Source organism: Crinia signifera, chromosome 8 (assembly GCF_055691185.1).
Source record: "Crinia signifera chromosome 8, ASM5569118v1, whole genome shotgun sequence".
Taxonomy (NCBI): domain Eukaryota; kingdom Metazoa; phylum Chordata; class Amphibia; order Anura; family Myobatrachidae; genus Crinia; species Crinia signifera.
In genome coordinates, this window is record NC_139224.1 from 127,523,831 (window position 1) to 127,635,956 (window position 112,126).

The 112,126-nt window shown below is 43.5% G+C and overlaps 2 protein-coding genes across 5 annotated transcripts in view; one reads left to right on the plus strand and one right to left on the minus strand.

The window, feature by feature from the left end:
• The window catches only part of HS2ST1 (heparan sulfate 2-O-sulfotransferase 1), a 130,504-nt gene extending 123,241 nt beyond the window's left edge, over positions 1-7,263 (plus strand). Inside the window, exons 6-7 of the mRNA XM_083157149.1 lie at positions 735-892; positions 4,072-7,263. Of these exons, the coding sequence (XP_083013275.1) occupies positions 735-892; positions 4,072-4,298 (385 nt within the window). The 3' untranslated portion in view covers positions 4,299-7,263. The remainder of the gene's footprint in view (positions 1-734; positions 893-4,071) is intronic.
• Positions 7,264-50,867: 43,604 nt separating this feature from the next.
• On the minus strand, positions 50,868-111,342 carry SH3GLB1 (SH3 domain containing GRB2 like, endophilin B1). Of its 4 annotated transcripts, none has more exons than XM_083157151.1 (11): positions 111,122-111,342; positions 106,354-106,495; positions 91,741-91,869; positions 85,876-86,009; positions 83,586-83,678; positions 81,828-81,917; positions 77,441-77,464; positions 68,485-68,574; positions 61,499-61,599; positions 54,195-54,417; positions 50,868-52,228 (listed from the first exon to the last, which is right to left on the minus strand). In XM_083157151.1, exons 1-11 carry the CDS (start codon positions 111,182-111,184, stop codon positions 52,121-52,123), a joined length of 1,197 nt encoding a protein of 398 aa, XP_083013277.1. In that variant the 5' UTR covers positions 111,185-111,342; the 3' UTR covers positions 50,868-52,120. The 4 variants fall into 4 exon arrangements, with proteins under 4 accessions (XP_083013277.1, XP_083013278.1, XP_083013280.1 ...); XM_083157152.1 differs by having other exon boundaries at positions 81,876-81,917; positions 111,122-111,341; XM_083157154.1 differs by lacking the exon at positions 81,828-81,917 and having other exon boundaries at positions 111,122-111,341.
• Positions 111,343-112,126: the final 784 nt, after the last annotated feature.

The window sequence follows — 112,126 nt, forward strand, 5'->3', positions numbered from 1 at the left end:
ACCCTTCCCATGGGAACCAGGTGCAGCCATGTGATCATGCGTAGGACGTTGTGACTGTAGTACAGTTCCTGGATTTTTATTGTTTAAATAATCATTTTTGGGGTAGCTCTTGCTGTCCCTATACATGCATTACAGCATAGCGATTACGACTGTACAGCTTTTATAGCTCTATAGCTGCTGCTTTTAGTACCCACTTTTCTCAAATTATTTGTTGAGCGAGAAGATATAAAATTGTTATTGTGGTGTTAGCTACTCCTAATCCCGCGGAAAAATGTTATTTCACCCAACCTGCAGCTGCAAGCTGTTAGCATCATATTATTTTAATGATTCCCAAAGAGACCAGAGATCATACATTTCCTAAAGTCTTGTTTTTCCCCGGCATGTCATTAGCCGATCAGGATTCCAACACCTAGCGCGGAAAATGTACATTGCATAATAGCTATTTTATGCATGCTAAATCTCAAAGATTTCCTAGTCTAAGGTTCAAGCTAAAAAAAGAAAATAAAACTATTGCCAACAATTCATCTCGACAACAAAAAAATCTTTCCTGACACTTTACATCCGTTACCATAGTAACAAATGGGATGATGCAAAATATGATGAGCAATAAGTTTGTTATATGCTGTTTTCTTTCTTCTCCTTCCTGCTTTCCCGTTACACTTTTTTTTTTAGTTGAAAGCTTAGAATCTGTTCCTTACATCCGAATGTTGCCTTTAACTAAACTGTCGTTTCAGGAATGTGGGGAGCAAATGGGCCCTGGATCAAGCCAAGTATAACCTGGTTAATGAATACTTTCTCGTCGGAGTCACGGAAGAGCTGGAGGATTTCATTATGTTGCTGGAAGCTGCTTTGCCACGGTTTTTTAGAGGTGCCACGGAGCTCTACCGCTCAGGTATTTTGAAGTGACGTCTTTCATTATTCTGTCTTGCTTACTGCTGGGGTCAGTGATGGTTTTCTTGGAGAACAGTCCTTTGATGTCGAATGTAGATGGTGATTGATCCTGCGTGCTCAGATCTAAACACACCTCCTAGTTTGATGTCTTTTAAAAATGTCATAGCAGTGGGAGCGTATATGAAGGTTGACTAAAACTGTATTTAAAGATTATTTGAGAAGACATGCAGGATTGGCATGTTACACGTTACATTGAGTAAGTTCATGTACTGCTGTACTAAGAAACACTGGGAATGTCTATACATATTTTATTATGTACCTTATGTTATTAATCGCTTTAACTGGAACTCTTTAGTGAGTACACCTTTAATTATTTATTTATTAACAGTTCTTACATAGTTCAGCAAATTTTGTTGAGCTTTATAATTCAAAATTCTGGGTAATAACAGACATACATAGGGTGGTATTCAATGTCGCCGGCGAGGGGGTGCCGTTTAACCCCGCGCCGGCTGCTCACCCTATTCAACGTTCCGGGGGAATCCTTTCTGACGCCGGTGAGGATTACCTCAAACGGTGAGGTTAGTGGATAATGCAGGGAACCCGGTGCATTTAGCATCGAGCCTCGCAATTTTGGCAGCCACATACGCCGTTTCCAACTTGCTGTAAAATTCCAGCGAGGTGGAAATGGTGTGTGCAGGGATCAGTTGAATACAGACCCGCGAGCTGTGATGGCGAGCAATCAGCACTGCTCGCCGTCACAACTCGCCAGGTGGTATTGAATATAACCCATAGGGGTAGGGAAGCCCTTCTCACAATCTATATGTAAATAGGAATAGATGCACAAAGATAGGTGATAAATACATTTATTATATTCTTATGCAGTAATTAATTACGATGAATAATTTATTATCGTGAGTTTAGATTGTACTGTACTATAATGTATGCGGCTTTATGAAATTACTGTAATGTGGTGAACACACTTCGATTTGGTCTATTTCTTTTCGGAAATAAGCTAAATCTAATCACACACATTTGTTATATAAATTAACATAAAAATATTCTGTTAAAAAAAAGATTATATTTTCTATATAAGGTAAACCTAACAGTTCATTATGATGACTAAAAATGTTTGCTTGCCAATTTTCACACCAATTTTGATCAATTTAATTTGATGCACTCTGCTGTAGTCATGTGATTAGGATCCCCAGAATTCCTTGTAGGGAGATCTGTAATGCATTGTTAGGTAGGAGTTTCTTTGATTCAATATTGGGAAGCAGTAAACAGGCACTGTTGGTAGCTATAGAAAGTGGTTTTAATAGAGGGTACTCATGGTGATATATGCACTATTTTACTGTTCAATTTTGCTTATAGAAGCAAAGTCGAATAGAAATCAAATAGTTTTTCTACATTCGATGCAGATTCTATCCCAATGCGCGCTCCTGTGTAGTGTAAATCGACTAGAAAAATAGTCCTGGCAAGCAAGACTATATAGTACAGATCTGTACTACATAGTCAAAATCGAATGTGAACACTGTAACCGATCCAGACACAGACCCAGATCGAATAGGGGTCAAATAGAAAGTGAACTCTCGCCATGTGTATGCACCGTAATGCTGTGTAAACATCAAATGGTTTTCAGCCTCATTTAATGCCGATTCGATCCCAATGCGCCTTCACGTTTAATGTAAATCGAACAGTAAAATAGACTGTGCAGGCAAGGCTATATTGTACAGATCTGTACTATAAAGTCCAAATCGAATATTTTTTGCTTGCCATTTGATTTGATCCCAATTCTTAGATGGCAGACAACAAGAAGTGACAAAGTGACTTTATCTTGATATCCTATTTTGTAAGAGATTCCAATAGCAGCGGTAGTACCCAAACTAATTTCTCAGTGTGTATTCTCAATTACAGGAATGCTAACCTTTATGACTGCCCAATACGCACAACACAATCTGTAGGACCACCTAGGATTAACAGCAATGTATAATTACAGACTTTAGGTTCTCAGCCAGAGGCTCATACTTAATACTGGCTGTTCTGCCTGTTTAGATTGCGTCAGTGCGGCCTCTTGGCCTGTGTCGCACATTATGGTTTGATTTTGGCAATTTATTATGAAAACATCTGTGTAACAGAAGCCATAGTAATCAATTATTATTTATTTATATTTACTGTAGCATTTCTATTTAAACAATGTTGTCTTCTATCAAACCCATATAACCGCTCTTGATGCCAGAATCCATGTCCCCTATTTTAGAATTGAAATATAACTATACGTATATTTTATCAAGTATTTCTTTCCTGTTCAAAAAAATTATGCAGGCCCTGCATTTGTATATGAATTGTTTCTATGTAATAGTAGCCTTATCTCCACTGCAGACCTCCATCTCCTTCATTAATATTAGCCTTCCTGCGTTTGGCCCTGTTGTTTTATGCTGTCCCCTGAGGCATATGCCGCTTTATGCCTTAAGTGGCATATTTGGAGGAGAGGGATCCTATGATCCTTCTCCTGCAGCTTTCATCCAGTTCTGGGAACAGACACTTTACATGCACAATATCAGATTCTCAGGAGACATCATTCCAAAATGTGAAAGACTACTATGCTGGGCACTGCAACTCATATGAATGAATTCAATGTGGCCAGCGAGGGTTTTTTTATGGTGAGGATGTCTTGTTTTCAGTGAGGGTCACCAGAAACAAGCCATCCTTGCCGTTTAACCCCCTCGCGTTCTGGGGGCAGGCTATGATGGCAAGCAATAGGCAATGCTCAACGTCATCGCTCGTCTGATGAGTATTGAATATACCCCATCGAGACAGTAGTTATCGCTATTGCGGTCTCAAAAAATGACAGGTAGTACATAACAGGGAATGAAAAAAATCAGTTTAAATAAGACCGTTAATATTCATAGTTGCTAACAGAATTTCCAACAGTAATATGGCAAAATTATGGAGAATTAGAAAAGACAGATATTAAGTGGGAGCCATACAAATTTTGTATTTAATATTATAGGAGTAATTTAACCTTTGTAAAAAGATAGTTTTCAAGATCCTTCCCTATTCACTCATTTAAAACTGTTAACTTTTATATATTCCAGAGATCTACATTTTTAAATATGATAAAAATTGCTGTAATTTTACCATCATCAATATTTGTTGTCTCTTAATCCCTTTCTCTTAAAGGAAAAAAGTCCCACCTAAGAAAAACGACTGAAAAGAAAGCACCTTCGAAGGAGACCACCGCAAGGCTTCAGCAGTCGGACATATGGAAAATGGAGAACGAATTTTACGAGTTTGCACTCGAGCAGTTCCAGTTCGTCAGGGCACACGCGGTCCGAGAAAAAGATGGTGAACTCTACTTACTGGCACAGAACTTTTTCTATGAAAAAATTTACCCAAAGGCAAACTAAGGACACACTGTGTGCTGTTTAATTTAATGGACTACACCTTTGTTCATAAGACTTTCATTTCAGGCCTACAGACTCGGTGGGTAATTATACCCTTGAGACGGTTCATTGGTGACTTGCTAAGGTTGTCATCAAATGAGCCATGTCAAGTGTTCGCCACTAAGAAAACGAGACCTTGAGGTGATCTCCAAGTACTGCCACACGATCATACTGATAAATACAATATGTGCGGCTTTAGCGCTAGCAAAACGGACACTGGACAGCTCGGAATATACACTGTACAGAAAAACCAAACTCTTTTTTTTTTTTCAATTTTGTGTTTCTTTACGGTTTTATTTTGTGTTTTCATTTGAAATACTTGTTACTGAACATGTACCTGTGAATATTTAAACACCTTGAAGATTTGTATTGAATCATGCTGCTGTGTACCTTGTCCATTTTCACACTGGTGCTTAATAAGAATCCTGTCCGCTCTAATTAACGAACAACTCAAAGCAGTATATGTATTTATTTTTCTTTTGCTACATTTTAGTTCCCTAACAATTAACGTCTAAAGAGTGGTTCCCTTTTTTTTATGAATAAATGTATTTAATGGCTTTTGTTGCTGAACAAATTTTAATTTGGTTCGATCCTTTTATACAGAAAGTATTGCATATAAATGATCTCACAGTTCCTCTAGTGTTGCTTTATGGTTTTTGACACTGGGGGATGCAGGCAACCTATTATCTGCGTTCACCTTTCTCACGAAAAAACGGCTTTGTGCCCGATTGTCATTATCGCCTATCCAATTAAAGCCCCTTTTTTGCAAGAGAAATGACCTGTTTGTGGGCAATAACCAATGAGATCCTCTGTAAGTTCCCGGACCCATGTTGTTGTTGAGGCACAAAGCATAAACCCCCATAAAGTGCTCACTTATTGAATTACCCAGGATTGTCCATTAACCGTGGTATTATTTACTGTGGCTAATTGAATTCCTAATTCCTTCTTGGTTGTAAATGTGTAAAACTTTATAAAGAGTAGTGAGGTTGCTTATAACAACCAATCTGCTGATATCTAACATTTTACTGAATATTTGATAAATGCTAGCTATTGGATGATTGGTTGCTATTGGCAACTTTACCATTTGTTTACATTTCCATTTATGATACATTTCTCCATAGTTAATTGGTTGCTTACTAATGCTCTATATTCCACAAATGTACCAAACTCTTTAATAATGTGTTACTACCCCCATCCCCCAAAACACTAATACAGGTAAGTAGATTTACTATATATAAACAAGGGCACTCACCTGTCTGCACTACTGGCTCCTACACTGTGACAGGAGGGAAGAGCTGCACATAATGTCACATGACTTCTGTCACTGAGGAGAAGTTTTGGCATTGCCACACAGAGGGCAGTATTCAATGAGAAAATTCTCCGTTTTATTTCGCTCTCCATGCACTCTCCGTGTTTTTGCGGAGATTCTCCATGTTTGGAGATTCTCCGTCACGGCACTTTATCCACTATTCAATGTGGCTGATGCTCGCCACCACTCGCGGCGAGTCTTAACCCCTGCAGCGGACGAGCGTCCGCGGCAGGGAGCTTTCAGGGAGCCGGGGGACGGAAGCAGCCAGAGAGATTAAAGTCTCCCTGGCTGCTCCAGAGGAATGTGGTGGGGAGGAGGGCTCCCCAGGACCCAGGCAGCACAGGCTGCCCCCCCCTATAGCCAGCGGGGGACCCAGTATTCACTGCACCCGATCGTGCATATTAACGATCGGGTGCAGTGAATATATGAATATCTAATGAGCGGCTCGAGCGCTCCAGCCCCCTGCTGGCTGCACTGTGTAAAAAAAAAAAATTAAAAAATATATATTTTTTAAATTAAATATATATTCTTGTGCTATAAGCACAAGAATAAAAATAACATGCCCCTTCACAGAAATAAAAACCTGATTTTTTGACACCAAAATTAAAAAAAAAAACCTTTTAGTTTAAAAGTTCACATTCCAGCTCCCCATCAAAAGATGGAGAATTGCTACACGGAGAGACACGGAGAAAATCACTTAGAAAGACGGAGAATATTTCACATTGAATAGGGTTGCTCGCTTTTGGAGAGCAAAATGCTCCGTCCAAGGCGAAAAAAGCAAAAATTCTCCATAAAACACGGAGAATTTTCTCATTGAATACTGCCCAGAGAGTGGCACCCATATGTGGTCAGCACACCCCTGGTGGCGCTACTGCCGCTGTGCTAGTTATAGCAGCAAGAGATTACTTTGCCCATGACACACAAAGGGTGGAAGATATAAAAGGGGAAGATATATAATGTCTTGAAAAGAGATAGGAGCTGATTGGCTGCTACCTTAACTGCCATGTTATTGGCTGTGTTTCAAAAATGACAGGAGCTGGTTGGTAGTTTCAATTTACTTTATCACTCTCTAGGGCTTAGTATATCTGCCCCTGACATGGTTCTTACAGCATCCACTAAAAGCACCATACAGTACCGCGTTCATAGTCAGAAAATCCCTGTGATAGCAATTTTCTCATATTTTCACAGAAAAAGGTTGTATAATTGTTTTGTATATCTGTATATATAATATATATTGAAAACCGGTCTCTTACTTTTCAGTTTGCATCTTGCACAGTGTGAACAAAATATTCTTTAGGTACACCCCATTGCAAATTCAAATAATTAAAATTTGAAGTAATATTACGTTTGAGATAAATCACCTATTTTTGCTGTATTGCCCCCCCCCCCCTTAACTTTAGCATACATGAAGTCATACTGCAGATTTCACTTTATACATTTGTTACTCATTTTCTGTATGTTAACATTTTTACGAAGTCACAAAAACAAAATTGATGATCTGTGTTAAAGAGGTTTCTTATGTCCCGTAGATTTTCCTGTAGGATATTTTTTACTCAAATGCTTTGTAATGTGTTTTACATATTAGCATTTACAAACAGAATAAAAGCTGTAAATAATGCATTTTACGTAATTGGGCCAAAATATGTTTATTTGGTTGTCCGAAGATGTTCATAATGTACTCTATTGGTCTCACCATAAGTTTATTTTAAATGAAAATAATTAGAAGTTTGCTATCAACTGATGTTACATATGCAAACTGCCGCTAAAAAGTGAGGATTGTTCATAGTTTTGATATGTAGTTCAAATATGATATGCTCACAGTTAATACACACTGGATACAATCAAGTGCATTTGCAAATGTGTGGCATTAAGAATTTCCCATTTGCTTTGCTTCAATGAGGTTTCAGTGTGAAATATTCAGAAAAAAGCATTGAAAGGACCTTAGATCCAATTTGTGGCCAACCCTATATAAAAAAGATAAGTTGCGCAATATTTTTATTAGCTAGCTCAATCTATTATTTACTTTATAAGAAGGTCCAGTCTTCACCTTTTAATAAAGCAAATAAACAGGGACACAGGGCAGGATTAAGGTCTGTGGGGGCCCTGGTACAATAAAATTGTCCCCATCCCCCAGTCTGGGATGGAGGAAAGTGGTACCTGGGCAGTGAGGGGTCCAGGCAGCGGGGATTTGGGCAGTGCTGGGGAGGCAGCGGGGTCTCTGCGGCGGATGGGCAGTCAGCAGCGGTGTCCCTGCGGTGGATGGGAACTAGTAGCGGTATTTGCAGGACGGTAAGCGGCTGCTGAACGTGCAGCTGTATTTTTGAAAAGACTGGCCTGCTGTTTATTGGCTGAGAGAATTCTCTCAGCCAATCAGCGACCTCCCATCTGTTTGGCTGAGAGAATTCTCTCAGCCAATCAACAGCCGGACAGTCTTTTCAAAATATGGTTTTACATTCAGCAGTCACTTCCCGAGCCGCCAATACCGCTACTAGTTCCCATCCGCCGCAGGGTGACCACACCTGTCGCCCCGTGGTTAATCTGGCCCTGCAGTGACATAACTATTGTCGGAATATAACAGGTCATGAAAATATGAAAGTGCTGATTTTTTTTAAATATGGTATTTAGAATTAATTTTAATTGCAGTTTAAAATCTCACTGATAAATGTGTACTTGTTCTCATTCCCTACTGCATTCCCCTAATTCAGGCATGTCCTAACTGTGGCCCAGCTGTTGTGAAACTACACATCCCAGCATGCCTTGCAATAGTTTTAGCTTTCCCTAATAGCAAAACTGTGGCAAGGCATGATGGGAAGTGTGGTTTCACAACAGCTGGAAGGCCATAGATTGGACATGCCTGCCCTAATTGATGACAGGGGCCATAAGCTCCACTTCTTCCTCCCCTACACACAGGAAGATGTGCTGAGCATTCTGAGCGATGCTAGATGGCTCAGAACGCTCAGTAAGATCCCTCAGCGCACAGTGATGTGCTGCTGAGCGATCTATCAGGGCCAGTGTTCTCAGACTGGGGCAGATGTATTAAGCCTTAGCAAGAGATAAATGCAAGGTTGATAAAGAGAGATAAACGTCCAGCTAATCAGCTCCTTACTGACTTTTTTCAAACAAATGCTGTAACTTGGCAGTTAGCAGGTGATTGGCTGGACGTTTATCTCTCCTTATCACCCTTGGATTTATCTCTTGTTAAAGCTTCATACATCTGCCCCAATGTATTTTATAAATGCTAGCTAGAGATGTATTGGTTGCTTGGGGTAACATCCACTTCTCCAGTCTTAAGGCTAGATACATTTCCCCATAGTCCATCGCATTTGCACCCCTTGCAGTGGGGATACGGTCAGTTGGTGTTAGGTCGCCATGGTCTACAGTCAAAAGGCCAACATGGGGTTTTTCACTTTTCTTTGAGCCGACATGTTCCGACAGACAATATTTCATGCCCTACCATCCACTAGGACGTGGTGGGAGAATAAAATAGAGCACAGCGAGCGATGCAAGGGGCGCGCGGTGCACTTTAACCTGTGTCCATGTTGACTTTTGGCATTCAGGTAAAAAAAAAACAGTGAAAAACCCCAAGTCGACCTTTTGACTGTCGACCTAGACCATGTCGACCTAACGCTTGTGGCGTCTTAAGCACCTTTCAACCTTGTCCCATGTTGACCTGGACACCTGTCGACCTTGCAGTATGTTGACCCAACAGTATCAACCTGATGACTGTCGACCGTGTTTAGGTCGACCCAATGATCCTATTCCTTGCAGTGCTACATGATTAGTCTAAAGTTACTTATTATTATTATTATTATTATTATTATTATTATTATTATGACTTTATTTTTGTTTGTTTGGGGTTTTTTACTTCTTTGCTCCTTTTTGTTCAAAAACCGTTATACTACAACATGGATAAGAAGTTTGTCCAGCTATAACTGTTGTTGGTCAAAAGGTTCTGTTCTGCTTATAACCGGTATGGGAAATACGGATGTATGCGTGTATAGAGGAAATCCGCTGATAATACACAATTCCGTCTTTTTTCTATAGCAACAAAAAAAATATTCCCAGCACATAAAGGGAATGCCATCTGCAAGAAACATAGCACTCTGCAGAAAAGCCAGACCTAGATGGGGATTTATGTGAAATGTACTGGCAATACACTTTAGGATTTCATTCCGTATTTTCCTTTCATAGTATAATCTATTATGAGCACTGGATTTGTTGTCTAGATTCCTAAATCTATATTTTGTAATACGGGAAATATCCCTCAAACTTATTTTATGCAATTCTCTTCTGTAATCCTTCCGAAGTGAATGAGTGTGATGTCTCACTCTGATGCCAATCTCTAGTTACTCCAGTATCCTCCATAGTTCCTGGCTATGCTTACATACGGATTTGTGACTGTTCTTAGTAGTCTTATCTACAGAATACAACTATTTGCAACTTCTCTTCTTCCTAAAGGACCATGAATTCCTAACATAAATATTAGCTTATAGCAGAGGACTAATGGTTTTCATAAATATATTTGAAAAATTGTCAGGACATTACTGGAACGTAAGACAGTTAACAAAATATATTATTCTGGTTTATATAATGCTGATGCTTTTCTGTTCTGAACATATTTTGTACTTCTTGGACTGGTTACAAATTCAGAAATCAAGTTCTATTTTAATGTGCTACTTACAAAGTCCAAGCTTTTATACACACCCCCGAGCGCTCCCCTCCAATGCCCAATAGTAGGCATCTGATGCTGGGAGGAGGTATAGTTTGTGGAGGTCCTAGCAGGCTCAGCTCAACACAACCACATTACCTCCCAACAGCAGTGAGATGAGCTGGCGTTGGCCAGGACTGAGCAGATGTGCAGTCTAATGCTGGGAACGCACCAAAACGATTTGGCCTAAATTCCCCCAATTTTGATACAATCTTGACAGATTGTATGTGAATTGGGCATGCTTTGGATCTGATCCGATGCGCGTTCCCGCTGGTTGTTTGGTCGTTTTGCAGATCCTACCTGCTGCTGTCAGGATTTGAAAACGACCCCTTCAACAGGGTACAGATCGGAATTGGATCGGATGCAGATCTTGAACAGATCGTGTGCTCCAGCAGATCGTGTGACCATCGTATGATCGTCTCACGATCTGATCATGATCGTTCTGGTGTGTACGTAGCATTAACATCATCAGGTAATACTATTTGTTCTTACTTCGATTGTCCACCTTTGAATAAAGTAAAAAAACAGCAAGCACCATTTTACACGCAAAGTTTTATAATTAAAGTCTTCAAATTAAAATGAAATAAAGCAGAATCCTTTTTCATGTGTAGGAATATTATGTGTATATTGTAAGTTAGTTTGGGGCCAGCTTACGGGAGATCTGGGAACTTCCAACACTCCTCTTCTCTAGACACCTGCAGCGTAGGGTGTTATATTGTTCAGTGATCCCCAGACAATTACCAAGATGGAGCTGCATCATTTGAAAATGTTGACCACCATATTGCAATGAGGACGTGTCATTTTGAATTAGTATACAAAGTGCTACGATTCAGCGATCGCTGCCTATTTCCATCCCAAGTTCCATTCCATTGTGCTTTGTATACAGACTGTCGCACGAAGATATACATTATTCTGTGATGCCTTGTGAAGTGGTTCTCATATCTATGTGCAACTACAGTAGGATGCATTTCTGGGCATATCAGAATAAATGTGTATTGTGATTTGTGCTATCTCCATGTGAAGGACCGCATACCTACCCACCTGTCCCAGCATACCTACCCGCCTGTCCCAGCATACCTACCCGCCTGTCCCAGCATACCTACTCGCCTGTCCTAGCATACCTACCCGCCTGTCCCATCATACCTACCCACGTGTCCCAGCATACCTACCCGCCTGTCCCATCATACCTACCCACGTGTCCCAGCATACCTACTCACATGTCCCAGCATACCTACTCGCCTGTCCCAGCATACCTACCCACGTGTCCCAGCATACCTACTCGCCTGTCCCAGCATACCTACTCGCCTGTCCCAGCATACCTACTCGCCTGTCCCAGCATACCTACTCGCCTGTCCCAGCATACCTACTCGCCTGTCCCAGCATACCTACTCGCCTGTCCCATCATACCTACTCACCTGTCCCAGCATACCTACTCACCTGTCCTAGCATACCTACCCACCTGTCTTAGCATACCTACGTGTCCCATCATACCTACTCGCCTGTCCCAGCATACCTACTCGCCTTTCCTAGCATACCTAACCACCTGTCCCAGCATACCTACTCACCTGTCCCAGCATACCTACTCGCCTGTCCCAGCATACCTACTCGCCTGTCCCATCATACCTACTCACCTGTCCCATCATACCTACTCACCTGTCCCAGCATACCTACTCACCTGTCCTAGCATACCTACCCACCTGTCTTAGCATACCTACGTGTCCCATCATACCTACTCGCCTGTCCCAGCATACCTACTCGCCTTTCCTAGCATACCTAACCACCTGTCCCAGCATACCTACTCACCTGTCCCAGCATACCTACTCACCTGTCCCAGCATACCTACTCACCTGTCCCATCAAACCTACTCACCTGTCCCATTATACCTACCCACCTGTCCCATCATACCTACCCACCTGTCCCATCATACCTACCCACTTGTCTCAGCATACCTACCCACGTGTCCCAGCATACCTACTCACCTTTCCTAGCCTACCTACCCACCTGTCCCATCATACCTACCCACCTGTCCCATCATACCTACCCACCTGTCCCATCATACCTACCCACCTGTCCCAGCATACCTACCCACCTGTCCCAGCATACCTACCCACGTGTCCCAGCATACCTACCCACGTGTCCCAGCATACCTACCCACCTGTCCCAGCATACCTACACACCTGTCCTAGCATACTTACTCACCTGTCCTAGCATACTTACTCACCTTTCCTAGCATACCTAACCACCTGTCCCAGCATACCTACCCACGTGTCCCAGCATACCTACCCACCTGTCCTAGCATACTTACTCACCTTTCCTAGCATACCTAACCACCTGTCCCAGCATACCTACTCACCTGTCCCAGCATACCTACTCACCTGTCCCAGCATACCTACTCACCTGTCCCAGCATACCTACTCACCTGTCCCAGCATACCTACTCGCCTGTCCCATCATACCTACCCGCCTGTCCCAGCATACCTACCCACCTGTCCCAGCATACCTACCCACGTGTCCCAGCATACCTACCCACGTGTCCCAGCATACCTACCCACCTGTCCCATCATACCTACCCACCTGTCCCAGCATACCTACCCACCTGTCCCAGCATACCTACCCACGTGTCCCAGCATACCTACCCACGTGTCCCAGCATACCTACCCACCTGTCCCAGCATACCTACTCACCTGTCCTAGCATACTTACTCACCTTTCCTAGCATACCTAACCACCTGTCCCAGCATACCTACTCACCTGTCCCAGCATACCTACTCACCTGTCCCAGCATACCTACTCACCTGTCCCAGCATACCTACTCGCCTGTCCCAGCATACCTACTCGCCTGTCCCATCATACCTACTCGCCTGTCCCAGCATACCTACTCACCTGTCCCATCAAACCTACTCTCCTGTCCCATCATACCTACCCACCTGTCCCATCATACCTACCCACCTGTCCCAGCATACCTACCCACCTGTCCCAGCATACCTACCCACCTGTCTTAGCATACCTACCCACCTGTCCCAGCATACCTACCCACCTGTCCCAGCATACCTACCCACGTGTCCCAGCATACCTACTCACCTTTCCTAGCCTACCTACCCACCTGTCCCAGTATACCTACCCACCTGTCCCAGCATACCTACCCACCTGTCCCAGCATACCTACCTACCTGTCCCAGCATACCTACTCACCTGTCCCAGCATACCTACTCACCTGTCCCAGCATACTTACTCACCTATCCTAGCATACTCACTCACCTGTCCCAGCATACCTACCCACCTGTCTTGTCATACCTTTGTAACCATAACTTATCTGTATTTTTAAGACTGCAGTCACTTGTTTAGAGGATCCCAAATTGCTGAGAGTAGGTCCAACATCTTGAGGACTTAAACTTTTAAAGTGAGAAAAATACTTTCAAAATAAGTCAAATGAGCCCATAGTGACATTGCCAATCTTTCATTCTATTATTTTTACATGTTGCCCATATAGAATTAGAAATTGTGTCACATCCTATTTCTCATTAATGTGTTCTACCCTTATAATAGATAAAGGTATTAAAATGCTATTCGCGCAAGTTTGCCCATAATTTTGCATTCAAAGTCAAGGTTAGGTTTAGAAGGGTTCATTAATTGAATGTAATGTGTGGAAATAGAAATGGGTCCTTTTTGTGTTTTGTTGTGGTCTACATTTTAGAGTTGAGGGAACAAAAGATGTATTTATAGCACTGCTGTATCACACAGCTCCTGCAGGATCGTTCATCAGTCAAGTATAAATGTGAATGGTTCAATATTTTATAGTTCATCAGGGGAGAAAAGGGAAAGGTAAAATCATTGGAACACGCATAGGCAACATTGTGTCTGCAGAGACAGATAGAAATGAATGACTAATTGTGTTGTATCAGACATTCCATCCATTGTGGTCCGTTATGATAAGATAAAAAGTTTAAAATGACATTGTCTGTGTTCCATGGTTCAGTTATATACTTGTCCTTAAATTTTTTGAAAAACTAATACAGTGAATATAAGATATTGATTTTGCTCATATATATATATATATATATAATCTCAAATAAATGAAAGTGCAGTCAACACATGTACTCTGGCATAATTTATATGATCTAAGATTAAGATACCTGACCACATTCTACATGCTCCTAACTAAAGATAAGAGAAGCATGAGGGAAGGGTGACACCTATACTTAACACCGATCACGACCTGGTGATGTTAATAATTTAAAAGAAGGGAATGAGGAGAATGAAGAGAAAAAGAGGGGGCTAGCCATGCTGTATTCTCAAAGAATGAGAATATTAAAAAAACCATGGCGAATGAGATGTTTTCATTCAACCCATGTGGTGCTATGACATCTAAGGTCATGATCCATGTAGTTTCTGTTTGTATCAGTGTGGCAGATCTGTTGCCTCCGTGACTGAGAGGTGGCACAGTGTCGATAATACGGTATCTTAATGAATTGAGAGGATGTTTGCACAAGGCAAAGTGCCTTGCTACAGGTTGATCGCGATTTCCTAAGACCAAAGCCTTGTTGTGTGTTTGTACACTTGAAAAAAGTTCTAATACAAGAACTGAAACATTGATATAACACTGCTGTGTCACCTATTATTTACTAAGTGCCGCACCTCCGCCGTTTTATTTATATATATATATAGAGATAGAGAGAGAGAGAGAGAGAGAGTGTATCAGCCCGGCACTCCAGAGAGAACACAGTGCAGCTGCCGCGGGTGCCTTCCGGGCACAATGGATAGACCGTGTTACAGAAATAAGCAGAGGCACTCCAGCGGTCTTGTGAAAGGCAAAAAGTTTTACTGTGATACGACGTTTCGGGGGATACAAACACCCCTTCTAGCCGACACTGCCCCCCTCTCCATAGTAACGCTCCACAACAAAAACAACGCTGATCGCTCACCATAGCACCGCAATAAGCCGCACACGGCGCCAGTCAGAGATGTAGCTGTGCAAGATAAAATAAATCGCTTAGCCCCATAAAGATGGCAAAGATGATAAGCGTAACTGTTCAGTCAACTCAGTGGCAATACATCTGTTGTACGCTTATCATCTTTGCCATCTTTATGGGGCTAAGCGATTTATTTTATCTTGCACAGCTACATCTCTGACTGGCGCCGTGTGCGGCTTATTGTGGTGCTATGGTGACCAGATCAGCGTTGTTTTTGTTGTGGAGCATTACTATGGAGAGGGGGGCGGTGTCCGGCTAGTCCGGATGCGGCTTCTCCCTGACTCCGTACGACGCTGCATTGAGTTGCCAGGGTGACGCGCTTGGTGACGGGCTTCGGCTCGGTCCTGAGTGACGTCAGTTCCGGCTTCTCCGTCTGCACGCTGTCTCAGCGTCCCAATTTCCAGTGGCTTGACCCCTTTCGCACTCAGTCTGATTGAAATACAGGTGAGCGTGTTTAAGTCAATCTCTATGGCTATATATGTCTGTTTATTCTACAAGTCTAGCATGCTCTTGACGACGGTAGCAGACCGAAACAGCTGTCGAGCATGGCAGACCTGAAGGGGATCTTGTTGAGTATATCTTTTTGAATTGTTTACTCCCACTGCATGGACTTTGAAATACTCTTTATTGAAAACCTCTTTGGAATAAACTTTTTCTATTTTTGCATTTTTTGGTGTGCCAGTTTCTTACATTCATATTACAAGTTACTTTTATGTGACTGTGCACCCGCTTGTTTTCGCTTTATACAAGTGTGCAGATTGTTTTTGACCACCTATGTATGTATGTATGTATGTATGTATGTATTTATATTCCATGTTTTGAGAAAAGTTGGTATTAATTGAATGGTCTCACACCAGGCTCATGACCATGAAAGGTCGTTATTCAAACATGGCTTTGTGGATGGAGCTTGTAAAGGTGTCAAGTGTAACGTGTAATTTTATTTCTAGAACCAGTTCATAGGACAAACCTCTGTTGCACTTACACTATTAAGTTCAATATTTCTAGTTTGCAATCATTTCGTTCCAGTCATGTACTGTATACTTGTACCCATACTTAGTTTCCTCCCACAAGGTTCACTTGTTTTGGTATTGGGTAGGTTACCCTTTGGAAACCCAAAGAAGCCTGAGGGCTCCATGGAAAGGTGCTGAAAACCTCACTCTAGATCAGGGGTGTCAAACTCAAATTCATCGGGGGCCGCATCATCAGTTTGGTCACCCTCAAAGGGCCGGTTGTATCTGTAGGTCCCCCTGTATAATTATAATGCCATGACACCACAGGCTGCTCCCCCAGTATAATAATAATGCCATGACACCACAGACTGCTCCCCCTGTATAATATAATAAAAGTAATGCCATGACACATAAATGATTATACAGGAGGAGCAGCCTGTGGTGTCATGGCATTATTATTATTATACACGGGGACACCTCAGGAAACAGCAGATATATATATTTTTTTTATTGTGAGTGTGATCCTCATCCTCACTTACTGTTTCTTCGTCTGTCCTGCAGCTGCTGCGGCTTCCAGCTTTTCTTCACTGCTTGCTGCGGCCACACTGTCCCCGACTCCCGGTCCAGCTTCCCTGCCTGCTCCTACTTCTCTACAGACGCATGGGCGGGCGGCGTCATCGTCATGACGTCCCCACCCAGTGTCTGTCACTGCCGGGCATCAGAGGGAACAGGCGGCCGGGCCCTCCTCCACGTAGCTGTGGAGGCCGGCGGCCATGTTTCTGTAGCCGCATACATATGTGCCTACAGGAACATGGCCGCCGTCAGTGGAGGAACAGGTAATGCGGCCGCGGTGGGGTGGGTGAGAGGAGGTGGCCTAGGCAGGAGCTGGGACACACTGCCCTGCGTGCTATCTCCTCTCGCGGGCCACATGACGAGGTCTGGCGGGCCGGATTTGGCCCGCGGGCCTTGTGTTTGACACCCGTGCTCTAGATCATTGATGGCTAACCATGACACTCCAGCTGTTGTTGAACTACACATCCCAGCATGTCCTGCTACAGTTTTACGATTTGGCCATGCTAAAACAGATGCAGGGCCTGCTGGGATGTGTAGTTCAACCACAGCTGGAGTGTCAAGGTTAGCCGTCACTGCTCTAGATGTTCTGGTCCATGCTAAAGCTAGCTACACACTACCCAACATTTTGGTTGTCCAGACAATCAGCCTTTGAGTTAGTAGGAGATTCCTACATCTGTAACATAGTAATAATCAAGGTTGGAAAAAGATATCAATCCATGAGGTTCAACCTATTACATATATACTATTGCACAGGGGGCGTGGCAGGGGGCATGGATGGCGGTCAAGCGAGCAGTTCACTTGCTCGCGCTTCCTTCCCTCTCTGAAAAGTAGTGGGGACCGGGTGCTTACCTGCCTGTCTCCACTTCAGGGAGACAGGCAGGGAGCAGGGTAGTGCGGGCAGCTGGCTGCAGGGCTTCCGACAGAATGGGACGTGCGAGCGTCTCATGCGCGCCCCATTCTGTCGGACTCCGGAGGATGGCGCATGGCGATTGTATCGCCAGGTGCCGCTCTAATGAGAGAGGCTCAATCTGTATATGGCGATTTCTGAAAAAATGGTGAGCCACCCATTTTTTTAGGCTATCTCCTCATTGCCACTGCTGTTGAGTATGAGCACTAGAGCGATAAGACTCCATTTTGCATGCGCATATCTCTGAAAATATGGTAAAGCGGACATTTTTCAGTCGAGTTCCGCAGCACTGTTGCTGCCATCACTGGACTCTGGAGGGTAAATATTAAAAAAAATTGGTGCAGTGTTGTCCCCCCCCCCCCCCCCCCCCCCAACCCCCGTGGGACTCAGGGGCCTATGTGCACTACACACACTGTGTCCATTATACCGTATTTTCTGCACTATAAGGCGCACCGGACTATAAGGTGCAGTCTCAATTATGGGGTCTATTATAAGGTCTGTATTATAAGGCGCATGCTAAAACATCATGTCTGTTCATTGGTGTCATTTTCTGGGGTCGTTGCAGTGTACGTAATACGTAGTGTACGTATTATGTCCCGATGTCAGCAGGAAATGGTCCGACAGTCAAACTCAGTGCACACATAAGGCGCACGGCTTATTTTGGCGAAAATTTAAGGCTTTTAGGTGCGCCTTACAGTCCGAAAAATACGGTAAATACGTTTATAGATACCTGTGAACTGTAGACTCTAACCGAGACTGTTAATGATTTGTGGTTTTCATATTGATTGGTTGAGGGAAAACATTAGCTTGTGTTGAAGTGTGCAGCCACACACTGCATTGTATTTGTGTTGTGCAAGCGGAGTCCTCATACATCTCTGAACTTTATCTTTAATCAATACCTTGGTGCCAGAAATCATCCTCCCACTCTTTTTCTGATAGCAATCAGACAGCAATATGAAATATTAGCTACAATAAAGTAGACACAAATCTGGGATGCTGTGACGCACATAAAATACCCATCCGGTCATCCAAGCAATCATCGCTCTCTAACATAAAGATGTTATTTAAAATATCTGAATTTCTCATTTAGGTGTGGTGCAATAACCAGGTATTGATTTAGTGTTTGTACAGATATTCTGCTACATAACTAATAATTGGATTATTTATATCCTGAAAGCCAAATAGGAATAGATTTCCATGGACAAGAAGTGTAACAACTGGACTTATATAGAGTAGGGTAGAATATAGCGTTCTGACCATGATGGTTTATTTTATGTTTAATTTAGGGTTCCACGACCTTAATTGGGGTAGATAAAAATCCATCAGCTGTGGAAGTATTTGGCAGTCAGGGGTTGGTTCAGATGTGGTCGCAATGCTAACACGGCCTGCAGTTTTATTTAGAGACGGAACTGCACGACATCACAAGACACCAGGTGCACTGCTGGTGGGGCAGATGTAACATGTGCAGAGAGAGTTAGATTTGGCCTGGTAATTTTGTTTCTGTGCAGGGCAAATATGGGCTGCTTTATTTTTACACTGCAATATAGATATCAGTTTGAAATACACACCCCATCCAAATCTAATGCTCTCTGCACATGCTACATCTGCCCCACCTGCAGTGCACATGGTTCTGTCCATTAGAGAGAGAATTTGCTTTTGTAAGTGAACCAGAATCAGGTCTCCCACTAACCAGCCGTCAGCGGAAGTGGCGTGGCGCTGGTAGTGACATGACTCCTGTGCGTGGCGGGTCTCATCAATGGCGGCGTGTCTCCTGTGCGTGGCAGGTCTCCTGTATGGCGGCGCAGCTCAGGCAATGGCATGTTTCTTGTGCGGTGTCAGGTTTTGTGTACTGGGTCTCTGCTCACACATCTGCTGCAGGGGGGCACGGAACAGGGGCGCAACCACTTTGCTGCACTATTTAAAAAAAAAAAATCAAGAGGGTGGAGGGGGTCTCCTGCTGGGTTTAGGGGCCCCCAAAGCAGTTGCATCCCCTGCACCCTCAGTAGTTATACCACTGGTGTGGGGGCCCTGGGACGACCAACCCCATCGCCGAACCCTTAATCCGACACTGACCACAGCAGCTATATTTGATATGCGCTGCCTCTGTAACCTGGTCCTTTTACATTTAGTCCATTGCAACCCATAGAATACAGCACATTGGTTACTCCCTGCTCTTAGAGAACCTCTTATGGGAGATTTAGGGCACTTATGTTCCGTTCCATATTGCTTTTATTTTTTTGTAGAAATTTGATCTTTGCAAACGCATTCTATGGCACTCAGTTATTTGAGTCTATACCAAATTGATTTCACATTAAAAAGGTCACCCACCATTTGCCCAGGGTTTAATGGTACATTATAATGTGGATGTACAATGAATTAAATTGGAGTCTGCAGTTTGAGAGACATTTCATTTCCTGGAGGTTTCTAAAGATTTAAATACTCATGCGACAAAATAATGAAATAAGAAGACGGCTCAGCGTGCGGTGATTTTTTATGTTGTAAAAGCCTTGAATCATAAATTATTTATCCAGTACAGCAAAGGGCAGTTTCTTAATTTAAAATTAAGTCATCAAGTGATAAAAATCTAAGAGCAAGTGAGCGATTACTGTTATTAGTGCAATAAAATCACATTGTAGATGTGAAGGACGTCTGTTTATAGGTACATCCGAACTGTCGGGGGCACTCGGCTGACATTGCACTTCTGTAATCCTGGCCAGGATACATTGATAATAATAATAATAACCTGTGATGTAAAGGCAACAATGATCGCATTCATTCCAATATTAATATAATAATCATCATTATCACTGGTATATCTGTAATGGTTGCAGTGCAAATGAGCCCCTGAGTCCAGCACATACACTGTGAATACTTGTTTAATTACTCACAATTCTGTAGACAGAGCAAAAGAACACCAGGAAATTGCCGGCTGCATGTGCGCAATAGTGATTAGTCACCAGAACAGGGGGGGGGAGGAGAAACCATTGGTGTAGCAGGTCACCCTTTTCCTTTCACCCACTGTTTTTCCCTGTCACCCACTGCTGTGTTGCATATTTTGAACTTGGGTTGGAGTGAAGGTGAGGGGCCCAAGTGATACATTTGCACCTGGGCCAACCACTCACAAGTTCTGACACTGCTCCCTGGACTCAGCTGGCCAACAAGCCTGGCTGGCTAGGGCCTGTTTGCAGCTGGATAAAAACTCTGCAGTGTAAATTATAGAGTGTAATACCGCTCGGTGCAGCGGTGGGCCCTTCAGGCTTACTCCTGACATTTGAGGAGCTGCCAATGGTGACCCTGGGAAAAAAGCCAGGTTGGTGTTCATGCCAGTACCAAAATCCAAAACTCAGGTCTCAGTGGTTAAGCCAAAGGTTACGCCTCCCACAGTGTGCTTTGAATGTGGTGAGCCAGGTCATGTACAGCAGGACTGCCAAATGGGTGAGCTGATGGATTGCAGTGTGGGAAAAGCAGCTCGGCCGATGGTCAGCATGGCTGCTGCAGGTTTCTTTTTGGATGCTGATACAGTTGACAGGCCGGAAGATCTGGACACTGGTGGACACTGGTAGTGAGCTTACCATTGTTAATGCCAACATGGTCATAGAGGGGTCAACCAGCGAGTGGAATAATCCTATTATTTTAGTACATACTGTAAGCCTTCAGGTGCTTTAAGATTCTGCAATGACTTACATAAATTGAAATCAAGTTTCTTGCTTCGTACCCTATGCCCGAGGTAGATCTGGAATAGGAATAATTCTGATATCCACAGCGCAATACAATTTCTGCCCAGGGTTACACCAAAAAAGCTACCACCACAGACCGCTTTGACATATACAGAAAAACAAAGTAGGCTGATGCACCCACTGCCCCCCCCCCAAAAAAAACTTACACAATTGGTAAATAAGATATCAAGAGGATCAGAATGTCAATCTGAAAGACTCAAAAAGAACAGAAAAAACCATAGTGCAATATTGTAAAAGACTTTTAGTAGGTTTTATTTTGCCATATGAACTTTTTCCATGACCTTCCCGCTGTGTTTAAAATGGACGTGCGTATCATATGAATATGTCAGGAGTCCTGTGGAATGCAAACAGGAAGCCCTCATGGAACGCAAAAGCAGGAAATGAACTGAGTGACACGGTGTCCACCTAGTGATGCCGTGTCTCACCCGTTTTTTCTGTTCTTTATGAGTCTTTCAGATTGACATTCTGATCCTCTTGATATATTATTTACCAATTGTGTAATTTTTATTTTTTTTCGCCAGTGGGTGCATCAGCCTACTTTGTTTTCCTGTAAGAGTCAGTACCTGGGAGTCACACCTACCAAAGGTGGAGCCATATTAAAGTCCCTAAGGGCACACGGGTTTAACGCCAACCCTGAGAAATGTGCAATTAGTATGATGGAAGCAAAATATGTGCGGTACATTGTAGACAGAGGACAGCTTTAAATTCAGCCTTGTGAGGAAATAACATGATCTAGACTAGTGGAAACTGCTTGACAAGACTTAAGACGAGTTTTATGTACAGAGCCTGTCTTGCAAGCTCCTAATACCCCACAACCCAGTACTTTGACTGGCACCTCTCAACTATTGGGGGGGTTGAGCCACCATCTTGGCCACCTTTTCCAGCTCCTATAGACTTATATGCAGATAAAGCAAAATGGTACGGTGGATAAATCTCTTTCTCAATTAGAATTTTAAAATATTTTATTTATTCCATTTATTTTATTGAAGTATTTATAGCCTAATGCTTTTTACTTTGAAAACGTAAAAATGTTATTAATTTTATTTATTTAGTAATTAACAGTTATTTATAGCACAGCAAATTCCATTGCACTTCATGTTTATTTTTTTATTTGTAACACACCAGGCATACATACCCTACTTATTATACATAAATACTTTTTGCCCTTGGTGCAGTTGTCCTTTAAAACAAATGTCAGGTCAAGCTAAATAATACTAAACACTTTTAATAAGAATCTACACATTTAGGTCAATTGTGACATAGAGCTGCAAAATCAACCTGAGTGCTGTGTATACAGTAAGGCAGTGACAAAACATTTTGCTGCCATCTGCTGTTCACAAGGCTAAACAGCGCCTGCTGCTTAATAGATGTTAGACTAACCTTAGCCAAAATCCAAAAGTCAGAAATAATCAGCTATTATGTATATAAGTATGTGCCAGTACATAAGCCAGTACTGAACATTTTGATTAACCTTTTGTGGTCCATTTCCAAGAGAATTTTGTTGCCTTGTTAAACTCAACAGCATTTTTGAATTTCTTCCCATTATAGATACAGTATTCCCAATGTGTTGGTTTCTGCAGTCCTGGGACCAGCGCATGTGTAGTATTATCATTGGTACTGTGCATGCACATGCCCCCACTTCTATGAGCTGCTTTGGCAGCCACCCATAGAAGCTAGTCCTAGTCGCCTGTACACTGCAGATGAGAGGCACCGGACTGGCACATGCACATGCCCCAGATTCTATGGGCTGCAGCCAGGGCCACCGACAGGGAGGTGATTACTAGTGGCGGCCCTGGCTGCAGCTGAAGCAGCCCATAGAGGCATCACAGAGGGAGGGAGCACCTTCCAGTGGGACAGCCTTGGGTAACTGGCAGGTCAGACTTCCAATAGGAAGTCACTGCCAGTCACAGTGAAGCCAGTGTAGTTTCACAGACTGCATCTGGCTTCACTTAGGCAGAGCACACTGGCGGGTTTTACAAATGGAAGGCAGCACATAGGTAAAAACCACCACTGGTGGTTAGCATTACTGCCTCACAGCACTGAGGTCCTTTAATGCCATTAAAGCCGGATCTACCTACAGTATAGAGAGTTCTCTTGTTTCCTTGTGTATGAGTAGGATTCCTCACAGAATCCAGAAACACCAGTTTGTCCCCACAGTCCAGGTGCTCTTGTTTTCTCCCCACAGTCCAGGTGCTCCGGTTTCCCTCCGCAGTCCAGGTGCTCCGGGTTTCCTCTTACAGTCCAAATGTTCTAGTTTCCTCCCACAAGCCAAACTGGTAGGTAATATAGATTGATGATATCAAATTTGATTCTTTGTGCGAAGTAGCAGTATTTACAAGCTACCCATCAAGGAGACGCTGTAGGATAGTGGTCAGGCCCAGGGGCATAACTAGTACTTTGTGGGCCCCACACACACACACACAAAGCTCTTAGCGGGCTGGGTTTGAAATATGACAGGATCTGATTGGTTGTTGGTTTATCACTCTCCATTGTGTCACTTTTTAAGGCTTAATACATCTGGACCAAAGAGAGAGGTGAAACATAGATAGATGAGGAGTAAGAGAGAGGGTTTAGAGAAAGAGAGGAGAGGGTGAAGGGGTAGAGAGGATGGGGGGGAGGGGTAGAAGACAAGAGGGGGGTAAAAGAAGGAGAGGCCTCATAAGCAGTTGCATCCTCTGCATCCTGCATAGTTATGGAAGCTCATAGGCTTGGTATTGAAAAGATTAATTTTGCAGAGGCTGTGATATTGGGGGTGATTTTTGTATCCCAAGTTTGGGGTACTATGATGTCATTCTGTTAAACAAAACTTATATGAGAGTCAATATACACTTTCTTTTTTGCTTATGAGGTGTAAAATAGATTTTTTTTTACAGCAAACCTGTAGATCTTATTTCTGAGTCACTGCTGGCTGGTAATTTATATAGCTCTATATAAACTGTGGGGTTGTCCGGGGGTGCACTGGTCCACCCATTCACCCAAAAATGGTGCACTCTTTTCTTTTTTTTTTAAGTTATGTTCGTGGGCAGTGGCTGCGGCCCAAGGCCGCAGAGATGGAGCCCGATGCCGGTGATCAGCACTGGAGAAGAGGGTGCACTGGGTTGCTGGCGCTGGTGATTGCAAAAAGGTCTGGCGCCGGGGATCAGGAGGAGAAGGGTAGGGGTTGGAGAGGAGGGAGCATTGCCGGTAATCAGAAAAAGAAGGCCAGGTGATCGGAAGGAGAAGGCCCGATGCCGGAGAGAGGGAGCACTGCACTGCTGTGCACATGGTTTTGTCCATTTGAGAAGGGATTTGCCTCTGTGAGTGAACCAGAATAAGGACCATTATATGTAAGAGACACTACAGGGGACATTGGGGGTTATTGTGGTTTAATCGGTCTCCTGCGCATTCGCACGGGGACAGCTTTTTAGTGTCTGCACATCCACAGATGCTTGGTGCAAGGAGGGCACAGCATACTGCCTGTTTGCCGTCCCGCTTTCATCTAGCAGTGCAGGCAGGGGGCGTGGAACAGCGTTGGGGGCAGAGGCCATGGAAATGCCCAGCATTTCATGGGAGTTCCCCTGCAAATGGTCTTGTGATGCGAGTGCAGGGGGCGGGCAGCGAATGTCAGCTGCCGCTGACTTCCTGCACAAGGAGCTCACAGAGGTAAGACACCAGGAAGGTGTCTTACCTCTGCAAGTGCTGGAGAAATCATTCGATGGTTGCTGACCATCAAATTATCTCTCTCTCGCACCCAAGGCTGCAAATGGATGTTTATGCTAAACATCCATTTGCAGCCGTGCGGGGGATCGCGGCGTACAAGAGGGGGGCAGGCGGCACTGCAATGCTGTAAAATTCGCAACATTGCGTGTGGACCAAAATAAAGTCCATTATGTGTAAGAGACACTACAGGGGCATTGTGTTATGGTTATTACGGTGTATGACATAATGTGTAATGGGCATTATGATGTGTGGCATATTGTGTAATGGTATTACAGTGTGTGGCATTATGTGGCCATGCCTTATTGTCATACAACCCCTCCCCTAGTTTCATGTGATCATAGCCCCCTCATGACACATAACCACACCCATTTTGTGTCTGTGGCGCGTGCAAGTGGTTTCTTTAGCAAATCTAATATTTGGAACTGAAACCACATATTAACAACTTTCTAGTTTTGCCTACGCTCACTTCTTACTTACTATAAGTGGTAGGTAGAGGAGGGGAAGATATCATAGCTTATGACTTTTTTTTTTTTTTTTTTCAAATTTAAATTTTTATTGAATGTCACAAATCCAAATAAACAATATAACATTACAAGCGTTTCTTATGACTTTGATTTTTCTATTTTTTGGGGATATGGTACAGAACAAAGATAGGGGTGGGGAGGGGGGGGGGGTACGGTTACAATTCCATAGTGTAATAATATAGTGCAGAAGTACAATAATACAATACAATAGAATGGTCGGAGTTAATAAGTACATACACTGTTTAAATCCTACATTACTTGTTCTGATTTATATTCCATCCAAGTCTGCCATAGCCTAGTTGCGGAAGTTGATGGCGATGAGTTATAAGATGTGCCAGCTGATTCGAATTCAAAGTGAGATTGTACTGCCTCTTCTATCTCTTGAAGGCTAGGTATGTTAGTTGTCCTCCAGTTGCGGGCTAGGAGACGTTTGGTTGAGGCCAGTATGTGACCCACTACATATTTATCAGAATATGAGGCTATGTCTGGGAGGATATGAAACAATGCAACTTTCGGCTGTGGGTCGATAGGATGATGTAGTATATTGGAGGCTAATCGGAATACTCTCCTCCAGAGATCAGTTACTAGAGGACAAGACCAAAATATGTGATATATTGATCCCACCCCGCCACAGTTGCGCCAGCAGGAGCTTGGGTTCATAGCGCTTATTTTGTGGAGAAGGGCGGGGGTCATGTACAACCTATGTAGGAGTTTAAAGAATTGTTCTATATGGGATACACACTTAGACATTTTAAAGCACATCTGAAATACGGATTGCCATTCCTCTTCTGACATAGTCAGGCCCATATCTGTTTCCCATTTGACTTGAGAGGAAAATTTTTAATATTGTTGAGGTGTGACTAGAGAAGTGTACCACCTAGATATTGCACCATTACTATTTGTCTTTTGGAGTAGTGCCAATAATGTATTGGGTATTGGCTTCAGGGCCTGAGGGGGTGGGGAGACAGTCTGTAGCCAGTGTCGCACCTGTAAGTATTTATAGAACTCTTTCCAGGGTATGGAGTATTTTTCTTGAATTTGGGTAAAGGAAAGTATTGTTCCTGAGTCTGTCATATCATTCAGTGTGAGAATATTATTAGCTGTCCACAGGTCGAGGGACAAGTCTGGGATCAGGCGTGCCAGTCCTCTCAGTGACAGTTCTAGTGTGGGTTGTGGCCCTCCTAGCATGCGGGTCCTCAGTATATTCCATGTTTTACATACCGCCTGGACCACTATAGAGGGTTGGGTAATTTGTTTTACCTCTGATGGAGGTAGCCATAATAGATCCATGAGGGGGAATTGAGATACTAGACCTCTTTCCACTATAACCCAAGGTTTGGGTTCATCTGTTATCATCCATGCCCCTATAGAGGCTAGCAACGAGGCCCTTTGGTACGCTTGGAGGTCTGGGTACGCCAGGCCTCCATAGGCTTTGGGTTGAGCCATAATCTTTTTTGCCAGCTTGGTTTTTTGCCTTTCCATATGTATGCTATAAATAATTTGTTGAATTTTGCGAGTAGGGAGTCCGGCAGCAATATGGGTATTGTTCTAAATAAATACAACAGTTTTGGGAGCAGCACCATTTTTAGAGCCGCTATTCGGCCCATCCATGATACGTGTTGCATCATCCATTCCTGTGTTAATTTTTTAAGATTAGCTAGTAGGGGGAGGTAGTTACATGAAAGAATGTTTTGGGTCTTTGCCGGAATGTGTATGCCCAGGTATTTAATGCTATTGTCCTGCCATGCATATGAGTATTTAGATTTAAGTTGATCTAGTAAGGTAGAAGTGAAATGAATCGGGAGAGCTTCCGTTTTGGAGCAGTTTAATTTAGAAAAGGAAACTGATGAATATACTTGTAGGACTTTGTGTAGGTCTCGCAAGGAGGTGCTAGGGTTCGTAATAGTCAACAGTACATCATCCGCAAATAGGCATATTTTCTGCGAGTGATCAAACAGTGAGGGGCCTGTTATTGTAGTTGTAGTCCTGATAGTTTCGGCCAATGGTTCAATTGCCAAGGCAAACATCAGGGGGGATAGGGGGCAACCCTGGCGCGTGCCATTGGATATCGCAAAGGCAACTGAGAGCATTCCATTTATGAAGACTTTTGCCGATGGGTTCGAGTACAGGGCTAATATTGATGATAGGGCCCTATCTTTAATACCAAATTTAATCAGTACCTCCCGCAAATACCCCCAGTGCAAGCGGTCAAACGCCTTCTCTGCATCCAGCGAGAGCAGAAGCAACGGCTCAGGGGACACGAAGAAGGCATCAGTCTTCTAGTGTTATCCGATGCTTGGCGGCCACTCCCAAACCCCACCTGGTCGTGACAGATGAGGGATGGGAGCAGCGGCGCAAGTCTGTTGGCAATGAGCTTTGCGTATATTTTCACATCAGTGTTTAGAAGTGCAATGGGTCGAAAATTGGCAAGATAAAAGGGATTCTTCCCCGGTTTGGGGAATGCGACTATTCGCGCTTCTAACATTTCTGTTGGAAAGGTCCCTTTTGCGGAAGCCTCCTCATAGACTTGTTGCATTGGACGGGATAGTGAGTTTTTGAAGGTTTTGTAAAATTATTGGTGTAGCCGTCGGGGCCTGGTGCTTTTTCTAGTGGGAGGTCCGATATGGCTTTCTCAATCTCATCTATCGACCAAGGTCTCTCCAAGGTAGCGAGAGCGGTCGGGTCTAGGGAGGGTAGAGAGATATTTTCTAAAAAGGAGGCTATACCTTCCGTAGTGGGTTGGGGGGTTTCAGGGTGTAGCTCATGACTTGTTTTAATATTATATTATACTGGCAATTAACAACTTTGGATTTCGGTTAATAATGAAAATAATTTAACAAAAATGTGTGTTAGGAGCAATAATGAACTGACCCTCCTTTTTTTCTTAAAAAAAGGATGATCACCTCTCATCTACCCTTAATATAAGAGCCCAATCAATTGTGTGACATGTAATAGGTTAAAAAGCATTTGTATTTAAGGACATAGAATACAAGTATAGAGTATATATGTCATACGCATAATACATTGTATATTCTGATAACGAGCAGACTTCAATCCCAAGACAATTTATTACATCAACTGCATTTATATTTTACCAATGAAAAAAATAAATAAAGCAAAACAAATATCCCCACCTACTGTACATACTGTACACACACAATTTGCTTTTCTTCTGACGGGTATGGGTCATTGGGTAGACATGCATTGGGTGGACAACTGAAGGTTGGCGTGGCTAATAGGTCAAAAGGTCAACATGAGTTTTTCACATTTTCTTTGAGCCGGTACTTGCCCTACCATCCACTAGGTCATGAAGAGAGAGTAGATTAGTGTGCCGAGTGCAGGCACCGTGCCCGAAGTATAGCAATCCATGCGAGAGGAGGCGGTACACTTTTGCGGTGTCTGACAGATGTTGCACCAAGTTTTTTTAGGTTGTTGTTATAGATTATGATATCTATTAGCCTTAGACGACAGCGGTGAGAGATACAGAACATAGATCTGTTAGTCAATATCCCAATGCATCAAAATGACTTTTTCCCACCATTGATTGGCTATTTCATGGATACTTAAATGCCCCGATAAATTTGCAGAGATAAAATTTATCTTATTGATCTTTTGACATAATAAATCACAATTTGGTAGATTTTAAAGCTGTTAATTGCAAATCATTAACTGCAACATCCGCAGGGAATATTAGGTGTGAAGTATCCATCTCCCAGAACACTACATAAATTATAGTTAATTTACTATGGACACACGGTATTATTTATACATAAGGGTAAGTCATTGTATTTAAAGGGTACTTTATATGTATTGAGGACATGGGATGGCATTGGATGGGATGGGGGGATAGGATGGGGGGGGGGGCATTTCCAGTCAATATAACTGTTGAGTTGTTAAACTTGCAGTATGCACTGGATGGCTGAAATATTCTTAACATGGGGGGTTATTTTGGTTCACTCGCAAAGGCAAATTCACTCTCTAGTGGACAAAACCGTGTGCACTGCAGTTGGGGCAGATGTAACATGTGCAGAGAGAGTTAGATTTGGGTGAGGTCTGTAATATAAACTGATATCTATATTGCAGTGCAAAATGAAGCAGCCAGTATTTACCCTGCACAGAAACAAAATAACTCACCCATATCTAACTCTGTCTGCACAAATTACATCAGCCCCACCTGTAGTGCATATGGTTTTGTCCATTAGAGAGTGAATTTGCCTTTGCGAATGAACCAGAATTTCCCCCATAATGTAGCATTTCAATGCTCATATTAAATCCAGTGAATCTCTATGTATACAAAAATAAAGTCTCTGGTTAGTGTTATTTCTGTCTGTTCAGGCTAATTTCAAGAACCAATGAATGGATTTTTATCTGGTTCCCCCCCCCCCCCCCCCCCATGGGTTTTATTCCCATCATGGCCCTAACTGTGCAGAGTTTGTATATTCTCCCCGTGCTTGCATGGGTTTCCTCCTGGTACTCCGGTTTCCTCCCAGAATCCAAAAATATACTGGTAGGTTAATTGGCTCCCAACAAAATTAACCCTAGAATCAGGGGCGTAACTAGAACATTTTGAGGGGTGGTCAAGGTGAGAAAGAGGGCTTCATGGATAAATAGGGAAATAGAATGAGAGAGAGAAAGAGGGAGTGTGAGTGAGTGTTGAGAGAAAGAGAGGGGTCAAAGAGAAAGGGGGCAGGGGAGAGAGAAAAAGAGGAGATATAGCAATCAAGAGAGTGTGACAGGGCAGGGGTGACAGAGTGGGGGATAGAGAAAAAAGAGGAGCGATAGCAGGCAAGATAGGGAGACGAGGCAGGGAATAAGAGGGGGAGGTCGAGAAAAAGAGGAGAGACAGCAGGCAAGAGGGGGGGGGGGGGGGAGAGTTTGAAAGGTTTCTGATAGGAACAACCACCACCTCACCTCCATTGCACTCACCAGGGCCAGCTTCTTTTTTTACCAGTGCCAGGATATCTGCTGAGCGGCACCGGGAACCAGATCTCCTGCTCAGCACCCTTGTGTCCTTCTCATGCCTCTGCCGCCTGGCTCCTTTAGCTGGAAATGGCAGTCTTGTCTCCTGCTACCATGGGTCTCATACTCAGTGCTGTGGACAGCTGCCGCTGTGTTTTCTTAGCAGCACCTAACTCCTTTCACCAAGAACGACAGCCAGGTCTCCTGCTCAGCCCCACCTGCCTTCTTTACAGTCTGGTCTCCTGTCCACCAACAGTGGTAGATCCTCATCGGCTTTAGTAGCGCACGGTCTCCTGCTCTGAGCCTACCACCGCCACTGAAGGGTGGACGGGCGTGCAGCAATATTTTTAAAAACATTAATAATAAACTATTGAGGATGCAGGGGATGCCTGCTGGGCCTTCAGGCTGCTGAAGCCCCCGGTCCAATAGCAGTTGCATCCCCTGCACCCTCTATAGTTACGCCACTGCCTAGAATGAATGTCTGTGTGTGTGTGTGTGTGTGTGTGTGTGTACATGTGGTGGGGAATATAGCTTGTAAACTCCACTGCAGAAGGGACTGATGTGAATGTTCAAATATTCTTCCTGTAAAGCGCTGCAGAATCATAGTTGCCTACCCTCCTGCATTCTGCAGGAGACTCCCTGAAATAGCAGCAATCTCCCTCATTAGTCTAGCAATCTCCCTCATTTCCCCTAGCCCACATTACATTGTTACTTATTTTTGTGGAAAAAAGGAATGAGACTGATACATTTACATTGAATAATCAGCACCATTTCCCAGCACTTTAGCAAGTATAGTAGCTCTTACTAACTGCTTTGGATATAAATCATTTTACAAGATTCCTCTCAGATGTAGCAGTACACATCCATGCTTCCAGGTGCCATAATCACAATCTTTTTTCACAATCTCTCCATATATGGAACTAGACAGGCCCTTTGGGTGGAGCATGACACGCCCCCTCAATGGTGCGCTGTGCAGAATTCTACTACCAACTAAAATCTCCCTGAAACTAGTTTGCAAAAGTAGGCAAGTATGTGCATAATGTGTGTGCTATATAAATAACTGGTAGTAAATAATAAAGAGCACGCTTTACACAGCAGAAGGTTGTGGATTCCTGCTACACTGGCGCACAATGAAGCTGGCTAGGATATACACCCCCTGAACTGTCAACATATTTTAATACATAAGGGGCTAGATGCACTAAACTTCAAAAGTGATAAAATGGAGAGCCAATCAGTTCCTGCCTGCCATGTCACAGACTGTGTTTGAAAAATGTCAAGCAGGAGCTGATTGGTTGGTGGTTTATCACTCTCCATTTTATCACTTTTGAAGCTTAGTGCATATGGCCCACGAGAAGGGGGATGCCAGCATGTGCAATCTTTACTAAATTATGCCAGCTGCGTTTATGTATTTATTTTTTTAAGTGAGAGAAGTATGTGTGTCTGTGTGTGGTGTTTTATGCATGCATGCATGTATGTATGTATGTATGTATGTATGTGTGTTTTGTTCTGTGTATGTGTGTGAAATGTGTTTGTGGTGCAGTGTGTGTGTGTGTGTGTGTGTGTGTGTGTGTGTGTAATGTGTATGGTGAGCGAATGTTTTTGTACAATGTACAATTTGTTTATGTGTAAGTAGGGTGCTGTGTGTACAATATGTATATATATATGTGTGTGTGTGTGTGTGTGTGTGTGTGTGTGTGTGTGTGTGTGTGTGTGTGTGTGTGCAATATGTATGGTAAGCCATGTATACATGCGTGGTGTGCTGTGTATCTTAAGGCAATGTATAGGTGTGTGATGTATTGTGTGCAGTGTATATGTGTGTGTTCTATGAATATGTGTATGCAATATGTATGGTGTGCTATGTATATATATATGCAATGTGTATGTGTGTGGTGTACTATGTTTATGTAAAGAGAAGGGGGATACTCTCTGGCACTACATATAATATAGCACACAATAAGGAAAAGACAGCCTCATACAATACATTCCTTTCTGTGTTTAGAGAAGATTTCTTGTTGTTCTTAGTTCCACTGTTTTGATATTGATGTTCTCCTCAGTTGACAGGTTGACCAAAAAGGAAGAACAAAATATATACGTGTTCATTTTGTATTTTTCGATCCTTTGAAACGGTTCAATCTGTATTCTAGGGTAATGTGTTTCTCTTGGTCAAATAATTTATCTGGTGATATTGGATAGGCATACCCAACTAACTAGAACATGTGGAAGGTGTCAAACATATAAAGGTATCTTTGACATCAAATGGACAGCATACCCTTACTCACAGTATGTGTCAAGCATATAAAGGCATCTTTATCATCAGGAACCAAGATGAACAGCGTACCCTTACTCACAGTCAGTGAAGCAGATGTAATGAAGTATATAAAGGTATCTTTGATGTTACTGATTTGGTTTTCATCAGGCTATTTTCTCTCCCAACTTGTGTTGTATATGTGAATAAAAAATATAATACATCCAATGTGTGGAGTTGTAATTTAGAACAAGAAAAAAAATAATTCTAATGCAGTGGTGCTAAATGGAGATGGAGGGTAGTCCAAACAAATAAAAGTGTCTTTACCATCCAAAAAATGCTCAGGAATTGCGTACCTGTACTCACGGTGGGATAAATTCTGAAAGGCCTATCAAAGTTTTTTTTTTAATTCCATGGGTAGTGGTGTTGAGGTGACTGTAATCCCCTGTGTCCTTTTTTTCTGGAGTAATCTTTCCAGTTTGGAAGGGTTTTTCTTCCCAGTAATAGTGGATATGTGAAAAAAAAGCACAAAAAAAAACAATGTGTAGAATTGTAGATACAAAAATACTGTTATAATCTTTGGTATTCTAACTTACCTGGTTCCTGATATTGCTGTTTCACTCAACCCTAACTGCTCCATGATGTCAATCAGTGCTGTGTAGCTCTGAGCATTGGTGACTCATTTAAGCACCTGAGTGAATCCAGCTTGCAGCAGAGATCTTTTGTAACCCTTTGGTGCCATTTTCCTCGTCATCCACTTCTCAAATCCAGCCTGAGATCTCCTAAATCCATACTCTGGATTGCTAATCATCCTCCTTCCTGGCATCCATTCCTTACTAGACCGGAAGGATAAATATCCTGCTTGAAATCTCAGTTGTGCCTTCAGCAACGTTGTGTCCCACTACCAGTTGTTCCTGCTTACTGTGTCTCCTGGTTCATGTATTACCTGCCAGCTACCTGGCTTCTAAGCTGCATCCGCTATTCCTGTTACTCACTGGATGCTGCCCGGCTTCTCAGCTGCTTACCGGACGCTTTGGATAGATATTAATACTCAGACTATAGGCTTTACAGACACTCGCGGATATGTATAATAAAAGAATAATACTTCCCTTTCTGGGTGTGTCCTTCTTGAAGTGCTAATCGATGAAGTTGATTGGGCTCCTAGATCAGCACCCTGCAACTAGCAGTGCTTCTCTGGACAGGCACCCTGCTAAGCTGCCTGAAAGGTCCTTAGGATGCTCCAGACCATGCTCTACTTTCTGGGGTTTCCGGCATCCCCAGGTTCTGCCACCTGTCACATATTATGGCATCCGTGGATTCTGCCATTGCTATATATATTCCATAATCCATTCCGGGCCACTCAGACTCCAGCTGCCAGCTTCCTTAAGCTGCCGATACAAGTTTACCTTTCTCTACAGGACTATCCAGTATCCTCCACTGCCCACCACAGTCACGACTGGGTCCATAAAACCCACAGGCGGTACACAAACACTTCATCATCAGGTCTGGGGCAGTGCTCTATGCAGCACTATGCTGACCCTTCTCCCAGCACCTGTAATGTTGTAATGCCAAATCTAGGGGGCAGTGCCTCTGACTCTAGAAAGTAGAGCATTGGTCTGGAGCATCCCAAGGACCTTTCAGGCAGCTCAGCAGGGTGCCTATCCAGAGCAGCGTTGCTAGTTGCAGGGTGCTGATCTAGGAGCCCTGCCAGCTCTATACAGTTGCTTTGGGGCAGCAACGGTACTGTCCCAGCATCCTGCACTCTGTTTGATGCCACCACTAACACACCCCAAGTTACAGCCCTGCTCTACCTTAGCACCAGTGAGAAAGCGGATTGTTAGTCACTTTAAACGTTAATGTCTTCTGCAAAGATGAAGATTGAAAAAGTAAAATAACTTTATTGCAGCTTCCATCCAATAGCGGGAGTACAAATATGTATGACTTAATGCCACAGTATTGTTTGTCTTCTCATAATGATTTTTTTTTACATTCTTGGTCTATTAAAGATTCCTAAAGGACTAGTGTGCGAAATATGTGCTAAAATATGGCAATAAATGTGTTTTCTTTTGTGCTCTGCAGTCTGAGATTCAGTTATAAATTATTGTAGCCATCCCTGGGAAGTGCGGAACATAATGACAGGAACATAACTTCATTTGTACACATCAGGAAATGAAAGCTGTGCACTATCTCTTACCTGCCGCTACACAGTGGAGCTGTTAAATGTTATAAAAGCTTATTTGCTACCCATTACCCTGACTGCAGCACAGATAGTTTTATGGGGTTTTATTTTTCCACTACATTGTGATTTAGAGTTGAATAAAAGTATATCGGTAATCTGATAAACAATAGATGCAAAACACACATTTTGCAGCGGGATGGTGGCAGTATGGGAAGATGTAGGCTGCGCTTTGTAACATTAATAGGCCAGGAGCTGCATGGAAAGTAGGTGACATGAATTACATTATGCTAAATAATGTCTAACAAATATATGCCTTTCCCAAATGATGTCAAGGAGGGATGTCTGGCATAGTAATGTGCAGTCACCATTTCCTGGTTGTCATTGTATAGTCACGGGAATGCTGGCAATTTGCATGGCTTGTCTGCCCAAAATAGAAGCAGTCTTGCTTTGGGACCATAGAGGCTGCAGGTCTGATACCCATAACCCCACCACAGAGAGGACAAGAAAAAAACATACACCCTGCTCACTTGGACCAGCTCTCCCACCTGTTTTTTTCCTACAATTGGATATCCCTATTTGCCGCTATAAACTGGACAACAACATTGGGATACCACCACCTGCTAATGGAGCCTACCCAGATTGAGTATACCAACTGACCTCTCATAAGTGGACACAAGACAAGTGGCTTCCAGTCAGGTTTATGGACACCCATCATACCAGTTGAACTATTGGCACCAAGGGAGATTTCCTATAAACAACCAGAGGAGAGTACAATAGGAACAAGTGAGATTGAATATAAGCGTATTGTTCATTGTCCTTTATATACCAATGAGTGCATTTTATATTCTATATACTATATGCATATGCGCAATTTTACCTATGTTTTAATATTATACTGTATGTGTTAGTCTAGAATTATTCTAGAACGATTTGATGTGATACCCAATTGATCATAATTCTTTTTTTACTGCTAACATACAGCACTACCAAGCGCTCCACCACAATTTCCCACCAGAGAGAGGAGCCTAGAATCCTTCTCTAGTTATCCCAGAGCAGGTGATGCCAGAGATCTGTGATGTCCGACCCCCAGCAGCGCTGTTACCATTCCTTCTCTAGTAGCTCCCCATTTAGGGGGGGGTGAGCAGAGCTCTACCTCCCATTCCGGGTCACAGGGGGTACCCCCGATGACTATGCTCTCACACTCTGGACATTACCTGCCAGGGAGCACATGGTCAGCTCCAGGTCTTATAAAATATAAAGCTTAAGGGCCCCATACATCAGCAATTAATTGTGACAATTTTCAGATATGGAGATGATTGCCACAATTAATTTTAGATGTGTGGGCTCCCCCTTTTGGCAATCCCAATCAAAATCGCCAATCAATTGCTTAATCAGGTATTTAAACATGTTTAATAATCTGGTATTATCTGCAGATCTTTTTTATATGTGTTGGCATTCCCAATTCATCTTCTTCATCTATTTACATTATGAACAGCAATCGATTGGGCAATTTCCAGATATGAAGATGCAATCTTTAGATGGAAAATTCTGCCGATCACTGAAATAAAACTGTAATGTGTGGGCAAAGTCAGATAGATTGTAAAATCCATTTATCTACCCAAAATATCCCTATATCCATAAATTGTGATTGCTGATGTATGGGGCCCATTAGTCAGACAAAAAGGGCAGATTCAACAGCACTAGAGTGACTGTAATGATTATCCTTTATTATAAAAGCCTTACCCTGCTCCTGCCCTCTGCTGGCTGAGCTTAGTTCTGCTACACACACATATACAAACCTGCTCTGCATCACAGAGCCCAGGGTCCCAGCAGCGCAAAGACATACAGTAGGACAGAGAAAGGAAGCAGGGTAAGATTAGCTAGTGAGCAGTGGTGGTGTGAAAAGGCTGTGGTCGGCGGCAGTGCGGAGGAGGGGACATTGTGGAGGAGATTGTGGTCTTGAGCTTAATCTTCCTGTAGTGGGGATACAGCCACAGGGTGCCGGAGCGAGGTGAGACACCACCTTGGTGTCTGAGGGGGAGGGGCCACAGTCACTGGGGGAGAAGGGGTGAGAAATAGAGATGGGCAAAGTGACTCACTAAAGAGAGCGGAGATAGCATGAGCGTTCTGTGAAAAGATCCGGTTCGCTTGGGTGCCTCACCGGCTCACTTATAAAATAAAAAAAAAAGCTTATTTACAGTTTGAGTGTACTAAGGGGCATATTCTTATTCATTTGTGCGAATGAACGGAGGACCGATGTTGCCCTTCTGCGCATGCGCATTTCTGCGCTTGTGCAGACGTGGGGTTTGCTGGGGGGGGGGGTGCATGCACCCTAGATGGCGTGCGGGGGGGGGGGGGGGTGGAGAAGGGCGGGGGCACCAGGCTGCATGGGCATTCCCATGGTAATGAGGCGGTGACGCGGGTGCAGGGGGCTAGCAGCTAACATCACCGGATGTCAGCTACCCACCCATATACGACCCAGCATGCACGCATATGGAAGTGACTTGAAAGTCACTTTTATATGCGTGTACCTTCCACAACTTTTGACCATCGAAAGTTGTGGGAGGTTACCCGCGGCATACGAATGGATGTTTATGCTAAACATCCATTCGCAGCCTGTGCGGGTGAACCCTCGCTGCGGGGGGGGGCAGGTGGGTGGACATTCGGCCGGTGGGGTTTGTTGGATTTGCCAGGCTGCGAATTCGCAGCCTTGTGAATCAACCAGAATAACCCCCTAAGTGTATAACCCCCTATCTGTTGGTTTTATTTACAGTTCAATTGATTCTAGTAATGTAAAGCGATTTTCATACATTAATCTCACAGGTGGTTAATTTCAGTTATTTTTATATTTATCCTGCTGAACACCGATAAGATCCCAAATGCCGCCGGCCGGACCCACTTGTCCGATTAAGCCGCTAAAATGATTATCTCCACAGCGTCAGGCCTCAGTGTGTTCCACTACACACACAAGTGTGTAAATTAAGCCAGACAGGGGGGACCGTTTGATACCAGACAATGATATAGCACACGGCTGTTAGCGTTCCACTGTTGTGATACACCAGGAAGTAAAGCAAATGGGAGACACAGACAGATGGAGCCCAGCTCACTGGATCTATACTTCATGAATCTGGTGCTGCAAAATAAAAGTTATGAAAGCAAACACAGATCTAATAAATAAAATAAAAAAACACGTGCACAGCCTAGCCAAAGTCTGTGTGTCTGTGAGTGGGGATGTGTGGTCATGCTACTCACCTTTCTGTGATACTATGCTGCTTCTGGAACTAGTTACACTCCTGTGAGCAGCATCAAATCCTATGGTGCTTCCAGATTGTTCTGCAGCAGCCCTATTTCAGTAGCAGCACTGAGCAGTCACCTTTTAGGGAGCAAAGGTTCACTGTCTCTTTTAAGTGAGCCATTCAAAAGAACCACCTCGCACATGACGACCCATCTCTAGTGAGAAAGCCGCTGAGTGCTGAGCCGAGGACTGGTTGGTGCAAGACCAGAGCTGAGGGTACGGTACCCGAGACCTCCACCGATAGGTGTCCCACCAGGGCCTGGAGCTGAGACCTCTGCTACAGGGAGTCTGACTAGGGCCAGGCAGAACTGGAGACCTGAGACTTCCGTAAGCCTGACCATCGTTATACCACTGTCTGCTGTGTGAGGCGCATCTGCCACCCTGCTATAATCCGGCCCTGGTGTCTGTCATTTTAACAAGATTTTACTTTTATAGTAATTGGGGCAAATTTATCATCATCCACATCTTCAGACGTGGATCTGCTGTTATAAAATTGGTCCAATTTGCAGTGCGATAATTGATCGCATCGCACAGATTTATCAATTATCTCATACAAGGACAGAGCTTTTGAGAAAGCTCTGTAATACCCCTTTTACACTGCAGCAAAACCCCAGGTCTTCGGGGGGTCAGACCCGGGTCAGCGGCGGTGTAAATGGGACACGCCGAGGACTTCTACCCAGGTCCTGACCTGGGTAGAACACGGCTAGGACATGGGTAGAGGATGGTGTAAATGGGTATGCCGGGTCATCCGACCTTGCTACCATTTACATCAATGGGGGACTTGCAACCTGCGGACTGCAGCGTCCGCAGTTTGGACGGGGGGGCACACACAGCCTCCGCTGCTGTCTGCTATACTCTGCAGACAGCAGCAGCGGAGGTGAATGGATGCCTGTGTGCGGCATCCATTCACCTCCTGGACAAGGGCTGGGGGGTGCACGGGGGCTGGGGGCAGCCCAGCAGATAACCTTAGTTCTGGGCTTACCCCCAGTGCAGCGGTATGGGTCCCAGCAGCGGCGATCGGCGCTTGGAGATGACGTCATCTCCAAGCGGCGGGGGGACTGCGGGCGGTGTAAAAGGAAGTAAATGCCTGGTCGCACTCGGCTTGAAGCAGGGATCAAAAACCAGGGTGCGACCCGGAGTCCCCCCATCCGAAAATTGATTTGGAGGTGTAAATGATTGCCGCTTTAAAAAAAACCTGGAGATTTCTTACCAAATCTCTCACTTTCAGAATCTCTCATCCCATTAAATTACACTCGATATCTAGGATTTTGAAGGCAGTGGTTCCATACCTTTCTTAAACAACAGCACCCTAGATTTTCAGCATTGGTTTTACTGCACTTAGGCCAAAAGTTCCTGACAAAAAAATCACCATTATATTGTAAGCTTTCATGAGCAGGGCCCTCTTCCATTATTTGCTTTTCATCATTTACCCATCATCAACTCCCCCTCCCAACAGCAGCACCAAACATTTGGGTTCGGCCATCCTGCTCCTTATTTGGGTAATAGGTGGTTATTCAGACTTGATCGCAGCCCTACGATTTTACAGGGCAGATTATTATCAAACAGCTGTGCACATCATAACGCACATGTGTGAGGCCATTTTGCGGAAAAAGTCTGCGTGTTTTCTGATCGTAAGCAGACTGACAAGAAGCTGCCATTTGTTGGTGTCACCCGGCCCTTTTCTGGGAGTGTCAGGGAAAGCGCAGGTGTGCGGCGGTGATTTGAGGGAAGGCGTGTGACATCCTCTCCAGCCTCGATCAGCCTGTTTCTGTCCCACAGTCCGAGTAGGTTCTGGGTTACGCACAGACTGGGAATATCATTTGATGGTAATGGAGTTGGAAATGGATTTGCAGCTATACGCGGATCGCTGTGATTTTCGCAAGCCAATCGAAGACTTGGATGGGGTGGGTTTTCACTATCTGGGAGGTGACTATCTGATATAAGGGCTCTGCTACAGTAACTCTCAACGCTGCCATCAGGTCTGAATAAGCCCCAATGTTTGGTGCTTGGCAAAGGTTTATAAACCTTGTTCATGTCCTGCTATGTTCTGCAGTCACTTTTTTCTTGCGCCGTTCCCATTGTCTCTGTATAAAAATTAAGAAGAATATTAATATGCTGGTGGACAGTGTTGTCCTTCTTTGGTGTCTGGCAGCCACCAGCACTGGTTTTGTCAATCAATTGGACTATAATTATTTTGAACCTGTCCAAAACCTGAACATTTTGGACAGCCAGGAGCTCCTGGGCCCTAGGCAGGCTACTAGGTTACCTTGTGGAAAATCTGTCTTTGGGTTTGTGTAGAAATCAGCCCTAGGTGCCTGTGTGATTAAATAACATAAAAAAATAAATAAAAAGCATAACAACTTCAGAAACCCAGCCTAGTTCTGGAATATTTTTTAACACATGAAACGTACTGCGGCAAAGCTTTCAGTACACATCCACTAAACCATATCATGTCATGCTTCAAAGTGTGCCCGTCTTTAGAAGCCAAAGGTTAATTTCTTAAAATGCATTTTCTGCAGCTTCTGTAAAACTGAGTTATGTCAAAATGGTGACCGGGTATAAAGGTTAGAACAACTTGAACTTTTTTGCTTCCTTAATGGAATCAGAAATGTTCTTTTCTGTACAACTGATTGAAAGTTGTTGCCCTATATTTATTTAGTGAAATGACCTGTAAGACAGTGTGCATGTAGTAATCTGTTATGCTGTCTGTAGAATGACAAGCCTGAAAGCACACACGACCCAAACAATTATTTCATCTAGAAAAAAAATCCTTTCCCTCTTAATGACCACAGAAAGTCATAAGAAACTTAGAAAGGGTTTGTATACAGTATGTTTGGCAGTATCTATGCATTGTTATCGTGTACTTGCTACTGTGTAATGGGCCTGCAACTAGCTGACGCTAAATAGCTTCTGTTTGTCTGATTAGTCACAATGTCAATTTACTTCCACAACTGTGATTGTATACAACACTGGCATACCTCTTAACTTCTTCATCACAGTAAGAGGGACATTAGCACGACAAAAAGGGGGCATGGCCTATGCAAATGAGGGTGCCGTCTGGCATTGCCCCCATTTACTACCCTCTGCGCCGCTGAGTCCAATATAAGCCAGCCTTCTTTTCCACAGATGGAGAAACTCTCCATCTGTGGAAGAGAAGGCTGGCTTATATTGGACTGTGGTCCCTTATTATTTTTGTGATTGCCATATTAAGAAGGGAATCCTGGTGGTGCTTGTCACTAACTTGGTCTGATCGCTTCATATCGTTCTTGTCAATTCTAATTGATTTTATCTGTTTCAGTGTATCATAGAAATTGTTCCTAGATGTTTGGATCCAAATCACATGATCCTTATCTTTTCTTCATGCCCCTGATGAAGTCAATCTGAAGAAACGCGTTGGGTATCTTCTTTAATAAACAGCTTTAAATCTGAACAAAACGTGCATCTTATTTAGAACATATCTGGACATCGGATACAAAAAGAGTGATCTTGTGTTTTAAAAATATTTTATTGAGCTTTTGGATGGTACTAGTATAAATAGCGCACTCTGATATTATTTTTCATTTACTGTTCCACACTAACAGGAGGGATATATTGGAGGTGTTGCTCATGTTCTATTAGGGCAAATACTGAGACTACCCTTGTGTTTATTGCATTTCCATAACTATAATTGAATGTGTGTGTGTGTGTGTGTGTGTGTGTGTTCCACGATAATTCTCGAATGCTATAACATATCATCTTCAAACTTTGCACACTACAGTACCTTATCATTTTAAGGGACAATAAAAGTTCAAAGATGGGTTTAATCGGATGACCCCTTAAGGGTGCTGTCATAAGGGTCCATGCTATTTCTGTTGTTTCATGCATTGTGACTAGGGTGGCCAATCCCGGGATCGGCATCCCTAATTGTGGTATGGAAAGCTTATGACTTTCTGAATACAAACATGGGCTGAAAGCACTGCCGGGCCCCGGTAGAAATGGTTGTGGGCAATGGGATGGGCGGCGTGGCCACATCCCTGTAAAAAAAAAATTACGTGGGTTCCAGGCTGTGTGCCTGCACACAGGCTACTGCTGCCTCTCTAGCCAGCTCAGCACACAGCACTGAGCAGCATGTGCTGAGCAAGGGAGAGAGGCTGTGATTCTGTGGCAGCTTCTGCTCTCTATTCCCAATGCCTGGTCTCTGCAACGGGGGGAGGGGGGCTCAGGCCCATGTAGAAAAAAAGTACCTGCCTAGGCAGAACCTGTACTCCTACTTCTGTGACATCACAAGCTGGACAGAAGTTGGCTGGTCTGTTGAAAAGTTGGCTGTTTGGCTGTTCTGATGAAAAAAGTTGGTTAGGTGTGTGGGGTGGTGTTTTATTTGTACGGACAAGTTGGACGGTTGGTCAGTTGGTCAGTTGGAGGAAAGTTGGTCTGATGTGTGGCCAGCTTTACTCATTATAGGCAACAGCTGGCTGAACATATACATAATGTACAGTACCAGTCAAAAGTTTGGACACTCAATGGTTCTCATCAAATGTTTTTTTTGTTTATTTTAATTATTTTCTACATTGTACCCAGGGGCTAGCTGGCAACTTTTAGCCTGGGGGGCAAGTCCAGAGCACTGGCCCATAAGTAACAGCGCATCTTTAAATTGAGGTTTTTCCTCCATATACCCAACTGACCACCCCCATAGGTGAGCGCATTGTACCCAGTTGTTATTGATTGTCATCTGTCCTGGGATTTGTCCGGGTGCAGCTGTGGCTCCGAATCCCGCCTCTCTGTACGCCACCACAGTCCTCCGCCCAGTTCTGCCATCAGAATTTGTTGGGCCCGAGACTGGCATAATTGTTTGGGGCCCCCATTCAACAGTGCCCTCAATTCATAATACCAAACACACACGCACGCACGCACGCATGCACACACAAATATATAGAATAATCTTAAAATATAGAGAAGAACATAATGAAAAGTGATAAAGGTGAACAATGAAACAAAAATCTGTGTAGACTTATACATCTTCAATTAAGATCAAATTAATTTTAAATTATATACACTGCCTGTTACATAAATGGGATATATGAAGCCTAATACATTAGGTATTTAAATAAACTGTATCTGAATAATATATATATATATATATATCATTTTTGCGTATAGTACCTCCATTAATCCCTACTCTCTATACACACAACCTGTAGTCCTACAAAACTCCTTACACACACCCACACAGTGGTCCCTAGGAGCCCTAATCTGATGCAGCCACTATACTGGGGTCTCCACCACGGCTTGCCATGACCCCCAGCCCTTGTGTGCAGATGCAGCCAGGCCACACAGCAGACACACCCTTCTCCCACTGACCTGCTACTGTGGCCCAGCTTTGTTTATTGGGGGGGGTGAGAATACCAGAACCAGCTGACATACTATTGGGCCCCCATATCTCCTTTTTCTATGCACAGTCCCATGCTCTCCTTGATAACAAAACAGAAGTGGACCTCAGTATCAGCATCAAGTGCGCCATCCTCTGCTGTCTTGCTTTGTGCCTCTTTGTCCCCACCGCAGCATGGTGTCCTCAGGCGCTTTACCCATATGAGTCCACTACGCGGGTACAGACCCTGATATTTGCTCAGCTGAGATCAGTGGGTGGCGTCTGGGTGACTCGCAAGGCTGCGAAATTCGCAGCCTTGTGAGTCAACCAGAATAAGATCCAAAGTGTATGCACTGCGCTAAAGAATATGAATGCAGCTCAATTGATGGGCACTGCATCAATGATATGAGCACTGCAATGTGGAGATGTAAAACGTGTTAAATATGTGTAAAGTAAGACAAAAAAATTAAATGTAAAGAAAAAATAATAAAAAAAATAAATTATATAAAAAAATAAAAATAATAAAGAAAAAACAACATCTAAGGGCACTTGTAAAGGAATTATTAAAAACAATATTTTTAGCTCTTTTTTGCTGAGATAAAGCTGGACTCGCCACTTTCCCTACCTCGAAAGATTGTGATTGCTGTCAACGGATGGCTCCTGAAGATCCCTGCAGTGTGTGCAGCCAGGTACATGGGTCATGCTTTCAGAGCTCTGCTCAATTCACTGAGCGGATCGGGTCTTAGGCGGGCAGCAGTCTCTGGCAGGAGAGTAGCACAGAGACTGTGGAGGGGTTGGTAGGATTGTGGGATGGTGGCAACTTGCAGGTGTCGGAGAGATCTGAGTCATTCCTGCTAAATTTTTTGCAGTTACCCCCCAGAAATGGGCATTTTCGGGGGATAAGCATCACACATTGTTTGATAAATGGGCCCCTTAGTGACCAGTATGCTGAGAACTTACCTGTCAGGCTATAGCCACCATATTTCTTATAAGGGTAATGTAATTGGTTGCCATGGGTTACCACAGTGATCACTTACTTCACCATGTTAGTAAATAAGCCCCAGAGAAAGGTGTGGGCCACAGGTCAGTGACTTACCAGACCAATTGCCATAATACGAATAGCAGGAGCCTCCATGCCAGTCTACCTCACCTGGAGGACAGGAGCAGGCATCCCAGAGACTTCCAAAACTACATATGACAGCATGTCCTGGCCCCTCACAGCCCCAGGCGGCAGTTACTGGAGGATGTGGTGGGGAACACCTTGCACACCCTCGCAAGTTGGATGGAGGGATCGGCGTTTAAGCGCAGGACTCACCAATACTCACAAATCGAATGACTGCCGGCTCTTCCCTCTTCCAGAATCCCCACACTGCACACATCAGACGCGCGGGCAGGCAGCGCCGGCGTCATGACATCACCTGCACTGAGGCCGTGTCCTCAGAGCAGGGGGCTGGCGGCCATGTTTCTGTAGCTGCGGCCATGATCTGAAGGCCGTGGCTAGGAGGAGAGGAGGAATGGAGGAGATCACCAGGCTGGCGGCCCGCAGCAGTAACTGGTGAAGCGGCCCGGGGGGCACATGGCACCCTGCCCCCCGGCCCAGCCCGCCCCTGATTGTACCTTAATACCAAAGACATCAAAATTATGGAAGAAGACATATGGTTATGCTGTAAATGGAAAAAAAGTGTTAAATCCAAATATGTTTTAGATTCCTCAAAGTACAGTAGCCCCTTTTTGCTTTGATGACAGTTTGGCATTCTCTCAATCAGCTGCATGAGGTAGTCTCCTGGAATGGTTTTCCAACAGTCTTGAAGGAGCTCCTAGAGGCACTGAGCACTTGTTGGTTGCTTTTTCTTCACTCTGCAGTCCAACTCATCCCAAACCATTTCTGCTGGGTTTATATAGGGTGATTGTGAAGGCCAGGATATCTGATGCTGCACTTCCTCACTCTCCGTCTTGTTCAGGTAACCCTTACATAGCCTTTGTATTCTAAGGTCAAAGGTAATCCATCATTTTGGGGTTAACATACCCCCTTCTGACAGCTTATAATAGGGGTACGTTAACCCCGAAACATTGAATTACCTGTGACCTTAGAATACAATTTGCCATGTTCACCAGTCTCCGAGTGCCACATACAGTGGCATATGTTGAAGCGTTGGGTTGAGTTGGAGTAGCGGGATGCCAGATGTACTCCAAACTCATGTTTTTACAATGTAAATTATTTCTACCAGCAGTGTCTCGCAGTAGGGGGGAGGGGGGGGTCAGTTGTGAATCCCTCCTGCTAATAGACATGCAAGATATCTATTCCCAGAGACAGAGAGGCTGGGGGCATGGCCAGCAGCTCAGAGTGCTGGCCATGCCCCACAGCAGTGAAAATGGGGCATGGCCTTGCACAGTAAGGAGCACCACCCTATTTCCAGATACATGCAAGCTAAAGCATACCTCCCACTGCCACTAATGTTGCGAGGTATGCTTTAGCGTCTTACATTTTACACTTTCCCTCTTCTGTAGACCTAATCCAGCGATTCCCAAACTTTTTTTAATCACAGAGCCCTAGAGCAACAAAATGTTTTCAAGGCACCCCTAGGCCAAATGTTTCTTATTGAGAAATTCAGTAAAAATTAATTAAATTAAGTAAATTGTGTTTATATGTAATTTGTAATATTAAAAATAGGCATACTGTATTGCAAAAGCAGAACTTAATGTGCTTAAATTTTCTTCTTAATTATCCCACATGCAGGTCTTCTCTGCCAACATGCATGTTACACAAATGTGCATGGAGCTGGAATGCACACTGTGACGTAGCCAGGATTAGGTCATCACACAGAGCTGATAGCCTACTGTAATTAATATCAGGTTCCATTTTTCCAACACTTACATTAACTCATGTATAGGCAAGCTTCAGAATGTTACAAGGACAAATGATGTCCGAGTTATACATCACTAGAGACAGGATTATATGCATTTGCATATTTTGCCCATTCTCACTGGTTATTGCATATTTTACCTAAAATCTAGAGATGGTGCATATTTTAGGCCCTGCCCCCTTTGCACCCATGAGTCACAGCACTACTTTGCCCTGCTGCTGCTGGCCAGGTAGTGGTAGAGTGTGCAGGCTGGGGCAATATGTGCGCAGTGTGGGGAACCTTGGATATACGCTATGTCTGACACTGCTCTAGGCTGCCAATCCATGTTGGTAAAAGTCAGTCGGGCGGATGCCGTCACGAAGCTCCTGAATCTTTGCCTGCCCCTGGCCTGGGACTTTACACCAAGAGACAGACTTCTGCAGCAGAGGAGGCGGGCAGAAGGGTTGTGACATCACACGGCGCAGAGGAAACGCCGGGTTGCTGTGAGCATGCAGGGCAGGGAGGAAGCCTTCCACTATGCCACCCTCACACGCTATGCTGACAATTGATCCATCGGCGCTAGAGATGAGGGTCCTTGTAGTTGATGCAAGAAGAGCTTTGGACGCTGCAGTCTGCTGTAGCAGCCAGGAAGAAAAAAAATCCTGTGTACAGCACTAGACATCTGCAGATGCTGTGGGCCTATTTTTGAAGTTTATTTGCAACTAATTGTATGCTGATTTTTAAATAAGTAAAAAATTACTTTTTTATTATTTAATGTAGCATATTTTAACACTTTCATGCATATTTTAAGTATTTTTCATGCATATTTGCATGCATATTTCAAGCTTTTTATGTTGCATATAATCCTGTCTCTATACATCACCATTGCGAGAAGACATTTTCCCCCACAGCTATTAAATCAATAAAATCCAAATATATCCGCCTTGGCATGTAAACCTTTTTGCATTTAGGAGTCCTTCAATAATCTTAGCTCCTGTCAATTCGTGTACCACATCCACTCCTCGCTGGGCTTGGCACAATTTACCAATCACAATCACTGAAAAGTTCAAGATAGGAAAGAGATTTTCTTCTGCATAGTGGAGACAGCACAGGTGCAGCACAGCTCACAGATGGGGTTTCATTCATCAGATGATTGGTAGTCACAATTGCACAATCCTGCTAAATCCAAAGCACAGTGGAATTTCAGCAGCTAACCCTGAAATACCAAAAATGATATATTGTGCAAGTTAACTTGTTTGATACAATTGTCAGTTTAATCCTTTTTTTGGTACTTCCTCATCTTTGTGGCCACCGCTGCGCCAGTTAAGTTAGCTGCTACGAACACTCGTTTTGCTCATTCTTGCACCTATAATAATAACAATGTTATTTATATAGCACTTTCCTTCTAATTGGACTTTTACTGTTCAAAATACAAAACCAGCTTAACATCAGTGAAATGCTGAAATACTGTAAACAGGAATTTTATGTCTGTTTTTGAAGGTATCTAGAGTGAAGGCTTCTCAAACTGTGTGGGGAAGAGAGTTCCGCAGTCAGAGCCACGCGGCTAAAGGCTCAAACCCCACCTGTACTGTTAATAGTCCTTCAGCAGCAGATCACCATAATCAAGTGGGGCAGTAAGGGATCTGAAGCATGCTCCAGCACAGATGTTCAATCAAAATAAGGGGGATGCTCTAACATCCGTGCCCCCTTACCGCCGGCTACCACACACATAATTATTGCATATGCTGTAACATATTAGATAATTATGGCAAAGGACAGCACTTGCGTTAAGAGCTGTCTTTAGCGGTGAGTCAGCGGCTCCCCCTTCCCTTACCTGGCGCATTGCTGCTGCGGCGGGGGGGCTGGCTCTCCTCCTCCCTGCACCCGGAAGAGGATCATAGTGCAGGGAGGAGGTCACAGGACCGGGCAGCACAGCTCGGACACAGGTGAGGGGGGGGGGGGGGGGTGGTGTCGGTGCGGGGTGGCAGGGGGTCGCGTTAGAAGTCCATAGGCTTCAGATTTTTCTGGCGATGCCCCCCGCTGCGGGATGCTTAGAGCATCCCAAAATGCGGTAAAAATCCAGATAACGAGGTTTTTACTGCATTTTTAGTTTAGAGCAGTGGTTCCCAAACTGTGTGCCTAGGCTCCCTGGGGTGCCTCGGGACACTTGCAGGGGTGCCTCGGGTTGGTTGTCCAGGACCAATTCAAACTATTTATGATCAATTATTTCTGGACAAAACCAGTGCTGGTGGCTGCCAATCATAAAATGTGTACAATCCGAACCAAATCCTGCCCTTTACCACATAACTGAACCTAAGAAGCACATATAAACACAATCTACTTAATTTGATATATATTTTTTGGGGCCTTGGGGTGCCTTGGAAAAGTTCTGATACTCTAGGGTGCCGTGATTAGAAAAAGATTGGGAACCCCTGGTTTAGAGAATCTCCCCCTCAATGAGGTACTGTGATTAAATCACCTACTCTCAAGCATGGATATCACTAAAAGCTGGGCTGCTAGCATGCCTTGAGGTAAGGTTGGGGAAGCCTGCTTTAGACAGATCGGAGGGAAATAAGTGCTTGAATCTGGCTATTTTTCTCAATTTAAAGAATGAGGATTTGATTGTGGCCAATACCTGATCCTGCTAATGCTATACTATCCAGTACAACACCAAGATCCTGCACATCTGCCTACTGCAGATAATGTGCGGATGCTGTTGGGACCTGTCCCAGCATCTTCTGCACATAATCCTACCCCCAATAGGTCTTCCCAGAGACAATGAAAATGCAGGGCTACAGATATAGCATTAGACCAGTTAATATACTGAAATTAGCCATTTTGTGGGATGAAACAATATGCAGATGACGCTTGAGCAGATGGCTTGAATAGATAGGACTTCATTCACATGGATAATGGTACAGGCCCAAAATGGCTTCTTTGCCTGTGTTTAAGCAACTGATCCACATTAATTAACCAATAATTAACTAACTCTTAAGTCGGGCAATTGTCAGAACAAGTTAAACATATTGTATAGCAGCTGTTTTATACTGTAGCTTCCTCTTGCACAGAGAAGGGATTCTGAGGATAAGGTACTGGAGACATGTCCAACCTTAATGATGCATCATTTCCAGATGTGTTTGTTATAAAGCATGACCCATGGTTTTATATTATAATCAATCTTCCCCACATAACCTAGCATAAATTCCCTGTTCACATGAAATAATCCATTCAATTCTGACAAAAAACTCAGATGGAAGAAAAAAAAAATTATATATATATATATATATATATATATAAAAAAACAAAACGCACACACACACTTGCATTTACAGAAATGGTTACAATATAAAACCTGGAAAACAATATTTTTAGAACAGGGAGCAGCCACTGCCACTCATCCTGCCCCCGGCCCAGCAGGTCACTGCACAGAGACCCTGCACGCAGCGGCCTACCTATGGCACCGGCCTCTCATAGTGCTCGTTTGCCATCTCTCTCTGTTGCAGACCTCTCGCACGCTGCCGCCATTGTTGTTGTGAAGCCGCTGCTGTGGCTGCTCATTGCTTGCTGTTCCCATTCAGTGCTAATGAGCCGCCAAGCAATCAGTAGTAGCAACAGAAAGAGATCGGCTGGCTTGTCAGGGGGTTTCTGTGCAACCAGAAATGCACCACTGGGGTATGCCCATTCATGCAACGTATGATGGATTCACGAGTCAAACTTGCACCTAATTGGATTGACCCTTCAGCATTTTAATATATGGGATGCAATTCAAAGTTGGCTCGTACACATCTACTATGGTAGCTCAGAAAAATACTGCTAATATTCCTGCACACCTCTACTGGTGCCAGGAATATTAGCAGGGTTGCTGGTCACAATGTTCAGGTCCAGTATAAAGATTTAATAAAATCAATATTGGCCAGTGATCACAAGCGACCAATGTGAGATCATCAAAGAGGGACTGCCTCAAGTCCAGGACCCCAAGCATTGAATACAGAGTCCAGTGCTCCTACGACCAATGTGGAAACACAAACAAAGGAGCGTCTGAGTTTGTGGATTTTGTGCATGTTGTGTTTCTTCAATTCATAATTGTTGAGTTCGATTTAAAGGAGCTGTAGGAGTTTAAACGGAAACTGAACCTAAGGATCACATATAAAACACAATCCACTTAAAATGTAGATCTTTTCTAAATTTGTTGGACTAGGTGTGCCGTGAAAAAAAACTGATCCACGAGGGTGCCATGAATCAAAATAGATTGGGAACCCCTGATATAACAAATAAAAACAGACCTAAAACTGGAAAGACGACAACGTTTCGCTTTTATTTTACAGTCCAATTTATACAAGTTCCAACTGTGCTTCAATGTATTTATTTTTTTGCTTATCTTAAATTGTTCTCAATCTCTACATTTAAATCTAAGAAATATTAAATATATTTATAAAACAATACAAAATAAAGTGTTTGATGGTGGCGTGCCGGGAGCGCTTTTCCTTCCCCACATACATTCACTATATAAAAATAACATTCTTAGGTTAATTATAAGGCTTTATATGTCAGATTCGTATAGCTATACTGAAGAACAATAAGGAATGGACACAAAAAAAGAAAAGAAACAAGAACATACAAACCCACACACACACCAAAACCCAGGAATCAGGACTAGGGCCCATGTGTATGATAAGGGGAAACTCCAACTTTGAGGAGGAGGGTAACTGTTCCCCTTTGCTTGGACACATTAAGACCTTCCTTTATTTCACGGGGATCAGTGCCTGCAGCTGCCCATGGCCTGGAGGTTCTGTAACATAAAAGGCTGCACCTGATAATCACAACTTTACATATACTGTATGACCACTTTTCATTGTACAGCAGGTCCAAATGAGTGAAATAGTGGACTAACTAAAGGCAGCAATCTTTGGAGAAGAGGGATTTCGAGATCAAGGTGTGTGGCCATGGCAGTTTAAACTAGTTAGTGTCCGCTGCACGTGGTCCCAGGTAGTCCAACAATGTGCATATTAGTACCACGGACATGCCACCGTGTCACCTGATCAGTGGCATTTTAGAGAACAGCTAATAGGGTAAAGTATTTATTTTAAAACAGAATACTCAAGGTGCTGAATGCTAGCAAGGAAATATCACATTTTCTTCTGAATTACAGATGCAAAAATAAATGTCAAATGATAACATGTTTGGCACAAAAACCAGATGGGGAAGATTAATAATAAAAAAAATACAACAAAACTCCAACTACAGAGTAGAAAATGGCGTCACTTCCAATTCATGGCAGAAACATGTCACAATTGTCAACAGTCGGTCAATAGAGTTCTCTGCAAACTTCCTTCACCATCAGTGATATGTGATCAAGGAGCGGTGTTCTTTCATGCAAGAGAGTTGGCAGTACAGTCAGAGGGCAGTATTTATTGTATGGCTGAAATTCATTTAAGACATTTATACATGGAAGACCCAACATCTACTGTATATCAAGTGAATTGCATATAAATATATTTTTTGTTTGCTGTAATTCGGCACTTTAGGAGGGAAAGAAACAAAATAAACTCAGTTAAGTAGCTCTAGGTAGGTAATTGGCACTTTGCCTTTCTGGGTGCCCCTCTCTCCCATCAGCCAGTCAGAATCCATCCCGGGCATGCTGTAAACTGTTATGACCTAAAAATAATGACAAAATACAGATTTTGTAAGCAATATAAAGAATGTCACCTCCCAAACTAAAATATTGGATGGCGTTTCAGATATTCTATGATTTAGTAGGTGTCGCCAAAAGGCTTCCCTGTCCTGAACTCAACTGCCCCCGACTGTATTGAGTACCTTTCCTAAAAACAACCTGGTTTCCCAACATCCAGTCCAAATAAACTACTAAGGACTACGGGGGTTGTTCAATCTCTCGCCGCTATTGCCGATGGGGGAAATAGCGGTGGGGCCCTATTAAATGCTGTCTTCCCTGGCGGCCGTGGATTTGTCAAGCTCCCGGCCACAGCTCGACGATCCACAGCTGTATCTCGCGCCCACTTTTCTGGATTCGGCAGGCGGGACACGTAGATTTCACATAGAGCCGGCCATAAATGGGACAGGGTCACGACATTCTGGCCAGCCCTAAAGTTGTGACCCTGGATTGAATATCCCCCCTAAGACTGTACTAATATCTGTTCCACTGTAGTCTACCCATTTCCACAGATGGCCGATTATCATATATGCAAAACATTCTATTGCGAAAAACAGCTTTTGAACTCCAAAAATTCTGTGAGAACATAAAATCTTAACGATATAAAATAGCTAACCATTTATTTCAAAGACAATTCCTAGTTATGAACATTATAGCTATGCAACACCTGGGACATGTATCACTGTGCATTCTGCCAATTTCCTATTATCTGTAACTATCCTCAGTTCACAAAACAAAAAGGGATAGATACTAAAGGCCCCCATACACTAGCCGATTTTGGTCAGATTTCGGCCAGATCTGTCGGATCTGGGCGAAATCAGACCAAAATCGGCTAGTTTTGATGTCCCCTCAGATCCGATGCGCGGTCCTGTGCGCATCGGATCTGCGTCGGGTGGTCGGACCTGCTGCACGTCCGACCACCCGACTTGGGACCTAGTGGGGCGGCGCGGCAGTGGAGGGAGCAGGGGGGGCTGGGGGGGGGGGGCACAGGCGGCATAGAGCCGGGCAGGGGGAGCCGGGAGCTGTCAGTACTGAATAAAAAAAAAAAAAGCCCATACAATGAATGGGCAACCTGTGATTGGCTGAGCGCTCTCTCAGCCAGTCAGCAATTGGCTGAGAGAGCGCTCAGCCAATCACAGGCTGCCCATTCATTGTATAGGCTTTTTTTTCTAGCACTGACAGCTCCCGGCTCCCTCTGCCCGGCTCTATGCCGCCTGTGTCCCCCGCAGAGTCCCCAGCCCCCCTGCTCTGTAGCCCCCCCCCCCCCCTGCTCCCCGGGTTTTTTACATGTGATAAATCGAGACGATTTATCACATGTAAAAAATGGCACATCAAGTGCCAATCTAATCAAGCTCCCCCGGGAAACAGCCGGGGAAGCTCAGGGGGAAGTCGGGGGCGACTTGTCCTAAGGACAAGTCGCCCTAGTGTATGGGGGAGTTAAGGGCTCAACAAAGAAGCTTACTGCTAGTATTTGTAGGTCTTCGGCACATTAAATACACTGCATTTGCCTTAATCATAGTATAGCTGTGTCCTCATACATTGTTACTCAAGTTGCACCAAGTAGCCCTTCTCAGTGAGCCATGTCCCAGGTGACTCATGCCAAGCATCTTCAATGCTCAAAATGTGGTTCTCATTTATAAAATAAAACAACTTGGAGCTTCAAAAACAAAACACAACTCCTGTACTGTGCTAGATTACACTGATCAATTTGATGTGACATTTCTATGTCTGAATCTGTATACAAAGTGCTACAAGGCAGCCACCACCGCTTTTTCTCACACCATGTTGCGTTGTGCTTCATCTGTGACGTTGTACAGGTTTTAAACGTATTCCTGTCCAACTAAAGTTGCAGCACAGCATTTCCAGAACGCCGTGTGGTGTTTTGCTGCAAACATGAAAAATGTGAAGAAAAACTAAAGTATGCTACAAAACTCTTCCTAGAAATAAAATTACCTCATCTGCAAGAAGAGACAGCTCGCTGCTGTTTGCGGCATCGTAATCGTACAGGACTCTGGCCTTTCTGTTGCCACTTGCTGCTTTCAGCTCACTGAAGCCTGATGTAACAGAGTTGCTTGCAGTAGGTAGTGAAGCAGAGGCGGAGATTGACGGGAGGGGAACATTTTGCATGGGTGTTAAGGACGACTGATTATTGTTGGATGCAAACGTTGATGGAAAGCTAATAAGAAAAAACACAAAAAAGGCTGATGAAAGGTGTGCCTTCAATAGTTCTATTATGCAATGTAAGGATTATAAAGTGTGTTCTTTTGTTGGACCAAGTGCCTCGATGTAACCACGTTTTGGATGACATACAGTATATAATCATTTTAAAACACTATCATCCTTTTGAAACCATTATAACACCACATGTCCTTGATTTGGATGAATTTTTCCTACAGTCTGCTCTGTCAGACAAAACATTACTGAAACAATTAAAAGTGCCAAATAGAGGTCATTATAGTTCATCGGAATGTAATAAACCGTGATGCATGGGGTTCATGCAAACTACAGCATTCTCTAAGCGGTTCTGGATGAAAGATGAATAACAGATGGAATTATCCCATCGCAAATGTTCTGCAGTGGTTACAGGTTATGTTGAGGTATGCCTCATGCAGCACACTATGTGGTCAGCAAAATGACTGCATATTATGCTGCTTGTATGAACCATAGTATGCAAAATGATCACTTAACACCAAAAAAATAAAACAATGCGCATTAGTGGTTCGCACTGTAATTTAGATGTACAGTATACCCAGCTTTAAACACCTGAGTTTGCATATTAAAGCAGCACTAAAGAATATTCCTCACAGGTTGTACAGTTTTCCTTCATAACCTCACTGCAATGTTGCTAAACCTCTGACCACATTTGGACCAGCTCCCCCCCTGCTGGTGGCTCTTCTCTTTACAGCATTTTACATTTTTTAGTCTCAAAAGTCACAGATAGAATTATAGTTTGTGTGTTTATCTACACCTGCGATTTTCTTTCTATGGTCAAGTTATTTGCCAGATACCTTTAACACAAACCTTTTATTGGTTTTCCATGTTGCTACACTATTAATAGGTATATGCCACCATAAGTATGGTACATTCAACTCACCCCCCTCATACGCCAATTCCCCCTCGCTTCGTTTTTTGAGCGAGGGGGAATCAGCATATGCGGCTGCAGAAGCAGCGACAATCTGGTTCGCTGCTTTAGCCGCGGGTCTCGCTGTTTGGGGGAATTCTCGTTGTTTGGGGGAATCCTCGCTGTCCTGTGATGGCGAAGACTCCCCCGCAACATTGAATAGAGCGAGCGGGTTAAACAGCGAGGATCGCAGGTTTTCTGCGATCCTCGCTGTTTAACCCCCTCGCCGCGGCATTGAATACTGCAGTATGTCTGCAGATTATCTGCAATTTTCCCCCTTCCCCCTTCCTCGCATAATTGATCCAAAACCCCCACAGGTAGCAAAACTTGTACTATAAAATGCCACTTAAACCCCCATGAATCCCTACATTCACTAGAAGTACCAGTGCTTACTTACAGTATCTAGGAAACTTTCATTAGTCATTAAACCATGCTAGGATTTCTATACTGTAATAAAATCCGTTTAAATGTTTAAAGTTTTTTACTTTTTTTTTTTTTGGTTCATACAGGTTACGGTTTAAAACATAAGAAACAGAAAAAGTAGCACAAGGTAATGACTGATGAATGAACAATGAGGCTAGCAATCAAGATATAATATTGAAATATTTATTAAGGTAGTCAATCTTATATGAAAAATAATGATGCATCACAAGATCATCACCGGATGTCAGCCACCCACCCTCTTACCGTACAGGGAGCATACGTCACAAGAGAGCGTCTTAGTTTTGCGTGCACCTTCCAATACATTCAAGGGTTGGCGACCATCTAATGATTTGGCCTCTGCACCCAAGGCTACAAATGGATGTTTATGTGCGAGCAGCGTTTAATCCACTCACAACGCTGCAAATATCGCAGCGTTGGGTGTGGACCAGAATAAGGTCCTGTATGCGTTAAAACAGTGAAACCATAAAGTGTACATGTGAATCAATTGTATTTTTGCACCCATCATTTCATTCCTAGACTCATTCAATTCATCCCACTTTTATTCTATACCATTTTAGCCTTTATTTTTTTAAATTGTGTGAAAATAAGCAATAGGGAGGAGTCTATTTTAATTTTAAAAAAAATTCCCATTTACGCCCTACTACATAATTATCTGTCACATGCCTCCGGGGGATGCGGTGAATTTCCCGGCGGCCATCCACGTCCCCCCTTGTCGGGATTTTGACCGCTGGGATTCCATAACGAATCCGCCTCCGGAGTCCCCTACAGACCTACAGAATGATTAGGGAGGTTATCAGCCCACAAGATTGCTACTGGTGGTGACACTAATAAAGGAAAGACCCATGTAATTTCTAAGGTAACTATGGACCACTGCTACCGATCGACACTGCATCATTTTCTGAGGGAAATGGTGTTGGGGTGTGGGTGGTGACTTATAAAGAGGATCATACAGATTCATTTACAAAAACAGAAAAAGTTTTCACAACTGACATCAACAATTCTCAGAAAGGAGAGAATGGGGAAAGGGATTATCTTCACAACCCATAAGTCATTATTCGGTTACTGACTGACTGAAAAAGGGAAGCCAAATTTCTATTGGTTAAAAAGAATAAAGGGAAACTACTAAAAAGTAGAAACACATGTGTTATTTGATATTTGTAGTTCAGCTATTTTTTTTTTTAATTAATGCTTCGTAAAAGCTTAAAAATTCTAGGCAATGTTCACATACAGTACTTTTATAGTATACCAATTACCAGCCCATCAAAATGACAGAATACCTCAACAGTAACATCAGCGCTGGCAGATGTGCACGGCCGAATGTAGCAACACTTGAATTACTACATTTGGCACCATCTAGTGGTCAGCGATGCACAAAACACGTTTACTCACCTTTTATTATATACGATTACTCCACAATTGAATGACATGAACACACATAATAAAATAAATGTTAAAAAATCTGTTGTGAACACTCCTCTAATCCTTTTGCCTTTCTGGAGGGAAGGAAGTTTCTCTATTTAGGATAGCAGAAGTTCCATAATTGAACCACTGATGAGTGTAAATTGTTATCCTAAATAGAGAAACTGACAGCTTCCTTGTTCCTGTGATCACAACATTTATTTTATTATGTGTGTTCATGTCATTTAATTGTGCTATTGATTTATTACCACCTGGTAGGTTGAATCATTTAAATTATGTTTTGTATTTAACTTTCTTTTTATATATAAAAAGTAATAGAAATATAATTTTGTGTGAGTATTGTGTATTTGAGCGCCACCTAGAAAATTTGGTCTAGTTTGTGGTTTTGGTTGGAGGTTGGTAAACTCCCCTTTTGCTGGCTGCTAATACACAATTATTGGTAGACTGCACACTCATTGCGCCAAAGACATATGCATCATTATTTACTACTGTCTGACTCCACAGCCATGAATTTATGTGGTCTCCAAACACTATATGCCAACAGATGCAAAACTTACAGCAATACATTAAGTAGTAAGAAGTGCAGGTTGGTTTGCCAGCTGGTATAGGACAGTGTCTTGTCTATATCAAAGGAGTCTAGACAAATCATGCCTTGCCGCATACTTAAAGGTGCACACACACTGAGATTGTACAGTTTTGTCTACGCTATTTCTCTTGAACTCCCCGGTGCGCAGACCCATACAATTGAATATATTTACTTGATATTTTGACTATACTAAACTGTATACAATATAGTCAAAATTGGCCTGCTTGCACAATTTTTTTTTTGCGACACTGATTCCATAGCGGCGTGCATCGGCATCACAAACTGTATATACACTGTGCGATTTGTGCCAACTTTTCTTCAGATTTTGACTAGGCAAAAATCAGAAGCTCAAATTGCACCATGTATATGCACCTTTATTTTGATACATTGTGGTTTGGTGGAATAATATGTAGTTGGATATCTGTCCTCAGCTTGCTTGAATCCATCTAAATATTTATTTACAAATTCGGTACTTGTGTATTAGCAGGGCGGCAAAGTAGCATACGTACGGCACCTTAGGAAAATCGCATTGTATGCGGTTTTTTGCGTGCAATGCGATTTTCATATGTAATTTATTCACTGCTCTCTACCCGCGGGCCGCACATCACCACAAAATCACACTCGATTTTATAGGGTGAGATGCCATTGACTTTGCTATGTATTTGTATGAGATGCAATGAGATTTAGGCACCCCCCACTATCCACGCCACCCCGAAGCGTGGCGAGCGGCGGCGGCGTAACGCGTCCTCCAGAGCTTTTCATACCCCCACTATCCACGTCGGCGTGGAGTTGATTTAAAACAGTGTGGAGTTGATTTAAAACAGTGTCGCGGAATACATGTAAAGTAATGCGCGTCCCCTTGTGGGGCTCGCCACGCTTCGGGCTCGGTGGCTCGCCACACTATATAAAATCAACTCCACGCCGACGTGGATAGTGGGGGTATTAAAAGGTCGGAGGACGCGTACTGCTGCGCTCGCCATGCTTCGGGTTGGCGTTGATAGTGGGGGTGGCGTAGGGGTGCATTTAACATTGTAAGCACCCATTAAGGTGCTTATACAATTAAAAACGTATAGGGGCTTATACAATTTAAAATCGCATCGCATGCGGGCATATGGCATGCGATGCCATACAACTTAATATCGTGGGCGCCGTGCTAGGAAACAAGTACCCTCATTAGTAATCATACACAGGTACAGGTCACTTTTACAGGAGATATGTGGTATTCTAATCACATGAGACACTTTACCATAGACTACTTAAAAGCAGGGTACATCCTAGACAGGCAGGACATTAAATGAATATAAAAATACTAGGTGATTCATCGCGCCCTACGGGCGCTCTTCACACCGTCGTAAGGGGCTGCGCCCCCTTAATTTGTGAACGTTTGTATATGAGAAATATGGTTAGAATTGTATGAAAGATGCCCTGTATTGCAACTTAGGTGTCCGCGAATTGCGGGAGTGGGGGTCGCGGAGGGTGCCGCGAATTGCAGGAGGGGGGGTCGCGGGGGGTGCCGCGAATTGCAGGAGGGGGGGGTTGTGGGGGGGTGGATGCTGCGAATCGCGGGAGGGGAGGGATTGCAGAGAATCGCGGGAGGGGGGTCGCGGGGTGGGTTGCCGCAAATCGCGGGAGGGGGGTTACGGGGGCGGGGGTTGCGGCGAATCATGGTAGGGGGGGTCGCGGGGGATGTGCCGTGAATCACGGGAGGGGGGGTCACGGGGTGGGGTGCCGAGAATCGCGGGGGGGTGTGTGTGTGTGCCGTGAATCGCGGGAGTGGGGGTTGCGGGGGGTGGGGGGGTGTGACGCGAATCGCCACAAGAAAAAATCAACACAGAAAGGTCAACACATGTAAATGTTGACATAACTGTGCCACTTCATTGGTGTCCATGTTGACACATGACAATGAATATGAAAACATTAAAAAAATGAAATAAATCTTCAAAAACTCATGTCAACCTTTTTCATTGTCGACCATAGCCGTGCCAGTGTTTTGCATGTGCCATTTAATCCTGGGGCTGCCGCGAATCGCGGGGGGTGCCGCGATTTGCGGGAGGGGGGGTTGCGGGGGGTGGGTGCCGCGAATCGCGGGAGAGCGGGGTTCATGGGGGTTCCGGTGGGGGGTTGCCGCGAATTGCGGGAGGGGGGGGGGGGGCGCGGGGGGGTGCCGCGAATCGCTGGAGGGGGGGTTGCGGGGGGTGTGACGCGAATCGCCACAAGAAAAAAAATCAACACAGAAAGGTCAACACATGTAAATGTTGACATAAGTGTGGCACTTCATTGGTGTCCATGTCGACACATGAGAATGAATATGAAAATATTCAAAAAAATGACAAAAAAACTTCAAAAACTCATGTCAACCTTTTTCATTGTCGACCATAGCCATGTCAGTGTTTTCCATGTGCAATTTAATTCTGGAGCTGCCGCGAATCACGGGGGGGTGCCGCGAATTGCGGGAGGGGGGGGGGCGCGGGGGTGGGTGCCGCGAATCGCGGGAGGGCGGGGTTCACAGGGGTTCCGGTGGGGGGTTGCCGCGAATTGCGGGAGGTGGGGGGTCACGGGGGGTGCCGCGAATCGCGGGAGGGGGGGTTGCGGGGGGTGTGACGCAAATCGCCACAAGAAAAAATCAACACAGAAAGGTCAACACATGTAAATGTTGACATAAGTGTGCCACTTCATTGGTGTCCATGTCGACACATGACAATGAATATGAAAAAATTAAAAAAAATTAAAAATAAATCTTCAAAAACTCATGTCAACCTTTTTCATTGTCGACCATAGCCACGTCAGTGTTTTGCATGTGCCATTTAATCCTGGGGCTGCTGCGAATTGCGGGGGGGGGGGGGGGGGTGCCGCGAATCGCGGGAGGGGGATCGCAGGGGGGGTGCCGCCAATCGTGCAAGGGGGGGTCGCGGGGGGGTCCTTTTTGCCGCGAATCGCGGGAGGGAGGTCGCGGGGGGGTGTTTTTTCCGCGAATCGGGGTGGGGGTCAGGGGGGAGGGTTTACAGCGATTCGCGGGAGGGGGGGGTCGCGGGGTGGTGGTTATGCCGCGAATTGCGGGAGAGGTCGTGGGGGGGGTCTTTTTGCAGCGAATCGCGGGAGGGGGGGTCGCGGGGGTGTTTTTGCTGCGAATCGCGGTAGGGGGGGGGTCACGGGGGAGCGGGTATTTTTGCCGCAAATCGCGGGAGGGGGGGGGGGGCGCGGGGGGTAGGTTTTGCCGCTCACCTGGTGGCTGTGGAGTAGCAGTGCTGGGCAACATGGGAAGGCAGTGAGTGTCTGGCACTGTCTGTGGGCTCACTGGGCTGGTTCTCTGTCACATACCTCCCAACATGACCCTCTCCAGGAGGGACACAATGCTCTGTTTCTAGACTTCCCCTTAATGTATGATTGCCATCACCTGTTTTAAACAGGTTAATTTCTCAGAAAGGTGTTCAGCACAGATGAAGGCAATCACACATTAAGAGGAAAGTCCAGGAACAGAGCGTTATAGACACAGACACCCACTTTGAGTGACAGATGTAGCCAAATATATAGGAGATTCTGTGTCCCTAGTCAAACCTTAAAATGAAGTAGAATGTGGTTTTGTAGGGGCGATTTTTTTCTCTGCATCTAAACACACACACACACACACACACACACACACACACACACACACTGTAAAAAGTTTTAATACAAAACAAAAGCGGTTACCTGCCAAGCTGTTTCTGAAGGTCCAGCATATATTGATAACACTGTGCGAAATAGGTCATCTGGGCTTCGACAAAGTCATTCAGACAACGGAGATGATGTGCCTGTATTAGAAAACATTGAGTCACTAAGTTGTGATTATTGTTATATGGTACACACAAGACTTTCTCTAAATGTACCAAGGCAATGCCCTTAATCAATGGGCAAACATAGAGCAGGCATTGTGGCCACTGCTTACTGACATTGCATACTTAACAAATTGACTATTTCCGAAATTCTACCTTTATAACTTATTCTATTACTAATCCCCAAATAATAATAAACTGTACATTGTATTACTTTTATAATGCCAAATGATGGTGGTGGTGGTGGTGGTGGTGGTGGGGGGGGGGGGGGGGGGGGGGACATTTTCCCACAAGTTAATTGTTTAAAAATATACTAGTCTGTAAAATATGCAGAAGTTCCAATTCTGCTGAGAGCCCGCTATAATTTAGGATTGCAATAGTGCAGTGGTTCCCAAACATAATGCCAGATTCAGACATATTCTCACATACAAAATCTGTCTCAAATAGAGAAATATAACATTTACAGTAATGCAGTGTACACACGGTACGATTCTGACAAACTTTCCATTCAATTTATAGCCAAAATCTAACAGGAAGTTAGTCAGAATCGCACAGTGTTAGCCGCATTTAATCCAGATTCGATCCCGATGTGCAGCTCTGCGGCATTAAAAGCAGAAATAGACTGTGCAGGAAAGTCTATTTTAACGCACCTTCCCTCCCTCCCAGCCGGGTACCATCACATTGCACTCTGTGTACACTCCTGAAGAGAGTTCTATTTGGGCGACTTATCTGGTTAGTAAATACTGGCTGCTTTATTTTTACAATGCAATTTAGATTTCAGTTTGGACACAGCCCACCCATATATAACTCTCTCTGCACGTTACATTTGCATCATGGTTTTGCCCATTTGAGAAAGATTTTGCGATCAACCCTGAATCAGACCCATAAGTCCTTAAGGCACTCCAATGGTCCAGGTTTTAAGGATATCCATGATCGAGCGCAGGTGAATTAATTAGCACCTTAGTCATTTTGATTTAAGCATTTGTGCACAGCTATGGATATCCCTAAAACTTGGACTGCTGGGGTGCCTTGAGGACCATTTTTTGGCACTGTAGTAGGGTGTAACAGAAAGGTCAAAGCTCAGACTGGAATCTTCCACACTCACTTGATACAGCCATATAACCAGTTCTGTCACTTTGGCACTAGATGGACTTTGGTAAAGTGATCTTTCTAATAAACCGTGACTAATAAAGCAGTTGATTCAGTCTTCTGTAACACGGAAAATCTGCAAGCCCCACAAGCCTCCTGAGAAGGGTTAATTAAAAACTACTTATATTTTTGCCTATTCAGCTTTATGATATTACCAAAATTAATTAATTGTACTGTTGCCTGACAATCAGCAAAATAATAGCTGCTTACAATAGCCTATCTTTAGGCTCACAATATATCCTGGGGCAGATGTATTAAGCTTTAACAAGAGATAAATCCAAGGGTGAGAAGGAGAGATAAATGTCCAGCCAATCACCTGCTAACTGCCATGTTTGAAAAAGTCAGTAAGTAGCTGATTGGCTGGACATTTATCTCTCCTTATCACCCTTGCATTTATCTTTGTTAAGGCTTAATACATCTGCCCCATTAACATAGAATTTGACGGCAGATAAGAACCACTTGGCCCATCTAGTCTGCCCCTTTTTTAAACCTGTTACCTCAAACCATATTTGATCCTTATTTTTTTGTAAGGATATCAATATGCCTATCCCAAGCAGGTTTAAATTGTACTACTGTATTTGCCTCTACCACCTCTGATGGGAGGCTATTCCACTTATCTACTACTCTTTCTGTGAAGTAATTCTTCCTCAAATTTCCCCTGAATCTTCCTCCCTCTAGTTTCAGTGCATGTCCTCGTGTTCTGTTGCTCCTCTTCCTGTGAAGAATGTCTCCCACCTGTACCTTGTTAAAACCCTTGATCTATTTGAAAGTTTCTATCATGTCCCCCCTTTCCCTTCTCTGCTCTAAAGTATACATATTAAGATCTTTTAGTCTTTCCTGGTACGTTTTGTGATGTAGGCCATGCACCATTTTAGTTGCCCTTCTTTGTACAGTCTCTAATGTATTTATATCCTTCTGGAGATATGGCCTCCAGAACTGAACACAATACTCTAGATGAGGTCGTACCAATGACCTATACAGTGGCATTATTACTTCTTTCTTTCTACTGCTGATACCTCTCCCTATGCAACCAAGCATCTGACTTGCCTTCTTCATTGCTTTGTTACATTGCCTACCTGCCTTTAAGTCCCCTGAAATAGTGACACCTAGATCCCTCTCTTCCTCAGTAGTTTCCATTATAGTGCCATTTATACTATATTTAGTCTTTGGATTTTTGCAACCCAAGTGCATGATTTTGCATTTTTTGGCATTAAACTGTAGTTGCCATGCTCTTGACCATTCCTCTAATCTACCTAGATCATCAATCATTTGTTTAACCCCTCCTGGTGTGTCTACCCTGTTGCATACCTTTGTGTCATCTGCAAAAAGGCACATTTTACCCTCAATTCCATTTGCAATATCACCAATAAAGATATTAAAAAGCACTGGTCCAAGTACAGATCCCTGGGGTACTCCACTTGTAACCTTTCCCTCCTTTGACTGTACTCCGTTTACTACAACTCTCTGTTTTCTGTCCTGCAACCATGCTCTTATCCATTCAACTATCTTAGAATCCAATCCCAAGCTTTCAAGTTTATTTAACAGTCTGCGATGTGGGACAGTGTCAAAAGCCTTACTAAAGTCTAGATCAGCTACATCTACAGCCCCACCTTGATCTATTACTTTAGTCACCCAGTCAAAAAAGTCAATAAGATTTGTTTGACATGATCTTCCCCCAGTAAACCCATGCTGTTTTGGATACTGTAAATTGCTGGTTTTGAGATATTCTACAACTCTTTCTTTTAAGAGTGTTTCCATCAATTTCCCTACTACTGATGTAAGGCTCACTGGTCGATAGTTGCTTACCTCTGCTTTGCTTCCACTTTTGTGCAGTGGGACTACATTCGCTGTTTTCCAGTCCTCTGGGATTACTCCAGTAGCTAGTGACTGGTTGAATAATTCTGTTATTGGTTTTACCAGCTCCCCTTTGAGCTCTTTTAGTATCCTTGGATGTATCCCATCTGGCCCCATTGATTTATCCACTTTCAGTTTTGAGAGTTCTGTGAGGACTTTCTCCTCTGTAAATGTACTTGTTTCTCCCTCAGTTTTCTGACTATACTTAATTGTGGCCCCTTCCCCTCTCTTTCAGCAGTGAATACTGAGCAGAAATAATTATTAATATTATCTGCTATTACATTGTCCCCCTCAAGAAAACTTCCACTCTCTGTCTTTAGTCTTATTATTCCACTTTTTGTTTTTCTCCTTTCACTTATATACCTAAAAAAAAGTTTTCCCCCCTTTACCCACTGATTGGGCCATTTTCTCTTCAGCCTGTGCTTTTGCACATCTGATTACCTTCTTAGCCTCCTTCTGTCTAACAAGATACACCTCTTTGTCCTCATTCTTCTGCGTCTTCTTAAATTTCTTAAAGGCCAACTTTTTTGCTTTCACAATACTTGCTACTTCTTTTGCAAACCACAATGGCTTCCTTTTTCGTGTGTTTTTCCTAACTCTTTTGACACAAAGTTCTGTTGCTTTTAGAATTGCACTTTTTAATTTTTCCCACTTACCCTGCACTCCTTTCAAGTTCCTCCACTCTGCCAAAGAATCCCTTACAGAGTTTCCCATCTCTACAAAATCAGCCTTCCTAAAATCTAACACCTTTGTTTTTGTGTGCGATGAGTCAGTCTCTGTCTTTATTTTGAACCATACTGCTTGATGGTCACTGGATCCCAGGTTTTCACCCACATTTATGTCAGATATTCTGTCACCATTTGTAAGTATTAAGTCTAATATTGCGTCCTTACGAGTGGGCTCCCTCACCAATTGCTGGAGGGATGCTCCTTGCAAGGAATTCAGCATGTCCCTACTTCTGGTGGAACTTGCAACAGGCAGCTCCCAGTTTACATCAGGTAGATTAAAGTCTCCCATGATTATCACCTCTCCTTTTAATGCCATTTTATTGATGTCCTGCAATAGGCTCTTGTCAAGTTCCTCTTCCTGACCTGGTGGTCTGTAGATCACCCCTATACGAAAAATCGCCTTCTCCCCTGTTTCTATGGTCACCCAAAGGGCCTCAGTTTTTTCTTCAATACTTTGTATTAAGGTAGTCTTTATACTTTTTTTCACATATATTGCAACCCCTCCTCCAATTCTTCCCATTCTGTCCTTCCTAAATAAAGTATATCCTGGTATAGCTATGTCCCAGTCATGATTTTCATTGCACCATGTCTCTGTAATAGCCACAATATCCAGTTCATCCCTTGTCATTATTGCAATTAGTTCTGGGATTTTATTTCCTAAGCTTCTAGCATTTGCACACATAGCTCTTAAAGTTGTGTTTGTGCTTCTCCTGCTGCTAGCTATGTTCATCTTTCTGCCTATATCTATTCGGTTTTGATTGGTATTATCTTTTGTTGCAGTGGATAGGCTTCCTGTTCCATTTTCCTGCTGAGACAATACCTCTAGGTTTGGGGAGCAGATTTCTTCATTTGGTTCACTGCCCCCCTCTGCTAGTTTAAATAGTTGCTTATGAAGCTTCCAAACTTCTCACTTAATATTCTCGTTCCCCTTGAAGATGGGTGCAGGCCATCACTTTTATATAAGGCTCTGTCTTGCCAGGTAGCTTGACTTTGACCTAAATATCCAAATCTCTCCTCATTGCACCAATTCCTTAGCCAAACATTGAAGTTTCTGATTCTCAGAGTTCTATCTTCCCCTTGGTGTACTGGCAATACTTCTGAAAAAGTTACAGTGGTTGCCACCTGTTTTAGAGCAGTTCCTAACTTTCTAAATTCATCTTTTACGGCCATGACTTCAGCATTAACCAGGTCATTTGTGCCTAGGTGGACGATGACATCCACCTCCCCATCTTTTCTAGCTGCCTTTACAATTCTTAGCATGCATTCTTTATCTCTTGGAGCTGTGGCTCCAGGTAAGCACCTTACTTGTTTCTCTACTTGAGTAGCATTTCCCAGATCAACTCCTCTAATGATGGAATCTCCCAAAAGAAGTGCAGTCCTTTTTGTAGGTGAAATTTTCCCGGTCCTACAGTTAGTAGAGGTAGAAGTCCTCATATCTTCCTGTTTTTTATTGCCTATGTTGGTCATACATTCCAACCCTGCAAGAGCAGCATATGAGTTTTGCAGTGTGATACGTAGAAGGCAGCTAATAACCAACAGACCACAACAGTCCATTTTTGGAGGGAGATCGTAATAAAGAATTCAGTCACGAGGATAATAGAAGTGATTCAGGAGGTATCATGCTTTCTCCTCAAGAACTAATTTTTTTATAACTTAATATTTTACTTAAAAGGATTGTTGTTTTAACTAATTAAGGGTGCCCCCAAAAAGTAGTATAACTTCTTTTTCACCCCTCTTCGTCTTGTTATAAGTCAATGCATTATTTCCTTTCCCTGAGGTGAACAGCCAATGTAATAGATCATTTAAAATTATATTTATAAATTAACCACAAATTATTGGACGTGTGTAAACATGCATGCATGTATTTAAGTCTAGTGCAGGATTAACCCCTTATGACCTGTTCTGAAACCCTACAATAACTAATAAAATAATGAAACAGAAATGCTCTGGTGAATAAAGGTTGCCACTGCGCTGTAATTAAACACTATATAACCATTTATTTATAGAGAGATAGACAGAATAAAAATAAAACACATAATAAAATACTCTGCAATTATGCAAAATAACCTAAAGCAAATACAATTAGCACCCACGTTTTTGATATTAAGATCCTCCTATGAGATTTTATCATTGACTCTGGGCTAATTACATTCAAGTTGATATGACATAATTTGGATGATATCCTTGATAAATCAGCCATGAAACCAGTATTCATGAGACGTTACTATGTGTGCGCCCCCAAAATGGATTAATTCAGCTTCCAGAAAAAAAAAAAAAAAACCTCTAGATTTTCAAATTACATTGATAGATTGGGACATACACTTGGTAATTGGTGACAATATGTGTAACAGAATCACCTTGCGGGTAAATGGAATCACCATGTGGGTAACTAGAATGGTAAATTTTGGGCTAATATATCAAGCTATTATATGTACTTTTACCTCTATTGGGAGCAGAAGCAACTTTATTGCTGTATATTTTAATTTAACAATATCATGGAGAAATAATTATTAATGCCTCTTAAATTGCCGAATTTACATTATATTAACCCCGATACTGAGATATATAGTAGGGATATGTTGTTGTGGATTCACAATTTAAAAATAAAACTTTAGTGCAAATCGCTTAACCCCCATTTTCTGCATCGGAAAAAAATCCAGTGTACAGGCAAAAAATATGCAAGATATGGGATCAGTTCCCAGACCTGTATGTTTTTGGGGCCTGGATCGCAAAACACAGCATTTTAATCTGGGATTTTTTTTGGTGTGTAAATTTCCCCATTATTTGATTATTTGCATTGCTTTATAGACAAACGAATGAAAGCCTGCCCATAATATTGTTTTCATTCAATGAATACAGATAGCGTAAAGAAGGAGCCCCAGTATGAAGTACTAGATCACAAATCAAAATTATTTTCCTCTATACGCAAAATAGAGGACTTCAATTATACTTGATCATTATTATGCCTTTCTTTATACAATTGTGACTGAGTGGTTACACACTGTGGTCCAGTAGCAACCATATTCATCAGCGATTCCTGCTGCGCAGTTCTTTTCTTTGCAATAGAAAAATCATTAAATATATGTAATTACATCTCTACATACTCTGTAATACTATTCAAGAAACTACTCACGTGTGTACTGCTTATGCCTTCTAGCAGTAATCTAGTAATCTCAGCCTGTCGGTCAAATTCACTTTGTGTAATTCTGAGTTCCTGTTCAGCCTTGAGGACGAAAAGAGCAACAAAAATGCATTTCAATGTGCAATTTTTTATAAAACAGACTGGCAAAACAAAAATAAAAAAAATCATGGCTACATTAAGGGGGGGTATTCAATTCCAGTCAAATTAGTGGGTTTTGTCGAGATCTCTTCCGACAGAAAAAAGTAGGGGCATTTCTTTCGCCTATTCACTGTTCGGTTTATTCGTCAGTTTTTGTTTTTCGTTTCTCTCGATGGTCAAAATGTTTTATTTCCATTTTGTCGAGTGGGAGTTCACAAAAATGGCATGAACTTATTTAATGTGAAGTTGTCAAATTGGTTTAGACAGTTTTTATGACAACTTGAACTAGACAGTTTTTTCTGTTGGGAATCTTTTCACATAAAGATTTTGATTGATTGATTTGTATTCTGCGACCTCTCATGGTCCCGGTTCAGAATCTGGTTCTGGTTATAGTACCGGTTCTGGTACTGGTGCTGATCCTGGCCCCGATTCTGGTATGCCCACAGCTCCTATTACAGCTCTGCAGTTAGACATATTGGCACCAAACCATACAGAGCAACGATTTATATAGAAACTGTTGAGGTGGGAAGGCAAGTTAGGGATGACTATTTTTTGCAACATTGGTCCAAACTTGTCAGGAAGCATTAAGACAGTTTCAAACTGTGAACAGGTGGAAAACATGACTGTCCTTAAGAATTGACAGGTGAGCAAAACGAAACCAAGTCAATGCGACAGTTTGTCAGTTCACGACCAGGATTGAATACCCCCCTTTATCTCCATTACTTTACGTATTCTACTAGTTAAATGGCTCAAGATCCAAAAAAACATGAGCTGGCTTTACCATTAGAACTCACTAAACACATTGTGAATGTGTGCATTCTAAAGTGATTCAATAAACTCATTTTGTGTTTTCCAGTCTTCTATCCATTTTAAACAAAGTGACTACACAAATATTCATAACACCTTAAGTCCGAAAGTCAGAAATGGCTACTACGGATGTCTCCACATACAGAGGCTATGCAGTTGGATGCGCTAAACAAATTTTCTTAAAATGTACATTTTTTTTTTTTTAATAACGTATTTTTATTGAGTTTCCAAAACTTGTAAATAACCTTACAAAATCCCGGTATAGACATAAAAGCAAATATCACAAAGTGATGAATCATGTTGCAAACATACACTAGAAGATACAGTATGTGAGCGAAGACAGGATATATACTCATTTCCAAGGACATATTGGAGTAGCCCGAAGGCACCATCCGAGCACACTCGCCTATAGAGGAGAACAAGTCATATTCGCAGTTGCGTCATAGCTGGTATTGTAACACTGCAGGTAAGAAACACATCAGAATGGAAGTCTATTACCGGGAAACCTAACCCACTAGCACTATTGAAATAAGTCCCTCATAAACCCAAAACAAACCTCCCATAAACCCCCCACCCTGTACAACCCACCCCCAACTAAGGCGTACTTGGATCCCATAATTACCCTACTAGCTCCCCTAACTATACTAACCTACCTAACTCCCGTACCCCCCCTCCCTCCCCTTAGTTACCGGATAGTATATAAAGTATATATCGGGGTTAGTGGTCTCAGAGCTAAAATTGAAACAGGCCAACAGAGTCCACAAACGGATATAGTAAGGAATAAATAACAGTACTGTAAACATTAGTGAGATCAGTAGTCACAGACGTAGGTATGTAACAATATCGAAGTATAAGCATTCAGAAATCAGAATCTTATTACAGACGTTATTAGCACATAGAGGAACATAAAACTTAGAGGGATAGCAAGCAGGATATGGAGGTATTGCGCAACAAATTATAGGACAAGAAACGTAAGAAACATTTCCATCTCCACTTATATCAGAGACTCTGCATCCCTAGTCCGGCCAGGCCTCAGGTTCCAGGAGTGATATAAAAGAACATAGTCATTGTCCAGATCATTCGGGAGTAAAAGTAGCGTTTCAGATATGTATTCCAGAGAAATGTGACCTGCAGGTGAAGTAAATCAGGGCCTTGTACATAAAGCATATCGTGAATGAGGCAGGCAGCTGTAGAGAGATCTAAATCCACCGGTTTGAATGGGGTCACAGGAAAGTCTATGGCATGAGCAGGCAGGGGAGTCATAGGAACTCCATGAACATCAAACAGAAGTTGAGCCCCCCCAACTCTACTCTCCTGCCGGACAGGAGCAGCGGGGAGAGACAGAATTTTCCGCTGGGGATCAGCGTTATTTGAAGCGCATCCATCAGCAAGGGCATTAACAGACTCTTCAAACAGAGATGCTACATCCTCCATCAAAGTGTTAATCAGGTTTAGAAGCCTCCGCTCAGAGGCAGAAATGGCCTGCAGGATTTGCGGTATTTCCATAATGCAGGGAGGCTCACAAAGCAGAAGAAAATCCAAACGAATCGCCTGAGAGGAGTCTTAAGGAAGACAGGCGGTGGCTAGCATACCGCTAAAAAGTGACAGTAAATGAAGCAGTGTAATTAAATATAGGGCCACCAACATTAATCCTCCAAGGCATAAATGGAATCAGATAGACAGTTCATGTCCACAAGTATATAGTTCAGCCAGTAGCTAGTGTCTGTAAAAGGGATCAGCAACTCACTTCAATATAGATCCCACCTTGGCAATTTCGAGTAAATCAGAGGTGCTTATAGGTCTCCACTTATGCAAGGTTAAGTCAGGCCAGGTACCTCAGCCCAGGAACCAGATGAATAAGATGGCATCAGCGTCTCCGGCCGGCCAAGCAGCACGCTCCGACAGAGACAGCTCCCGCTATCCACCGACAATTCACCGGAGGGTCGCCAGTCACCTCCACCCGCTGGGACACCGGACAGGGCACCAGCGCTGTCAAGCCACGGGGCCGTGCTGCAGGAACTCAGCCAACGCTGTCGGAGAAACCAAGATGGCACCCGCACTCGAGGAAGAGGAGACCCGGATCACCGCAGGCCCAAACAGCTGCACAACTCTCCGTCCTCCACACAGCAGGATCCTAGATGACACCGGGGACGCAGGAGCAACTCCGGAGCCAGTGGAGGTAACAATACAGCGTCCAGGGGTCGGGGAGCAGGATATATATCAGGATCTTGTCGGAGCTCCTAATCCCCGCACCCGCTCACATTGCCAGTCAGGCCACGCCCCCCTGATGAACTCTAAAATGTACATCTTAATCTACTACTTCATACCATGGGTCTTCTTTCTGTCTGGGCAGCGGCTACCTACTCGCAATTATCTGCGACTTTGCAGATCCATGATCAGGTCTGGTAGCCTTGGCAGTGGTATCAGTGATTATACAACACAGTGTATTCATTATTGGTGTATAGGACGCAGATACACTAATTAAAGCTGCACCTGGAAAACACTGAGATCCAATGAAAACTGACATCTAATTAAAAACTCAGGTATATGAAAGGCTGCAAATTCATTCTGAATCACTCTTTGAAAAAGCTCCTTGGAAGCGAAACGCGTTAGAGGGTTACCAGGCAGCATATTTTCAATACCCAGTATTGTTCCAGCAATTGCATCATCTGCCAAAACTATTTGTTTTTATCGACACCTGAAAGCTGACCTCTCCACGCCTGATATCCAGAAAGGTGGGCCGGCAGTAGAGAAGTCCCAGCAAATTTGCTTGGAAGTAAAGTCTTTGCTCACCATCCAGAGACACAGAACAGGATCGGCAGCTGCGGGCGAGAGACGCACCAAAGCCGCACACCCTCAGTGAGGGAGTGAAACATCTCCGGGGACCGAACAGGAACAGCGCTAAAAAGACACTGGTGGGTGAGAGACGCCGCACTGTGTCCATCATCAAGTCCACCTAACCCCCCTAATAGACGGGAAATATGGAGAGGACCGTTCACCTTCCAGTACACTACCATCCAAATAACATATACCGAGACCCCTGCTGTGAGTATCGATTGAGCCCAATACCACAGTGGTAATCTGCGGCCACCACCATATACTTTCTTTGTTCAGCAATTACTCCACAAAAATGTTTTACTTTTCCACAGGCGCGAGCTAGGACTGCTTATTACAGGTGTTACTTAGATTTTAGAGCATTGTGCTTTTGAAATAGTAACAAATCAGTATTCATTAGATACATATTGTTTACAAACATGTTTTTAGATCTTAAATTGTTCTGAGGCCAATTGTTATTTTATGTATTTGATGCGCATATTCTAATCTGTGGTGGCCACCATAATAAAATATTACTGAATTAATAAAATATAAATACTATATGAACAGATTGGTCTTGCGAGTTTATACATGGTGTATTGTTTAAAATCAGCGCAAGGCTTCCATCTTTCTTTTTCAGTGTATTCAAAGCAGCAAAACTAATACGGACCTCATGGGTGACATTCTATGGGATGCGGGTTTTTTTTTTGCGATTTTTTCCGTAAAAACGGCCGAAATCGCATGTTTTTCCATTTTCGCATATTTAATGAGCTGCGCAAATGTGAAAAACAGTGCTATTTTGGCCAACAAATTTGACATCCGAGAAAGTCGGCTCCTGATTGGCCGCTAGCCGGCCAATAGAATCAGTCTGAGGTGGGGCGCGGAAGATGAACATCTCTGCGCCTCTCCAGTCCGTGAGCGGGTACCAGCCGGGAGCAGCGCGTCTGGAGCTGAAGAGGCCGGGGTCGTCGCCAGGGACCAGGTGAGTAGGATTTCCTTCCTCAGGTACCCCTTAGGATTACTACAGATCCAGGACCCCGGAATCTTCAGCCCAGGAGCCCCGGACCCCGGACCAGCCCCGGAACCAGGACCAAGGCCCCGGAACCGGACTCTTCAGCCTTGGAGCTCCGGACCCCAGATCCAGGGAACGACCCACGGGCTCAAGGTAGGTAAGTATCAGTATGTGTGGGCTGTGGATGTATTAAACGTTTATTTTTCTGGGTGTCAGTGTGTGTTTTATTTAACTATTTTTCTTGTACTGTGGAACTACAAGTGGTTCTCCAAGTCCCAGCATGCAGGGTAGGCTTGCTGGGACTCATAGTTCTACAGTATAAGACAATAGTTTTTATTCTTTTTTTACACTTCATCAGCCCGATGCCCACCGCCCAGGGGCATCGGGGACAGCCCCGGACTTTCAGCATGGGCTGGTAAGTCCTGGAGGGGGGGGGGACCCCTTCTTTGGGGGGTCCCCACTTCCCCTGCTGACCAGCCAGGGGGATAATGCTTTGGCCGCGGGACCTTATATAAGTGTCCCCCGGCTGTGGCATTACCCTGCTGGCTGGTTGGGTCTGGTGCTGGTTCTTGAAATGCAAGGGACCCCTAGTCATTTTGTCCCCCGTATTTTGGGAACCAGCGCCGGGACCTTGAGCCTGGTGCTGGTTTCATTAAATCAAGGGGACCCCTATTTGTCGGGGACCGTGATTTTATATCACTAGTTTTTTTTTAAATTTGAAATTGCGATTGTCTGCAAATGTGCGATTTTCAGGACTAAAGAAATCGCATCAAATCGCACCTATTCGCACTATTTGGCCCGTTTTTCGCATCTCATTAAATATGCGAAAAACTGCCCAATCTTGCGATTTTCAAAAGTGCGAATAGGAGCTGTAACTTACAGCTGTAAAAAGGTTCAGACAAAGATGGTAACTAAGAGGTAGTCATTCTTGATCGGATTAATCCAGATTTTTCGGAATACATTACTATATTTTTCTGGCTACCTTCTGTGACTTTCAATCAGGCAAGGAAACATTTTATATTGTCTGGGATACAGCACAAAGTTGCTCTCTGGATACAGCGAGATGAATGGTAGTGATGCACAGCAGAGATCTACAGCTCGCAGCTGCACACAGTGACCATACCCAGCTCTCTGCCAGATCTAAATGTATGGCTAGAGAACAGCAATAAAAAGAAATGTGTTCTAACAAATAGCCCGAACGCAAAACACTCCTCTTACACAGTGCCAGGGATTTTAACGGCAACATAAGTAAAACTTGAACCTTTGAATTGGGTTATTCGAACAAGTGTCATTGAAAAATAAAAAAGTGCCTCCAGTAAGTACGGTGAACATTACACATCTCAGCATGTTGCTACAGTAGATGACAAATTCATTGCACCATAGCTCACTAATAAAAATACTGCTGCTGGTATGGATTATTGGGTAAACACTAATTAGGTCTAAAGTCATTTGTTTGACCACATAAGGTCGACATTGAAAAGTTACAGGTGAAAAAAAATATATATATATATTTTTTTTTTTTGACAAGGTGCCACACTGCACTTGGTACATGTTACTATTCCCAATTGTCCACATTGGTAGTAAAAGCAACAAAACCCTTTAGTTGACCATTTGACCTGGTCTATCTTTAACATGTCACCCTAATGCATGTTTACCATATGGAGTCAGCCTATATACAGTCGACCTATCACTCAGATACCAGTACTGCTATATGGTTTTGTTCTCCAAACAGGAAATAAAAAAGAACCTAGCAGAACGAACAGAATATGCTAACCAACAATGTACAACCAATCACATCCAACAACCCAGATGGGACCTTCTAGTGCCACACAAGCTTTTAGGTACAAAGTTTCTACCAAACATGGCAGCCTATATATAAGAACAGTATGGGTGTTGATCCTTAGGTCAACCAAACTAAGGTCGACATGCATTAGGTCAACCACTGAAGGTCTACAGGCCTTAGGTCGACATGTGAAAAACGGTTGACACGGCTTAAGGTTGAAATGGTCATTCGATCTACATAAACATCAGGTGGACAGTCACAAAGTAGACATGGGGTTTTCACGTTTTTTTGTCTCGAATGTTGACATGGACACTGAACAAGTGCACCGCTGTACTCGCAACGCTTGGCACACTATTATATTCTCCCTCCACACCCTAGTGAAGGGTAGGGCATGAAATACCACCTGTCGGCATATGTCGACCCCCCCAAAAAAAACACCTTGAAAAACGCATGTCAACCTTTCCACTTTCGACCTCCCCAATGTCTATCGAATGCTTGTGTCGACCGAATGACTGTTGACCTTAGGACAGGTCAAGCTTTTTAACCTGTCGACCTTTTGACTATCGGACCTAGTGACCATATACCAAACAATATTGCCCCCCAATATTCTGAGCAGATTAAATGGACCGTGCAGCACAAACTTATTTCATGTTAATAAAGTGCTTTATAATAATGATGTAGTCCTATTGCTTAGCACAGTTACTGCAGAGGGACATTCTTAAACTCACCATCTTCAAACTAGGTAAATCAGCATTATTCCTATTTGAAGAAAACCACCAGAAAACATGATTCAATGCGGAAACAATTCCCACCACTGACTAAGTTATTTCCCCACTTGTGTGTACACCACAGAGCACGGACTGGTTTTCCTCTAATGCAGTCTAAAAAGTAAACACAAATATGCTGAATACTTGGATTTTTAAAGTTTACAATTAGAATCTATACACACACACACACACACACACACACACACACTAAAATGGGACCTCTAGGATATACACCATGGCTACTAACATATTAAATCACAAAGAAAGGTGTAACAGACACTCAGCTTTAAAATACTTCCAAAACCAGTTTATACTTACAGCAACAGGTCCACAGATTACCAGTTCAGTTATCTACAATATATGAATTATACAGTACATGGGGAAATACCATGCAAACTAGAATTAATACCAAACTCGTTCATTTATAATCTTGTTGAGCCACCGCTGGTGGTTACTTGATGTGACTATGGGTGATACTGCCTGATGAGAACAAGGGCATCACAAAGCCCCTCTGTTCACTACATACTATATATCAAGGGTAGCCAACTCCAGTCCTCGAGAGCTACCAACAGTTATACCCCGTTCTCACTGCAGCCAAATTCCCGGGTCTAGCATGTAGACCCGGGAATTTTCCTTTTAACACAGGATTTTTGGCAGTGTGAACGGGTCGCATACCTCGATCTCAGACATGGGTAAAACCCTTCTTTTTACCCGTGTCTAAAATCCGGGTATGCAGACACGGGTCAACCTGTTCACACTGCCGAAAAACCCGTGTTAAAAGGCAAATTCCCGGGTAGAACTTTTTCACCTGGGAATTTGCCTTGCAGTGAGAACGGGGGTCCAGCGCGACAGTCCCCGGCATTTCAATGCTGGGGAAAAGCCATGTATTTTTCACTCGCAGTGAGAAAACGGTATTAATGTTTTCCAGGTCTCCTCACAGAATCACAAGTGATGTATTTAGCTCCACCTGTGGATCTTTTAACATGTGTCATTCAGTAATGAGTGCACCTGTGTACCTGCGAGGTGAGCTGGAAAACGTGAACTGCTGGTAGCTCTCGAGGACTGGAGTTGGCTACCACTGCTGTATATTATCTGCCTGTGGTTGCCATGGTAACTGAATGCAAGTGACCATATTGTACATTTTTAACCTAAATGCCAAAGAAAAATAAATAAAATTAAAATGCATGTCTTGTTATAGGTAAAAAGTGTAATGCAATGGTTTTAATTTATTTTGTACAAAAACATCCAAAAGAGAAAGTCACCTCTTTCAAACGGGGACACACCATAGTTTGTTGAATCCAAATATGAGAGAGATCTTTTCACAATACTGCACTTCATTATATATTTCTGCTTTGTGGGGCTCTATTATCGGATAATACCACCTCTCACTAGACAATAAACCTATTCTAGTTTGAGTATAGTTTAAAAAGTTTCAGGTACAGTATTAGAAGTAGACAACATGAGTATTTTACAGAACCATAGTAAAGGTCAATAAAGTTTTCAGAATTAACAAATTGTCAAGACCAAAAGTTTGAAAAAACCCTTGTGTGTCCAATCACATTCAGCACAGTGGTCGCAGTGTAGACCAGCTGGACCTTACACATTATACCTATGAAATATACTCACCCTTGTTACTTCCTCAGTCCACATCTGATCAGCATTAATAAAGTACAAACATCACAATTTATTATGCAATAAACATGTACGCTACTTCTATAATTGGTTACTCAATGTCTCATATGAAAGCATAATGGAACCTAATAGGATTAAACACACTACGCTGAAATCAGAGTAAATCACAATTTATAATCCTGGAATCACAAAAACAAGGAGATATAGAGATGTACATTTTTATAATGGCATGGAAGGATCATGGTATAAAGAAATATGACCATAAAATGACTTTGGCAGCACTAGTAGATCAGAAAAAAAAATATTTTTAATAGAACGGAATTATAGATTATATTTCCTATTCTCAAAATAGAGAGACTGTTTGAAAGACAAAGGGGGGTATTCAATGTCTGTCGAGCTCGTTATTTTTGTCGAGCTTTGTTGTTTTCTCGACGAGAGGTTGGTTATTTATGAGGTCGCCTATTCATTGTCTAGTTTTCTCGACTTGTCGAGCAGAGCTCGCCTGATTTGGTTTTCGGTTTGCTCGACTGTCGAGTTGAACATAACTCGACTTGTCGAGTTATTTTGGGTAAAATCTGTCGAGATAATTCCTGCAGCCTATTCAATGTCAAAGAATTCACCTGACCTCGACTGTTTGAAATCACTCTTCCCTCAAATTTAACTCGACAATTATTTCTGTCGTGACAAAGGAGTTTCTCTTGTTGCATGTTCATAAATTGTGTTAAATGTATATGCAGGATTGTACTAATGTTTGTAGTGCTTATCTTGACTTCTGTCTTTGTGATATTTTGCTAAATATTCCTCTTTTGATTAACTTTAAATTTGCTGCATGTTTATATGGTATGCTTTAACCCATTATTCCATTGTCAGCATCAGTTTTCAGCTTGTATTATTACGCATTTGTTTAAATGATTCCATTTGGCATATAAGAAGTATTATCTTTTTTTCTGCTCACCTTTCATGTTCACTGTGCTGCATTTTGCCCATTGAAAGTCTTCTGTATACATGTCTATTTATGTCTACTTCTGGTTTGATCAAACACCTATGTTTAGGTCCTTTGTATCCATGCTGGGGCAGAATTACTCAGGATACAATGTTTGTTTGTTGCCATTCTTTTGTTTACTTCTACAATGCAATGCATTGCAATTTACCTCAGAGCTCTCATTCCTGTACTGAGACTTCAGGGAGATACCAGCATTGTGCAGTCTGCTGATTTGGAAATGGTTTTTATAGGAGAATTTTCATTTTTAACAAGATATCTACTTTTATATAATGGACTATAAAAATGAAGCCTATCTCTGACAATTGCCACTTTCCTCTCTAGGGGAGAACTCGACTTGTCGAGCAGGGGAGAACTCGACTTGTCGAGCAGGGGAGAACTCGACTTGTCGAGCAGATGAGAACTCGACTTGTCAAGCTAAATTTTCAATTAGCAAAATGAGAAAAACAAATGCTCGACAATTCGGACTGTTACTGGTGGGATTGAAATTACAGTTTGAATAGGCGAGAACTCGACTTGTCGAGCTAAATATTCATGTCGAGCAAAACGAGAAAAACAAATGCTCGACAATTCGGACTGTCACTGGTGGGATTGAATACCCCTCAAACACTTCTTCATAAAACGGAAAGTTGATTTAGGTTATATAGATTTAAATCAAATAAAAAATAGCCCGAAGGTAACAGTACAGTATGCATTAAATAAAGTTTGTGTACATTGAACCATCAGAAATCATAGTTTTGAGTCACAGTCAACAAAATTCTGAATTTCAGAATTGTGGATAAGGGAGACAACTTGTACTATACATTTCAGAAGGTAACTTTGCTATGGATTAAATGATCACTGGCATGTTTTTTTGCAGGAATTACGAATTCCAAAGAAATATAAAAAAATATTTATCGTATGTTAGATTCCGATTCTCTGTCTACCAAACACTGCGGTTAGATACATTAAAGCCTTTGTACCGGTCAATGCTGGAAAGCAGTTTGATCACATCTGCTGGGATTACTTGATTGAGCCCTTACAGGCATCTTACTCTGTGTGGGGAATTGTGCAATTGATTTCGCCATTACACAGCTTCCCCAAAAGCGTAATGGCTGCAAATACGAGGATATGCTCATTATAAGTGTACACTGGGTGGCAATAGCACTATCCTAGGCTCAATTGTTAATCGCATGAAAGCCTTGGCATTACCACATTGACAACTGATGGAATATCACGGAGTAATGGGGTGTCCTACATGCGTCAGCATTCATGAAAATGTTCCTAATATCTTGTGGTTAGATTGTAATAATTTACTGTTTATTATTCGCTTGCACAAACTGTGTTAAATTGTTTTAAGACATGGGATATTGCCAAAGTGAATAAATATCGTCTATGTATTTTAAACCAAGTGTTTAGCACTTCTTCTGCCGATGTCAATTAAATTAGTGAAATACGTTCCTAGAGCAACCATTGGTGCAAATTCAAGTGCATAGCTAAAAAAGCTTCAGGATTCAATTGTACCATCAAGTATAACTGTTATGTTTGCTAGTTGCTAAAGAGGGTTTGCTTATTTACCTTATTTATCTCCATGTACATCATGTGTTTATGAGAGAAGAAACAGATTTGGAATGCAGTCTAGTAGTGTAACTCAAACATGGGTTCTAGTATCGTAGCATTTTGGGAAAGAAGGAAATAAAAAAAATGAATGAGATGAAGTATGGGGGAGCATGGACCGTGTAATGGTTAGCATTGCCACCTCACAGCAATGAGGTCAGGGGTTTGATTCACACAGTGGCCCTAACTGTGCTGAGTTTGTATATTCTCCCCCCCCCCCCCCCCCCCCTGTGCGTACGTGGGTTTCCTCTGGGTACTACGGTTTCCTCCCACAATGCAAAAATATACTGGTAAGTTAAATAATGTCTGTTAGTGCATGAGCATGTCTGAGTGTGTGTAAATGCAGTCTAGTACTGTAAATGCGGTCTAGTATAGATTGTAAGCTCCACTGGGGAAGGGACTGATGGGAATGTTTAAATATTCTCTGTAAAGCGCTGTGGAATATATATGCGCTATATAAAATTACTGTTCATAAATAAAATGTACCCATCTTGCTTTAAACAATGAAAAATAGACAACTGCATGGTATTCATAAAACAAGTTTTTCGTGGTCATGATGATGAATGTTTAAAAGGTAAGCCAAAAAAGAACATACAACATACTTGTACAAGTCCCCGGGTTCAGTCTATATCAAAACATGAAGATCTTATTAGTGTGGTGGGAGATGCAGTATAGTGCAGACACCGTGGGCCAAATGTAATAGGGTTTGAGATTCAAGTGAAAGTGAGACTTTGGGCCAGTTGTCCCATTTTTTCAAAGCGGTAATCAATTACTTGGCAAAATCAACCGTTTTTTTTTTTTTTTTTTCCCATTATAAATTATTGCCGTTTAAAAAAAAAAAAAAAAATTGGGAAATTTGCCCAAAATCTCTCACTTTTTGATTCTTAATGTCCATACACACCAGGCGATTATGCCCAGCATGTATGGACAGCGATAACCGCTTTTATCGCTGAGGGTAGGGGGGGGGAGCATACACACTAAGCGGCTTTCCCCCTGCCCGACGCCATCAGTGGGGTGAGGAGGGCTTTGCATAGAGCAGTGCTATGCAAAGCCGTCCATCTACCGGTAATACCAGCAGATGAGCAGCTTTCCCAGCGATGATGCAGGAGCGCGCAGCAGCGCTCTATGCCGGGGCATACACACTGGGAGGCTTTGAGCTGAAAGCCGCTCAAACTTGCTGTTGTGAGCGGCTTACAGCTCAAAGTCACGCAGTGTGTATGGGCCTTTACACTCTATCACATTTGGCCCTATATTACGCAGGTGTCTGCAGTACAGTCACAGTGTTGAGTGGTGAGATAGGAGAAAGATACACAGGTGATATCCATTTAGTATTGTGGGGAATAATGTAGGTAGGATGGTCTGGTGACATCACAGGGCACAGATGGAATGGATGGTCAGCTCGCATACTATGGGAAAACATTCCAAAATGCAGGAAACCTACAAACTAGTGCATGGCAGCTCATCTACAGGTATGGTATAAGAATGTGGGTTCTCTTGCAGTGCAGGAAGTAGAATTTTCTTATATATGATTAAAAGGCTGGTGAGCAGGTACCATAATTATCAGAATGGATACAAAAGTGCAAAACTAACAAAAATAGCTTATTTCTATTACCAAGTGAATACTAAAAGGCTAATCTAATATTTAGATGGGATATTAAAATGATCTAAAAACTCAGAATGAATGGTCTCACAAAAGGCGCAGTATGTAAACGAGGTCTCATACATATATGCAATGCAAGAGAAAGCACGACAGATATAATGATGTAGAGATGGAGGCCAACAAACCTTTAGCCACTTTACATGCAACACGCTGAGCATGTAAGACACATTTACCATAAAGCTGGCATCCCGTTCAGGCTCAGGCCCATTTAATTGCTTAAGTGGATACATACAAAGACAAAAATAAACTGTCAACATGGCAGAGTAATGATCTGTCCAAATCAAAAGAAGCTAAGGCGGCATTAGAATGGAAGGAACTAACCATGATCTCCGGCAATGCATTTCATCGTTCTGCAATAACTCTGGTTCCAATACAGAAATCAGGCACTTCCTTTCATCTACAAAGGAAATTCTCCTGCGTGGTTCACTTCAAGCAACATAACTTGCTTTTGCACATTTTATACACACATATATTCATATAGAATATATATATGTCTAGTGTCTGTGTCCCTGAAACACAGGACACACGGAAGGCAATTACCTAACAAGCGCATATTTGGTCTTGTTGCCTGAATGAGAAGCAATTGCTTATCACCTCTTACTGTACTTTGTCAATGCTTACAGGTAGCCTTCATACTCTGTTCTGCCTCTTGCAGAGAAAGAAGTCTCAACTGCCACAGGGACAAATGTGTATAAGAATCCAGTATTGAAAGATTGGTACTTGTGTAGTTTCACGGCGCCCGATATATCGGATGTGTTCCTATGTGATTTCTTACCTGTTCATAACCCCACTATCCACTACGCATGGAGTGGATTTTATATAGTGTGGCGAGCGCGGTAATCAGCATCCGCTCACCACGCAACTCCGTGCGTAAAAAATCGCATCGATATATCGGGCGCCGTGAAACTACACAAGTATCGAAAGATTAAATAATAAGAGTCACACAAGCCTGCATGTGGCTTATCTTGTCATAAGCAAATATGGTGGCTTAAGGATTCAAAATTATTTGTGGCCACTGTCTATGTATTTTTCTGAGAGACACACAAAATAATGTAAAATAAAACAGCAACAAGTGAAGCACAAAATAATGGCCATAAGCAACTTGTTTTGAAGAATCAAATTTTACTTACATTTCTGAAGTGTTTGTTTAATACTTAGGACTTCATTAATCAAGTATGCACTACAAGCCAAATCAATGAGACTTCATTAGCATCACCACCCTTGCAATTACTGTAGCCACACAACAGCAGCTAACAGACTACTAGAACTTAAGGCCTCAAGGGAGATCACCTACGATCTCCCTTGAGCTTCTGCATTCCCAGCGCAGGCTGCTAGATTTGACAAATCTTGATGGCAGCCCTAGCAATCTGTCTCCGATCCACATCGGACCATGCATCGATCAGAATCTGAAGTAAAACACATGCGATTTGCCACTTTTCACCCGATTTCTTGGTCCGATCCGTAAAAATAGGTTAAGAAGGGATCAAAATCGCCCTAGTGTATGGGCACCTTTAGATTTTTCAATGAGCAAACAGGAATCTCTTCTGCTAAGATTATTTACTTGATAATCAAGAGTAAACAAAAAAAACACACATTATGTGGGTCTATCTAATAAACAAGAGGGGGAAACGGAGGTGTATATACTACATAGTGTTTCTGTATACAGGAGACTGCATGCATTACAGTCTATGCTATACGTTGTGAGTCAGTCACAATAGACCTTTTCGCAAATTAGAGCTCAGTGAGAACATGTAACTGGAACCTGGGACATTCCAATTGTTTATTACAAAGAGCACAAGTTGTCAGGTCAGCTGTTTAGTCCAACTACCACAGGCAAATGTGAGTGATGTTTTTTCCAGTCATTTATCAAACCATCTACCTACCGAAGCTCTGGCTTCTGCAACTCTGGCTTTTTTCAGTCGGGTCTTTGCAGCATCCAAATCCAGCCTTTTATTTTGCAACAGTTTCCGTTCTTTCTGAGGAAAGTGAAAAGAAGAAAGGGAAAAAAAAAGAAAATAAAAAAAATTCCCCACATTATTACCTCAGATGCAGCACAACATTGTGTAATATATTTTCATGTAACTTTGTGAATAGTCTAAAAAAAGGCGCACCATACTTGTTTCCTAGCACGGTGCCCACGATATTACATTGTATGCCATTTCATCGCATCGCATGCAGGTATATGGCATGCGATGCGAAGCGATTAAAAATTGTATAAGCACCCTAATGAGTGATTATAATGTGAAATACACCCCCAAGCCACCCCCCAATATCAACGCCAACCCGAAGTGTGGCGAGCGCAGCGAGCCCGCGAGGGGCGGTGGTACGCGTCCTCCGACCTTTTCATACCCCCACTATCCACGTCGGCGGGGAGTTGATTTTATATAGTGTGGCGAGCGCAGCGAGCCAGAAGCGTGGCGAGCGCAGCGAGGGGACGCGTATTACTTCACATGTATTCCACGTCCGCTCGCCACACTATATAAAATCAACTCCACACCGATGTGGATAGTGGGGGGTATGAAAAGGTCGGAGGACGCGTACCGCTGCGCTCGCCACGCTTCGGGTTGGCGCTGATAGTGGGGGTGCTTTTAACATTGTAAGCAACCATTATGGTGCTTATACAATTATTAATCTAATAGTGGGGCCATTTAACATTGAAAGCAATTGAAATTGAAATACAATTTAAAATCGTATACCATCGCATTGTATGCCATATACAATGGTATACAATTTTAACATCGTATGACATTGCATACCATTGTATGCCTTATGGTATGCGATGGGAGCCGTGCTAGGAAACAAGTACCAGGCATACACTATCAGCATCACAGAATCTGAGGTTTTGCATATGCCAAACATCCCCCCAGGGGTGGCAAGCTGAAATGCACAAAAGTCAACCGTTTCAGCTCGCAAACGGGACTTTTCCGCATTGCGCCAATTAGTTTGGTTGGGTATAGCTGCTAAGGGCCCCTAAACCGAACCTTAATGAGCTTGATATGTGCAATAAAAGTCTTTTCAGTATCTTCCCATGATCTGTTCTTACTTTAGATGGGAGATCAGCCGTGATTAAACACTTAACCCGACCTACTATAAGGAAGAAGTGTCACCAGGAAATGTGCAGGTACTTCTGTTAAAATAAATTCAGTGAAAAAGTCATCACAATATTATAGAACTCGTAAATGCACAGTAGTATAAATAAAAGATCATTACACAATGTCTGTAACGTCTGGTAGTTTCAGTTCTAGTAAATACCAATCTGTTGCCTGTTTAGAGCAAGCATATTTTTGCTCATACAATTTTATAGTCCAGTGTGAAGCTTTGCCAAGAGATAGCTTGTCAATACATCATTGGTGTACACTGGATCTGACTTGTGTCCTAATTCCAGAGTGCTGGGAATATAATGTACGATAAAGGTGACAACGACATGACCCAGCATGCTTAGAAGGGAAGTTTTGCCTTCTACAAAAACACTCATTGCCTGAAATGACATTCTGACGACATGAGCAGCTGTAGGTTCTTCTATTTCAAACAACTTCAAAATGGAGCACACATGCATGAGCATGAAATGGCATGCAATTACAAAATGATGCAGGTGGCCTTGAAAGCAGATAAGGCATTTCACGTCAACATGTGAAATAACAGGCAATAGAGCCATCCCAGTGAATTAGGCACACATGTAAGTGTTATGAGCATGGGGATGGATGTAAGAAGCTTTGCACTGGAACTTTTTTACAAATCGGGGGAAGAGATGCTACAGTGAAATACAGCATAAGGCTGAGCCAGAGGAGGCAAATCTTCACCCTTCACTAGCTCTCACTCTAGATGTAAACCTATAGTTTTTGCATTGACAATACGTCTTCCTTTCAGAATGCTGCAATTAATCGTTAAAAAAAAAGGCACTTGAGCACTGGGATGAAAACACTCGGCATAGTTATACACTGAGCAAAGAACACTGCAAGTTCTTTGCTGTATTTCTAGCAGTGAAAGGCACTTACAAGTGTTATCCTACAAAATCAGAAGAGTTGATACCATCCATATATTTACATCTGTATTTCCATATGTTTCCAATGGCTATTTAATATGAAACCAATTGTATTTTTAATAAAGACAGTTCACAAAAGCTGTCATACACACTGCACATATATTACTAGGCTTGTGTTCTTTGTTACTTACAGATATTGTTTTATAATCTCCTTCTATAAAATTCCTCAGGGGAGTGAGAAAGTTAATTGCTCCGGTCTGTAGGAGTTCCCGATGAGCTCCTCCTATTCGCCTCTGTGTTTCCCCACATTTAATGAGTGCATTTCCTAGAACACAAAAGGAAAATTGTTGTGCTCATAAAATTAAAAGGTGAAATGAACAAAACTAAAACGATTGAATTTGCACTGCTATGATGTACAGCAGGGGTGGCCAAACCGGTCCTCAAGATCTACCAACAGTCCACATTTTCCAATTCACCTAGCTGGTGCACAGCTATAGTCATTACTAACTACCACATTTTCAAACATGCTGCATTCATTCCTACCATAGAGCCACAGGCTGCCTGAAAAACATGAACGGTTGGTAGATCTTGAGGACCGGTGTGGCCACCCCTGATGTAAAACATACATGGATGTTGTACATCCTAGCAGTGTACAACAAACCATATAGTGCCGGATTCAATTGTGTCATCGCCCATCTAAAGCAATGAGATTGCGGGGCGATATGCAACGGATGTTATTCTTCACACCGATTATGCATATCAAAGTTGGGTTTAGATGCAAAGATCGGTTAAACCTGACAAGACTAATAGGCTCGTTCAAACAGGTGACGCTTCGTGGCTTTCAGCTCGCCACCCACAGGGGTTGTGAGCAAAAATTGTAAAAAATGCCAACAGCGAGAATTCCATTTCTTTCTAGAGATCCCATGACAGCCAAGACCTTGGAATTTCACCCCTCCAGTTTTTTTCGTAGGACCTCCTCCTTCTGGTATAAATCCCAGCTCCTCTCCTCCATTGGTCCTAGGGAAAAAAATACAAGGCAAAGGCAACTGGTGGCTGGGATCTCTTGGAAAAGGAATTATTGGTGAGTATAATTCACTGATCCCCATGGCAGCAGAGACCTTGAGAAGAACACCAAAGCTAAAAGAGGGAGGGACAATATATGCATGAAAATAAATCAGTGATGAAACTATTTAGGACTTGATCTCCAAAACAAGAATTTGATACATTCAAAGCATGTTGTCTTGAGAAAGTGTGGATGGAAGACCATGTAGCTGCACTACAGATGCCCTTGATAGAGGACTGAGCCCTCCTAGTCCAAGAGGTCGCCTTGGACCTTGTAGAGTTAATCTTTATGATACTTGGTACCTCCTTTCCTTCTTCTCTGTAGACAAATATATTTAATTAGTTATTGGATCCACCTAGACATTGTTTGTTTAGAGGGAGTCAATCCCTTCCGACACCAACACATTCTTGGACCTTCTGACTTCCTTTAGTGTGTCCAGATAGATAGTAATGCTTCTTACTAAGTCTAATTAGTGCCACTCTTCATCCTTCTTGTCCTTAGGGTCAGGATAGAAGGCTGGTAAGGTAATCTCGATTGAGGTGAAAGGAACTCACTACTTTTATTAGAAAAAGACAGGGTGTGTTCTCAGTATAATGCTATCCGGAAACATTATGAGATATGGTTCCTCAATGTACAGGGCCTGCACTTCGCTGACTCTCCTTGCCGAGGTGATAGAGACTAGAAAAAACTATTTTCCAGGTCTCACACACCTTAGAGAAACCTAGGTCAACGGCTCAAATGGCTCCTTCATTAAAGCATTTAATACCAGATTCAGGTCCCAGGGGGCCACTAACGATCTTATTTAAGGTCTAAGCCTTTTAATAGCATTAGAGAATATTTTGATAAATTCTTCTTTTGCCAATCTTCTATTAAAATGCTGAAATCTGCACCTTCAAGGTTGAAGTAGCCTGACCTGATTACATAGAAACTGAACGACTTGGGCTGTGGAGGATTGTTCATTTCCATCTGCTGAACCTTTCCATTGAATAAAAGCCTGCCAGACTCTATAATATGTAAGAGAAGGAACTGTTTTCCTTGATTGTAACAATCAAATCTGACAGCCCTTTATTTTTTTAATAACCTCCTTTAAAATTTCCATGACTCTGGACTTGGATAAACCACTGGTCATAAGTGCAGTGGCTGGGAGAGTAAGGGGTTCTTGAACAGCTAGCCTCAGAACTGTTGAAAACCCATCACCTCCTTGGCCATAACGGTAGAATCAGAATTACTGTTAATTGATCCACTATAATCTTTTTGAGAACTCTGTATTAATATACAGGGTAAAGGGGGGTGTGGACACATACCACAGCTGACCGCTCCATTGCACAGAGAAGACATTTACAGCAGATGTCTGAAGAAGATAATAACTGTTCATGTTTGTAGCCATCATGCCTATCTCTGGTTCTCCAAACTTGTTGACTATCTGTTGGAACACTTCACCATCCAGCTCCCACTCTCCCGGGAGAACTTTGCTTCTGCTCAGGAAATTGCCCTACATGTTTTCTCTTCCAAGAACAAAGACTGCTGTCAATGAGAGGACATTTTCTTCTGCCCATAAAAGGACCTTTGAGCTACTGACATCAGGGTTTAACTTCTGGTACCACCTTGGTGGTTTAGGAAAGGACACCACACGATATTGTCTAAGAATATAGTAGCCTGGAAGTAGCTTCCCTTGATCCTTTGACTGAAGCCCTTTATGGCTCTCCAAACTGCCTCTGCTTCTCGCCAGTTTGAAGATTTCAGGCCCTCTTCATTTGTCCAGACCACTTAGATTGAGTGCCTGGCAAGATGAGCTCCCAACCCAAAGAGCTTGCATCGGTTGTAACATCTAGGAAATGTGGTAGACAAAAGGAACATTGCCCTGTTTTCCATCCACCAGGACAGAGAATTCTTCACCTGGACATCCGATTATGGTCTCCAAGCCACAACCTCTCTTTATGTACATGAGAATTGCCCACTGGAACATTCTCAATCTCCAATGGGCCCATGGAATGGTCCCTATAACGGACATCATGTCCGGCAGTTAAAGGCACAATTTTAAATGAACAATCCTGGTTTCCACCAGACTTCTTGTGAGCAGCTGAATCTTCCCCATCTTTCTTTTGAAAGATGCACCTCAAATTTCTCGAAGTCTTAACACTCCTAAGAACTGGATAGTCCTTGTTGGTACTAGGTGACTTCTTTGGAAATTTATCAACCACCCATGTCTTTGTAGTAAATTCACCACCTGACTTAGATCTTTTAGGATCTCTTCTTTCGAGGAAGCAGCTATCAACATGTCATCTAGGTATAGCAATATAAGGATATGCTTCTTTCTCATAACTGCAACCAAAGTAATTAACACTTTTGTGAATAATCGAGGAGATGTGGCTAGGCTGAAGGGTAGGCAGGTAAACTGGAAGTGTTCCATTTTCCACTGCAGCACAAACACCTTCATAGCCAGAATTTTTTATTTTAAGCCTATTTTAAGCCTGTGTCCCATAATGCATAATTCATATAGCAGCATACATGATTAAACGCCATACCTTGCCACACTGGTTTCTGTATTTAGATGCAACACTCTCTGAAAAAGCAATCTCTGAAAAAGCAGAATAAATAGACAGCCACCGTACATTGCCCCCTCTATCTACTTTGCGCAAGGAACTGTGCGTATTGTAGTCCCGGTGGCTTTTCTTAGCGCTTACAACACAGCCACTGTATGTCTGCACTGCATCATGGGGCTTGTAGTCTCCTGTGGCCCTCCGGAAGTCCTACTCCAGGCTGTGGTGCACAGCTGCCTACCGGAAATCTGTGCTGCAAGCCAAATCCGCGCATTGCCTCTTGGGATTTGTAGTTCTTTTTGCTTCCTGGAAGTCCAGCTCCACACTGTGCTGCATTCACCGCTTACAGGGATAGCCACTCTGCCACAGAGAAAACCAGAGCTTTATCCATCCAAGGGACTCCTTGATTTTATACACTGGACAGGACTCATTAATGGCCACACTTCCAGGTAAATTATGGGCAGGAACCTCCACAGGTCACGCTCCCATACTGCTTCCTCCGCCCCCCTAAGTGATCCTTGCATAGTAAGGTAAGCCCTGGTGAAAAAAAGAAAAAAACAACAACTCTGCCTAGCTAACTAACTAGGAGACAAGGAGGGGAGGAGTGGGGATTTATACTAGAAGGGGGAAGGCCTAAGAAAAAAACAGCCTGTCTAACTGAAAGGAGAGGGATGAAATTCCAGGGTTTTGGCTGCCATGGGGATCATAGAAGAAATGGAGCTACATTTGAACAGCTCAGTTAGGCGCCCTATAGTGGTTGCCGGTGACACAAACAATTAAATCTGTAACCACACACCATGCTAATAACAGGTGGAGGTCCCACATTAAAGACCCTTGCAGTTACCTTGGTGCTAGTGACTAAACACTCAAGCATAGCTGGGATATGGTCATTAGATCATTGGGTCTACCACCTGAAGGTCGACACAAGCATTAGGTAGACAGTCAAAAGGTTGACAAGAGGTTTTCACATATTGTTTTTAGCCGACAGGCATTATTTCATGCCTTATCAACCACTACGGAGTGGATGGAGAATAGAATAGTGTGCTGAGCGAAGAATACTTGATACAATCCAGCAGCTTTGCTTTCTTTATCAGGTTCAGTTGTGATTCGTATACAGACTACGGCACATACAGATATTTAAGCATCAAACTAAATAAAATCGCACGGTGACTAAAATGCATCATCGCGTCGAAGACTCTTGGCACAAGCAATGGCTCACTTAGACCTTTGAGTGCCAAAATCTCTGTGAGATGCGCAAAATATCCATTAAAAATTTCAGCTTCGCTCACATTTGTTTTATAAATTAAAATAAAAAACGTTGTGTTAAAAAAAAAAAAAAAAAAGCTATGTTGTCAGCGTAGGCTAAGCTATGTTGTCAGCATAGCCCAGTAGCTGCCTAACGTAATCAGCATAGTGTCCCCGTAGTCAGCGTAATGTCCCCGTCAGGCAGCGTAGTCATCGTACTGTCCCAGTGAGCTGCAGCTCTGTCCCCGGCAAGCCTAGTGAGCGCCGGTAACCACCATACCCCCTGCGCTGGTAGACGCCGGCGGAGAGGCACTCCATCTGCCTGAGACGCACGAGCATCTCATACGCTGGGAGTCTCAGTAATTGTTGAGGCAGAGTACGGCCTGCCTCAACACCGGTCATGTCAGGCAGGGTAAAATGGTCAATGGTTCCCACACAATGTAATAAGCGCTGACTGACTACTCTAACTGCGTAACGCTGACTGACTACGCTAACTACGTAAGGTCCTGCTAGCCGCGAACGTACTGACTAAGCTGGAACACTGATACTGACAGGGACGCTGATTACGCTGGCTGCGGGAACACAATGCTGATTCTGACAGGGACGCTATGCTAACTACGTAACGGGCGCAGTGATAATACACAAGTACCAAAAGATTATATTTCCTATAGAAGATAAACCTTACAGGTCGTTATAATGAAAAAAAAAAATTTACTTGCCAATTTTCACAACTACTTTGACAAATTTCCTTGGCACTCAAAGGGTTAAGCTAGGTGCATGAAAACAAACTTGTAGGAAGGTGCAGAGAGCTGTGGAGAAGTTATTTAGTCCTGAGTCCACTACACTTTTCCCTGTAAGGAAAGGTTACTGTAAATATGTATGTGGATATGTATGTGGCTGACATCTTTCAGCAGCCCATCCGTGCTCTTCAAGTAGTCATTCTAGTTCTCTATGGGTTTTGTCCTGAAGAGCTCAATCGCTTTCATTCACTTGGAAATGACATGAAATAATTATTGTGATGGACAAGCAGTGATTTGGATAGCTGTAGGATCATAATGCTAGAAGTACAAATATAATGAGCTAAATGGAACAATGAGGAGTTCTTAATGAAATTGCATTGCATCTGACAATCCTCATATAGGTTGTGCTGGACTCGGCTGGTTCCTGCAGCTGCGCAACCTTCAGCTAATGCCATCATAGATACTCACCGTATGCTGCTCCTGGCCCAAACTCATTCCCCGCATCAATCATGTACTGTGCCAGCTGCTCCTGATTATTCAGCCGGCTTGGGGCTTTGCGGTCCAACTTCTCATACACAAGCTCCTCTATCCTGGCATCTTAGAGAAGAAGGGAGAGAAAAGTAATCATTTTCACAAGATGGAGCCTAGAGACAATTCCTAATAGGAAGTTTCAAGAATGCATAGTAGTGTAATGCACAGAAATGTAATTAACCAGTTAAGCCAATTACTGTTTAAAAGGGAAGCTACTGTACGCCTATAAAAAAAAAACCCCAAAAAAACCAAGTGCAGTTACTTCATCATCAGAAATAAAAGCCAGACAGAAAATGTATTGCAGTGATTTATAGACTTTCTTCACGTACCCCCAGAGCAATTCTGATGTCCCCTAAAATCGTTATTTATAGGAAAAATCACCGGGACGTGCTCTGGCACTCCAGCACAGTCCCTTAGAACTAATTAGGCAATTGAAGTATCAAGGCAGCTTTGTTTGTATTTACACCAGAGCGGTGCCGTCTCCTCCAGGCATCGGGATCCAAACTCCAGGGGATGCTTCTTCTTGTAGGTCTCATTTACATTATATCTTAAAGTTACTTTTTTTTGTTATTTTGGTACTCTTTACCTAGCACGTCGCCCACGATTTTGATCATGGGCATCGCAGGTAAAAAAATCGCGGGCATCGAATGCACTAAAAATCGGGTGCGACGCGACCGACGCGATTTCCCATAGGGAACAATGTTAAATGTCTCAATTGACCCGATTTTCCTGTTCAATGCCTCAATTGACCCGATTTTTCCATAGGATCCCTTATTTTAAATGGCCCACAGAGGCCAAATAGCCACCCTGAAGTGTGAAATGGCCCCCGCAATTGTTAACGCCACCCCACGATCAACGTCAACCCGAAGCGTGGCGAGCGCAGCGAGCCCGCGAGGGGCGGCGGTACGCGTCCTACGACCTTTTCATACCCCCACTATCCACGTCGGCGTGGATTTGAGAATAGAATAGTGTGGCGAGCGCAGCGAGCGGACGCGGATACCTTCACAGGTAAACACGTCCCTTCGCGGGCTTCACAGGTATCCGCGTCCGCTCGCCACGCTTCGGGCTCGGTGGCTCGCTGCGCTCGCCACACTATTCTATTCTCGACTCCACGCCGACGTGGATAGTGGGGGTATGAAAAGGTCGTAGGACGCGTACCGCCGCCGCTCGCCTCGGGTTCACGTTGATCGTGGGGTGGCGTTAACAATTGTGGGGGCCTTTTCACACTTCAGGGTGCCTATTTGGCCTCTGTGGGCCATTTAACATTGTTTCCCATGGAAAAATCGGGTCAATTGAGGCATTGAACAGGAAAATCGGGTCAATTGAGACATTTAACATTGTTCCCTATGGGAAATCGCGTCGGTCGCGTCGCACCCGATTTTTTAGTGCATTCAATGCCCGCGATGGGCGCCGTGCTAAGTAAAGAGTACCGTTATTTTATTAAAAATCTGATTTATAAGCAAGCCACGTTAATTTACAATGTGATGACATAAAAGATAGATAGACTGTATCTATTATACACACATTGGCCTTTATTCAGATCTGATCACAGTACAAATTTGTTTGGAAAATGGGCAAAATAATGTGCATTGCAGGTGGGGCAGATGTAACAATGTGCAGAGAGTTAGATTTGTGTGAGTTATTTTGTTTCTGTGCAAGGTAAATACTGGCAGCATTATTTTAACACTGCAATATAGATTTCACAGTTTCAACACACCCCACCCAAATTTAACGCTCTCTATACATGTTACATCTGCCTCACTTGCAGTGCACATGGTTTTGCCCATTTTCCAAACAAATTTGTATGCAATCAGATCGCAAAAAAGGGCCATAGTTTTCACTGCACGCAGGTTTAATTTTTTGAAGATTTCGTATTAAGAGGAGAAAAAAAAAAAAAAATGATCTCCTTAAGAACCGCTGACTACACTTTAGAACAGGGGTCCTCAAACTACGGCCCGCAGGCCAGATGCGGCCCGCAGAGGAATTTCATGCGGCCCGCCTGGTTTGCCGCTGCCCAAGGGCTGGCACGGCAATCAATCTCACTTGCCTCACTAGCCGGGACCGGGAGGATGGACAGGCAGGCTGGCTGGCGAATGGACGGGCGGGGGCGTGGCCTGTGACATCAGGTGGAAGCAGCAGTGTCTGCTGGTCCGACCTGTCTCCCTGCTTCAGCTTCTCCTATGCGTGTGACGTCATCACATCACATGCTGTGGCTGAGGAGAATCGGGAGAGGAGCCGGACGCGAAGCAAGCAGCGAGGGAGCAGTGGAGCAGTGCATATTATCTTTTGGGTGAGTAGAGGCCGTGACTGGTTGGGGGTATGTTGGGGGTGCTTGACCCCCCTTGTCCCCCTCCTGACTGTCAGGGCCGGAGTTGCCTTTCCACCATCTCCCCTCTCTCTTGGTGTGTCGGAACCAGCATGTTCCTTCCCTCCTCCCCAGGCAGCTATGTTACCTACGGTTACCACATCACTGTGGCAGCGGTGCAGACAAGGTCCGGTTCGCGGCGGGGGGGGGGGGAGGGTTATCCTGCTTACTCTCTCTGCTGAGCCCTGTTCTGTACCTGGCAGCCTGGCTGTAGTGTGCGGCACTGGTGCACATGAGTTCCTTCAATCAATTGCACTGACTGGACTTTCTGCCAGCCGCTGCGGAGCACAAACAAAAATGTTGTGCATCCTGACCCCTAAATCCGGCACTGCTGACTGTCCAGCAGTAGCGCTGCCCGCTCCCCTCCCCCTTCCCCCTTAATCCTGTGTTCACCCAAGCTCCTTGGTGACTGTCTGACATAATTATGCAGATCCAACTGACTACTGGTACCCTCCCCATCAATGAGACAGCTAATGCACACTGACAGCACCATGCATCATAAAACAGGCATCATAAAACAGGCATAGGGTAATATTTACTAATATGCTGTTCTAATTACATTTCCACTCTCTCACCCTCTGTCTCTTATTCCTTTTGCCTCCTTCCATCACACCCACTATCTCTCAACCCTCCACATCTCTCTCCCAGTCTCCCTCCTGCTTAAAACTCCGTATATGGATACATTAAATTACATAATTTAACTCTGCCATTTTTCACTAGACCTATTTCCCTTATTTTAAAATACTTATCTATTAATTACATTTATTTATAGCTCTGCTTCCTATATTATATTTTTGAATTAGGTGCAGTACTGTACAACAGAATGTGTATAAAGGGCATTGCTGTGTGCTTCATTTGAATAAGGAGCAATACTGTGTGGTGTAATGGACACTACAGTGTGGTGTAACGTCAATAAAAGGCACTACTGTGTGGCTTAACAATAAAGGACACATGCATGATGGAATATGAATATGGGGACTATGTGTGGTTTGATGTAAATCGGGTTGCACTGCTTTATGGCATAATTTGAATTTGGGGTGCAGGACCTGTAATGGCAGCTCTGCGGAGAGCAGGGCTCCTGGCAAAGGATCATTATTGGTCTGATCTCTGATCATTTCTTGTAGCCTCCATGTGTACTGGTTTCCCAGCAGCACAGATATATCAGGATTTGAGTGATGTATAATAATTATTTAATACAGGGGTGCATGTGATGGGTCAGTGACATGATTGTAGGAGGAGTAGAGAGGCACAGACAGTTCTCTATGGGCCCATTTATATTAAATCGCTTGTTTGCTGGGAATGATCCTACTGCTCTCCCCCTCCTGACATATCAGCGGCAACGCGGGCAGTGGTGGCCAACCTTCCGCTAGCTTTTTTTGTGGATTATTTATGGTGCCCACACATAATACATTTTGTACAGTGAGAGGCAATGCACATACATCACATGGTAAACAAAATATATGTGCAGCATGTACTCCCCCGGAAGCCCCAATGTACGATTTGTCACTGAAGCTCATTCTGCACATACAATATATCGCGCAGTTATATACATATATGCACAGCCTTGCCTGCGATTATGATAAATTACAAGGGAAAGTTGGGCATTGCAGTCTGTATGTCTCTGTGTGGGCAAAGTTATTGCTGGTATATTGTTTTTGTAGTGCTGTACATATATACTGGCAGTTTACTAATAGCAATTTGGAATCCCTAGGTCCCTAGGAAATAATGATGTCAAGAAAAATAAAAAATTGACTCGGAGTGTAGGATATTCAAAGAACAGTGGACTTATGATTACTTTTTCATGCAGCACAAGGAAAAAGCTGTATGTCTGATATGCCAGAATATAGTGTCTGTGTTCAAAGAATATAATTTGCGTCGACACTATGAAACTCAACATAAAGATAAATATGATTGTTTGGTTGAAGAAGTGAGAAAAGATAAAATCTTAAAACTGAAAAATACATTGACAACTCAGCAAAATATTTTTGTGAAGCAGAAGCAGCTAAATATTTCATCACTGCGAGCAAGTTTTCAAGTTGCCAAGCTAATAGCACGCACCGGCAGACCATTCGTGGAGGGAGAATTTGTTAAAGAATGCCTTCTTTCTGTTGCCAAAGAGATGTGTCCAGAGAGGGCCGATTTATTTAGTAGTGAGTCTTTCAGGACCTACAATTACACGGAGGATTGAAGAAATGGGAGACAATCTGCATCAGCATTTGCAAAACTCCACAAAAAAAAAAAATGTAATTTTTCCTTGGCACTGGACGAAAGCAATGACGTTCGTGATTCTGCACAACTTCTAATTTTTATTCGTGGAACGAACGATTATTTTGAAGTCATAGAAGAGCTTGCTGCACTGCAAAGCATCAAAGGAACAACTACAGGAGAGGATATCTATGAAAAGGTTTGCCAAACTATGAATGGTTTGGAGCTGGACTGGGCTAAACTAGCCAGCGTGACAACTGATGGTGCTCCTAGCATGGTGGGGTCTAAGAAAGGAGTAATTGGTCGCATTAACCAAGAGATGGACAAACAGAACCATTCTCATCCAATAGCCATACACTGCCTCATCCACCAACAAGCGCTGTGTAGTAAATCACTAAAGTGGGACTCTGTTATGAAAATTGTGGTATATTGTGTTAACTTCATTAGAGCTAATGCAACTAAATCACAGACAATTTCAGGAACTTCTGTCTGAGCTAAATGCTGAGTATGAAGATGTTCTAGATCACACAGAAATCCGTTGGCTGAGTCGAGGGAGAGTTTTGAAACGTTTCTATGACTTACTTCCACAGATTACAACTTTTCTGCTGTCAAAAAACAAAGAAGTACCAGAGCTCAATGATGCAGAATGGAAATGGCACCTTGCCTTTCTGACAGATGTAACAGAGCTACTCAACAATTTCAATATTCAACTTCAAGGAAAGGGGAAGCTCATCTGTGATATGCAATCACATGTCAAAGCATTTGAAGTAAAATTAGGCCTCCTCATCAAACAAGTGAAGGAGGAAAACTTCTGCCATCTCCCCACAACTCAAAATCTGTTAGCGGAAAAACCGCCGATTGCATTCCCAAACAAAACATGTGTGGATTCGCTGGAAAAATTGCAAAAGGAGTTCCAATTTAGATTTAAAGAGCTTCATCTCCATGAACAGGACATACAGCTTTTCCGTAACCCATTTTCTATTAACATTGAAAATGTTGATACAATTTACCAAATGGAACTGGCTGAACTGCAGAATTGTGACTCTCTGAAAGACGCATTCAAGTCAAGCAGCCTTCTGAATTTCTATGCATCTCTCCCCTCTGAGACATATCCGAATCTCAGGAACCATGCACTCAAAATGGCAACCATCTTTGGCAGCACTTATGTCTGAACAGACTTTTTCTAGAATGAAACATTTGAAATCTCCAACCAGATCAAGACTAACGGATGCACACTTGCATCAGTTGTTGCGACTAGCAGTGACAAATATGGAACCAGACATTGACCATCTCATTAGCCAAAAGCAGGCCCATAGTTTCCATTGAAATACTAGTTTGTTGATTTAACTTTATTTCATTTTAAATGTTGTATTTGTTTCTTCACTTCATAATAAAAAATATATGCAGTGTGCATAGGAATTTGTTCATAGTTTTTGTTTTTACTATTGTCCGGCCCTCCAATGGTCTGAGGTACAGTGAACTGGCCCCCGATTTAAAAAGTTTGAGGACCCCTGCTTTAGAACGTCGGTAGGCAACTGACTCAGACTAGATTAGTGCTGTGGAGCTGCAGTAGCATGGCAGTCGTGCTGTAACTACGCAGAGAGTGTCCATCTTCCTTCACCCGCCATGTTTCCAGTATTACGGCGATTGGTTAGATCAGTTTTGTGAGCGGGCTGACATGGTGCCCTGGTAAGTGACTGATGTGGAGGCTGAGTGGGCCCCGCCACACACTGCCCATTCACCAAACGGACCCGCTGCCCCGCCAGAAATGCATGGCCACGCATCCGGGCAACCACGCTGCCCGGATCCTCGCACGCTGGCAAGTACCAAGGGAAGGAGCGCTGGCATGTACCCAGGGAGAGGGAGCAGTGGTGTGGGGACGGAGCGCTGGCAAGTACCAGGAGATGGGTGAAAATGGTACAAAAGAACATGCAATGTGAAAGGGGTTTAACTTGCTCTGACCCTTTTTAAGAAACGTTTCAAAAACCGGGTCAAAGCAGGTTTTGCGGTGTGAAAGCAGCATAACTCTACCAACCCGATACCTTGAATTCCACCGACAGAATTTGCCATGTTTGGGCAGAGTTACCTTTTAAACCCCTATTTAAAATGTCTTAAGTATTTGTCCATTAAAATAAAATGGCACTGTACACCCTAGTACTGCTAGGTTTGCTTGCACTGCAATTAATTGACATGTTATCCTATATTTGTTATAACTCACATAGAAATATTCTCAATTGGAATATTTTCAGCCCAATGTCTTTCCAAGATATTATACTTTATTCCCAGCGGAGTCTGGCTGATGAAACAGAGGAAGGAAAGGGGATTTGGTCACAGGAAGGCAGCCATTATCAGATAAACACACTGCCTATTGCTTCAAGGCTCTGTTTAAAAAGAAGTCTGCGGAACGCCAACGAAACACGAGGGGAAAACGCCAGGAAGTCAACAGCAAAATATAATAATAAATTAGCAGCTGATATAATGCAAATGTGAATCCATCAGGAACTATCCAAGAACATGTGTGTATGATGAATACAATGCTAATCATTGGAGATTCATTAAGCTATGATGAGCTTCCTCTAATTGTAAAGCTCCCATGGCATTTAACGTAAGTTCCCTCTCATAGAAGCGGTCTAGAAATGTACATTATACATGTCCTACTAAGGGAAATTTCTAATACACAACAATGACTGACAACTTAAACACATGGCTGAAACACACGAAGAAGCCAGGAAGGTAAATAGCGAAGAATGTTGTATTGTACAACACACGGCTTTCATCAGATACCCACATTGTGGGTGCGAGTTAGCGTGGCAATAGCCGCACTGTATGGAAGCCACCACTTCAACTGCATTTGCAGTTTCACCGTCTCACTATAGCCTCCTATGGCTCTGTCTGTGCACACGGACCAAGCCACGGACGTTCACCAACACACCTGTAACATGCCCAGGAGACTATATAGGGTTCACTTCTAGCCCCCTAAAAAGTCACTCAAGCATTACTTTTCCACGCCAGTACGGATGGTGTAACGTTTAGCATTACTGCCTCACAGCACTGATGTCATGGGTTTGATACGCACCATGGCCCTAACGGTGTGGAGTTTGTATATTCTCTCCGTACTTGCGTGGGTTTCCTCCGGGTACTCCAGTTTCCGGTACTTGTGGATTATCACGGCTCCCATCGCATGCCATATATAGTGGCATGCGATGGCATGCGGTTTTTAACAGAAAAGCATTCAAATGTATTGAAATTAGTATGAAACATGTTCAATGGCCCCCAAATGTCATTTTTGAGGCTGTACCACCCCCACTATCAACGCGTACCCAAAGCGTGGGGAGCGCAGCGAGCCCGCGAGGGGCAGCGGTACGCGTCCTACGACCTTTTCATACCCCCACTATCCACGTCGGCATGGAGTTGAGAATAGAAAATGTGACGAGCGCAGCAAGCCCCGCAAGGGGACGCGTATACCTGTGAAGGTATCCGTGTCCGCTCGCCACACTTTCTATTCTCTACTCCACGCCGACGTGGATAGTGGGGGTATGAAAAGGTCGTAGGACGCGTACCGCTGCGCTCGCCACGCTTCGGGTTTGCGTTGATAGTGGGGGTGGTACAGCCTCTAAAATGACATTTGGGGGCCATTGAACACGTTTGATACTAATTTCAATGCATTTGGATGCTTTTCTGTTAAAAAACGCATGCAATCCGATTTTTTCATGTGCGATGGCCACCGTGGGAGCCGTGATACTCCACAAGTACCCAGTTTCCTCCCACAACCGAAAATATCAGATTCTTACCTGATAATATGTTTTCCTCTACTCCACCATGGCAGCCATTACATATGGGTTTTTCCCTGATTGGGTAGCTTTGGAAAGGAAAAAAAGACTCCTCCTGTATAAAAGGCTCCTCCTACTTCCTGCTTGTGTCTTTGTTCCTAGCTCTCAAACACAAACAGTTAGTTGCACAAAAAATACCGGGTAGGGAACTATGCTGCCATGGTGGAGTAGAGGAAAACATATTATCAGGTAAGAATCTGATATTTCCTCTACCTCCCCCATGGCAGCCATTACATATGGGTAATACCCAAGCAGTTCCACATTTCCGGGCTGGGTAAATCATATTTCAACATAACTTTCACATGATTTTTTTTTTTTTTTTTTTTTAATCAATTTTTTTTTTTTTTTTTTATATGTATATATATTTTTTTTTTTTTTTTTTTATATCACTGCAGACAATACCTTACGTCCAAACTTTGCGTCTGCTGACGCCATCACATCCAGCCTATAATATCTGGCAAAGGTGTGCACCGAAGCCCATCCTGCGGCTTTACACAGCTCTAGTATGGATGCTTCGCCCTTTTCTGCCCATGAGGCTGCCATCGCTCGGGTTGAATGCGCCTTCAACCCTTTGGGTGGCTCTTCTCCCATTGCTTTATATGCTTCTAAGATACAACTCCGAATCCATCGGGCAATCGTCATTTTTGACGCTTTCTGTCCTTTATTCTTACCCTCTGTAAGTACAAATAGGTTCTTATCCTTCCTTATTTCTCCCGTTCTTTGTTTATATATGGTCAGGGCCCTAACTACATCCAGTTTGTTCAGTCGGACTTCCTTCTCATTTTTGGGGTTCCCGCAGAACGAGGGGAGAACAATCTCCTGATTTACATGAAAGTTCGATACTACTTTGGGTAAGAACTGCGGATTTGTTCGTAATACTATTTTATCCTCATACTCATTCATGAAGGGTTCCTCCGACCACAAAGCCTGTATTTCCGATACTCTTCGGGCCGATGTTATGGCCACAAGAAAAGCCACTTTCCAAGTAAGCATTTTAAGCGAGACTCTTGTAACGGCTCAAAAGGTTCTTTAATGAGTGCATTGAGCACTAAATTCAAGTCCCATGGTGCTAACGGCTGGTGAAACCTTGGCCTTATCTTTTTCGCTGCTTGAAAAAATCTCTGGATATATCTATCCTCTGCTATATTTTTATCCAGCATAGCTGCCAGTGCCGACACTTGCACTTTTAGAGTGCTAACTGCCAATCTTCTATCTAGGCCTTCTTGCAGGAAGTCTAATATTACTGGAATCTGTTCTGGGCTTCTGTTTTTCTCCCTGCACCATGATGTATACTTTAACCAAGTCTTGTAATACACTTTCGATGTGTTCTGCTTCCTTGCTTTAAGTAAGGTCTCAACCACCTGACTAGAGAATCCCTTCTTTAGCAGTGTCCTGGTTTCAACAACCACGCCTTCAGATTCCAGGCTGACGGTTGAGGTTGCTGCACTCTGCCCTGTATCAGCAGATCCGTCCTCCTTGGGAGTTGCATTGGTCCCTCTATTGTCATACGGAGTAATTGGGGAAACCACGGCCTTCTGGGCCAGCTTGGCAAGATTGCAATCACTGTCGCCTTCTCCCTCTGCACCTTTCTTAGGAACCGTGGGATTATAGGAAACGGTGGGAATGCATAGAGAAGTTGCCTTGGCCACGTTGCAGTTAGCGCGTCCCACTGCTCGGCATGTGGGTCCTGGAACCTTGAAAAGTACCTCTCCACTTTCCTGTTTTGCCTTGATGCCATGAGATCCACCCCTGGGTTGCCCCATTTTTTCACCAGCATTGCAAAGACCTCTCTGTTCAGTCCCCATTCTCCTGATACACACAGGGTCCTGCTTAGGCCGTCCGCCACTTGGTTGTCCTTGCCTGCCAAGTAAACTGCTTTTAAACTTTGTACTTGTACCTCTGCCCAGGCCAGCAGCCTCTCGGCCTCCTGCATCATGCCTAAGCTCCGTGTCCCTCCTTGCCTGTTTATGTATGACACAACTACTTGGTTGTCCGACCTGACTACCAGCTCCTTGTTCTTCACCATTTCCTGAAAGACTCTGCACGCACACACTACTGCCCTCATCTCTTTGAGATTTGAGTGCATTTTCTTCTCGTCTGCTGACCAGACCCCTTGGGACGACTGACTCTCGCAGACCGCCCCCCATCCAGTTCCACTTGCGTCTGTTGTTATCACTACCTGGTCGAGTAGATGGAACAGTCTTCCTGCCTGCAACCTGCTTCTGTCTGACCACCACCTCAGATCTTCTTTCGCCCTTTGTGTTAGCCGAATCCGCTGGGTCAGATCCTTGCTGTTGCCGTTCCACTGCGTCAGATAGCACCTCTGCAATTTTCTCGTATGGAATCTTGCCCACTGTAAGGTTTCCAACGCCGATGCCATCAGTCCTAACACCTTCATACATGCTTCCGCTGTTGTCACTGATTTTCTTAGTAAGGGTTTTATTGACTGGATCAACTTCTCCTGTCTTTCTGGCGTCAAGGTGACCCGGAGCGCCCGAGTGTCCAAGATCACCCCCAAGTACTTTATCTTGTTTGATGGTTCTAATTGGCTTTTGCTTTTGTTTATCAACCAACCGTGCTTTGTCAAAAACTGTAAGACCTCCTCGGTGTGTTTTACTGCCAGTTCCCTTGTTTCCGCCATGATTAGCAAGTCGTCTAAGTACGGCCATATCACTATGCCCCTTTGTCTGAGCTTTGCCACTAAAACAATTAGTATTTTGGTAAACGTCCTTGGCGACGTCGCTAGGCCAAACGGTAGTGCCCTGAATTGGTAGCTTATCCCCTGGATAGAAAACCTCAGGTACCTCTGATGGCTGACACAAATGGGCACGTGAAGATACGCGTCTTTGAGGTCTATAGAGGTCATGTAAGCGTCCTTCTTGAGATCTGGTAATATCCCTCTTACCGACTCCATTTTGAACGTTCTTACTTCTACTAGCTGGTTCAATTTTCTCAGATCCAGTATCGTCCTGAATCCCCCCGACGGTTTTTGGACCACGAAAAACCGCGAATACCAGCCTTCTCCTATTTGCGATTGTGGCGTTTCTACCACCACTTTCTGCTGTACCATCTCTCTCAGGCTGGACAGTAAGGCTTCTTTCTCCACCGGATCCCTTGGTATTGGAGATTCTGTGAAGAATGCCCCTGGACGTTCTTTGAACTCTACTTTGTAGCCTTGTCCTATAATCTCCAGCACCCACTTGTCCGAAGTGGACGCTTCCCAGGCGCTCAGGAATTCGAGCAGCCTGGCCCCAACCGCCTGGGGTTCGGCGTCATTGTGTATTTTGTTTTGCGGCGAATTTGCTGTCTCTGCCCCTTTGGGCCCGAAAATTCGCCCTTGACAGCCAGGTACCTCTTCTGTACCCTCTGCCCGGTCTATAGCTTCTCGCCTCTGTATACTCTTGACTTTGGAACTTGAAATTTCTATTTGCCGGCGTTTTCCTACTTTGTTTTTCTTGAGGCAGCCACACTGATTTGCCTCCAGAAATTTTTGTAATAATCTGGTCTAGCTGGGTGCCAAACAGGTAGTCTCCTTGGAAAGGTAAAGTCAGTAGTTTATTCTTTGACTGTACATCAGCTGCCCAAGGTTTGAGCCATAGCGCCCGCCTGGTCACTGCTGCTGCCGCACCCGCTCTAGCTGCCAGCCTCATTGCGTCCAGTGATGCTTCGCACATGAACTCGATTGCCAACTGTACATTTTGCACCGTTTTGAGCAGCTCCGATCTCTTTATGCCGTCCAGCATGTCCGCCTCCAACTGATTACACCATTCTCGCGTCACTCTAGAAGTGATGGCCATGGCTGCTGCCGGTCTTAGTGCTGCTCCCGCAACCAGATGTTGCTTCCTTAGCCCCAGCTCCATTCGACGCTCCATCGGGTCCTTGAAATTATTCGCGTCCTCCAAGGGGAGGGTAGTCTTTTTGGAGAGCCTCGCAATTGCTGCGTCTACTTTCGGCAGCTCATCCCACGCCGCCGTGAGATCTGCCTGAAAAGGATACATCTTCCCCATTTTAGCCGGGACCACAGTCCTTTTATCCGGATGCTTCCATTCATCCAGAACTATGTCTGTCAGTGGCTGAGACAATGGGAAAATTTTATTCCTCTTTTTCTTGTCTCTAAACAATAATTCTTGTAACTTAAGCTCCTCTGGTGCCTCTTCTATATTGAGTGCTTTGTTTATCAAAGCCAACAGATTTTCCACCATATCCACACTGAAGTCACTCTCAGTTTTATCCACTGGTGTATCATCTGTATCCTCTATAGCCTCAGCTGTAGAGATTCCTGGTTCCTCCCCAGACTCTCCCTCACTCATGCGGGAGCGCCCTCTTTTTCCGGTTGCTTTCACCAGGTCTTCCTGGGTCACGAAAGTCCCGGTTAGGGCTGTTTTAATCATGTCCACCAATCCGGACATTTGTGACAAAGGAATCCTTGGGACTTTACATGTCTCACATACACTGCCCACGTGTTTATCTGGCAAGTTTTTGTCACACATCAGGCATTTGTCAACATGCTGTTTCTTATGCCTGGCTTTTCCTGTTTTATCCTTACTGCTGTCTGACCTGCATAATACAAGCCCTTAGTTAGTATCCATGAACACCATTACATCTCCTGCTCTATTTCATGATGGCTTACCCCGACTTTTGCATGGCCTGTCTCTTTTCTTCCTCCATTTTTAGGCACTCTAGTCTAAAAAGACATGATACCTCAGTGTCCAGCGGCATATATGGCATAATTACTCACATTGTGAGCCCACTTACCACCCAGTGGTAACTTTCCGTCTCCAACGCGATCTCTGCTTGCCGCCGCTTGCACACACCGCTGGGAGCTCCGTTGGTGACATAGTGTCTAGTGCTGCGGCTCATATACCCGCGCGCCGGCCCTCCTCCAATCAGGGCCGGTCGCGTCATCCAGCCGCGCCTCGCGTGCACGTGCCGGCTTTCCCGGGCGTGCGCTCTCACGCAGCTGACGCTGCAGCGCCCGTCGTCATCTTCCGGCGCCTCCCGCGCGCGCACGCCTTCTCACTCGCAGCTCCATGTTGCTGCGAGTGTCCCCGACGCCCGCCCGGCTTCACAACTGATGGACCCGGACAGATGACCGCTCCCATGGCCACCTAGGACGCCACCGCCTGTAGCCGCCCATACCTGAGGACGGCATGCGGCCTGTGAGACTCAGGCACCCTGCAGGTACCTTCCCTCCCCTCAATAACCCCGAAGGGAATGAGGGGAGATTTCCAGCCAAAACTTCGCAGGGTAAGCCACCACCTTTCTGCTACCCATGCTTTTAGGGAAAGGAAAAAAAGACACAAGCAGGAAGTAGGAGGAGCCTTTTATACAGGAGGAGTCTTTTTTTCCTTTCCAAAGCTACCCAATCAGGGAAAAACCCATATGTAATGGCTGCCATGGGGGAGGTAGAGGAAAATATACTGGTAGGCTAATTGGCCCCAAACAAAGTTAACTCTAGAATGTCTGTGTGTGCATGTACATGTGGTAGGGACTATACATTGTAAGCTCCACAGGGGCAGGGAAAGAAAAAGTTAAAAAAATGCAAGAATAGAAAATGCAACCATAACAAAAAAGAGGTGTTATTCTGTGCACACCTGTCAGTAAAGAGCAGACAATATGGTGAAAATAATTAATCTGGAATGACACTAAAGCTTACACTAGAAAGCGAACAATAATCTACCTTGGCACAGGTAGTAGTAAACTTTTTTCTTCCTCAAAAAGGTGCTCGGCGGGGCCCAAGATGAAAGGGATCTGGTGAGCCGCGAGGAGCTACTTGGCTTACATATTATATATATTTATACAGCTACTGCTCGAAAAAAAAACAAAAAAAACCATGTACACTGTGTGCGAATTCCAGGACTCGAGCGAGTCATTCCCCATGATGCTCATCCCAGAGTAGCTGTCTACATTTGTTACAGCTGATTAAAGACAGCATCCCACGGTATATGGCAGACCACAGGCTGACTATAGCATGGTGTTACACAGTACTATGCTCTTCCTGCACATTCCCGTGGATACAGGGACCAGTGGCAGTCAAAGTGACCATTTTCTACCCCAATATAAGGCATGAAGCACTATACAAGTCACTGAAACAAAAGCGTGACAAATTCTGTTATGTTCGGATTAAAACCCATTTAGTCAGGACCTTACTTGGATTTGGCTGTAATAACACTTCTGTCTGCCTCATAATTTTCTCAGTCCAGAGTTTGGTGCTTTCCGCTTTGGTGAGAAGGTTCTCGAGGTGAGCATCCAGCTCAGTCTTCTCTGCCTGACCGAACTTCTCTTCAGTGAACTGTTGAGATGTAGACATAACACGGTGAGCTTATATTAACATACATATAAAACACTACTAATAAAAGAAATACGCATTTTTTTTATATATATAAGTCCTTTAAAGAGTTTACAATGTACATATAAATATGATTCAGCTTCTGTTGTGCATTTATAACGGTAACGAAATGGTTCATAAGAATGTATAAAAACCATTGTAAAATCGGCAATGGGATTGAATACGGTGAATCTATTCCCCCACATGCATGTAAACAGAAGAGATCAATAAAGCTTCTTTGCCAAATCTATAGTCCGCAGTATGTTTTAAGGAAGCCTGGGAAGATAAGGCCCCAGTAGTCATTAATGCTCCAGTAGTTGTCTGGCTCCTGAGAACTGTCCTTATCTAGCACAAGTCAAATAATTGCAAGTCTAAACTAGATGAATGACAATTTGGTTGCTTACCCTGGAAGAGACCACTTATGTTATTTGCATCAGTTCCATAGATGTGTCGATGTGTTTTGTATTATAGACCTAGTGCCCTATATCCCATTATTATAGACTGGCCAATACTGAATTGTTTCTACTTTTTGCATAACGCATCTAAACCCATCTACTGGGAGCTCTGGAGTTTGGGCACCCAAAAGTCTAACTTTTTGCTCTCCACTTTGGAAGGATGTGAGCAAAAATGCTGGAACAATCCAACGCAGAGGTTCCCAATCTTTTTTGAATTCCGGCACCCTAGAGTATCAGAATTTTTTTCGCGAGGGGACGCGGATACCTTCACAGTTATACGAGTCCCCTCGCGGGCTTCACAGGTGTCCGTGGCGACGCGGACACCTGTGAAGCCCGCGAGGGGACGCGTTTACCTGTGAAGGTATCCGCGTCCCCTCGCTGCGCTCGCCACACTATTCTATTCTCAACTCCACGCCGACGTGGATAGTGGGGGTATGAAAAGGTCGGAGGACGCGTACCGCTGCGCTCGCCACGCTTCGGGTTCACGTTGATCGTGGGGTGGCGTTAACTAATTTTGGGGGGCCATTTCACTGTTCTGGGGTGTTTTTGGACCATTTAACATTGTTCCCTGTTGATTTGGGTAAATTGAGCCATTTAACATTGTTCCCTATGGGAAATCGGAGGCATCGCGTCGGGACCATTTTATGCTTATTTAGCCGCATGCGACGCGACCGACGCGATTTTTTAACTTTTCAATGCATTTCAATGGGAAATCGGGTCCATCGCGTCGGGGGCCATCGCATACCACTATTAAGGGCACAAGATCAATGCGATTGTGGCCGTGCTAGGAAACAAGTACCGGGTGCTCAATATGAAAAGAAAAAAAGAAAATTGAATCCATCCCCCACTGTATAGGTGAGGAGTTATGTAAATCCACCTGCTTGACAGACCCTTCTTGTACATATACACCCTAAAACAAAGTTTCTCTAGGCCACATCAAACCATAAAATTAGTTGTTATGGATACAGAGAAGTGAGACTACTGTTCAGCTAAAGAACTTTTACTGTAAAGGTCAGTACACACTGAATGATGTGGTACTGCCGATAACATTTACGATACCATTCAGTTCCATCACCAGGAGACCCCCTGCCGAGCATGCAGTCACTGACGATATGGACATCACGTTTAAACGATCGGACAGATCTTTAATGATTTGTGGGAGCGCGCTCTGTTGATATACTGGATACTCACTGAACTATATGCACTATCGTTAACAATATTGTTATTGTGCATACTTTACAGAAAAATCATAGTGTGTGTGTGTAGCTTCACTTTATTTAATTGAGTCTAACATAGCAGTTAAAATGGCAACAGCAGCTGAAAAAGTGACACGAAAAAAAAAAAAAAAAAAAAGGGAGGTGACAACGCCATATACACACTGTTTCCACTGAGGTGTAAAAAAATTCCGACGTATGGACTTTTTTCCAGGATCATAATCTACATGTCGACACCTTGTCAGTTCTGTACACTACTTATGTGCTAGTACCACACTTAACCTATTCAGGGACAGTCAGAAGACTCATACATCCATGGCTCAAATTTAAAAGAAAAACATTTGTCGGAAAGACAATTTTATCATTGAAATGATCAGAGTTGGAACAGCAGCAAGGAAAGGTCCAGAGTGAATTTACCGTTTCCAAAAAACGGCATTTGGAAACTAAAAAAAGCAGGGTCCTACCAGTTTCAGACCCGTTTTTCTTTGCAGTCTGAACGGGTCTGAAACGGTATTTAGGACCCAGCCAGCAGTGAGCTCAAGCTGGTCCTGCTCTGTGCATATCTAATAAGTGGGACCCAGCGCAGTGAATATTTAATGAGCGGGTCTCCGCCCCCTGCGTAAGGAATGATCGGGACTCGCTAATTCCATACGCAGAGGGCGGAGACCCGCTCAATAAATATTCATTGCGCTGGGTCCCGCTCATTAGATATGCACAGAGTGGAACCCCAGTGGCAGTGCTCAACATGCAATGTGAAAGGGGGTCAACCCCGCAGGTAGTAGAGTTCATACAAGCCAGCAGTACAGAATGTAAAATGTGGAACACCTTGTGCCATTTTTTCACCATCAATAAATCCATCAAATGCTCTACAAACATAATGTGTATAGACTATAAATGTAGTCTTAAAAATCCATTATGCCTCTGGAAATAGGTTGCTCGTATATGAAAAAATTTATAGCAGTCAATGATCTAATCTCTAGCATGTGTTCTCAGATTATTTTCCAACTTTGCACAGCTCAAGATCAGTCAACAGACTTTCATCAACTCATCTTCAACTACTGAACTGAGCTCCAGGAGGGAGCTCCCAGTGCTATTCTAATCAGCACCCAGAAGTACCGGAGAATGCCGGTACTCCTGGGTGTTTCATTGGGAGAAACAGCATTTTTACTTACTGCTCTAGGGCACAAAACAGCACCGCCAATCTAGTTTTGTTGGATTCTTGCTCGCAGAAATCCACTAGGAGGACTTTTTTTTCAAATTTAACCAATCTCACATACACTTATACGCACAGTTATATTTTGTAATCCAAAGATTGATCAGCTATCGTGCAAATGCCCATTCACTATGGAGAAATCAGAAGTCTCTGGGGTACTTGTGTTTTAGCACGGCGCCCGTTACGTAGTTCGGGTAGCGGCGCTGTCAGATTCGTCGTAGTGTTCCCACGGCCAGCGTAGTCAGCGTCCCTGTCAGATTCGGCGTAGTGTTCCCGCGGCTAGTGTAGACAGTCAGCGAGGAAGGTGAAGTGACTGCAGAACCTGTCACAATATTTAACCTGCCGCTGACAGAGTCGTTGTCAGTGGGGTTTTTTTCAGCAGCACCATTTGTTGCCAATGACACAAACCCCACCCCAGCCCAAAGCGTTGCTAGCACGTTACGCGTCCTCCTGACTTTCTCATACCCCCACATCCTGGTGGCATTGCAGATTGTGATGTGCCTCCGCACCAGCATAACTGCTTAATCATAAACATGCCCCATAGTCAACACACGCTCCATAACTGAGAAATGATCATTTCATAAACGGGCCATGTCAGTGGATGGGTTATAATTGTTTTCATGTTAATCTTTTTAAAGATATAAGCACAGTGCTTTACATTGCAGCAATAAACTCATTACCACTTTAGCTATAACACGGATTCACATCATGACAGAGAATACCTGTAGATCATATAAAAGAATTGCTGATATACATTTTTTTGCATTTAACAGGAGCAAGTACATTAAGAGCAACTGGTAATTAGAACAGTATTTCTATCAGAAATGAGTCGCTGCTGTAACTTGTCATCACAGAAACAATAAAGATACTTGTGCAGTGACTACCGGATGGAAGAGTATTAGCAGCATGATTTCATTAGGGTGTCATGTGAACAGCAGCCTAAAAAGACGTACTGGGGCAGGGGTATGCAACATCCTGTCACGGATGAGCCCCCCAAACAAGGGATGAAACTAGAATTTTCATCACCCGGGACAAGGCAGTAATTTGGCTCCACTCTGCATGCACGTATGGGTATCATATCCAGAACCCGGGGCATGAGCCCCCCTAGCCCCACCCTAGTTGCAACCCTGCCCAAACTATTAAGGAGAAGCCTGTGAAAACTATATACACATATTGCAAAATTATTACTCTGGATCTGGGTGGGGTTATTCCTGTCAGCCCTGTGTCACCATTATCATCTGATGTACATGGTAAATGGCAGGACACTGATGATGATGATGATGGGCAGAGGAAGGGGCTGCACTGTATTATGAGATGCCCATAATCACAAATACATTGTGCCCATGTGTAACTTGGCTTCCAGGCTTACCAATCACAACACAGATACAGTATACATTGGGAGGATGGCAGCAAGGAAGCAATGACATCATCTGTATGTAGAGAGCTCAGGATAACCTCGCAATACAACTGTAGTGGCCAGTCTATGGCTCTCCCACTGGTGTAGTACTACAAGACCCAGAATGGCCTGTCAATCACTGACACGGCACTGCGATAAATACCAGATATAATAATTCTGCTGTATAGATTAGCCTTGTTGTGTAGGAATGAACAACCGTCATCCTCCCCTGACCCGGTAACAGGAACGGCCGCACGGGTCCTCTCCGCTGTGCGGGCCTCATACAGCCATCGCCAGCCCCCCCGCCCGTACCTGCACTGCGCGGCTCAGGAACGTGCCGGCATCTGCCGCCAGCTTCTTCACGTTGAAGTCCATGTTGGCGGTGGCACAGGCAGATGATGGTGGCTGCACAGCTCTGTAATGGGGAGACTCCGCCCGCAGCTCCGGGCTGTCACACACACTGGGAGGCAACAGTGCCTCACACAGAACCCGTGACCGGAATTGGGTTAGAGCTAGTCGGTACGTGCCCACCCCCGTGCTGATGACGTCACGTGCGGTTCCTGTTACTAGAGGCTGAGGGAGCGGCTATTAACGCCCCATTATGGTGGGCCGCCATTTTTGCTGAGACCAACATTCGTTAAAACTCATTTTATTCAATAGTACTACGCCTAGCATTTACAGATGAAGTTTCCCAACCAGCTTCTGTCATGTTACAGGCTGTATTTGAAAAATGAGTTTGTACCAATCCTATCTCTCTCAACTCTCTCTCCATTCTTTGTTTAATCTATCTCTTAAGCCTCATTAACATACTCTCCGACTGTACCTTTTTGGCAGGGACAGTACCTTTTTTTATGGCATGTACCTTTCTTGGGTGTCTCCAAACTGCCCATTGAAAGAAAGTATACAAAAGGGGGCAATAGTGCTCATTTTATCGTACAGTTTGTGAACGCACCCACCGATGCGTGGTCCCACATTGGGGATAGCCAACAGCAATGTGCTTAGAGTAACAAAGCTTGTTTTAATATGACAGCACCACACCATAGTCAAAGATGTATGGTGGGGCATGCCTTCTGGTGGAAGGGCATTCCCATACCCTCCAACTCTACCTTTTTGGCCGGACAGCACCATATTTTATGGTCTACCTGCCAAAAAGGGCTTTGTACAGTTTTTAGCGTTTCCCAGCTGTATTGATTTCTCTGCATAGGCGTGCGCACATTGAGTGTTAAGGGTGCACAGGCACCCCCTAATGCTGTGCCCCCACCCCACACTTATTGCTGCTATTAATACCAGTAATACCTTTTACCAAAGACTTTTGCT

Excerpts from the sequence above, each read along its gene's own strand:
- SH3GLB1 (XM_083157151.1), bottom strand. The coding sequence starts at position 111,184 with ATGGACTTCAACGTGAAGAAGCTGGCGGCAGATGCCGGCACGTTCCTG. Across the intron at positions 81,918-83,585 it reads TTGCAGAAGCCAGAGCTTCG|CAATTAAATGGGCCTGAGCC; the intron begins GTAGGTAGATGG and ends TATCCACTTAAG. Across the intron at positions 54,418-61,498 it reads CTTCAGAAACAGCTTGGCAG|CTTTCCATCAACGTTTGCAT; the intron begins GTAACCGCTTTT and ends TTTTCTTATTAG.